This window comes from Delphinus delphis, chromosome 8, assembly GCF_949987515.2.
Source record: "Delphinus delphis chromosome 8, mDelDel1.2, whole genome shotgun sequence".
Lineage (NCBI taxonomy): Eukaryota > Metazoa > Chordata > Mammalia > Artiodactyla > Delphinidae > Delphinus > Delphinus delphis.
In genome coordinates, this window is record NC_082690.1 from 98,391,352 (window position 1) to 98,520,575 (window position 129,224).

At 51.9% G+C, this 129,224-nt stretch overlaps 5 protein-coding genes and 1 long non-coding RNA gene across 9 annotated transcripts in view; 1 reads left to right on the forward strand and 5 right to left on the reverse strand.

The window, feature by feature from the left end:
- Positions 1 to 5,097, reverse strand: part of LOC132429203 (uncharacterized) — a 6,890-nt gene extending 1,793 nt beyond the window's left edge. Inside the window, exon 1 of the long non-coding RNA XR_009520316.1 lies at positions 4,989 to 5,097. This is a non-coding gene — a long non-coding RNA (uncharacterized lncRNA). The remainder of the gene's footprint in view (positions 1 to 4,988) is intronic.
- Positions 5,098 to 7,481: 2,384 nt separating this feature from the next.
- Positions 7,482 to 11,139, reverse strand: APLNR (apelin receptor). 2 transcript variants are annotated; one of them, XM_060018913.1, is made up of 2 exons: positions 10,462 to 11,139; positions 7,482 to 10,203 (listed from the first exon to the last, which is right to left on the reverse strand). In XM_060018913.1, exons 1-2 carry the CDS (start codon positions 10,888 to 10,890, stop codon positions 9,739 to 9,741), a joined length of 894 nt encoding a protein of 297 aa, XP_059874896.1. In that variant the 5' UTR covers positions 10,891 to 11,139; the 3' UTR covers positions 7,482 to 9,738. The 2 variants fall into 2 exon arrangements, with proteins under 2 accessions (XP_059874896.1, XP_059874895.1); XM_060018912.1 differs by having other exon boundaries at positions 7,482 to 11,139.
- A 46,535-nt stretch (positions 11,140 to 57,674) lies between these two features.
- Positions 57,675 to 82,066, reverse strand: TNKS1BP1 (tankyrase 1 binding protein 1). Of its 3 annotated transcripts, none has more exons than XM_060018915.1 (12): positions 81,990 to 82,066; positions 78,753 to 78,860; positions 77,027 to 77,660; positions 75,489 to 75,558; positions 70,038 to 71,384; positions 65,898 to 68,020; positions 60,330 to 60,711; positions 59,965 to 60,115; positions 59,726 to 59,853; positions 58,872 to 59,029; positions 58,576 to 58,648; positions 57,675 to 58,106 (listed from the first exon to the last, which is right to left on the reverse strand). In XM_060018915.1, the coding sequence occupies exons 2-11, from the start codon at positions 78,844 to 78,846 to the stop codon at positions 58,588 to 58,590; spliced, it is 5,148 nt and encodes a 1,715-aa protein (XP_059874898.1). In that variant the 5' UTR covers positions 78,847 to 78,860; positions 81,990 to 82,066; the 3' UTR covers positions 57,675 to 58,106; positions 58,576 to 58,587. The 3 variants fall into 3 exon arrangements, 2 of the variants coding, with proteins under 2 accessions (XP_059874898.1, XP_059874899.1); XM_060018916.1 differs by lacking the exon at positions 81,990 to 82,066 and adding an exon at positions 79,180 to 79,274; XR_009520410.1 differs by lacking the exon at positions 57,675 to 58,106 and adding an exon at positions 59,147 to 59,240.
- Positions 82,067 to 83,117: 1,051 nt separating this feature from the next.
- SSRP1 (structure specific recognition protein 1) lies at positions 83,118 to 92,549 on the reverse strand. Its single transcript, XM_060018917.1, has 17 exons — positions 92,460 to 92,549; positions 91,862 to 91,962; positions 91,233 to 91,418; positions 90,278 to 90,383; positions 89,802 to 89,992; positions 89,466 to 89,696; positions 89,220 to 89,323; positions 89,008 to 89,136; positions 88,547 to 88,768; positions 87,722 to 87,794; positions 87,172 to 87,310; positions 87,009 to 87,054; positions 85,431 to 85,560; positions 84,823 to 84,993; positions 84,590 to 84,678; positions 83,859 to 84,045; positions 83,118 to 83,619 (listed from the first exon to the last, which is right to left on the reverse strand). Exons 2-17 carry the CDS (start codon positions 91,913 to 91,915, stop codon positions 83,548 to 83,550), a joined length of 2,130 nt encoding a protein of 709 aa, XP_059874900.1. The 5' UTR covers positions 91,916 to 91,962; positions 92,460 to 92,549; the 3' UTR covers positions 83,118 to 83,547.
- Positions 92,550 to 94,491: 1,942 nt separating this feature from the next.
- On the forward strand, positions 94,492 to 120,890 carry P2RX3 (purinergic receptor P2X 3). The gene is made up of 12 exons (XM_060017412.1): positions 94,492 to 94,610; positions 101,228 to 101,363; positions 101,803 to 101,874; positions 102,044 to 102,107; positions 102,817 to 102,910; positions 103,130 to 103,207; positions 103,808 to 103,949; positions 104,503 to 104,639; positions 119,290 to 119,383; positions 119,655 to 119,720; positions 120,304 to 120,381; positions 120,777 to 120,890. The coding sequence occupies exons 1-12, from the start codon at positions 94,492 to 94,494 to the stop codon at positions 120,888 to 120,890; spliced, it is 1,194 nt and encodes a 397-aa protein (XP_059873395.1).
- A 6,289-nt stretch (positions 120,891 to 127,179) lies between these two features.
- PRG3 (proteoglycan 3, pro eosinophil major basic protein 2) overlaps positions 127,180 to 129,224 on the reverse strand; it is a 3,928-nt gene continuing 1,883 nt past the window's right edge. The window contains exons 4-6 of the mRNA XM_060017413.1: positions 129,007 to 129,135; positions 128,077 to 128,191; positions 127,180 to 127,275 (exon numbers count right to left, since the gene is read on the reverse strand). Coding sequence (XP_059873396.1) covers positions 127,217 to 127,275; positions 128,077 to 128,191; positions 129,007 to 129,135 — 303 coding nt within the window. The 3' untranslated portion in view covers positions 127,180 to 127,216. The remainder of the gene's footprint in view (positions 127,276 to 128,076; positions 128,192 to 129,006; positions 129,136 to 129,224) is intronic.

The window sequence follows — 129,224 nt, forward strand, 5'->3', positions numbered from 1 at the left end:
AGTTTAATTAGGTCCCATTTGTTTATTTTTACTTTTGTTTCCTCTGCTTTAGGAGCCAGATCCAAAAAAATATTGCTGCAACTTATGTAAAAGAGCATCCTGCCTATGTTTTCCTCTGGAAGTTTTGTAGTATCCGGTCTTACATTTAGGTCTTTAATCCATTTTGAGTTTATTTTTGTATATGGTGTTAGGGGATGTTCTAATTTCATTCTTTTACATGTAGTTGTTCAGTTTTCCCAGCACTACTTATTGAAGAGACTGTCTTTTCTCCACTGTATATTCTTTCCTCTTTTGTTGTAGATTAATTGACCATAAGAGTCTGGGTTTATTTCTGGACTCTCTATCCTGTTCCATTGATCTATGTGTCTGTTTTTTGTGCCAGTACCATACTGTTTTGATTACTGAATCTTTGTAGTATAGTCTGAAGTCAGGGAGCATGATTCCTCCAGCTATGTTCTTCTTTCTCAAGATTGGTTTGGCTATTTGGGGTTTTTTGTGTTTCCATATAAATTTTTTAATTATTTGTTCTAGTTCAGTGAAAAATGCCTTTGGTATTTTGATAGGGATTGCATTGAATCTGTAGGTTGCCTTGGGTAGTATGGTCATTTTAACAATATTAATTCTTCCAACCCCAAAACATAGTATACCTTTCCATCTGTTTGTGTCATCTTCAATTTCTTTCACCAGTATCTTGTAGTTTTCAGAGTACAGGTCTTTTACTTCCTTAGGTAGGTTTATTCCTAGGTAGTTTTTTTTTTTTTTTTTTTGATGTGATGATAAATGGGATTGTTTCCTTTGTTTCTCTTTCTGATAGTTCATTGTTAGTGTTTAGAAATGCAACAGATTTCTTTATATTAATTTTGTATCCTGCTACTTTACTGAATTCATTGATGAGCACTAGTGGTTTTCCGGTAGCATCTTTAGGATCTTCTATGTATAGTATCATGTCATCTGCAAACAGTGACAGTTTTACTTCTTCCTTTCCAATTTGCATTCCTTTTATTTCTTTTTCTTCTCTGACTGCTGTAGTTAGGACTTCCAAAACTATGTTGAATAAAAGTGGCCGAGTGGGCATCCTTGTCTTATTCCTGATCTTAGAGGAAATGCTTTCAGCTTTTCACCATTGAGAGTGTTAGTTGTGGGTTTTTCATATATGGGCTTTATTATATTGAGATATATTCTGTCTATGCCCACTTTCTGGAGAGTTTTTATCATAAATGGATGTTGAACTTTATCAAAAGCTTTTTCTGCATCTATTGAGATGATCATGTGGTTTTTATTCTTCAGTTTGTTAATGGTGTATCACATTGACTGATTTGCAGATACTGAAAAACCCTTGCATCCCCTGGATAAATCCCATTTGATCATGATATATGATCCTTTGGGTGTGTGTGTGTGTGCGTGTGTGTGTGTGTGTGATCCTTTTAATGTATTGTTGAATTCACTTTGTTAATATTTTTTTGAGGATTTTTGCATCTATGTTCATCAGTGATATTGGCCTGTAATTTTCTTTTTTTGTGATATCTTTGTCTGGTTTGGGTATCAGGGTGATGCTGGTCTCATAGAATGAGTTCAGAAGTATTCCTTCCTCTGCAAGTTTTTGGAATAGTTTGAGAAGGATAGATGTTAACTCTTCTCTAAAGAGGGAAGTGAGTGGTGCATCCTTTTTCCAAAGGGCAAGGGTTGCCTCCATGCTCTCTCTTCAGTCCTGGCACCTGAGATAACAGTCCCCAAACTCTGGGTCACTGTTGTCCCTGCTGCTGAAGTCCTTTCTCTGCCAAAGAGACTAGACCCAGCCCCACATAGAGTGAAGGCTGGGTCTCTCTCTCTCTCTCTCTCTCGTCATCAGAGGCCACTTCATCCACATCATACAGGAAGACCTCTTGAATTTATGGACATATTCCAGACCCAGAAAAAGATTGCCAAATCTTCTTGGATGCCCTTAAACCCAGCCCAGATTTTCTCAGGGTCCGGAAGAGAAGTTTTCCCTGAGTATTTTTATAGAGGGGGAAGTCCAAGATTTTAGTTTCTATTCAATCAGTACACCCCCGCCATCATGAGAGTGGATGTCCAGACATAGGTTCCCAGAAACTGTTTGACTCAGTGCTGGCTCCAGTTGGCTCAACAATAACTTCCCCCGGAAGCCAGCCAGCGTTACACAGCACCATCCAGCCGAAGAGACTTGAAGACATAATTTCCAACACAAACACTGAAATGGGTCACTGCAAAGCTATAACTTGAGTAACTCAACTTACAAGAATATCAGAAGTGTCTCCCAGGACATGGTCCAAACAGTCCTGTATTCCGACTCTGTGGTTCCTAAGTAGCAGCTGTAAGAGGACCGGGATGGTTTGAGTCAGTGGTTAGTAATCATAGTATTCATCAATCCCAGTGCATCTCCTCTGGCACCGGTATTTAATTCATCTTTCTGGACTCTTTAAAAAGCAATCAGTTTGTTTGTTTTCAACAAAAATCAGTGTTTCTCACTTTCCTCCCACACTTTCTTTATCCAGTTGTTTAATCATTTAAGCAAACACCCTTTGAGCACCCGCCACATTGCAGGCACTGGGAATACAAAGATGTGTAAACACAGCGCCTATGATGGGAAGATGTCCGTAGAGCAGAGGAGACAGGTAAGTACAGAGAGCTGTTACAGTGCAGCCAAGTCAGGGCTCTTCTAGAAGCAAGTTCCCGGTGCTCAAGGGGCATCAAGTGGAGGAGTAGGGGTCTGGCCGTGTAAGATAGTTCAAGCAGATTTGGGGAACCCACTTCTGATTATCCTCTGTCCATGTGAGAAGCCGCCTCAGGTAGGCAAGAGATGTGCCGCACAGCTAAATGATAAAGGACAGAGCAACACGGGGTAAGATGCCCTTGGACACAAATACGCTTTCTTTTTTAACATCTTTATTGCAGTATAATCGCTTTACAATGGTGTGTTAGTTTCTGCTTTAAACAAAGTGAATCAGTTATACATATACATATGTTCCCATATCTCTTCCCTCTTGCGTCTCCCTCCCTCCCACCCTCCCTATCCCACCCCTCCAGACGGTCACAAAGCACCGAGCTGATCTCCCTGTGCTATGCGGCTGTTTCCCACTAGCTATCTGTTTTACGTTTGGTAGTGTATATATGTCCATGCCACTCTCTCGCTTTGTCACACCTTACTCTTCCCCTTCCCCATATCCTCAAGTCCATGCTCTAATAGGTCTGTGTCTTTATTTCCGTCTTACCCCTAGGTTCTTCATGACCTTTTTTTTTTTCTTAGATTCCATATATATGTGTTAGCATACGGTATTTGTTTTTTTCTTTCTGACTTACTTCACTCTGTATGACAGACTCTAGGTCCATCCACCTCACTACAAATAACTCAATTTCATTTCTTTTTATGGCTGAGTAACATTCCATTGTGTATATGTGCCCTAAATAGACATTTCTCCAAAGAAGATATACAGATTGCCAACAAACACATGAAAGAATGCTCAACGTCATTAATCATTAGAGAAATGCAAATCAAAACTACAATGAGATATCATCTCACACCGGTCAGAATGGCCAATCATCTCACACCGGTCAGAATGGCCATCATCAAAAAATCTAGAAACAATCAATGCTGGAGAGGGTGTGGAGAAAAGGGAACCCTCTTGCACTGTTGGTGGGAATGTGAATTGATAAAGCCACTATGGAGAACAGTATGGAGGTTCCTTAAAAAACTACAAATAGAACTACCATACGACTCAGCAATCTCACTACTGGGCATATACCCTGAGAAAACCATAATTCAAAAAGAGTCATGTACCAAAATGTTCACTGCAGCTCTATTTACAATAGCCAGGACACAAATATGCTTTTGACTGATGTCCCCAGGTTTCCAGTTGAATAAGAAAATGAGCCCTGGATGACCTTGAAGGTGGGATATGATGCCAGACATTGGAACCCTGTGGCACTGAAGGCGGACCTGTGCTTTCAGCCAGTGCATTAGCCCTCTGTGATCATGGAGGAGCACACCGAAAGATGGGTGTTTGCCTGCACAGCGTCCTGCACTTTGCCTGCAATGATGCCTACCACACTTTATTATTCATCGTTGAACTGCAAAAGAGCAAAAAACACTGGTGTGTTATTTATCGCTCTAACCTTATCATCCATCATGTGCCTGGTATATGGAAATAAAAATAGATTTGTTTAAAAAAAGCACATGGAACAAAATACCAGACCGGTACTCCTCAAAACTGTCAGGGTCCTCAAAAACAAAGCCCGAGAAAGTGTCACAGCCAAGAGGAGCTTAAAGAGACACGATGACAAAATGCAATGAGGTATCCTGGATGGTATCCTAGAACAGGAAGAGGACGTTAGGTAAAACGTAAGGAAGTCTGAATAAAGTATGGACTTAGTTAATATTTATTGTATCAATACTGGTTCATTAATTGTGACAAGCGTGTCATGTGAATGCAAGAGGTTAATAATAAAGGAAACTGGATGTGGAATAGATGGGAACTCTCTGTACCAGATGAGCAATTTTTCTGTAAATCTAAAACTCTTCTAAAATGAAAAGTTAACAAAAATATGGCTAATCGGGCTTCCCTGGTGGTGCAGTGGTTGAGAGTCCGCCTGCCGATGCGGGGGACATGGGTTCGTGCCCCGGTCCGGGAAGATCCCACATGCCGTGGAGTGACTGGGCCCGTGAGCCACGGCCCCTGAGCCTGCGTGTCCGGAGCCTGTGCTCTGCAACGGGAGAGGCCACAACAGTGAGAGGCCCGTGTACCAAAAAAAAAAAAATCATCTTCATGCACCTTTGTGCCCTCCCCCTGCCCAGCTGGCCCTCTACCATTGCTCTGACCCTCTCATAGTCTCCATAAAAGACCTTCTCTCTTTGCTAAGCCTGGAGCCATGCAACATGCTCTTGCCTGGCAGTGAGAAGCCCAAGTTCCTTTGCCATCATCCTACTGTATGACTTTGTATAAATCATTTGCCCTCCATGGGCCTTAGCTTACCCATCTATTCAATGGGAAGGTAAGACTAGAAAGCTCTTTCAAGTCGCTCCATGATGACAAAGATGGCGTCTGGTTCACCTCAGTATCCACAGCTCCTAAGAGAGTGCTAGGCGCATAGCAGGCCCTGAATAGAAGTTTGTTGAATGAGTAAATCAATAAACATTGCTTAATACTCTAAATATAAATGGAAACTTCTAAAGTCAGCCCAACGTCTCCAAATCTCCTTTCTTATAAACTTGATTTTAAGCTCCCTTTGTGTCTTCTCCACATTGCTCATAGGGACTTTATAAACATTTGAGCAGTAATTGAGAAGAGTAATGGAGAAGGTCAGGACCCTCAAGCTTTGAACTCCCTGGAGTTCAGACGCAGTGGTACCAGCTGAGATGGCAGGGACTTCACATCCGGGTCCTGTCACGCTGAGTGTCATCCGGGCTTCGGGGGCTGCGCTACCCAAGGAATCCATCGGCCCCTTCTCAGCATCCTTCTCCAACAAGTCTAGTGTGAGAGGGCCCAGAACACGCAGCCCCTGTTTAGGAGACCCCGGCAGGTCTCTTAGAAGAAGACAGCACAAGCCCAGGGAGGAGAGAAGCTAGAAGTCACCAAAACAAAAATCTCTGCCCCGCCCCCCCGCCCCCCGCCAAGTGGTCTAGAGACACAGATTTTAGTCCCAGCCCCCAATCTGCTCCTCGGACACACTCGGAGATCTGGGCAAGTTTTTCTCTGTCTCTGGCCGGCTCCCCTCCCAGAGCTGGGGTGGGGTGGGCACAAACAAGGATGAGAGCTCTTTCTAGCTCCTGGGAGGGGCTGCGTTCTCTCCTACCCCTTATCTCTGGGTTTTCCTCTGCACAGAGCACCCTCCCCACTCCCCACCCACCCTCCACCCTTCATAGAGAAAGCTCCTGGCATGCCCCTCGTCTCCAGTCCCCCCTGACGCCCAGCCCAGGAGCATTCATTGTCTGCACTAGGCCCTCAGAACTCTTTGCACATTCCCTCTCTCAGAACTGACCACACTGCATTATAACCATTCATCCAACTGTCTGTCTCCGCCACCCAACCGGGAGCCCGCGACGTCCTGTTCCCCATTTGATCCTGTACCCAGCGTGCTGCCTCGCACATCGGTAATAAACAAGGACTCGAGTAAACAGATGAGTGAGTGAACAAATGAAGAAATGTGTGTGAACAAACAAAATTATGAAGTGCTCTATAATCTTATATTTTGGATAACCTACCTCAAATTTCCCTGGAGAGTTGGTGAGGTTCTGTTACAGGATCTGTTTTAAAAAAAAAAAAAATCCAATAGCTTGTTGTTACAGTTGTAAATTCCTGCAGGTTTTCCCTGGTGCATTTCAGAAGAGGGAAAACAAACACCAATACCCCATCCTCCAGCTCCCTCCCTGCCTCCCAATTTCTTCTTCCCACCTACCTCCTCCCTCTCTCCGTCTCTACTCTTTCCTCATTCTCTATCTCTATTTCTCCTTTGCTGTCTCTGTCTCTATTTCTGTCTTCTCACTGTCTCTCTGTCTCTCTTTTTCTGTGTCTCTCTCTGTCTCTTTCTGTCTCTCTCTCTCTCTCATGCATTTTCCACCATTTCCCCTCCCAGCCCCCCGTCCCCCTTCACTGAGGGTTCTCCACGTGTGCCAGGCGTCTTACAGATGAGATCTCACTTTCCATCCCAACCGCCTGGCACTGCCTCATTTGGACTTTTGGAGAAACTCTGGTTAAGAACGTGGGCTTTGGAGTTGGACAGAGGCAGCCGGCTCCAGGCCTGGTTCTTCCATGTAATCGCTGTGTAACCTTGGTCAAGGTACCTGACCAAACTCTCTGAGCCTCCACTCCCTTATTAGCAAAATGAGGTGAAAATGCCCCTCTCAGAGGGCTGCAGCGGTTCAAGGAGAGAATGGTGGTGAAACGTTACTCTCTGTTCTACTATGCAGATTGCTTGGGGGTCATCTGCAAACATCATTGGGACTTGGAGGTCTTTGTGGAAGATGGTGACCACCTGAGGACTGAATGGATACTCATGTGATACTGAATGAGTGAATGAATGAATGAGTCTACAGCAGATGATAAATGAATAAAGGGGCAAATGAACGAATGAGTGATAGGTCTACCTCCACAGGAAGAAATGTTGGTACTTCTCCCCTAGACCTGTGCTCTGGGCTCCAACGCGTGTGCCCACTGATTCCACGGCTTTTCAGAGCACAAAAGCTTAGCGGCACCCTGTCCCTTTATTTCCTCTGCCGTCTTCCCTGTTCTCACTCCGATCCTGTCCCTTCTCTGGCGTCTATTTTCTCCATCTTCTCGCCGCACCCCCCCCACCCCCCGCCCAGCTTCCTCTCCAGTTCCCCACTCAACTCCTTTTAGGTCCCCTTCTCCGCACTGCTCCCCTCAGCCTACTCGCCCCACTTCCCACCATAACATTTGCAGACTAGGGGTCCCTTCCTTATCCCAAGACACGAGTGTGAGAAAAGGCTTCGGACACAATAGTTACACACACACACAAAAAGGTTTATTTGATGAACCGCAGTGACTAACAGGGTCAAAAAATAGCATAGACGTTCCAAAGAAGGGGCAAGTGGGGCAGCCGGCAGCCTCCTCCACCCTCTGTCCAGGATCACCGACGGGGCCTCAGGGGGCACCTCTTCCCTTCTGGGAGCTTCCTCCAGCCTTGACTGGAGGCTTTGGGGACAGCCCTGAACTGAGAAAGTGAGTCTGTCTGTGGAAGATTCTGGCCTGAGATGGGAAGAATGAGCTGAGATAAGTCCCTTCCCTTCTTCCCCTCCCTCTGCTCCCAGAGCTGGCTCCATCCCATCCAGGGTCAAGATGTCCACTGACATCAAGCTGGGCTCTTCCTGCCTCCATGGCTCATGTCTTGTCCTTCACGTCCAGAGTCCTCCAAGAACAAAACCCGGAATATACACACCCTGCCCTCAGTGCACAAAGGCCCCACAAGCATCTTCATCCTCAAAGCCTCTCTGGCGGTGTGGCTGTCATGCCACCAGTCTTGCCATGACTGCTCCAGTCCCCGTTCCCAGCCCCCCAAGAAGCCAAGCGGTCTGATCCTGACGGAAGGTGAGAAAAAAACCCACCCAGTGCTTTCCACCACATGGCAAGCAGGTGTCCCCCTTTAGGAAGAGGGCTACTGACCCTGGAAAAATAGTGATGAAGGAGATGCTTATAAATTCAAAGCAAGGTTGGCAGGCTTGGGAAAGGGGTCAAGGGAAGCTCCCATTTCCCTCATAGAACTAGGGACAGCGGCACAGGGACCCAGAGCACAAGACTTCCCCAAGCTTCAGGTGCCAGCTGCTTTGGGAAGGGATCTCCCTAGAGGGAGCCTGGGCACAAACACAGACTTCTCTCTTAAAGCGCGGACCAGCCGTCAGAGCCCCCAGATCCAGTGGGGGTGGACTCATTTTTATTCTAAATCGCCTCAGCATGTCCCTTCTTCCCTCAAGGATATTGGGTGAAGAGCAGAGATCTGGAGAGTGGCGGGGGGGGGGGGGGCGGGTGAGTTCATCCAAGTGACAAGTAACACGGGCACACCACTCTCCGTGCGATGCTCATCCTTGTTTACACACGTGTGCACACACAAAGCAAGCGTCCCACCCCCACCAAAGTGACCCCTGGCACCCACTCACACCAGTGCCCAAGAAAAACATCCTGGAGATGTCGGGATGGGGTGGAGAGACAGGGAGAGAGCCGCGGCTCACGGTTCTGGAGGAGGTTGGAGGGATGAGGACTTGGGGAGGGAACCCAAGCAGCATTTAGACGAAATGCAGACTCCCCCTCTTTCTCCATCTTCCCTTCCCAGCTCCCCATTCATATCATGAAACCAAGGAGCCTGCTGCTTCATCAACCCCATTGCCTTCCAGTCCCCACAGAAAATAGAGGATGAAATAAAAGGGTCTAAGGAAATCTGTAGAAAGCATATCTAGTTGGCATCGTGGAGGGGCTGCAGGAAGGGAGGCCCTCTTCGTGGATGGCTCTACCTCCAGTGCCTGAAAGGACAGCAAAGCGCTCCAACTTGGAGGGAGGCTCTGGAGCCCTCAGCTGCAGAGACGGGAGCAGTCATTTTGCTGACACCCAGCCCGCCTCCTGCCCAGCCATTCGGCCATTCTCCCATTCCCTCCCGGGGCACTCAGGGAACCGGACAAAGAGCTTGAACAGGGGCAGTGTTTGCAAGCTTCAGGAGTCTTAACCCTTAGGAGCCCTTCAGAGCGAAGAAGTAAAAATGGAAAGGAGGGACTGAACGAGGAAGATGAGCTACGGGAGAGGGGTGGGAGCCAGGAGGTACGGATTCTGAGTAAAAATTGCAGAGAGAAAGGGGGAAACAGAGAGAGGAAGAGGGGCGAGAAACCTAAAAGGAAATGGGGGGAGAAAAAAAAGCTGGAGATCCAAGAAAAATGCTGGGGGGAAATGAACTTTTACTGAGCCAGGACACACACATCATTTTAGTTTCTCCATTGTATACACGTAGAGAAACTGCGTCTCAGAGAGTTGAAGAGACTGCGGCAAGGTCAGTCTCACAGAGACTGAGTGGCCGAGCCCGGGTCTGCAGGGCTCAATCTCTCTCCACTAAACCACAAACCTCTGAACCAGAGCAAAGGGAAAAGGAGGACAAGAACACAGGCAGGAGGCAGGGAAAGGAGTCAAGTGCAAGAGAGAAGGTGCCCCCGGCGGCCTGACCTTCAGAGAGCAAGGGCAAAGGCTGGGGCCGGGCGGAGGGCGCCAGGCGCCCGCGATCCCAGCCCTAGTCAACCACGAGGGTCTCTTGGCTGTAGGGGATGGATTTCTCCTGCGTCGGCTCTCCGCCCTTCCCGCTGCCGGGGCCGGGCCCCTGGCTGTGCCCGGAGGAGTAGCTGGCCGACTTCTCCCCACTGCTGCTGTGGGAGGCTCCCCCGCACCTGCTCTGTCCCCAGCAGAGCACGGAGGCGCAGGCCTGGCGGAAGCGCAGGTCGAAGAAGGCGTAGAGGAAGGGGTTGAGGCAGCTGTTGACGTAGCTGATGCAGGTGCAGTAGGGGAAAACGTTCAGGAGGAAGATGTCGAAGTCGCAGGGCCAGTGCAGCAGGCTGCCCAGCATGTAGAGCGTCTTCACCAGGTGGTAGGGCGTCCAGCACAGGGCGAACGTCAACACCAGCACCACGATGATGCTCAGAAGCCGGCGCCGCTTCCGCAGGCCCTCGATGCGCTCCTTGCGGAAGTGGCCGGCGATGGTCTGGGCGATGAAGAAATAGCAGGTGAGCATGACGATGAAGGGCACCACGAAGCCCACGGCGGTGGACGAGACGCCCAGGCCCACCTCCCAGGCCCACTCGGAGCTCGGGCCGGCCACCATGGAGTAGTCCATGAAGCACTGCACCCTGGTGCTGTTCTCCACGTGCAGGATGGTGCCGGTGGAGCGGAACACCATGACCGGCACGGCCAGGAGGGCGGCCAGCGCCCACAGGACGGCCGTGGCCGCGGCCCCGCTCACCCGCAGCCGCAGCCGGGCGTTGGCCACGGGCCTCACGATGGCCAGGTAGCGGTCGAAGCTGAGGCCGGTGAGACAGAAGACGCTGGCGTACATGTTGACAAAGATGAGATAGCTGCTGAGCTTGCAGGCGAACGCCCCGAAGGGCCAGTCGTAGTCCCGGTACGTGTAGGTGGCCCACAGCGGCAGGGTCACCACGAAAGTCAGGTCGGCCACCGCCAGGCTGGCGATGAAGATGTCAGCCGAGCGCCTCTTCTCGCGGCTGCTGCGAAACAGGGTCCAGAGCACCAGGCCGTTGCCCGTGGTGCCCAGCAGGAACACCAGCATGTAGATGGCAGGGATGAGGGCCCCCGAGGACTTCCAGTCCGCGTACTCACACTCAGACTGGTTGTCCACCCCGTAGTAGTTGTCGAAATCGCCACCTTCCTCCATGCTGGGGAGCCAAGTCGGGCACGGGGTCCCGGGGGTACCAGCTCCGTGGCTGTGTCGCGCCAACTCAGCAGGTACCCTCAGCTCCTGGCTGGAGCCTCGGAGGGCAGGCGGGAAGGGCTGGAGGTGTCCAGAGCCCTTCCTAGCAGCCGATGGAGCTGCCTCTGGCTCCTCTGGACCCTGAAGGATGCCTCCCTCCTGCAGGCTTCCCTCCACCCGCTCCTGCCCTGCCCCAGCCTCAGCTCAGACACTTCCTCGCGCCCTCCTGAGTCTCTGTCTCCTCCTTGGCTGTCCCTCCCTCCTCCCACCTCCAGACCAGCCCCTCACTTGTGAGTCTTAGGATCTTGAAGTTACAGCCCACTTTTTTTTTTTTTTTTCCTTCTTGTCCCTGGGCAAGTGGACCAGATTGACCCCTGCAGTGCTGGGCAGAATGTTATCTGTGGTTTGCAGCCTGCTCTCCTCCTGGCCCAGTTTCTCTCCCTCCAGTTTCCTCTGGTGTTTGGAGAAGCCCTCCTCAGTCCTCTGCACCCTCCTGTTCTCACCCCCTCCCAGGCCCTCTAAATGGGGCAAATTATGCAGATTGAAACCCAGCCTGAGCTGGAGCCGGGGAGGGTAGGGGGCGAGGAGGGTGTGAGATTTCGCAGGATGGTCTCAGCCTCTGGCATGCCCTCCTGGTAGGCCGGTCTGTCTCCTCCGTCCTCCACCCTCCCCTCCCCTCCCCTCCCCTCCCGCCCTCCCAGCCCCACCCCGAGCAGACTTCCCTCTATCCTTCCCCTCACACCCTCCTCCTTTACACCTCGGCTTTGACCCTCTCTCTGTGGGGATGTTTGTGGTTTACAGACCCAGTTATAGAGGGATTTGTCTACGATTCATAAGCTGTTAGCAGATTGCAGTTTTCAGATGGCACAGGAGGTTTTAGAGGGTCGAGGAGAGAGTCACAGAAGAAAGAAACCTCAGACGAAAGTATCTCTAATCAAGCCACTAAATCTATGGCTTGAAACTGAGGGGGGAAACTGAGGCTGAACAAGGTAAATGTCTTGCCCAAGTTCACAGGATAAATTTTGTTTTGCTTTTGTTGTTTGCTTTTCTTCTTCTCCAAGCACCTAATTCAGTGCCTGGCAGGTAGTAGGTGGTCACTAAATGGTTGTTGAGTGAATAAGTAAGTAGATGGATGAATTAGGGAGTGAGTGAAAAGAGGAGTCCGTATAAAGAAGAACGGGTGTTTGAATTACTATGCAGTGAAAACACGGATACATTTCCGTCCCTGAGTTCTTACTGCCGTACATAGACCAGGCAGGGCATGTGGGGGTCAGGAAGTCATAACTGAAGGAAGAGGCAGAAAAACGGGTAACCATTTAGTAGATGCTGTGGGCACAATCCCATAGAAACTGGCTTTGCCCTGTCCGTTGGCCTCTCCAGGACCTCTGGGCAGGAAGGAGAGAATGAGACACAAGATAAGATTAAAACTATGCACCCCTGAGAGTGGAGAAGGCCATCTAAAGTTGGGCAAGAGTGAGAGGAAGCAAAATCCGGAGATGAGTCTCGGCCACATTCAAAGCAAAAGGCTTACAGAATTAGAATCTGTTATCTCAAGAAGAGTTAGTCGGAAAAATCTTCTCCAGCGGTCTTAAGACAGGGACCCCAAACTCAAATACTCACAAGGACCAGGCTAAGAATGTCTCTGGGTAAAACAAGCAGCCTGAGACAACAGGGAGTGGTGGAGGCTGGCAAGAGGGGCAAGCACATTCTATCAGGAGGCAGACTCCTGGGCTCCAATCTCCACTTGCCACACAGAAATGGGGAAGCTACCAGGACCATGCCTTCTGATTTTTCTACATAATTTCAAATTCTAGATTTTATGAGAAATTTCCAGATTTGTAAATTTGGGGAATTCATTCCATTTTTAAAAAATAAGAGGGCAGGACAAGTAAACATGTCCCCAGGCCCCCAGTTGGTGCTCTTTGAACGGGAGCTTACCCCAAACAGAAGGAAGCAGAAAAACAGGAAGGATAGGCCGGGAGGAAGAAACACAAAATGCAAAGCCGGGGAAATGAAAACAGGCACGGCCAAAGCCTCAGAGGGTAACGGGGAGACGCAAGAAAGGAGAAGCAGAGAAGGATAAGGAGGGTCCTGAGGATCTCGGATGACCTTTCCCGAAAGGCAACGTGCAGATGCGAACTGTTGGTGTTTCTCGTGAGGATTAATTATTGAGTGCTTACTACATGCTAGACATTCTTCTAAACATTTTCTATTTTATATGTCTTCATGATCTCTTTTAATCAGCAGAAACACTTCAGAAAGTAGGTACCCTCATTCAACTCAATTTACAGATAAGGAAACTGAGGGACAGGGAGGTGAAGTGACGTGGCCAAGGTCAGATCAGAATTTGAACCAAGGCTGTCTTGAGTCTATGAACTAAAACACTACGTTCCCAAAGAAAAAACTCCAACCCGTTTTAAACTGGGGGATTTGCCATCTGTAGAGAGTATAAAAATGTAGGATGGTGCTAGGATACCTGTGGTTTACTTTGAAATAAGCTCTCTTGGGTGAAATTAAAAATAGATTGACTAAAGTATGTTCGAGATACTCCCCACTCTTGATTAAACAGAGTATAAGACACTGCCAGGCAAGAGTCAGTGCACCTTAGCCTGATCTAGAAACCGCCCTGTGACCAGCTATTCCCAAAGAGGATATCCAGTCGCCTGAGGCCAGGTAGAAAGTTAACAGGACCAGCCTCTGGAATTGTGGCAGTCTGCAACATGGTGGTCCGGGCACCCAATAGGCCCCAGAGCTGGGGCTTCCTTGATCTCACAATACACAGGGTAGGGATTGCTTGGGGCCTGCTTGCTCCTGCACGTTTGTCTGACAGAAGACTGTGCAGGTGGCAGAGGGGCTGTCATTATAACCTGACAGCAGGCTTGGGTGAAAATGGTTAACCTTCCGCCATGTTAGACTTCTTCAGTGATTACCTTGACCTATCAAAAGGGACCTAGGTGTCGAGCAGGAATCAGCTCAGGTCAGGTCACAAGAGATGGCGCTTCCAAGATAGAGGCCAAATGGAAGGAGGCTCAAGAGGGAGGGGATATGGGGATAGATGTATACATGTAGCTGATTCACTTTGTTGTACAGCAGAAACTAACACAACATTGTAAAGCAATTATACTGCAATAAAGATATTGAAAAAGAATAAAAAGAAAATGCAAAATAAATAATAAAATGACCAAAAAAAAAAAAAAATGCAAGACCCCCAGTGAATCCAGAGCGTCTCTGGTTTTCTCAGAAAGATGTAGGCACTTGTGCCCTTTGCAGTTAGGAGCACAGAAGGAGGTGGGCAAGAGTATCCGCCAAATCGGCCAGCTGTTCCTGGCTGCTCCCACTTGAATTCCGAGCCAGACAGGAGCCCAGAGACCCTGTTGGGAGAGGAGACGTTTCCATCTCTTTAATCCTCTGGCCTCCAGGCTCTCTGACTCAGAGAAGCAGTTAATCTCACCAGAAGAACCAGACTCACTGAGATGGGGGGTAATAGGGAGCCAGGGCTGGGAGGGGGTCATTGACTGGGGCCAGAGAAGGTGGGATGCTGATAAGATCTGGCCCCCAGCCAAGAACCAGCTGGAACCGGATGGCCTGAGTGCCCGGCCACGGCAGCCTGAACGGGGTAGGATCGGCCAGCTCTGCTCCCTCACCCTGCCTGACACCCAAGGCGCCTGGTCACCCAAAACAGAAGATGCAAGTTTACTCAGTGGGCCGAGCAGCTGAAGGCTGACCTCACGTGCCCCCAGGGCTCTGAAGTTAGCCCTCTCCAGACAGAGAGTACATGGGCAGAGCCTGCTTTTCATTTCGGTGCCCCCTGAACTTGGCACTGGTATATATCTGCTGAGTTAGAACCAAAGGAATGCGCTCGGGGAAAGGATAGAAGAGGTTGGGTCTTCACCGCAGCGCTGCTCTACTGCACGAACAAGGGCACCTTTTTGCTGAACTGAGCTAGAAGAACCTACCGTGAGCCACCCGGCAAAGCAGCAGCAAGGCCAGACCCTCGGCCACTGTCTCACACGCCCCACCGGGGTTGGCCGGAGCTGGAGAGGCCGAGCACGTTTCCCCCGGGACTTGCCCCTCTCATGGGTGATTTCTTTGGGAAACTGTGATGAGCGTGGCAGCCCAGCGCCCCAGACCTGCTGTGGGCCCTTTGAGGGGCGCCCAGACTGCTGGGGGGGGGGGTCCAGTGACTCCACAGCCCTCGCCCACCCCACCTCCAGGGTTGTCCCTGGCCTAGAAGGCAAAGAGTGCCTTGGCCCTGCGCACGGGCCGCGTGCGAATGCGCACACTTGCGGCTGGGGTGGAGCTGCTCGCGGGCGGGCGGGCGGGACCTGTGCGCGCCCGGGGTGCGCCTGCGCGTTGAGCGCGGCATTCGAGCACGTAGTGTGTGGTGGGGTCAGGGACCTGCAGCAACAGCCTCTTCGAGGGCAGGAAAGGCGGTTAATGGAGTCTCTCTAAGGGCTTGGGATGAGGGGAAAGGCTGAACCTCGCCCAGACCTGGCCCCAAGCCTGGGTGCAGGACATCAAAGAGAGGCTTGCTTTTCTCTGCCCCTCGCTGACTTCTCACCTCCTCCCCCAGCTGCCCGCTGCAGCCCCCTCACTTCACAGGTCTGCTTTGAACTCAGCTTCGGAACTCACCCAGGGCACCAGGGCCCTGTTCTCCCCTTCCCAAGGGGCAGCAGCTGTGTCCCTCACAGCTGGTGGTGTCATCTGAGGAGAAGGGGAGGGCAGGCGAGGGAAGCAGGCGGGGTGCCCAGCCCACTCCCTTTCCTCCAGCCACACTCCCTTCCCCATCCCAGCTTATCTGACCGAAAGCAAATGGGCAGCAGCCTTCTGACCATTAAAGCAGAGCCCCCTTGGCAGCCCCTTCTCCCCTGGCCATTTGGTGTCCTTCAGACTCCCAGGCCAGTCTCCGGAACTCCTGGATCTCCTGAGCTCTGGGGACAGCAAATGCAGGAAAACCCACCGGCCTGGGAGCCAGGAAATACGAGTCCCAATTTCATCTTGATCACGAATTCATTCACTCAACAAATACTTACTGAGCAGCTACTACAGTGTGAACAATTCAGACCGTGTCTCCGATCTCCCGCACGTACATCCTAGAGGCCGGAACGAGACAAAATAGATGCGCAGTAAGGAAATGCGATGAAATCTATGGATAACGACAGAGAAAATACGCGGAAAGGGGATGATTTTTGACAGGGTAGACCACAGGAGTGCAGGGCTTGGGAGTCGCTGACACTCTAGCTGAAACCTGAATGACTAGCTTGCTGTGTGACCCTAGACAAGGCTCTTGCCCTCCCTGAGCCTCAGTTTCCCTGTTGGTACATGAGGACATTGAACCAGCCAGAGCTAGCTTTCTGTGACTCCGGGAATTGTGGCAGTGGCTCCCAGAGGCGTTTGAAGAAGTGGATTTCCTGCTAAAAAGGTCAAAAGAGAGAGGCAGGCTGACTCGGTGGAAGTCAGTGATGGGCAGGACCTTTCCTTATCTCCTCACCCACCCCTCTCACGCCTTCACCCACCATTACCCACACCCCCCCCCCAACGTAGCATGGCACCTGTACACAGTGGGCATCTAATAAATACACAGGGACCATTTGGCTGCAGCCAGAAGGACCAGCATTTCTATAACTTCAGAAGCCCTATGAAGTCAGGGCTTTCTCTAAGACCGCCTGGATGGAGGGCTAGTTTCCCATGACTTCGAAGAGAAAGGACTCCCTAAATTGCATTGAGGCCATTGATTCCGAAGCTGAGGTGATGGCCCTTAAGAGGAGAGTAATGGGGGAGAGGAAGTAGCACAGGGCCAGCATCAGCATTTCATAAAACCTTTTGGAAATGACACCTTCCCCGCCTCCCCCTTAGGGAGATAACCCTCTCTACATGTCAAGCTTGGATTTTCACACCTCGAAGTGGTAATTCTGGTGCCTACGTGCTGCTCAGGATGCTTTGATGAATAAAAGCTAGAAAGATGAATTCATCGTTATTTAATCAACGGAGCGCGCTAGATAAACAGAATCCTCCCAAATGCTAACTCATTTGTGGGGGGAGGACAGGAAAACAGGTAAAGTGGCCTTTGTCCGTGAAAAAGCTTTGCAATCACTCATCTGTTCCATATACTTGACTTTGCCAATGAGGAAAGTGAGGCCCGTGGAGGGAAAGGGAATTCCTCCAGGTGTCCCCACGGGATCAAGCATGCTGTCCCCTGTGCCACTCTGTCTTCCCCTCGCATCCCTAAAGGTTGCATCCAGAGGAAGGCTTTCTTCCTTGGAGGCTGAGAAGAGGGCTGGCAGGAGGCAGGAGGACAGGAAACAGCGCAGAGGCCGGAAAGAGGTCAGGAAGAGGCGGACGGGACCCGACCCCCGCTCGCACCCAGCTCTATCAGCCTTCAGGAGAGCAACAGGGTGTTTCCAAAAATATTTACAGTGAGTCTAAATTAACGAAGTACTGTATCAGTGCTGACAATGGGAGGATGTGGGGCGGAGCCCTCCAGGGGAGAAGACCAACACAATCAGCCCAGAGGCTGCCCAGGGGCGACTGAGCTTCGGGAAGGCCAGCCTGGCACCAATAACCGAGGAAGTCAAGCCCTTCACCCTGGGGCCAGAGCAGGAGACAGCGCTGCCCATCCAGGCTGCCTGGAGTCCACGCTTCCCAGGGACAGGGAGACATCCTAGATTCTCAGAATTGCAAAGAGCATCATTAGCCTGCCACCCTGCCCCAATCCAGTGCAGAAATCTCCTCGACAGCACCCCGGTCCGAGGGCCATCATTCAGGGGCCTCTCGAATACCTCTGTTCACCAGACACCCACTCCTGCCGCTGGCAGCCCATTCCCAGTCCAATTTGGGGCATCACTGCTCATTCAACAGTGTTACCTTCAATAGAGCAGAGTGGTTCAGAGCATAGCACAGCCGCTCACCAGTCACATTGCCATGGGTGAGCAGCCCAATCATTTCAAGGCTTGGTTTTCCCATCTGTACAATGGGAGTCACTATAGTATCTACCTTATGGGGTTGACATGAGGTTCAACAGGAGAGTAGAGGTAAGATACCCAACTTGGAGGGAATGCCACGGAGGCAGAAAGACACGGGCAAAAGTGCAGAGATGCGAAAGAAAGAGCTTCAAATGTCATGGGGTTAAAGTTAAATAAGGCTGGGAAAGCCAACCACCATTTTGTTGCCATTAAAGTGTCACCAGAGAGCTGGACCTGCACTGTCTGCTACATTACCCACTCACCACAGTAGCTATCAAGCACTTGAAAAGTGACCAGGGTGAATGGGGATGAGCTACAGGTATAAAATATACGATGGGCTTCAACGTACGAAGAAAAGAATATAAGAGATCACATTAGTAAGTTTTTATATTGATTACATATCAAATTATAATATTTTGGATATATTGAGGTAAATAAAATATATTATTAAAAAGGAATTTTAATAATTTTATTTAAAGGAATTTTGTTTCCTTTTTTAATGTGACTACTAAAAAAATTAAAAGTACACGTGTATTTTGTGCAGAACTTTTTGCGAATATCTCTGATTTTCTTCAGAGGAAAATTCTTTTGCATGATATCACCACGTTAAGAGAATGAACATTTGTAAGTTTTGTCATGCGCCTCCAGGAATCTGGATCAGTTTACACTCCTAACAATAGTACTTGAGAGTGCTTATTCCACTGCACCCATAGTAACATGGGATCTGACCATTAATCTGCCAATTTAATAGCAAACAACCTCATCTCATCATTAATTTTTGTCTATTTGATTAATGATGCTTTCATTAAGGTTGAACTTCCGTGCACATGTTCATTAGCATCTATATTTCTTTTGCGATTAGCTTGTTCATGTCCTTTGTCCACTTTTATTTTAGAATGTTTACACTTTACATGGTGACATATGAAAGCATCTATATGTAAAGGATAAAAACTCTTGTCATGTGTATTTCAAATATGAAAAGTAGAGAGACATAAGTAAAAGACATAATAATAAAAAAAACTATACTTCAATTAAAGAAAAAAGAAAAAGTACACGTGTAGTTCCCAATATATTCTTATGGGGCAGCGCTGAGCTAAAGGATCAGATCTAAGCTTTAAGACCTTCACCCCGGAGCCATCTTGGAATGGGCAGGCTCATTAGGAAACAGCTGTCTAAACCAAACATCTGTCTAAACTAGGGAGAGAACTCAGATTTTTTTGATCCCAAGGTAGAATCAGGAGGGATGTGATTTCTCTTGTCCTTACATGAGAGCTCCACGTAAATACAGTAATAAATAAATACAGTGTACAAATAAAGTAATAAGTAAAGCTTATCACATCCTGAGAGGTAAAGTTTATCAGGCACTGCAAACACATATTTAAATGCTTTTCCCAATGTAATTTCACAAAAATTTTTTAAATTCATAAAAATTTTATAAGGTATTAGAAAAAAAACTTATGGTTACCAAAGGGGAAAGGTGGGGGTGAGGGATGAATTAGGAGGTTGGGATTAATACATACACATTACTATATATAAAATAGATAATCAACAAGGGCCTACTGTATAGCAAGGAACGCTACTCAATACTCTGTGGTGACTTATATGGGAGAAGCAACTGAAAAAGAATAGATATATGTATATGTATAACAGATTCATTTGCTGTATACCTGAAACTAACAGAACATTAAAAATCAACTATACTCCAATATAAAATAAAAATGTTTTAAATAACATAAAATATATAGTTCTAGTAATTAGATTAGACTAATTAGACTCTGATTAGAATAAATCAGAGTCATGAAACAAAAATATTACAGGTGGGAGAAATAAAAGGAGATTAAAAAGTAAAAACAAAAAAATGTATAAGATAATTTACATTATGATTCCCATTTTACAGATTAGTAAAGCAAGGTTCAGAGAGTCCCATCACTAGCTGAGGAGAAAGCAGCTTCTGTGTCACAGAGGGAGGATTTGAACTCTCAGCTTAGACTCCAGAAGCCTGAACGCTCTATAGCCAGGATATACTCTCTCGATGCAGGACTCTGCTTCTGCACCCAAATAGTGCCTGCTTGTGATTCACTGAAGGGGGATGCCAGAGGAATCTCCTACACGGAGCCAGCTTTCTCCTGCACGGCAGTGTTAGCTCAATTGCAAGCAGCCTGTCTGCACCGTGAGGTTAAATTTAAAAAACAAATTCACCTAGGGCTGTCATCCAGGGCTCAGAAGAATTCACAGGACTATAATAGCAACATGATCATTTGCAAGACCAACATGCTTTGCGATGATTTAAAAAGTAAACTCTGAAGGCAAAAAGCCTGGTTTCAAGTCCTGGCTCTGCTACTGTACCTCTCCAAGCCTTGATTTCATGAACTATAAAAGGCAGGTAATAACAGACAACAGTGGTCAGAATTCTGAGATACAAGAGATAAAAAGACTTAGGTCTGTGCCTGGCACAGAGCAATTGCTCAGTAAACATTGCCTTTACAATGATCTCACTTAATCCTCACAATAACCTTATGGGATAGGGAGGGTCCTTTATGATAAATAGGAATGATAACATTCCCAGTTGGCAGATGCAGAAATTGAGGCACACACTGAGCTCTCAGGCGGACTTGGTGGCCTTGGATCAGAGGTGGGAGCCCAGAGGCATCACAGGCAAATGTAAAGAAAACTGCGTTTCAGGGCCTAAGACTACAGTTTCACTTGGTGATGGTCTGAATTGTGTTCTGGTGACTCAGGAAGAAAAAGAGAAAGAAATTGAGGCACAAAGAAATTTGTCCACTTTCCTAAATTTCCAAGTATAGGAAGTAGGATTCAAACCTTGGATGGCTGTTTCCAGGGTCTGCAGTCTTTTCTGGGGGGGAAGGGGTGGTTGCAGTCTTAATCACCATGGTATACAGGTTGTGAAGTCATATTTTTTGAACAATTGGTGAAGTCATAATTTTTTTCTTGCTCTTTTTTAATGACATTTCCTTAGTTTCTTGAGCTAGGAAAGCTGCCTGATCTACCTGCCCAATGCTTGGATAGCATCCAGTGGGATAGTCAACCGCTTGCTGTGAGCACAGAGGGGTGGCTGTCTCTGGATGCCACAGGGATCGGCTGATGAGTCACCCATCAGCTCCAGGGCTCCAATGGTACCACAGGTATGCAATGGCAACTACCTTTGCCAAGAAGGCACGAGGCAGGTGCTACAGCATCTCCCACCTTTGTGACAACTTAGGCCCAGGAGTGGTTGGGGAGATGGAAATAAGCACCGGACACGGGTGTCCCTGCCAGACAGGAGCGCAGAGCGGCCTCCTGAGGTCTATCCTGGGCCTGGCTGTTAGCTGCAATGCTTCTAACTGCTGGGCGATGCTGCCCTCTGGTGGTCATGATCTGGTACTCCGCCTTGACCTTCCTCTGAGCCCGATTCCCAGCACTGGCTTTCCGGCCTTGCCTTGGGTTCAGAGACGCCACAAGCTGAGCCCCTGGGCTGGGGGGGCTCGGGTAAGGCAGACCTCTCCTTCCCCTAGGCTCCCACGGCATCTGGAATTGCCATCCCCAGAATCTTCCAGTTCTGGGGCTGTGCTAGGAATCCTTAGCAAAGAGGACTTACAGTCAAATCGGCTGAAGATTGTGGGGCTGAGCAGGTCTTAGAAACCAGCTCTGGCCCCCAGTACCCTGGAGAATCAAGCACTCGGCCCCTACACCCAGCTCAGTGTTTTAAGCTATGTATTCTCTCCTGAAATGTGATTACATTGCACTGCAATTATCCAATATCATATTATGACACTGATATAGGAAAAGAAATGTTCTTGTCATTTTCTCTTTGGATGGTACAGGAGTAAAACACAGAGACACTGAATCATCCTCAATATTATTCATGACACTCCATCAAGCATGTCATTCTGTAAAGATACACATGAAAGGGGGAAATGTAACTCTGTTTTATTAAAGAAAATTATGGACTAGAAAGAGACTAAGGAATCTTTGTTAGAATAAATAAACTGACAATTGATTAGAGAAAGGGTGACAGTCAAATCCCTGGAGGCAAGACTCGCATTGCTGGGCACCTAGCGCCACCTTGTGGTTACTTTCAGGATAGCAATCCCAGCCTCCACTCTGCCTGCTTCATCCACCGTTTAAGACATACTGAGAATTTCTTATCAGAACCGTTTATCTCCATCAAATTTGTACTGAAACCTCTCCTATTACACCCACTTATTGTAGCATGAAAAAAAAGTGGAAATACAGTTGAATGGGCCCAAGCAATAAGTGCGAGTCTAGAAATATTCTTCATTCAACCCCTCTTAGCTATTCCAGTCTTAGCCACATAGAAATTTAACTAATCACATCTCTTAAAATATGTGCATGCCTTTTTTCCTCTTTCTCTCTCTGGAAATATACCCTATTTCTCAGGCACCAGCCACTCAGATAAGAAGTGATCTTCAGCACAGACAGGTGTAGGGACAGAGCAAGTGGCTGAGCCAGGCTGGAGCTCCAGGCGCCTGTGACTCACGTTAACGAAGGTTTACTGCATTTTTCCTCTGTATGCGCTAAGCTCACTGGTGAGTCAGAACACTGCCTAGGCCTCTACCTTCAAAAGACTGAGAGCCTTGTGGGGAAGACAAACATCTACTAACGACGTAAACAAGCAAAGCTGCAACTGTAGAAAGTCTTACAAGGAGAGTTCCTTTCCCACAGCCAGAGTTTTAGAGGCTTTAAGTACTGAAAAGATTATGACCTCTTCCATAATCAATTTAGAATAAAAACAAGCAGAATCAAAAGATAAGTGTAGGGGAATTCCCTGGTGGTCCAGTGGTTAGGACTCCACATTTTCACTGCCGAGGGTGCAGGTTCAATCCCTGGTTGGGGAGCTAAGATCCCACAAACCCGTGGCACAGCCAAAAATATATATATATATAAGTGTAGTGAAATTTCAAAAAGTCTTGTCTTTCCCATGATGACTTCTTTGAAATTAGCATCTTACGAAAAATTAAGAGTGACCATGTTTCACTAACGCCTGAAATACAAAATACATACTTAGTCTGCTTCTTGGGGAATCCAGGACTGGATACATATATAATAGGAGTTTGTCCCAGTCAGGAAAATCAAGAAAGACTTTCCTGAGAAAAGGTAACTGCTCTGAGAGCTTCAAGGTGAGAAGGCGGGTAGGAGAAAAGGATGGCAAGCACTAGGCAGAGCATGTGCAAAGGTCCTGTGGCAGCCTGGAGCTTCAGAAAGCCGAGGCCAAAAGTAGGCAGGTGAGGCTGGAACAGAGGACAATGAAGGGCCAGGCCACACTGGCTTTGTGGGCCACCTTGAGGTGTTTCATCTTCATCCTCCAAGCAATGGAAAGCTGTCGAAGAGTTTACATTAGCAGGGCATGGTGACAAGATCCAGTTGGTGTTACAGAAAAGCCACTCAGGCCGTATGTGGGAAATGGATATGAAGGAGGACAAGAGTTCAATTAGGAGACGTTTGTCCCCATGGAAGATGATAGAGGCTCTGATTAAGAGCGTGGTGGTCCAAATGGAGAGAAGCGAATAGATTACGGAGATATTGGGGATCAGATGCAGGTCTAAGGACAAGGGAGCTGTCAGGGTGCCTCTTAGGTTTCTCACTTGCTGGAACTAAATGAATAGGGGTGTCATTCACGGAAACAGGGTGTGGCAGAAAGTGGTAAGAGAACCCCAGTGTCTATTTTCTCCTTCCTTTAGTGATTGCATCGAGTCCTCGAATGGGCCAGTTCAGATCTCCTCGGGCTCCACTCCCTTTTGCTCCAGCTCTACCAAGGGCTCCAATGGACCCGCAGGCACAGCCAGATGGAGGGTTCCTCATCACTGGCCCGACCACACCTCCTCGCCTCCCACGCTGGGGCTTCCTGTTGATACGGCTGGTGCCCGTGTCCTTGCAGGCAGTCAGAAAAACAAAAGGGTTAGCACCCCAGGGGACAAAATTTGACCACTGGGAGACAGAAGCCAGTGGAAAAATTCTTCCTGCCTTCTCTCCCAGAGGGCTGGTCCTCAGGGGAAGTTTACATAACTTGGAGTAGTTGTCCTACAGATGGGCCAGTTCATAATATGCCTCCTCCTTCCTGCCTCACTCCTCTTGTGACTTTCTCCTATTCCCTGGGACTTTATTCCATAAGAAAATAAGAGCACATAGGTCCCCTGCCTCAGACCCTTCTCCTGGGAGGACTCAGTCTAGCCAGTAGTATAACCTCCCGTCCTTTAACTGGGAACACAGCTGCACTAGACACGGGGTGCCCAGCCCTCCCACTACAGCTCACTCCCTAGCTGCAGCTTCATGATGAGTCCACAGGATGTGAGTAGAAGTGACGTGTTTTTCTGGGTCAGATCTTTCAAAAAGGAAATTGCTTACTCTTCACTTTCTTTCTTTTCCGCCTCTTCCCTTGGGCTGGAACATGGGCATCAGGCAGGTGAGCCATCTTTGACCATGTGGCTGAAGACAACATCTGCAGAAGGGGCAGAGCAACTGGACACTGTGTGGAGGGGGGCTGGACCACCCATCTGCCTCTGTGTCTCACATCTTAGCCTGTCCCATAACCCACATATAGGGAAGAGTGGAACAAGAACGGGTTTGGGCAAAACCCATGAGTCCAGCTTTAGACATTCTGTGTTTGAGTAGCCTTCAAGAAATCCAAATGAAATGGCCATCGATCAGTTGGACATAGGTGTGGAATGGAGAGGGAAGGTCTGGACTGCAAATGTAAGTTTGTAAATCATCTCCCTCTCAGGGGTGGCTGGTAATTAAAGTCTAAATGTGTCCAAGGTATAGTGAGAAGAGAAGGGAACCTGTGGCAGGCAGCTTCCAAGATGGCCAGTATAATCCCCACTTCCCGGTATTTATACCCTGGGCAACGCCTCTTGAATGTGAGCTGGACCTACTGACTTGTTTCTAAAACCTAAAACAAAACTGGCTTCCATCTTGGGTGCCCTTTCTCTCAGTCACTTGCTCTGAGGGACGTCCACCAAGCTGCCCTATGGATAGACCCAGGTGGCAAGGACCCAAGGAGGCCACTGGCCAACAGCCAATGAGAGACTGAAGCCCTCAGTCCAACATCCTGTGAGGAAAGAATCCTTCCAATAACCACATGGCAGAGATTGAGAGCAGGTTCTACAGTCTTGGTCGAGCTTTCAGGTGATGATTCGGCCCCAGCCAACGTCTTAACTGCGGCTTTATGAGACGCTAACCCAGAGACACCTAGCTATGCGAGAGCCAGATTCCTGACCCAGAGAAACAGATGATAAAGGCTTGTTGTTCTAAGCTGCTAAGTTTGAGGGTCATTTGTTTCTCAGCGATGGATAACTAAGGTGGGGCCCATGCCAGAGCCTTGAGGATCCCTCTCTTTTAATGGCTGGCAGAGGGGAACAAGCCTGCAAAGTAGGCACAAGAGGCAGTCCAGGTGGGTGTCCGGTCACAGCATCCAGGAGCAGAGAGGGAACAGCCAGCAACAGTGGGATGCTGCTGACAGGTCAAATAAGAGGAGAGAGGAATACCTGAAGGACATTGAGATGCAGAAATCACTGCTGACCTTGGACTCTAAGCTGCTCTTTCAGGACAGCTGGGCCTGGAAAACCTGTTTAAGGTCATTGAGGAGAAAGTTGGAAAGGAGGAAATACAGAACTTTCACTAGAACTTTGACAGTGAAAGCAAAAAGAAATAGAGCAGCAGTTGGAGCAGGATAGAATTTTTTTTCTTTAGTGGCAAAGACTCGAGCTTGTTTAAAACCAGTGGGCGCTTCCCTGATGGCAGGATGAAGAATTCCACCTGCTCCCCAGGAAACAAGTATAACTAATGAAAATTATTAAACCCAACCATTTAAAGACTCTGGACATTGTCCTAAGGGAGGACAGCAAATGAAGAAACAATTATGCAAGAACTAAATCTCAGTAAGGACAGCAAGAGTCTGTGAAACTTGAACCATAACACACTCCTTCCCTCCACATCTCAACAAGACAATGACAGCTGTAATCTGAGAAGGTGTGGTTGAGAAAACGGACCTTCCTATCCCCTAAGTTCCCAGTAAAGGGGTAAAGTATTTCACTGGGAAAGGCAAACCACAGTCATTTCTCATTCCCCCAAACTCCAAGTTGCAGAGGCTAAACTCCTGGCAAAGGTGATCGAAATATCAGGGGCTCACTTGCTCCACCTGGTCCACACTGCAGGCCAAGAATATGGGGGTCCTGATTGCCCTCATCCAAGTTCATGTCAAGAGAGGCAAGTTGGGGGGCTTCCCTGGTGGTGCAGTGGTTGAGAGTCCGCCTGCCGATGCAGGGGACACGGGTTCGTGCCCCAGTCCGGGAAGATCCCACATGCCGCCGAGCGGCTGGGCACGTGAGCCATGGCCGCTGAGCCTGCGCATCCGGAGCCTGTGCTCCACAGCGGGAGAGGCCACAGCAGTGAGAGGCCCGCGTACCACAAAAAAAAAAAAAAAAGAGAGAGAGAGAGAGGCAAGCTGAGAAGACTTGAGGCCACCCTCTTCATTCAGTGCCCTGCTCATAAATCAGGGGTGTCACTCTGAAAAAGTGGACCGCTGTCCCTGCCCCCAGCTCTGGAGAAGCGGTTCAGAGATTTCACCCAGGAGGAAAGGCAGTTAGGAAGAATGGAGAGCTCCATAAAGACAGACAGGACTGACATATATATCAATGGATTAGAGTACAGCCTCCACAAAGAAACCCTCACATTAATGGTGAATTGATTTTTGGCAAGCATGACAAGACAATTCAATGGGGAAAGAAAAATCGTTTCAACAAATGGTGCTAAGAAAACTGGATGTCTACATGCGAAAGAATGATGTTGAATCCCTATCGTATGCCATATAGAAAAATCAACTCACAATGGACCAACACCTGAATCTAAGAGCTAAAACTGTAACACTGTTCATAGAGAACATAGGTGTAGATCTCATGACCTTGGATTAGCCAACAGTTTCTGAATATGACACCAAAAGCACAAGCTGTAACAGCAACAAAAAAATGGATAAATGGAACTCCATCAAAATTAAAAACTTCCGTGCTGCAAAAGAACACCACCAAGAAAGTGAACCCATAGAGGAGGGTGCTTCAAGATGGTGAAGGAGTAAGCTGTGGAGATCACCTTCCTCCCCACAAAAACATCAGAAATACATCTACATGTGGAACAGCTCCTACAGAGCACATACTGAACGCTGGCGGAAGACCTCAGACTTCCCAAAAGGCAAGAAACCCCCCACGTACCTGGGTAGGGCAAAAGAAAAAAGAAAAAACAGAGACAAAAGAATAGGGATGGGACCTGCCCCTCTGGGAGGGAGCTGTGAAGGAGGAAAGGTTTCCACACACTAGGAAACCCCTTCGCGGGCGGAGACTTCGGGTGGCGGAGGGGGGGAGCTTCGAAGCCGCAGAGGGGAGCGCAGCCACAGGGGTGCGGAGGTTCAAAGCGGAGAGATTCCCGCACAGAGGATCAGGGCCGACCGGCACTCACCAGCCCGAGAGGCTTGTCTGCTCCCCGCCGGGGCGGGCGGGGTTGGGGGCTGAGGCTCGGGCTTCGGTCGGATCCCAGGGAGAGGACTGGGGTTGGCGACGTGAACACAGCCTGCAGGGGGCTAGTGCACCACGGCTAGCCAGGAGGGAGTCCGGGGAAAAGTCTGGACCTGCCGAAGAGGCAAGAGACCATTGTTTCCTGGTGCGCGAGGAGAGGGGATTCAGAGCGTCGCTTAAAGGAGCTCCAAAGACGGGCGCGAGCCGCGGCTAAAAGCGCGGACCCCAGAGACGGGCATGAGACGCTAAGGCTGCTGCTGCCACCACCAAGAAGCCTGTGTGCGAGCACAGGTCACTCTCCACACCTCCCTTCCGGGGAGCCTGTGCAGCCCGCCACTGCCAGGTTCCCGGGATCCAGGGACAACTCCCCCGGGAGAACGCACGGCGCGCCTCAGGCTGGTGCAACGTCACGCCGGCCTCTGCTGCCGCAGGCCCGCCCCACACTCGGTGCCCCTCCCTCCCCCCCCGGCCTGAGTGAGCCAGAGCCCCCGAATGACCAGCTCCTTTAACCCCGTCCTGTCTGAGCGAAGAACAGACGCCCTCCGGTGACCTACATGCAGAGGCGGGGCCAAATCCAAAGCTGAGCCCCGGGAGCTGTGCGAACAAAGAAGAGAAAGGGAAATTTCTCCCAGCAGCCTCAGGAGCAGCGGATTAAACCTCCACAATCAACTTGATATACCCTGCATCAGTGGAAAACATGAATAGACAACGAATCCTCCCAAATTGAGGAGGTGGACTTTGGGAGCAACTGTAGACTTAGGATTTGCTGTATGCGACTGACTTGGTTCTAATTTTTATGTTTACCTTACTATAGTTTTTAGCACTTGATGTCATTGTTTATTGTGATATCATAGATTTGTTTATTGGTTTGGTTTCTCTCTGCTTTTGTTTCATTACTTTTTTTTACTTTTTTAATTTTAATAATTTTTTAATTTTAATTATTCTTTTTTTTCTTTCTTTCTTTTTTTCTCCCTCTTCTTCTGAGCTGTGTGGCTGACAGTGCTCCGGCCAGGTGTCAGGCCCGAGCCTCTGAGGTCAGAGAGCCGAATTCAGGACATTGGACCACCAGAGACCTCCAGCCCCACGTAATATCAATCGGCAAGAGCTCACCCAGAGATCTCCGTCTCAATGCTAAGACCCAGCTCCACCCAACGGCCAGCAAGCTCCAGTGCTGGACGCCCCAGGGCAAACAACTAGCAAGACAGGAACACAACCCCACCCATTAGCACAGAGGCTGCCTAAAATCATAGTAAGGCCACAGACACTCCAAAACACACCACCAGATGGGGTCCTGCCCACCAGAAAGACAAGATCCAGCCCCACCCACTAGAACACAAGCACCACTCCCTCTACCAAGAAGCCTACACAAGCCCCTGAACCAACATTACCCACTGGGGGCAGACACTAAAAACAACGGGAACTACGAACCTGTAGCCTGCGAAAAAGAGACCCCAAACACAGGAAGTTAAACAAAATGAGAAGACAGAGAAATACACAGCAGATGAAGGAGCAAGGTAAAAACCCACCAGACCAAACAAATGAAGAGGAAATAGGCAGTCTACCTGAAAAAGAATCACAGTAATGATAGTAAAGGTGATCCAAGATCTTGAAATAGAAAGGAGAAAATACAAGAAACGTTTAACAAGGACCTAGAAGAACTAAAGAGCAAACAAACAATGATGAACAACACAATAAATGACATTAAAAATTCTCTACAAGGAATTAATAGCAGAATAAATGAGGCAGAAGAACGGATAAGTAACCTGGAAGATAAAATAGTGGAAATAACTACCACAGAGAGGAATAAAGAAAAAAGAATGAAAAGAATTGAGAACAGTCTCAGAGACCTCTGGGACAACATTAAACATGCCAACATTTGAATTATAGGGGGTCCTAGAAGAAGAAAAGAAAAAGAAAGGGTCTGAGAAAATATTTGAAGAGATTACAGTTGGAAACTTCCCTAACATGGGAAAGGAAATAGTCTATCAAGTCCAGGAAGTTCAGAGAGTCCCATACAGGATAAATCCAAGGAGAAACATGCCAAGACACATATTAATCAAATTATCAAAAAATAAACACAAAGAAAAATTATTAAAAGCAAAAAGGGAAAAGCAACACATAACATACAAGGGAATCCCCATAAGGTTAACAGCTGATCTTTCAGCAGAAACTCTACAAGCCAGAAGGGAGTGGCAGGACATATTTAAAGTGATGAAAGTGAAAAACCTACAACCAAGATTACTCTACCCAGCAAGGATCTCATTCAGATTCGATGGAGAAATTAAAACCTTTACAGACAAGCAAAAGCTAAGGGAATTCAGCACCACCAAACCAGCTTTACAACAAATCCTAAAGGAACTTCTCTAGGCAGGAAACACAAGAGAAGCGAAAGACCTACAATAACAAACCCAAAACAATTAACAAAATGGTAATGGGAACATACATATCGATAATTACCTTAAATGTAAATGGATTAAATGCTCCAACCAAAAACATAGACTGGCTGAATGGATTCAAAAATGAGACCCGTATATATGCTGTCTACAAGAGACCCACTTCAGACCTAGGGACACATACAGACTGAAAGTGAGGGGATGGAAAAAGATATTCCATGCAAAAGGAAATCAAAAGAAAGCTAGAGTAGCAATTCTCATATCAAATGAAATAGACTTTAAAATAAAGACTATTACAAGAGACAAAGAATGACACTACATAATGATCAAGGGATCAATCCAAGAAGAAGATATAACAATTGAAAATATTTGTGCACCCAACATAGGAGCACCTCAATACATAAGGCAAATGCTAACAGCCATAAAAGGGGAAATTGACAGTAACACAATCATAGTAGGGGGCTTTAACACCTCATTTTCACCAATGGACAGATCATCCAAGATGAAATTCAATAAGGAAACACAAGCTTTAAATAACACATCAAACAAGATAGACTTAACTGATATTTATAGGACATTCCATTCAAAAACAAAAGAATACACTTTCTTCTCAAGTGCTCATGGAACATTCTCCAGGATAGATCATCTCTTGGGACACAAATCAAGCCTTGGTAAATTTAAGAAAATTGAAATCATATCAAGTATCTTTTCCAGCCACAACACTATGAGACTAGATATCAATTACAGGAAAAAAAACTGTAAAACAATACAAACACATGGAGGCTAAACAATGTGCTACTAAATAACCAAGAGATCACTGAAGAAATCAAAGAGGAAATCAAAAAATACCTAGAAACATGGGCTTCCCTGATGGCGCAGTGGTTGAGAATCCACCTGCCAGTGCAGGGGACACGTGTTCAGTCCTGGTCCAGGAAGATCCCACAAACCGCAGAGCAGATATGCCCATGTGCCACAACTACTGAGCCTGAGCTCTAGAGCCCACGTGCCACAACTACTGAAGCCCGCATGCCTAGAACCTGTGCTTTGCAAAGAGAGAAGCCACCACAATGAGAAGCCTGCGAACCTCAGTGGAGAGTAGCCCCCACTTGCCACAACCAGAAAAAAGCCCATACACAGCAACAAAGACCCAACACAGCCAGAAACAATAAATTAATAAAATAATAAAATAAATAAATTTATTTTTTTAAAAATACCTAGACACATATGACAGTGAAAACACAATGACCCAAAACCTATGGGATGCAGCAAAAGCAGTTCTAAGAGGGAAGTTTATAGCAATACAATCCTACCTCAAGAAACAAGAAAAATCTCAAAAAAACAGCCTGACCTTATACCTAAAGCAATTAGAGAAAGAAGAACGAAAAAAAACTCAAAGTTAGTAGAAGGAAAGAAATCATAAAGATCAGTTCAGAAATAAATGAAAAAGAAATGAAGGAAACAATAGCAATGATCAATAAAACTAAAAGCTGGTTCTTTGAGAAGATAAACAAAATTGATAAACCATTAGCCAGACTCATCAAGAAAAAAAGGCAGAAGACTCCAATCAACAGAATTAGAAATGAAAAAAGAGAAGTAACAACTGACGCTACTGAAATACGAAATACCATGAGAGATTACTACAAGCAACTACATGCCAATAAAATGGACAACCTGGAAGGAATGGATAACTTCTTAGAAAAGCACAGCCTTCTGAGACTGAACCAGGAGGAAATAGAAAATGTAAATAGACCAATCACAAGCATTGAAATTGAAACTGTGATTAAAAATCTTCCAACAAACAAAAGCCCAGGACCAGATGGCTTCACAGGCGAATTCTATCAAACACTTAGAGAAGAGCTAACGCCTATCCTTCTCAAACTGTTCCAAAATATAGCAGAGGGAGGAACACTCCCAAACTCAGGCCACCATCACCCTGATACCAAAACCAGACAAAGACGTCACAAAAAAAACTACAGGCCAATATCACTGATGAACATAGATGCAAAAATCCTCAACAAAATACTAGCAAACAGAATCCAACAGCACATTAAAAGGATCATACACCATGCAAGTGTGGTTTATCCCAATAATGCAAGGATTCTTCAATATACGCAGATCAATCAATGTGATACACCATATTAACAAATTGAAGGATAAAAACAATATAATAGAGACTTCCCTGGTGGTACAGTGGTTACAAGCCCGCCTGCCAATGCAGGGGACAAGGGTTCAAGCCCTGGTCTGCAAGGATCCCACATGCCGCAGAGCAACTAAGCCCAAATGCCACAACTACTGAAGCCTGCACGCCTACAACCTGTGCTCCACGATGAGAGAGACCACCACAGTGAGAAGCCCGTGCACCACAACAAAGAGTAGCTCCCGCTCACCGCAACTAGAGAAAGCCCGCGCACAGCAACAAAGACCCAATGCAGACAAAAATAAAATAAATAAATGAATAAATTTATTTTAAAAAAATGACAATTTTAGTAGATGCAGAAAAGCTTTTGACAAAATTCAACACTCATTTATAGTAAAAACCTCCAGAAAGTAGGCATAAAGGGAACTTACCACAACATAATAAAGGCCATATATGACAAATCCACAGCCAACGTCATTCTCAGTGTTGAAAAACGGAAACCATTTCCTCTAAGATCAGGAACAGGACAAGGTTGCCCACTCTCATCACTATTATTCAACATAGTTTTGGAAGTTTTAGCCACAGCAATCAGAGAAGAAAAGGAAATAAAAGGAATCCAAATCGGAAAAGAAGTAAAGCTGTCACTGTTTGCAGAAAACATGATACTATATGTAGAGAATCCTAAAGATGCTACCAGAAAACTACTAGAGCTAATCAATGAATTTGGTAAAGTAGCAGGATACAAAATCAATGAACAGAAATCTCTTGCATTCCTATACACTAATGATGAAAAATCTGAAAGAGAAATTAAGGAAACACTCCCATTTACCACTGTAACAAAAAGAATAAATTACCTAGGAATAAACCTACCTAAGGAGACAAAAGACCTGTATGCAGAAAACTATAAGACACTGATGAAAGAAATTAAAGATGATACAAACAGATGGAGAGATATACCATGTTCTTGGATTGGAAGAATCAACATTGTGAAAATGACTATACTATCCAAAGCAATCTACAGATTCAATGCAATCCCTATCAAACTACAAATGGCATTCTTCACAGAATTAGAACAAAAAATTGCACAATTTGTATGGAAATACAAAAGACCCTGAATAGCCAAAACAATCTTGAGAAAGAAAAACAGAGCTGGAGGAATCAGGCTCCCTGACTTCAGACTATACTACAAAGCTACAGTAATCAAGACAGTATGATACTGGTACAAAAACAGAAATATAGATCAATGGAACAGGATAGAAAGACCAGAGATAAACCCATGCACCTATGGTCACCTTATTTTTGATAAAGGAGGCAAGAATATACAATGGAGAAAAGACAACCTCTTCAATAAGTGGTGCTGGGAAAATCTACATGTAAAACAAAAATGAAATTAGAACACTTCTTAACACCATACACAAAAATAAGCTCAAAATGAAATAAAGACCTAAATGTAAGACCAGACACTATAACACTCTTAGAGGAAAACATAGGAAGAACACTCTTTGACATAAATCACAGCAAGATCCTTTTTGATCCACCTCCTAGAGAAATGGAAATAAAAACAAAAATAAACAAATGGGACTTAATGAAACTTAAAAGCTTTTGCACTGCAAAGGAAACCATAAACAAGACGAAAAGACAACCCTCAGAATGGGAGAAAATATTTGCAAACGAAGCAACTGACAAAGGATTAATCTCCAAAATATACAAGCAGCTCATGCAGCTCAGTATCAAAGAAACAAAAAACTCAATCCAAAAGTGGGTGGAAGACCTAAATAGACATTTCTCCAAAGACATACAGATTGCCAACAAACACATGAAAGGATGCTCAACATCACTAATCATTAGAAAAACGCAAATCGAAACTACAATGAAGTATCACCTCACACTGGTCAGAATAGCCATCATCAAAAAATCTACAAACAGGGCTTCCCTGGTGGCACAGTGGTTGAGAGTCTGCCTGCTGATGCAGGGGACGCGGGTTCGTGCCCCGGTTCGCGAAGATCCCACATGCCGCGGAGCGGCTGGGCCCGTGAGCCATGGCCACTGAGCCTGCACGTCCGGAGCCTGTGCTCCGCAAAGGGAGAAGCCACAACAGTGAGAGAGGCCCGCGTACCGCAAAAAAAAAAAAAAAAAAAAAAAAAAAAAAAAAAAAAAATCTACAAACAATAAATGCTGGAGAGGGTGTGGAGAAAAGGGAATCCTTTTGCACTGTTGGTGGGAATGTAAACTGATTCCCACCAACACAGCCACTATGGAGGTTCCTTAAAAAACTAAAAATAAAACTACCATGTGACCCAGCAATCCCACTACTGGGCATATACCCTGAGAAAACTATAATTCAAAAAGAGACATGTACCACAGTGTTTATTGCAGCACTATTTACAATAGCCAGGACATGGAAGCAACCTAAATGTCCATCAGCAGATGAATGGGTAAAGAAGATGTGGCACATATATACAATGGAATATTACTCAGCCATAAAAAGAAACGAAATTGAGTTAATTGCAGTGAGGTGGATGGACCTAGAGTCTGTCATACAGAGTGAAGTAAGTCGGAAAGAGAAAAACAAATACCGTATGCTAAGACATATATATGGAATCTAAAAAAAAAAAAATGGTTTTGAAGAACCTAGGGGCAGGACAGGAATAAAGACGCAGATGTAGAAAATGGACTTGAGGACATGGCGGGGGAAGTGTAAGATGGGACGAAGTGAGAGAGTGTCATGGACCTATATACACTACCAAATGTAAAATAGATGGCTAGTGGGAGGCAGCCGCATAGCACAGGGAGATCAGCTCGGTGCTTTGTGACCACCTAGAGAGGTGGGATGGGGGGGTGGGAGGGAGACACAAGAGGGAGGGGATATGGGAATATAAGTATACGTACAGCTGATTCACTTTGTTATACAGCAGAAACTAATACAACATTGTAAAACAATTGTACTCCAATAAAGATATTAAAAAAAAAAAAAAGAAAGACAACCCATAGAACAGGAGAAAATGTTTGCAATCACATATCTGATAGGGGACTTGTATCCAGAATATAATAAAGAACTATTACAACTCAATAATAAAAAGATAAATAACCCAGTTAAAAATTGACAAAGAAGGGACTTCCCTGGAGGTCCAATGGTCAAGACTCCGCGCTCCCAATGCAGGACGTGCAGATTCGATCCCTGGTTGCGGAACTAAGATCCCGCACTCTGCACGGCACAGCCAAAAAAAAAAAAAATGGCCAAGGATCTTTACAGGCATTTTTCTAAAGAAGATATACAAATGGCCAATAATCATGTGAAGAGACGATCAACATCATTATCCGTCAAGGAAATGCAAAGCAAAACCACGCTGAGATTCTATTTCACACCAACATGGAGGGCTGCAATCAAAAAGGCAAATGATAACAAGTATTGGCAAGGATGTGGAGAAAATGGAAACCTCACACACTGCTGGTGGGAATGTAAAATAATGCAGCCACTTTGGAAAACAATCTGGCAGTTCCTCAAAAGGTTAAACAAAGAGTTACCATATGACCCAGCAATTCCACTCCTCAGTTTATACCTGACAGAAATGAAAATATATGTCCACAGAAAAACATGTACACAAATGTTCATACAAGCATTATTCATAATGGTCAAAAATAATAATGGCATAGCCATACAATGGAATATTATTTGGCAATAAAAAGAGAATGAGGGGGCTTCCCTGGTGGCGCAGTGGTTGAGAGTCAGCCTGCCGATGCAGGGAACACGGGTTCGTACCCCGGTCCGGGAAGATCCCACATGCTGCGGAGTGGCTGGGCCCGTGAGCCATGGCCACTGAGCCTGCGCATCCGGAGCCTGTGCTCCGCAGCAGGAGAGGTCGCAGCAGTGAGAAGCCCACGAACCGCAAAAAAAAAAAAAAAAAAAAGAATGAGGTACTGATATATAGTACAACATGGCTGATTCTTTAAAGCATTAAGAATGAAAGCTAAGTGAAAGAAGTCAGTTACAAAGAATCACAAGGTGTATGAGTCCATTTACTTAAGATGTCCAGAATAGGCAGATCTATAGAGACAAAGTACATTAGTGGTTGCCTAGGGCTGTCGGGAAGGGGAGGTTAAAAGGGAAATAATTGCTAATGGGTATGAGAGTTTTTTCAGGGTGACGAAGTGTTCTAAAATTGATTGTAGTGTTATTTTTCTGGATTTTTTGAGTTTATAGCATTTGTCATCTTTTTAAACTTTATAATTTGCTGTGATTTGTTCTCCTTCTAAATAAATAGTCTCTTCTGTAAAAATAAATAAATGTTGTCCACAAAATCAGAAAAAATAAAATAAATAAAATAAAATCGATTGTAGTGATGGTTGCATAACTCTGAATACAATTAAGAACCACTGAATTGTGCTCTTAAATAGGCGAATTGTATAGTATGTGAATTATATCTCAAAAAATGGTGTTATGTGAAAAGTAAAAGTCAACGGAAAGGATCCTGTTGAAAGAAAGTAAAACAGATGAAGGAGAAAAGGGGTAAAAGATAGGGGAGGGAGGGGTCCGCGGCAGAGGTGGAAGGTTAGAACCTGCTTCCTCCCAGGGTTAGGATGGTTGCAGATGTTGGGAGGTCAGAATATTTGGGTTTGAGAAGATGGCTGTTCTCATCTGACAGAAGAGCCGGAAGACAGAAGTCTGAAGAGAACCGAGAGGGTATGAAGGAGCTGCTGTGGACCTTAAGATGAGGACGGCTGGGCAGGTGCAGCCTGAAGTTGCCCTCTGACTCGCCTCTTTCCTGCCTCCTCCTGTGGTCCTCACTCCAATCATGAAAGGCTTCTCAAGCATGAGCATTGATTAGGGTGTGGAGGGGAATGGTTGCCTGACCAATGAGAAGTGGACAAGCTTATACAGATCTGGGAAGCAATGAGCGGGGAGGAGCTCAAAGGAGAGGAGAAAGTCACAGTGAAAAACAGAGGAGAGGGAAGTGCTAGCCAGCCTGGACTTTTCTGAACCAGGGGTCACCCACACACAGGACCAGCCTCCTGGGTGCGCCGCACCTTGAACAGTTGCACAGCACCCACACTGAAAGCAGCTCCATGCTTGCTTTACTGCTTTACTGTCCCTGTCTTGAAATTCTTAACAATTTGGGGGGTTTTTTTTTTCCATTTTTATTGGAGTACAGTTCATTTACAGTGTCGTGTTAGTATCAGGTGTACAGCAAAGTGAATCTGTTATACATATACATATATCCACTCTTCTTTAGATTCTTTTCCCATATAGGCCATTACAGAGTATTTGAAATTCCTAATAATTTTTGAACAAGAGGCTCCACACTTTCATTTTGCAATGGGCCCCACAAATTATTCTACCCCATAAAGAAAACTCTTCCATCCAGACCATGGCCAAGAATGGCTACACGAGGAAAAAATGACTTCTAGACAGCTGGAAAAAAAAAAAAAATTACAAAGCTCAGACTTAGATTAACCCAAGAATGAATCCCCAGATAAGATCATCTATCTCCCTACCATCTATCCATCTCTCTATCTCCCTAGCCTACTTACTCTTACTTTACCCAAAATTTCAGTGAGGAACTGTGGTATTTTTGCTGTTCAAAAACATTTACTGCCACTCCCTGGGAAGGGAGGATTAGTTTCCCCACTCCACTGACAGCTGGCTTGGTCATAGTTTCGCTTTAGTCAAGGAAATGTGTCACTTCTAAGCAGAATCTGTAAGACCCAGCATGTGGTTTACCATGTCTTACTTTTCTTCTGCTACAAGAGCAGTAATGTCTCAGATAGACGGCTGCCCCCATCAGCTGATCCTGGAGTGAAAATACCTCGGGGTAATGCTACAGTGGGTGGAACTGTGAAGTGACCAAGAGATAAATCTTTGTTCTTTAAGCCACTGAAATTCTAATGCTATTTGCTACTGCAACATAATCTAACTTATCCAGACTAATACAGAATAGCCTCTGTTTTCCAGGACCACATCGACTTAAAATCAACAAATTATGAGATCCTAGAGGTCTTTTCTCTAACCTCTAGAGTCTGACCTGACACGTATGTATTGAATACTTGCTGAATTCATAATCGGGGACTTCTGTTTCCTTGGAGTAATATCCGAACTCCTTTGTCTGTATTCAGAACCCTCCACAATCAATTGTTACAGCTTTGTCTTCCACTACCCCCCAAAACAACTGCTTTGCTCACTCATCTCCACACACTTTTCATTTTTTCGTTCATTCACTCATTCTTTTACCCAATATGTACTGGTACCTACTCTTTCCCGAGGATTGTGCTGGATGCAGAAATGTTCACCAGACATGATCTCCCTGCCCTGGTGATTCTCAGGATTCCCCAGACCTTTGGTCGTGCCATTTCCCTCTGCCAAGAGCATCGTCTTCACCCCTTTCTGCTTATTTAAGCTGCTAACCATTCTTCCAGACACAACTTAAACCTCACCTCCTTCTGCTAACCTGCGCATCACCCCACTTACTCTGGAGCACTCTGCCTCTCCTCTCAACTCCTACACCAGTCACGTTCTCACAAATTTCTTGGCAATTAGTTATATCCTGCCTGACGGCCTCTCTCCTGTTGTGTTCCAAAGGGCTATTTAAAACTCATTATTAAAAGATGTATGCTTTCTGTGTTACATCCTTAAACAGGCACATAGAAACAGCACATTACATGATGCAGAATCAAAGGCAAGCCTCAGTTATCTTGCAAGACTTAAGTTCAACCAACTTTAGACCTAGAAAAATGGCAACTTCCTATGGTTTGATCCGATAGTTCTACCATGAAAAGTGATCTGTTGGCTCTGGAGGTCTCTGGGGGGGAACACTCACCACCTGTCCTCACAAGGTCCCGCCCGCTGCCCTTTCTGCTCTGGTCTGAAACTCCCAGCACGCAGTGACATGGACCTCCCTCAGAGAGTGTTGGTAGGTGTTAGGGGAGAGGATCGTTTCTGGAACATCAGCTTCTTTCAACCTCCTGACCAAGTCCTTCCCTCTTATCCTGCACTAGGAATATTTCTAAAGATCCAGCAGAAAGACAAGAGAAAAACCAAAAGGAGAGAAAGTAGTATTTGCTGAGCACCTGCTGTGTGCCAGCGTTGCGTGTACACATGGGCATTTACTCCTCCACGAGGACTTTCAAAAGTGAGCGTCCTCGGTTTTCCAGAGAGGAAAACAGGCTCAGAGACAGGAAGAGCCAAGCTCAAGGTCACTCAGCAACAAGCGCTAGTGTCGCCTTGTCGGTGACATCCATGCAGCCCGTGTAACGGGCGTTCTCCGGGAGTATTTTCTGGGTTGCAAACATCTCGCCGACTTCTCACTACCATCCTGCCATGTGGATATGGTCTCCATCTCGCCGATGCAGAGCCAGGGCCCCCAAGCCCTTGAGCCTCGCCTCTCCCATCACGCAGGCGAGGGCGGGCAGGGCAGAGAGCTTCTTCCACAGGGCACAACAGTCACCCTGCTCAGCCTGGCGGACTTGGCACGACTGAGCTGGCAATGTGATGCTCCTGCCGGGCGGCTGAATAATCAGAAGCAGCGTGGCCTGAGCTTTAACCACTATCATTTTAAAGATTATTATTCACAGTTATTTCAGCTAATTAAGCCTTGAGCACCAGCCAGCTCGGCTTCCAGCCCAGAGAGGGAATGCATGAGCTTCATGTCGGCTTCCGCTCCAGCTTTGGTCTTGCAGGGGGTGGGGGCAGGACGCAGAAGCAGAACTCATAGCTGGTGGCTTGTAAGCACCAGGGGGTCTGGGGATCAGGGAGGGGCGCTCAACCTCCACCGGCACCTGCCATCAGGGAAATGAGGTCTGGTCCCTGCCGCCAAAAATCCCCTGACCTTTGTCATCTCTCAGGAGTGGACAGTCTGTCCTCTGCAGGTCCAGCAGGGAAGAGTCAGGACTGGCTTGAAGTCTGGGGTGAGAGCTAGGTGCAGTGAGCAGTGAGTTGGAGTCCCAGCAACCTGACTTAGTAGCTTTGAGAATTTGGAGAATCCCCTTTTTCTCATTTGCATGCTGTCTGAAATTTAGCTTTAGGGCATAAATCAGGAGACAGTATAGCCTAGTGCTGTGCCCATGCAGTACCGTAGCCATGAGCCACATGTAGCTATTTTAATTTTAATTAACTAAAATTAAATTAGATTTAAATTTTAGTCCCTCCGTCACACTAGCTACACTTAGGGGCTCAGTGGGGCTACTGTGGTGGACAGGGCAGCTCTAGGACAGCTCCATCATCACAGAAAGTTCCATTGGACAGCACTGCCCTCTGATTAAAGGTATAAGCACCCACGTTTGACTCACGGATGCAAACCCCAGCACCATCGCTTACTGGTAATCTTGGGCAAGTTACTTAATCTTCTTTATGTTCAGTTTTCTCGCCTATAAAACGGGGAATTATAGTGCCCAGCTCATAGAGCTGTTCTAAAGACTAAATGAGAAATATATGTGAGACACTTAGAAGAATGTCAAATCATGGTAAGCACTTAAATATTATCTCTTATTATGTCTGTGGGAGCGTATGTTCCCACTGATATGAGGCTTTCATTTTACAAAGCTATTTTACAATTGTCCCCTGATTTGCATTTCACAATAGCTCTATGAGGCCAGCAGGGGCGTGAGGAGCCAGCTGAGCCATTTTACAGACAGGCAAACCGAGACCCCCGTGATCGCCCAACCTCTCGAATGGCTGGCAGAACTAGGATTTGCACTAAGTTAATAATTCAACAACTAACCTCTGTGGATTCTTGCATGTCCGATGTTCTGAAACATCATGAAATGTCCTATTTCAGCCTTAGCCTAACCTCGTGAGGTTAAGAACATTCCTCCCATTTTAAGAGCAAGGCTCTAAGAGGGGAGCAGTCCTAATGTTCTCTGGCACACACACAGCATTTACTCTGTGCCAGGCATTGTCCTAAACACAAATCTAATCTCCATGACAACCCAGTGGAGTAGGGACACTGAGTATTCTCATTTTAGTAATGAGGCAGGTGAAGCACAGAGAGGGTAATTAACTTTCACAAAGTCACACAGCCAGGAAGTGGTGGAGTCAGGACATGAACACTCAAGCAGTCTGATTCCACCCTGGTTAGAGATCTTACACTTCACTCACCCGCATCCCAGCACAGGTGAAGGCAGCAGGAGGACAAAGCCCCTTTGTTCCCAGGGCCTCTTTTTCTCTCCTGCTCTTTCTCTATCATCTGTGTCCAAGGAGAGGAGAGTGAAGGTGCCTCTTCCGGCCTCAGGGGGCTGCCTGTGGGACGTGGGAGGTGAAGCAACTAGGAGTCCTCTCTCAGGCGTGTAGCAATGACCCGTGGCCCAGGTGCCTTTCTGTGCCTGTCACTGTCACCCTGTATTAGTCTGCTCAAGTGGCCATAACCAGTTCCACAGACTGGGTGGCTTAAACTACAGAAATGTATTTTCTCAGTTTGGGAAGCTAAAAGCCCAAGATCAAGGTGTCCACAAGGTTAGTTCCGTCTTAGCGCTGTGAGAGAAGGATCTATTTCAGGCCTCTCTCCCTGGCATGTAGCTGCCCATCTTCTTCCTGTGTCTTCACATGGCCTTCCCTCTGCACATATAACACCCTAATTTCCTCTTCTTATTAAGACATCAGCCATATTGGATTAGGGTCCACCCTAATGACCTCATTTTAACTTGATTACTTCCTTAAAGACTCTATCTCCAAATATCATCACATTCTGAGGTCCTGAGGGTTAGGACATTAACATAGGAATTCAGGAGTGAGGGGACACAATTCAGCCCAGAACATGCCCTATCTCTGTCCACACTGCCCGATCCAGGTCTTGGCCACCTGGAGGAGCCAATGAGAGCAGGGTTCTCAGGACAGAGCTGTGGGGAGCAGGTGAATAAGGAGGAGGGTTCCCAGAAGGAAAGTGAACATTCTGAGAGCCAAATGACAGCCCAAATCACACTTCAGCTGGAATGATCGGGATGGGACTTGAGGGGGAGGAAAACGTTATTTACTGACTGCCTTCTCTCTGCCAGGCCCTTTAACACATCATGTCCTTCTATCTCCTCAGCAAACCTGCAAAGTGGGTATTGTTATCCCATTTTATAGATGAGGAAAACAATAGTCAAGGTGATTCAAAAAAACATGGTGGGTGAGAAAGCCATGGAGTTAAGCATCATGGGTCCTAACTTCGCAGTAAGACAGCCAAATAATTTGTTCTGTTTTTTTGGTTGCCTTTGCACTTTCCCACTGCGCAGATGTGTTCCCTTCAGCAGGGATGCTTCCCCGTGTTCTCAGTTCATTTGTCCTCGTTAATTCCTGCTCCCCCTTCAACTATTAGCTCAAGCATTTCCTCTTCGGAGGGGCCTCCCCTAAATCCCAAAGTTCTTTGAAGGTTATTCATTCTCATAGCACCATGATCCTTCTGCCCTTACGGGTTATTCTGAGAAGTCTGGTCCCCCTGTTTCCACTAGACTATCAGCTCCTTGAGGCCAGGGACCATACGTGTTTGTAAATATCTGTTTGTCTATTCCCAGCACCTAGTGCAGTATACGACACATAGTAGATGCTCAATCAACACCTACTGAAATGAATGACTATGACCTCCTCTAAACAGCCTTAACTGACACTCCTGGCCCTCTGAGATCCAGGCTTCCTTTCTCCAATTAGTTCCTATGACAGTTAGTTTTTACTTTGTCTCAGCACATCTTACCCTGAGGTATTCTAGTTATGTTTGTCACTCTCTCTAGGCCATGACTCTTTGAAGATAAGGTCCAGGTCCTGTTCTTTTTTGATGCCAGGAGCCCAGCTCATAAGCTGCTGTAGAGTAAGTAATCCATTGTGGATTGAGAGGAAAGGGGGAGAGTGGAAATACATCCTGGTGGTGAGATTTCCCCCACCTAAAGGTGTTCAGAGAGACAGATACGTTTTTCAGAGAACCACTGTATCAGTCAAGACTCTCAAATCACTGAAAAATTCAGCCATCCTTCAGGTATGGTTGGATCCAGGGGCTCACACACAATGACGTCAGGATGTGGCCTCTGTCCTTCTCTCAACACTATGTTTTTCTGGGTTAGCCTTAGGGAGACTTTCTCCCTGTACTTACTAGCTTCTAAAAGATCCCAGTGAAAAGAGAGATTCTATTCCCCAGAAGTTCAAACAAAAGTGCAGAAATCAAATCCCATTTGACCATTTGGGTCACATATCTACCCCTGAACCCACCACAGTGGCCTGGAAGAACTGATGCTGTGAATGGTCAGGCCCAGGTCACTTGCCCAGCTCTGGAGCTAGAGTTGGAATCAGCGTTGCTGAACCTATGGGTTTAGAGCTGACGGAGTAACCAGGAGACAGGGCAATAGATGCTGGGCAAAAAAGACTCACCATGTTCACTCTGACCAGGGTTTACAATTCAGTTCACCCGTGCTCCTAACACTTCTATGAGGTTGCCGGCAATGCTCCTGCCAACGGTGGTCCTTCCCACCCTCCTTGGTTCTGAGATATAACTTCAGGGAAGCACCACCCGGCTTCCCACCATCCTGCTCTCCTCACACCAGCCCAGAAACCTGGTGGACTGCAAGCCAGAGACCCCTGCACCGTAGTGCCCTGGGATGCAGAGTCCCCCCACCCCTCCCCACTAAGCTCTTCACGCGGGGGAGGACTCGCCCCAAGGAGAGGCATTTAACCTTGATGCTGCCTTCCTGTTGCCGCCCTTCCTACCAAGACGTCATTGGCCTTGGCTCCCTTCCTGACATTTCTATTTTTTTCTAGCTCCTGTTAAGGAGGCAGCAGAACCGTAAAAAGTTTTTTCCAGTAACCCCAGTATTCCAGGCTTCATCTCTCTATTGGTTAGAGACATCCTTGCAAGATCCAGAGAATGATTTTGGGGGGTTTTGTTTAGATCGTTGCAAGGATGGATGGATGGATGGATGGATGGAATGCAGGCTGGATGAATCCGTTTTAGGTGCCTTCCGAACACCCAACTCCATGTCTTGTCCTATTTACCATCTGAGGCTCCAGATTCCTGGAAGCATAGAGCACACTTTTCTTTGTCCTGAAATCAGTTCACATTCCTCCCTTGTCATAACAATGATTGAGATTTACCATGGCTGATTTTTATCAGACACTGAGCTAAGCACTCGTTCAATCTTCACCACATCTCCACGGGCTGGTCCAGGTGCTGTCATTGCCTGAAATTTATGGTTAAGGAAACCAAGACTTAGTAGTAATTTGTCCAAGGCACACAGCCAATCAGCGGCAGAGCCGAGACTCAACACGTGTGACTTCAGCTATGCTGTAGGGCCCTGTGTACAAGGAAACTCAGCTCCATCCACACCAGTTTTTTCATTCTCCCTTTAACATGGGAGAATCTTATTCATGCTGCTCTGCCTGGAGTAGGATCTTCCCTCCTCCCCTCTATGTACACTGGTAGCAGGAAATATATTTGTCGGGGCCATGCTAGGCTACATCGCTGAACAAATGAGCCCCAGTCTCAGTAGTTTATCATGACAAAGATTTATTTCTTATAGATGGCTTCCAACAGGGGGAAAAGAGATGGAAGGGGAACATGGGCTCTTAACTGCCTCAGCCTGGAAAGAACACGTGTCATTTCTGCTTACATTTCATTAGCCCCAACCAAGGAATATGTGGACATTTGTCGAACACATCCTGTCTCTGCCACATAGAACCACACAGCTCCTGCCAAGGGGCAAGCCAAAAAAAAAGGTAAAGACTCAGCCAGCTCAGCCTACCAGGGCAGACGGGAGGAGGGGAATGAAGGCAAAAAGACCAAGATTCTGGCTGGTGGCTGGGAAGTGGGGAGTGATGGGTAGGATTCAGGGATTAACCGAGTACCACAAGCTCCACACTCCAGTGCTTGGGCGGGACCCCGTTTCTATTGTCCCGAATATTGCTCCGAAGAAGTGAGCCAACGCTGAACTTCTTGGCCTAGACTTGCAACTCTTGTTATCTAGGTCTGGGGCTGCTAATGACAGGATCTGACCTGCGTTAAGGGAACAATGTAATAAGAATAACAATCCCTGACTTTTCAAACTTTAGAGTTTACAAATCATTCTCACAGCCATAATCTCATTTGACCCTCCCGATAACCCCATGGCGTAGGCATGTTATCTCCATTGTATGGTAAGGAAGTTTAGAGAAAGGTGATATAGTGGACCAAAATCACACAAAACCTGAGTATACTAGTTCTCAGTGCCAGTTTTGTGAACCCGTGCTCAGAGATTCTCCTACAGCTCGGACGCCTCCCATGCAAATTTCTATGGAAATTGACAACGTGAAAATGAACAGTCAGCAGGATTTGATTTCAAGAAACTGGGCACTCTGGGTATTTGAGAAGGAGGAATTTAAACGTGCAGGTATTGAAGGCAGGCAGCCTGGGTTTGAATCCCCGCTCTGCCACCTGTGATTTGGGTAAGGGTTGGCAAGTTCATCTATCTGGGCTCACTTCCCTCATTTGGAAAACAAGAATGAGCTGTGCCTAGCCCATAAGGTTATGATGGAGACTTAATGAGACAACGAATATAAAATGCTTAGCACAAGTCCTGGCTCAACATGAGAGCTTAATAAATACTCGATGATGCTGTTGAGATCCTTCTTAGAAACAAAATGATGCCCTTATCCCTCCCTTCCTCCCTAGAGCATGAAGGTGCCTCACTACATTACCCTCTTGGCTTCAGCCACAGAACGGTCTGACACCTAACCAGCCTTAGAGGCAGCAGTCTGCAAGAAGGGAATGTTCTTCCTTTTTTTATTATTTTGTTTCTGTTTACACCACTTTTTTGAGGTATAACTGGTGCACAAAATATTGTACATATTTAGTGTGTAAATATGAGTTTGGAGGTAAGTCTATACCCATGAGACCATCACCATCATCAATGCTATGCCATCAATATATATTCATCACCTCCAAAATTTTCCTCCTGTCCTCATTATTGTGTGTGTGTGTCTGAGGTAAGCACATTTAATACAAGATCTACCCTCTTTGCCAATGTTTAAGTAGACAATACAATATTATTAACTATAGGCACAATGCCATACCCTAGTCCTTAGTATTTATCAATCTTGTATAAGCTAACCTTTCTACCTCTTGATGAATACCTCCTCATTTCTCCCTCCCCAGAAGCTCCTGTCAACCACCATTCTACTCTCTGCTACTATGAGTTTGACTGTTTTAGATTCTTTATATAAGTGATACCATGTAGTATTGCCCTTCTGTGACCGGCTTGTTTCACTGAGCATTCTGTCCTCCAGGTTCATCCATGTTGTTGTAAATGGCAGGGCTTCCTTTCTTTTTCACAGCTGAATAATATTCCATTGTACGTGTATACCACATTTTCTTTAACCATTCACCCATCGATGGACATTTAAGTTGCTGCCGTGTCTTGGCCATTGTGAACGAGGCTGCAGTGAACGAGGGAATGCAGATATCTCTTCAAGATCCTGACTTCAATTCCTGTGGCTATATACCCAGAAGTGGGATTGCTGAATCATAGAGTAGTTCTATTTTCAATTTTTGGAGGAAGCTCCATACTGTTTGTCTCAGGATCAGCAGTGGCCATTGCCACCAATCCCTGGGTCTTCATCTCAGTTTTGCTGCCACCCAGGGGCCATATCATGCCATGCCAGGGTTACTCTCAAAGCCTTCCTTTTAGGACAGTGATTCTCAAAAAGAAGGTGAGCAATGGAGGAAAGACGAAAGCACATCGGACTCTGGGGAGAAGGGGAGGATTGTGAGGGTTGAAAGGGTCTCACAGGTACTTCTGACACGTACCTCTACTCTACTCCACTTGAGACCCACTGATTTAGGTGGAGCTCAAGGAAAGAGAAATGAGGGGAAAGGAGAACCAGGACGACGCTGTCTGTTTTTGCCAGCACCGGGAAAGTATGTTGCTTCCAAGAAGTGTCAGCTCTGCCTCCAGAATGAGGCAATGTTTTGTTTCTAACGCAGTTCTCCAGCCAGTAAACACTCGATCGGGGAAGTTACGAAATGGCCTTTCCTAAAGAGTCTTAAAACTCAACCAGGATAAGGGACTTGTATAGAGAACTCTTACAACCCAATAAAAAAGACAAGTCGGAAAAGGATCCGAATAGACATTTCTCCAAAGAAAATATACAAAAGACCAATACGCAAATGAAAAGGTGATCAGCGTCGTTAGCCATCACGGAAATGCAAAGCAAAACCGCAAAGATACACCACTTCACACCCATGAGGATGGCTAGAATCAGATGTTGGGCTTCCCTGGTGGCACAGTGGTTAAGAATCCTCCTGCCAATGCAGGGGACACGGGTTCGATCCCTGGTCCGGGAAGATCCCACATGCCGCGGAGCAACTAAGCCCGTGCGCCACAACTGCTGAGCCCGCGAGCCACAACTACTGAGCCCAAGTGCTGCAGCTACTGAAGCCTGCGTGCCTAGAGCCCGTGCTCTTCAACAAGAGAAGCCACCGCAGTGAGAAGCCCGCGCACCGCAACGAAGACCCAACACAGCCATAAATAAATAAATAAAAATTAAAAAAAAAAAAAGACAGATGTTGGTGAGATGTTGGTGGAGAAATCAGACCCTTCCTACACTGCTGGTCGAGTGTAAAATGGTGCGACTGCTTGGAAAACAGTCTGGCAGTTTCCCAAAAGGTTAACCCTAGAGTTACCGCAGAGTCAGCCACTCCACTCCTTGGTATGTACCCAACAGAAATGAAAACATATGTCCACACAGAAACATGTACACAAATGTTTACAAAATCATTATTCAGAACAACAATTAAAAAGGGAAAACAAGCCTATCAAATAAAATGGAGTATAGCCATACAAGGAATATTATTTGGCAATAAAAAGGAAAGGTACCTGCTACAACATGGATGAACCTTGAAAACATGTGAAGGAAAAGAAGCCAGACACAGAAGACCACGTGTCTTATGATTCCGTTTATATGCAATGTCTAGAATAGGAACATCTATAGAGGCAGAAAGTAGATTAGTGGTCGCCTAGCGCTGAGGGCCAGGGGAGGGTAGCAGGTTATGGCTAAGGGGTGCAACGTGTCTTTACGGGGTGACAAAAATGTTCTAAAATTGCTTAACGGTTGCACAACTCTGTGAATCTCATAAATACCACTGAATGGTACACTTTAAATGGGTGATTTGTATGATACTTGAATTATATCTCAATTAAGTTGTTAAAAATATATATAAATCAGACTCTTGAGGTAAGGGCAGTTCCCAAGCACCTGCATTCAGTCTAGATCACAGGAAAAACAGAAAAAAACGGGGCCTTCTGGGAGGCAGGGCAGTGGTACTGCAGTGCAACCTTCTGCACCCTTCAGTGAACCCTTCAGTGGTTGCAGCCCGGCATGGCCAGGCTCACTGGGGGTGGAGGGGGCACTGCAGTGGGCTGCCACCATGCCTCAGGAGAGCAACCCAGTTCTACCAGCCTTGGACGCAGCCGTGAGCCTGGGCGGGGCATGAAGCTCTGCAAGGTCACGCATGGGCTCCAGACCTACAGGCACTTGCTCTGAAGACAAAGAGACAGAGTGAAAGGAGCATGCGCTTTGGCTGCAGCCAGACCCGACCTGGCACCACGTCTCTTCCACCTATTAGCTCCATGACCTCAGGCCTTTTCTTCACCTGAAAAAATTCAATAATGATGCCTATCACATCAGCTTCCCTCCCCCCATCCCATTTTGTTTTGTTTCGTGTGTCTAACACTTATGGAAAGCTTTACTATGTACCAAGCAAAAACTGTCCATGCACTACTATTTCTTTCAGTCTTCACTGTAGCCCTGGACAAAGCAAGGACTATTTATTATTATGCCCTTTGTACAAAATTGGGAGCTGCAGCTCAGAGAGGTCAACTTCTCCATTGTCACACAGCTAGTAAGTAGCAGAGCAACTGTGCCAAATCTGTCACTTTAAGTGCCACGCTCTACTCCATCCCCACAGCCAGGGTGACATTTCATAATGTAGGTGAAAAGCTTGACCCAGAGCTGCACCCTCAGAAAAGGGTTCCAAGAGCCAGGGTGCCTAAGTCCTGCTCCCCGAGCACTGTCTCCATCCAGAAGCCACAGAGAGGACCCCTGGCCGTAGAAGAGGAATGATGATGCTTTGAATACACACATCTCTCGAGCACTATGGGCCTGGGACTTGTCATGTGATTTCCTTGCAGCAGCCAGAGATTGTCTATAGCCCCAAATATTCCATGCACTCCCCTCTCTGGGAGAGTCTGATAGGAAGGCAAAGTTGTGTGGGAGGAATCACACCCTCACCAGGAGAAGCCTTCGGCTTCTGGGGTCGGGGAGGCAGAGAATTAATTGACAACTGGCCTAAGACCGAGATGAGCAGGTCTGAAGAATGGACCAGACGATGAGGCCAAGGCAGGGCTGTGAAGCAACTGGTAGGCTCAGGAAAGCAGATTTTCTTGCCATTTCCCACCCAACGAGAAAGCTAAACTCAGCCTTCCTGAATCTACTTCTCACCATGTGTTCCAGTTATTATTGGGGTAATAAATTACCAAAACTTGGCTGCTTTTAAAACAGCCAATTTATCATGTGCCTGTATTCCGTGGGTCAGGGATTTGGTAAATGGGTCCATCAAGGGGGGGAAGCTAAGGCAGGGAATGATTGACCCCTGGGGGCTGGAACCCTCTGGGGTCCATTCACTCACACGCCGGGTGCCTGGGCTGGGTAGACTCAGAGATAGACAGAGCACCTGCCACGGCCTCCCCATGAGGCTAGGCTTCCTCACAACATGGCGGCCTTAGGTAGTGAGACTTCTTACGTGGCTACCCAGCACTCCAACAGAAGGCAGAAGCTGCACCACCTTTTATGCCTCGGCCTAGGAATTGCAGCATCATTCTTCACACTCTGCTGGTCAAAGCAGTCACAACCCCGCCCAGATTCAAAGGCAGCGACATCTTGCCACGAGAAATGTCAAGGAATTTGGGGGCCAAGCTCAGGGGCGTATGTGGAAGAGACTATCTGAGGAGGGTCTGCCCTGTTTCCTGCAGAACTCAGAGGGAGAAGATCTCAGGTATAATAACGAGTGTTGAAAGAAGCCAGACGCGAAAGAGTGCATCCTGTGTGATTCCATTTATGTGACGTTCAAGGACAAAACTAATCTATGGTCAGAATAGTGGTTCCTGGGGGGTGGGGTGCAAGGGATACAAAGGAGGGAGTTTTCTGGGCTCTGTACAGTCTATATCTTGATCTGAGTGGTGGTGACACACACGTATTCATATGTAAAAACCCATCAAAGCTCTATGCTTAAAATTCATGAACTGGACACACCAGGTCAGTAAATTGTTTTTTGTTTTTTTTTAATTATCCAGCAGAAGTACCCCATCCTCCATCCCTGCCCCTGCCTCCTCATCCTGGTTGGTGGATGGAGCAGAAAGGCTCTCCCCAGAGGCAGGGGCCTGTTCCATGCCCTCAGCTGGCCCTTCTGCCCCCATTTCCTTCTCAGTTTCAGGATCCTAAAGTCGGTGGCAGAAGGGCCAGGCCCTCTTTTTAACGGAAGAGGAAGCAGGAAGCAGCGAGACGGAGGGATTTGAATGTGACAGCAGGGACCTCATACCTCCTCCGTCGACCACGCCCCCCGGATGGTGAAAGCCCTGAAGGCAGAACTCCACCCCTCTGCCTCTCTGTTGAGAGCATGACCTGAACTCTGGTTGCCCAGCAGACTCTGCCTAGTGAGGTCTTTGTACAACCGTGCCCATTCAGACGGGATTTTCTGGAAAGCGGCAAGGTTTCCTCCTTGACAAGTTTCTGCGACCCACCCAGCTGGGCGGGGCTCCCACAGAGCCCGGACAGACGGACAATGCTGGCCCCTCCTTGGGGCGTGGCCCCCCTGACCAGCCCTGAGGGCTGTAGGCCTGAGAGCTCTCACCCCTCCCAGAATCTCCAGAGCGTTGGGAACAAGATGAGATGCTTTCAGTTTCCAGCTACGGAACAGGCGCCAGCACCTTTAAGTCCTATAACATGAAGCTTAACTCTGACAGTCAAGGCCTCTCCTGACCCCGCTCTGTCCACCCTCACCCCCATCAGCCTCATTTCTCCCGTGTTCCGTGGGCAACTCCTGTTCTTACAACCTGAATTGTGCCCCCTCCAGCCCCCAAAGTCACATGTTGAAGACCTTCAACACCTCAGACTGTGACTGCATTTGGAGATAGGGTCTTTAAAGAGGCCATTAAGTGAAAATGAGGTCATGTGGATGGGCCCTAATCCAATATGATTGGTGTCTTTATAAAGAAGAGGAGATTACGACACAGACACACACAGAGGGAAGCCCATGTGAAGACACAGGGAGGTGGCTGCTGCCTTCAACCCAAGGAGAGAGACCTCCGAGGACACCAGCCCTGCCAGCACCTTGGACTTCCAGCTTCCAGAACAGTGAAAAAATAAGTTCCTGTTGTTTAAGCTGCCCAGCCTGTGGTATTTTGTTACAGCAGCCAGAGCAGACTAAGACAGCTTCCATCCAAATTGCTCTGCACTCTCACACTGTACATGTCACCATTATTATCTCTATGACACCGTATTTTGGTTTGTCTCCTGTAGTTGTCTTCCTTGCCAGACTTTTTGACCCTGAGATGATGGCTGTACCTGACTCATCTCCACTTCCCCAGCATGAGTAACAGATGGTTCGATAAAGTGTCTGTTGGATTGCATTGCATGGAGGAGTCGGGCCCTTAGACGCCACGGCTTCCCCTTCCGTGCCTGTGCCCTGCTACCTGCACAAACACTAACAAAGGCTTTAAGGTCGGAAGAATTAGCATTGCCTTAGAGATCGTATTCTAATCCAAAGCCCCAGGGAGGGCAATGCTTAACCCAAAGATATGGGCTGCTAGTGATGAAAATGCTGGCTTCCAGGGGCTGAAAACTAGCAGACTTGGGGGCAGGGAGGGCCTTTCCCATCTTCCCAGCGCCCCAAAGCTTCAGTCAATGGCTCCTTCTCATGCTGGGTGAAACCAACCCCATCTGTCTGTAGATCTGAGAAAGTGTATGTGTGTGTGTGTGTGTGTGTGTGTGTGTGTGTGTGTGTGTGTGTGGTGGGAAGGGGGGTGGGGGGTGGTTATGTGTGTATCTTGGGGTGGAAAAGACCCCGAACTCACCTGTGTGGTGAAGAAAGGCTAGAAGCTTCTGGAGCCCCGGAGAGAGCACAGCGTTTGAAGTTCAGACAGACCTGGGGTTTGAAGTCTAGCTCCTGGGCTGCCAGCAGATTCAATGAGCCAAGCACTTAGATAAGAGGGCCCAGCATAGCTCCTGGCCTTTGGTGGGCGCCCTTCATCCCAGACGTTAACCTTCTCCTGATGTCTGTCTTGCCCCGGGGCTGAGCCCGGAGCATAGAAAGCATCCTGATTGGGGCCAGGCCGGCAGGGGTTAAAAAGAGAAAGGCAGGTTGCTTCTCGAAAACAAAGGGCTCCGGTCAATAGATGTGAGGCAGCAGCCATTCATCAGTGAGGGCAAAGTCTCCACGGGGAGCTGCCAGCCAGCTTCTCTGAAACATCTAGAACAGAGCAATCCGGGAAAGCCAGGCTGAGGCTTGAAAGGCCCCAAGGTATGTCTGTCCTGTGGTCAGTATCCTGGGAACGCAGGGCTCCTCTCTCTCCGCCCCCTGGAAACCCTCGGGATCAGACTCGAATCACACATTGTAAGAGCTGGAAGGGACCCCGGGCATCCACCAGCTCCCTTCTTAACCTGGGGTCCATGTTAAGAATTCAGCCATCTGTGAACCTGGAGTGAGGGGATAAATGTTCGCTAAGCGTTCAGCAATGCTAACGGAAATTGAGTGTTTCTTTCTATTATGAACACAGGCACCAAGCCCCAGCAGAATTAGGAGGACCTAAGACTTTGTCACTAAGAATAATGACAAGTATCTTCATAGCTCATTACAGTCATGGCAGAATTCTCAAAACATTATTCATATGACTACCTCAAAATTGTAGTAGGGACCAGACCTACCACTAGATCATTTAATGCATTAATAAATAGATGTATGTATTACTACGGCACAAATTCATTTTTCAATATTTTGATAACTGTTTGTTGATATAATTAGCTTCCTTTGTCATCCTGTGTCTTTAACTTTACCAGACCACCTGAAGTGTCCAGTGGCACAAAAAAGGTTCAAAACACCCACTCTTGTTTAATGCCCACTGTAGATGGGGAAACCAAGGCCCAGAGCAAGCAATGCTTTTCATGGATGGATGGATGAAGGAAGGATGGTTAGTTGGATGGATGGATGTGAAAATGAGAAAACAGCATAGTAATAACAATAATAACCCTTGTTGATTTCCTACCCTGAGCCAAGCACTGTTTAAGTAATTTAATCCTCTGAGGAAGATAATGTTACTCTCCCAATGAACAGTTAAGAAAACTGAGGCTTAGAGACGTGAAGTGACTTACCCAAGGCCACACAGCTAGTAAATGGAAGAACTATGATCCAAACCCCTGAGCCTGTACTCTGACCGCCCTTCCCTACGACTGCTCTTCACCAGTCCAGTTAAGCATGGTTTAGGACTGAGCTCTGGCGTCACAGACCAAGGTTTGAATTCCAACTCTGTCACTTGCCCGCTGTGTGACTCTGGGCGACTTAATTCACTCCCACGAATCGCAGTTTTCTCACCCACAACATGAAGAGAACAAAAGTATCTCTACCACCAGGTGGTACGCGGACTAACAAGGCATGAAAGACACAGCACAGCGCCTGGCATGTCGTAAATGCTCGAAAACTACGTTTTAATCGATGAAACCAAAGCACAGACTCAGTTAAATTGGTCATATGTGCTTACATGCTAAGATCTCCAGAAAATAAAAACTGTCTAGGCTAGAACCCAGACCCCAGCTCCTGGTTAAGACCAACAGGTCAGGAATTAACAAGCGCCCACTGGAATTTTGCTTTCATTTTAGGAAGTGAGGGGGAAACGTTTGAGACTGGAAACAAATATATCAAAACACCAGAGTTAGTACTTCCTTCCAAAGAGTGCAGTATGGAAAGTGGGGAAGGAGTAACTTCACAGTGGAGAAATCTGACAAACACTGCCTTGGCCAGATGATCAAGGTTAAAATTAAGAGTAGTAAGTCGTTTGGATATCAGCTACCTTTGATATGGTCTCATGAGAATGCTTTACTTCCACCTCCCAAAAACCTATAATCACTGTCTAATCAGGAGAAAAACATCAGAGAAACTCAAATTAAAGGACATTCTACAAGTACTCCTGAAAACTGTCAGGGTCATCAAAAATAAGGCAAGTCGGGCTTCCCTGATGGCGCAGTGGTTGAGAGTCCGCCTGCCGATGCGGGGGACATGGGTTCGTGCCCCGGTCCGGGAAGATCCCACATGCCGTGGAGCTGCTGGGCCCGTGAGCCATGGCCGCCGAGCCTGCGCGTCCGGAGCCTGTGCTCCGCAACGGGAGAGGCCACAGCGGTGAGGGACCCGCAAAAAAAAAAAAAAAATAAGGCAAGTCTCAGAAACTGTCACAGCCAAACGGAGCCTAAAGAAACATGACAACTACATGTAATGTGGGATCCTGGAACAGAAAAGGGCTATTAGGTAAAAACTAAGGAATGTGAATAAAGTCTGGACTTTAACAAAAATGTATCAATACCATTTCGTTTGTTGTAACCGAAGTACCATACCAATGTAAGATATTAACATTAAGGAAAACTGGGTGTGGGTTGAGAGGAACCCTCTGTACTATTTTCGCAATTTTTAACCTAAGTCTATTCTAAAATAGAAAGTAAACTTTTTAAAAAATGGTATATCTGGGTGGTGAAGTTACAAGCAATTTCTTTTCTTAATCGTACTTCTCTGTATTTTCTAAGTGGTCTTCAATGAATATGCTTTGCTTTTGTCATCAGAAAAAAAATTCAACAAGCTTTGTCTTTAAAAAAATGAATGAATGGGTGTTCGGCCCTTTGGAGACAGAGTGCTATATAAATGAAAGTATAATTAGAGTTGCTCCTTGGGCAGCGATTAAAACCTACTTGATCATTCTGCACCCAGGAGGCTCCAGCCACGAGGGCCTGGCACTCTCCCCAGGGTAGAGCCGTGTGCCTCTGGAACCTGCCAGCATGTGTCTGTGACGGGCTGTCTCTGGCAGGGGAGGGGCGGGGAGTCAGGGCAGTGGCTCAGTGGCCAAAGGCTTATCCCAGGTGAACCTACACTTCAGGCTCAGAGAGACCCCAGAGGCAAATCGTCCCCGAGAAAATCCCGTCCACCAGCTTCCAGGCCAAGTGTCAGCCTCCTCTGAGTCTAGGAGTCAAGAGATCCAAAAAAGGTCCTCTGTTCCCGCCATATAAACAAACAAAGGAAAAGAACTAGCCAGGACCACTTGCTCTGTCCCAGGTATGTTCATTTGCCACCATTTAGACCTCAAAACAGTTCTGTAGAGGAGATCCTCTATTTTATACTTCTTTTAAAGCTGAGGGTCAGAAGCCACAGATAAACTCTGGCCCGCTCACCCCTCCACCAGAACCGCCTGTCTCTAGCCCTCTCGGGGATGGGCTGTGCCCATCCATGGCAGACGGCTGGACCACATTTGGGGTACAGGATGCTGGAGGAAGGACAACGGGCGGGAACAGTGGGTAGAAGACTTCCCACAACACCCACCACTACCACCCAAATAGCAAAAGGCTTCCGTGGGCAACGGCCAGCTCGTTCACAGGCTTAACCCCAACCCAAACACCAATTCCAGCCTTGGATTGCAGGGAATGTGGGACTGCCCCGTGGACTCCACTCCCGTTCAGTTCCCAAAAGCTTCCTCTGTTATCTGGCATCAAATTCCCACGTGGACAGGCTCTGGGTGAGGGCCTCGGAAGCAAGGAATCAGGGAGGGACCGTGCTGAGACGTTTCTAATCATGACAGGATTGGGACCAGAGCCTCTGAGAGTTATCACAAAAATCCCGGGAAGGGACAGTTCAGCTTTCTGACGTGTAGGAAAGGGGTTGATTCGTTTATAAACACATGGACTTGGTGTCTTTAAAGTGGTACCCTCGAGGGCTGTACACTTATTCTAGAGTTCATTCAACTCTTCAGAAATCGCCTTCAGAGCCACCTTGGACCAAAAGTGATCAGCCCGCTTGACCGCCCAAAGAATTCCCCAATACAGACATCCAAGTGACTTTCAACCATTTCCAAAATCCAAAGCCATGTTCCAAAGACCAAGACCTGCCCCTCTGAGGCCACTCCCAAGAACCCCAGGCACAGTCTGAGAAATGACTACATGCTAAGATCACCCTTTCCTAGTTGTTGTCAAACACTTTACAGGCGGTTCAAAGCTCATGTATGTTGCCCTCTTCTCTCCCTGACTCCCAGCAAGGCCCCCGAACCGGTCCTCAGACAGAGGGAGAGTGTGCTGTCCCCACCCACCAGACCTGGCTCTGGCCTTCTTTGGAAGCAGGGCCCCATCTCTTCCCCCTCCCAGCAGAGCCCGGGCACTGGGACCAGCCCAGGCTCCATTTTCCCCACTAATGAGTCTTAAGTGTTTGGCTTGGCCTGCTGCCTGTCCTACCCCTATGGGTAGGAGGGCGGTGCAGTGGGAAAGGAACCGGATGAAGCTTATGCCAGCTCGGCTCCGCTGGCTCCCAGGAGGGCCGGCGCAGGGGCTGTGTGGCACAGACCCACCCAGGGGCACAGCCAGGCACCCACTTGAGGGCCTCTGTCTTTCCCCTCCACTTCAGGGGGCCTCCCAAAATGCAGGTTCCTAGGCACACCGTCTAGATTGGAATCCGGGGGTGGGCCTAGGGATGTGCATTTCTAGTAAGCACCCCCAGGAGATCGTGATGCTGGGTGAAGGCTAACAACCGCTGCTCTAGTCAATGATGGGAATTCCAGCCTCATCTGAACATTTTTCTAAAGAGTCCACAGCTTTGGTCAAATTTTCAAATTAGGTCAATAGCCCCCATACTCCCTAAAAAAAAAAAAAAAACCCAAAAGGCTAAGAAGCTCTGGTGAATGGGAAGATTTCTAAATTCAGCTATAGCTACAATTTAAGTGACTCTGTTTGGCCCCCATTAAGGTGAGTCCACAGGAGGCACTCCTTTCCCCAAACCTCAGGGAAAGATGATGCCAGCCCTGAAAGAGGCTGGCCAGTCTGGGGAACCCAGGATGACAGAGGACTAGGCTGAGGGCCAAGAGGATGCCAGTGGTCAGGGGTTTAGGTGAGAAAGGCCAGAGCTCGTGGGACATTCTAGACCACATGGTTCAAAGGACCCTTGGGGATCACAGAAACCAACACAACGCCCCCCCACCCCCTCTGTAAGAAGGGTGAATTTTTACCAATATCTGGTCCTCTCTCTCTCTCTCTCTCTCTCTCCGGCCACACATCTAAACTACATTTCTGTTTCCCTTGCAGTTAGCAGGGGGCATGAGTTGAATTTCGGACAGTGGACTATGGGTCTCCCATAGGATTCTGCCCTCTCTCCACTGGCTGCTGCAGAGACTCCAGGGCCCCTGCAGATGGCTGAGCCACAACAGGGAAGGAGCCTGGGTTCTGAATGACTGTGAGGTGCAGAGTGTCCCTACCACTAATCCACCCCAGAAGGGGCCTTGAATGGAAGATAAACCTTTGTGTGTTAAGCTACGGAGATTTGGAGGTTGCGTGAATCGGCAATCAGCCTACCGTAACCAATACACCCTCCTCAGTGGGTGCCCAGCGAGTGCCAGGGAAGTGACGGGTTCAAGGTCAGAGCAAGCTCCTGGTCGGCCAGGGCTAGAACCAGCATCTCCCCAGGTACAGCCTCGGAGAAGGGATGAGGCGCCACGACCACACACCACAAGCTGGGCAGCACCAATTCCCAAAAAACTTTATTGTTTCAAGTGGCAAAATGGTATCAGTTTCTGTGGGGCACCTGGCATGGCGGAGGGAGACCGGGGGTGGGGCTGGGATCCGCCTGTTACAAAAATCAAAGGCTTTTATAAAAAATGCTATAAACCGGTATCAAAAGAAAACCCACGGGAGGCTGGAGGAGGAAGCAGAGAGGGAGGCGGGAAGACAGCGAAGGAGGGAGGGACCTAAACCTTCGACCGCTAACAACTGGTTGGGAGGGAGGTGTGAGGGGAGTTGGGATGGTGATACAAAGTGCATAACTGTGCCTCCCCAGACGGCCCCCGGAGGTGGAGGGGGCAGAGGCTGCAGCCTGGGGCGTGGGGGGCTCAGCAGTCTCCTTGCCGGGGACCCCACAGGGACAGGCACTGCCTGAGACTGCCAGATGGGAAGGACCTGCAACAGGAGGAAAGAGAAGAGGTCAGGCAGAGACGTGGGAGTAGAGGAGGCGCTTCGGCGTCTCTCCCTCCGCTTTCCCCCACCCCGTCCACTGCGCACCCGCCTCCCCACACTGCAGCCTGGCTCCCCCAGCGGAGCCCGGCGCGATGGAGACCCTGCTGGGCACCTGGAGCCTAGTGAAGGCACCCCAGGGTCCCAGATTGGAAGGGTGGGCGGACCACGCTCAGGCCACCTACAGGGCACGGGGGACCCTCCTTGAGCCCAAGAAGGAAGGTGGGAATGGACGTCCCCAAGCCAAGGGACCCGCCAGGTCTCTGGAACTTGGCCTCAGCTGCCTGCTTCCAGCCTCGCAGAGAAAGAGGGATGGAGAGCTCAGGTCTAGAAGAGGGTCCGGGGCCTCCTGAGTCCTCCAGGGCAGGCCCTCCTCAGCCCTGAACTCACGCCCAAGCCCAGCTCCTGCCCTCACCTCAGTGACTTCTCAGACCTTCTTCTTCTTCAACTTCAGGGCTTGCAGCCAGTTGGGCGATGACCCTTCTGACCTTGAAGGCAGAGGGCGAAGGTCAGAAGGGAGTGGCAGGGACAGAAAGGCCGCTCCCACCGGGAGAGGTGACCTCGGGCCTGGTTAGGGCACCGACTCAACAGAGCAGACTGGCCTCACGCCAACCGTCTCAAGGCCTCAGTTCTCCTCTCTTGTAAAGCAGGGTCTTCCTGGGAAGGCCAACGCAGTGAGGCCAGTGAATGCCCGGCGCTTAGGTCACCTACCCTGAGGATTTCTCTGGCTTGGGAGGTAACGCGAGGGGCTTCCCCAGCCCCGGGACCTTGCAGGACTTGGAGCGATGGATCACGGGCTCCTTCTGACTCGACTTGCCCTCTGTCGGTTCCCCCTCATCAGCCGAGCGGTTCCGGGAGCGCAGCTTGGCCTGAGAGACAAGCCAGGCGCAGACGGACGTCAGAGGCGCAGGAAGGAGCCGCCACAGGAGGCTAGGCCTTCTCCCCAGAGTACGCCGTCCCCAGAGGCAGGCTCAGACCCCCTTTACCTTTCACCCCAGTGGATGCGAAGTCGCTTAGAGATGAGCTTCCCCCGAGAGCTGAGCCATGCCTGGTACACAGCAGGCCCTCAGAGAGACACTGCTGAAATGAATCCAGACTAACTGGGCTGGACGAAGCCAGCCGTGACTTCCCGTCCCTGTGCCTCGGCTCCTCCCATTCCCTCTGTCTCCAACGTCTCCCCGCCTCACACCCTGCACGGCCACCTCCTCTGTGCACCTCGAAGCTACAGTCATCACATGAGGCCTTCCCCAATCTACCCTCCCACCCTGCACCCACTGTGTCTCCCTCTCTCTGAGCAGGCCCGCCTCTTACCTCTACCCCCGCAGTGACCCCTAAACTTCCCCCTTCACCAGGGCTAATGACGGCATGGCTCATGTCCCCCACTACCCCGGGAAGTTGTGGGACACAAACACGCCTTGTTCTTCCTTCCATCCCACTTAGCGCCCAGCACAGGGAGAGCAGAGTGAGAGGAGGAACACGAGGAAGGGGATAGGGAATGAGTAGATGGATGGAGGGAAGGCAGGCTGGATGCAAGGTGGTCAGATGGCCCCGTTATCAGATGGTACCTTCAGGGCTGATGGGCTCAGGCCGGGAAAGAGGTTGACTTTCAGCCCCTTGGTCACCCGTGTCCGGCGGTTCTGAGGCTCCTCCGCCACCTCCTCGTCTGAAGACGGTACCCGCGAAGCCCGCGGCTCTGCAAGGGCCCAGAGAAGGGCTCAGCACAGGCGGCAACCCCAGACCTCCCTGCCCCTGCACCACCCTCAGACATGGACACGGATGTCATCACACGACACCCCGGCCCCACCTGTAGAGTCCTGGAACAGCCTTGCGTCCGACTCTGCCACCTTCGACAGGCCCAGCGTCCCCCCAGGCCGGATGGCCGGGGCCCGGTGCCCACGCTTGCGCCCCAGGTTGGCACGGCTCCGATACATGGCACTGTCAAGGATCTCGGTGTCCTGCTTGGGACAAGGGCAACACCACTGCCATCCTCTTCGTGGTCCTGCCCCAGCCCAGGGGAGCCCCTAACAGCCTCGGGCTGGAGCTTCTCGCTTTCTGCCTCCCGGACTGAGACTGCTCGGGGCCCACACAGATGAGGGAGGCCCAAGGGACGAGCACCCCCCATACCCCCAACAACATCCCACCCACTGCCCTGGGCTCCCCTCCACTGACCTCGATGAAGGAGAAATCCTGACTGGTGGAGCTGGCGGGAGGGCCCTGGGGGGGCCACTGGGGGGTCGGCATCCGGTCCTGCTTGCTCTGCCCGGTCCCTGCAGGGCCCCAGGTGCCGTCCACCTCTTCTGTCTGTCTGGCTTCACCATCAGGCTGGGGCCTCCAGGAGGGCAGATGGTCCCAGCCAGGCTCCAGGGGCTCCCCTTGGTCAGCGCCTGCTGTGGCCCCTTCCTCCTCTGCCAGCTCCCTGAGGCCCGAGGCTGCCGACTCCCTCCGGGCCGACTCCCTCCGGGCCGCTGCCCTGGAGCAGCTGGCAGCCGGCGTCTCCTCCAGCAGGCCCTGGGAGCCGGAGGGCGGGGAGCGCGCCAGGCATCCGCCAGGGCTGCAGAGGACCAGAGGCCAAGGTCACGTGGGACCGCATCTCCCTCCCCGAAGGGCGCTTTCCCCAACCTCTCGCTCTCCCTCTTGTCCACGCTTCTCCCGACAGGGGCCTCGTACAACACAGCACAGAGGGCAGGACCTGGGCCAGCCGGGCGGGTTCAAATCCCAGGTCCACCACTTTCTGAGACTTTGGATGAGTGCCTTCACCTATAACGCCTCGGGGTCTCCTAACTACAGAATCACTGGCGGACCGCAGTGAGACTCTCAAGCCCCCAGCACGGTGCAGAGCACGCGGTGTGTGCCCTATAAGTAAGTTACTATTACCACGACCGTCGCTGTTGTTGATGCTGTCAGTTGTGTCCCTCCCAAGGGCACCAGCTTAGGTGGTCACTCTCCTCGGGATAAGCCAGGCAGCGGTCCATCTGCCCATCCTGCCTCTTCGGCCCCCACCCTCCAGGTCGTCCGTCCCCGCGCCCCAGTCTCACTGAGCGCCCGGCCCTCACAGATGGCTATGTATCCAACTGTGTATCTGGACAAGATGTTCCAGCCTGGAAGGCTCTCCCACTGCCTCTGCTCACTCCCCGTGCACTTCAATTCCTCTTCTGAGCCGGCTGGCTCCCCTCCCCCAGCCAGCGGCTCCCCTCCCCCAGCCAGCGCTCTCCCCAGCCCTGCAAGCCCTGGGTTCTACCTGGCCCAGCCCCTGCCTCAGAGTCCGTGGTTCTTTGTCCGCACTGCCCAACTGTGAGCAACTCAAGGGCAAAGACAGGCCCCCTGCCACCTTTGTGCTCCCAGCCCTTGGCCCAGGGCCTGGCCAGGAGCGGGACTGAGCAAACATTTGCCGAGGGAACGAGAGGCTGGGTCACCTTGCACCTCGACACGGCATCTGCGTCTTCTGCCCGCCGCTCCCTCAAAGCATGACAAGAACACACCAGGCACAGCACACCACACTCTCACTAGCTCACGTTCCTCACACGAGGAGCCTGTGTTGCCCAGCTGCCCCCCTGAAACACACAGATACACCTGCACACTCTCATGGTCCATCTCCTGCAGGGAAGCGTGCACTATTCATCGGTCACTCCTTCCACACACACCTCGTACCCACCACACCACAAGCACAGCAGAGCCACACCCGACACACACACACCATGCACACAGCCATGGGAGAGGCGGGCAGGACAGTACCCCGAAGCCAGGCCACGAGTCCCAGATTGGAGGGGAAGTGTGTGAGGCAGGTGAGTCAGTACCAGGCCAGAAGGGATAGGGCGGGAGAGAGCGTGTGTCAGTCTGTCCTTCCACAAGCTGCTGACAGATGGAAATTAAAGCAGTCTCGGGAGGGAGGGAGGCGGAGGTAGCGGCAGAAGTGCAGCAAGGCAGCGGAGTCAGGAGCAGCCCTGGAGGGGGGCCAAAGCCAGCTTGCCCCCCTGCTTGAGATCAGGGAGGCCAGGGAGGGAGGGGGCAGTGGCAGCACCCCACCCAGCCTGAGGAGGCCCTGCCCAAAGCCTCTCCCGGGGTGAGGCAGGGAGGAGGCTGAGGGCAGGCCCCGAGAGCTAAGGGGACGAGGATGGGTGGATGGGAAGAGCCACCTCCAGAGCGAGCCCTGGCCCAGAGCCACGTGGGCAGAGGGCAGCGGAGGAGCTCGGTGGGCTCTGGGGGTGACCATGGGGTGGGGGAGGGAAGCATTCATCCCTGCTGACTTGTCTAAACCCCACTCACCCGTCACCCCATCCCGGGAGAAGCTTTCCTTCTCCTTGTGGGAGCACCCAGAACACCTATAACCTGAGCCGCTCCCCGGCAGGGAAGCAGGTCAGGAACCTGTCCTGAGCGCTGCCCACTCCAGCACACATATGGACTGCACCCCTTGCCTGTGGCCTCGGCCAAGTTACTTATCCACTCTGGGCCTCAGTTTCTTCATCTGTAAAATGGGGATAATATAAGTACCTATACTTCGCCGGGTCTGTTGGCAGAAATACACACCAAGCACACAGTTAGCCCTTGAGGAATTTTTAGGATGATCGTCCTCGTGCTCAACACAGCTTCCCGGCCTGAGGACGTGTCTCATACCACGTCTGCCCCTCGCCCTCCTGGTCTTAGAGGCCCCTGAGGCCCGGGACTCTATCCAAGCCCAGCCCACAGCCACTCCAGGTGTAAACACGGGGATCGGCATGGAGCAGATGCACAAAAAATCAGTTTCCTCGTGTTCGAGGCTTCAAGACCGAAAAGGAGAGAGTGAGGACTGAAGCTGGAATGATGTGTCTAAAGGGGCAGCAGCTGACCTTGACCCCAGGGAGACAGGAAGAGCACCCAGAGAGATGGTTACAGGGCTGGGGCCCAAGGGAACGGGAAGGAGCCCACATTCACAAGCTGTGGGGCCTTGAGAAAGTCACACTGCCTCTCTGGGCCTGCTTCACCACCCACGGAACGAAGGAGCTGGCCTCAGTATCTCTGAGGGTCCTCTCACATTCTGTGAAGACCCCCCACCCCCGCCAATGGCTGGAAGGCTTCTGCCTCACTGCGGCCTGGGGGCAGGGGCAGGAGATGACCAGGAGGCCAGAGAGAGGAGAGGGCAGTGCAACAGCTCTCAGGAGACCCAGGAGCGCCACTCCCACCAGGACAAGGTGACCTAGACACAGAGGGGAGGGGCCTGAGCTCTCCCCAACGCCGCTCTTGTCCCAGTTATATGGACAGTGGTACAGCCAATGACCACCAGCAGGGGAACCTTTGTCCCACACAGGATGATGACCAAAATGTCTTCCAAGCCCTCACTTTTGGGACAGTTCCTCACGTCCATCCACACTTGCAAAACAGACACAAATACTGGTGGTGAGCATTCGGTCAGTGACGACCACGTGCCAGGCAGGTTTCTATCACTTCCTGTGTACGAACTCCTAGCCCAACTCCAGAAAGAGACATTGCTGACTCAGTGACCTTAGGCGGGTCACACCACTCCCCGACCTGCTAACCGGAGATGATAAAATCCCTTTCCCGCTTCACAGGGTAAGTGTGAAGATCAATGCTGTGGGTGTCCGGGGTCGATTACTCCCAATTACGGACAAGACACAGGAGGCCTGAGCAGAGACGGGACTTGCCCAAGGTCACAGGGGTGATGGCAGAATCAGGACCCAAACCTGGCACACCGGCCCAAAGCCAGCTGGCTCTGAACTGTCCTCGAGGACTTCTCGTTACCAGGAGAACCTCCAAAATTTCCTCTAAAGAGCAACCTTCCAGAGGGTAGAATTTCCCTAAGTCAGATGCTCAGAACACCAGCCCCTTGGATATTAGTCAAATAAGCTTGAGAAACACCACATTAGAGAAAGATATACAGGTTTCCTTACTCCTGTGCTTTCAGTGCTAATATCCATACTCCCTAAGTCTCCTGTACACCCACTGAGTACACAGTGGCGTTTTCCACCGTGCGTTTTCCCAAGCGTTTTCTAGGTGTGACGGAGACCGGAGCTCAGAGAGCTGAACACTGAGGACTCCCAGCTTCTCTGCTGATCCCCTTCCCCTTCCCCAACCCAGTCCCCCAGCCAGCCTCTCCCTCCATCCTAAACAAGGGGAGATATTCTGGCTTTCCCCCCTCCCAAAGCCCACCCCAGTCTTCGGGGAAAGGTGGAGGGCTGTGGGTCCCACTGCGTGGTAGTCTAAGAGCCTTGAACGCAGTAAAGACGCAGAAGTCAGAAAGAGACATTGCTGACTCGGTGACCTAAAGCGGGTCACACCGCTCTGCGACCTGCTAACCGGAGATGATAAAATCTCTTTCCCGCTTCGGGAAGAGGAATCGGGGGCAACCGCGGGGAGCCTACACTCTCCTCCCCGCAGGAATGTTACAGCTCAGAGAGGTCCAGCAACTTGTGCAGGATCCCAGGAGCCTGTGGACTCCTAGTCCGGGACACTCAAGCCCTTCCTGCAGGCCTCACCTCTGCCCACACTCCGTCCCTCGGCAGCCTGAGCCCCCAGAATACGCCCCGGGGGCACGGTCCTGGCCCCAGGCTCTGTCCACCTTCCCCTCTCCCTTCTCCTCAACCCCAAACGCCTCTCCTGACCCCTCCAACACCCCACCGATTCCCTCTAGACACTTGCTGGTCCCTCCTGCCCCCCTCCCACTACCATCAGCCCCTTCCACTTCTAACACAGATCCCATCCAACACCCCCTTCCTTCTTCCCTTCACGCCAGGAGAGAAGCTCCAGGGTTGGAAAAGGTCGAACCTGCTACTCAGTTAAGAGAATGAAACCCAACCTCAGTGGATGGAAACGTTAGGGAAATAGAAACAATGCCTTTTTAGCACCCTCACCAGGTGCAACATCACCTCAGTTGGTTTTAGAACAGAAGAATCTCAGGGACAGACTGTGGTTGGCTCGGAAAACTATCGGTTTGGTTTTTTTTTGCAAAGTTCTTTATCAGAAACTCTGTGCACGGAGGCCAAGGTCATGGGGCCAGGAGCCAGGTCCCAATGGCCTTCAGGTTTTTGGTTTTTTTTTTTTAAACCAGGGTTTATTCTCCGTTGTTGTTTTTATTTTATTTACTTATTTATTCATCGGCCGTGCCACGAGGCTTGTAGGATCTTAGTTCCCTGACCAGGGATTGAACCCGGGCCCGCAGCAGTGAAAGTGCAGAGTCCTAACCACTGGACCACCAGGGATTCCTGCCTTTCAGGTTCTTAAACTGATGCTCTTCTGGGTCTTAAGACAAGGCAGGCAAGAAGCACAGGGATCCTACCCATTGCAAGAAGCAAGGAGTGCCACTGCCCGCTCCACCCTGACCTGGAGTGCTCAGGCCAAGACGACACGGAGTCCTCCTCCCCCAAGCCTATGAAAGCATCCGTGTTCCCTGGTCCTGGAGAACCTGCGGCTTCAGGACCGAGAGGCCTGGGGAACAGCCACCAGAAACTAACCAAAGACAGGACATATCTTCCAGCATACTCACAATCACCAAGGAAGCCTAAAGCACGAGTTGCAAAAGTCACACCTCAACCATCATCACATTCATCGTTCAAAAAAGGAACTCACCTGTGTGTGTGTCAGAGTTCAGTTTAAAAAATAAAGTAAAAATTCACAGTCCAAACCATCTCAATTTTCCAAACACTAGAAGTTCTTGGGGTAAGGCGGTTTCTATCCCCCTTAGAAAGGGTGCACTTTTCAGACAGCCATCACACCTTCCCTCCCCACCCTGGGATGGCGCTCCCTTACCTGGCTCCAAAGCCGGGGGATTCCCCTGCCTCTGATCCAGGTTCCTCGGGGCAGATGGCCACAGAAGGCAGGGGATCGTCTCCGCCCTGGGTCTCTGGCCCACTTGTCTTGCCAACTCCCAGCTCCCTGGCCTCCGAGAGGTCTCTGGCCTCCAGGCCAGGGGACAAGACGCCGTCGTTCCTCAGGCCTGGTTCAGGAGACTGGCTGACCTCCCCTACCCCATGCTCCCTGGCTTCACTCAGGGCCCCCAAGAGCTCCACATTCCGGAGCCCCGAGTCCTGGGTCCAGTCCGTCTGCCCCACTCCACATCCCCGCGGCCCCCGGGAACTCTCAGACTCCAGGTCGCAGGGCATCTCCAAATTCCTCAGGCCCAAAATGTCGCCCCAGTCCACTTGGCCCGCCCCGAGCTCCCTGTTTCTCAGCCCTGGGTCAGGTGTCCAGTCTGCCTGACCCACTCCACGCTCCCTTGATTTCAGGAACTCTCCTGCCTCCACACCTGACCAGTCGGTCTGCCCCACGCCACTCTCTCTGGCCTGGCTGTGGTCTCCTACCTCCCCCACTGCCGCCAAATCTCTGCCCCTCAACCCGACCTCAGCAGTCCAGTCCTTCTCCCCGACTCCGATCCCCCTGGGCTCCACAGACCCTCCAGTCTCCAGACGGCTGGCCAGCTCCACGTCTCTCAAGCCCAGGTTGTCTGCCCAGCCCACCTGCCCCATGGCACCCTCCCTGGCTTCACTCAAGCCCCCAGAACGCACACAGCTGGACAATTCCAAATTCCTAAGGCCCAGCTGGTCTCTCCAGTCCATGGTCCCGGCCAAGGTCTCCCCAGGAGCCACAAAGTGGCCGCCTCCTATCTTGCCAGAAGGGCTCAGGCCAGGGCCACTCGCTCTGTCGTTGCCGATGATGCCAAACTGACGGCTCCTCTCGGCAGCCTCCACACAGAAGTCGCCGCTCCAGTCCCGCTGCCCTGGGCTGAAGGCCGCCTCTGGCTGGGGGACGCCGCTGAGGCTGAAGTCACCGGCCCAGCCTCGCTGCCCCACCTCCCTGTCCTCCCGGTCGGCATCACCGGGGCTCTGGCCCCCGGCCTGCTGTCTGCCCTGCAGCCCTCCGACCTCCTGGCTGGCACTACCGCCTTGCCAGCTGCTCTGGTCTCTCTGTCCCAGTGCCCCATCCTGTGACTGGGGGCTGCTGGGGCTGAACAAGCCCCCAGACTCAGCCTCTTCAGGCCAGCTTACATCCCTGCTGGCCTCGCCCAGGCTCTCTCTGCCACTCAGAATCTTCTTCTCAAACTCCTCGTCCTGTTGTTGGGCTTCCTCGGGGCTGAACCCGGCACTCAGGGCTCTCATTCCGAAGCCTCTGTCCTGGGAGCCGAGGGCCGTGGAGCTGCCACCGCGGCTGTAGTCTCTCATCCAGGCGCTCTTCCCGAAATCCTGGTCCGGCTGCTCTGCGCCCCGGCTGCTGTAGGTGCTCAGTGAAGAACTGCTCTTCCCAAACTCCTGGTCCGGCTCACCTGCGTCCTGGCTGCCGTACCTGCCAAGCTGGTCCTTCTTCCCCAGTTCCTGGCTCTGCTCATCTTCATGCCGGCTGGCAGAAGCACCCAGAGAATCCCTCTTCCCAAATTCCCAGTCCTGAAAGCTTGCATCCTGACTGCAGTAAGTACCCAGAGAATCTCTCTTCCCAAATTCCTGGCCCTGGATTTCGACACCCTGGCTGGAGTAAGAGCCCTGGGAATCCCTCTCTCTGAACTCCCAGTCGCGAACATCTACCTCTTGGCCCTGCGGAGTGCCAGGCTGGGCTGCCTTTCCAATCACCTGGTCCTGGGCCGTGAGCCCCCCCGGGGCCGACACTCCACTCCCATCTTGGCTGCCGACCTCCATCCCCTCCTGGCCGATGCCACACCTGCTGGCCCACTCCCTGGAGCTCCCCTCCCCCACTCCGTGCCCGCACTTGTCGGTCCAGTCCCTCTCTCCAAGGCCTGGGCCCCCTCTAGGGCTCGCACTCCTAAGGCCATAGTCCTGAGAAGTGTCTTGGGACCAGCTGCAAGGACTAAAACTTCTGGGATGTGTGTCTGCTACAATCCCAAATTCACTCTGCAGATCTTTCTGGGCCCAGCCAAGGAGTCCCTGGGCATCAGGAAAAAGAGAGAAACAAAGAAACTATGCTTAGAGTCAATCAGGGCGAGAATCAGTCCAGAATGAGAGAGTCAGCACCGCCTAGTGCCCAAGAGCCCCACTTCGGCTACAGAAAGCCTGGGTTTGGATCCCAGCTGTGTGACCTTGGACAAACCACTTAACCACTCTGGGCCTCAGGGTCCTCATCCCTAAATGAGGTAATTCCGACTGTGGGGTGGTACAAGAGGATTAGACAAAATCATTTAAGCCAAGTACTCAGCACAGCGCCTGGCGCACCATGGACACTCAATCGATGATCCCATGGTCGTGTTTACAGCCCTTGGGCAACACTTGGCAAACAGCCAGGAGGCTGCCTGGCAGAATGGTATTCACATGGGTATGAGGCTATACTTTCAGCAAGGAGAGATCAAGAACTCTTTAAGCCCCTCTATGATCTCCTTGCCAAGGCAAAATCCCAACACCCTTCTAGCCCTCGTGAGTTCCCAGCCACTTCCTCCCTAAGGAAAGCACCCTCCTGCCTAGGCCTCCCTGGGAAGACCTCTCAGTCCTCGCCCGCCTGCCCGCCTGGGAGGCAGAAGGGACAGCCTCCTCCTGCACCGGGGAAAAGACCCAGCCGGCTCCGGCACCCCACCCCACCCCACACTCCCTGACTCACTCCTGCGGGTGGGGGAGCCCTGGGCTCAGGGCTGCGAAGCCAGCCAGCCTCATCCCGCAGCGCTGCGTTGGCCAGCAGCCTCTCCAAGACAGACAGGCTGGGCTCCCTGTCTCCAGGTCGGGCCATGGCCCCTGCCTCCTGCCCCCTGCCCGTCCCGGGCTACTGGGCGCGGCGGGTGCCAGGACAGGGCTGGGCCGCTCCCCTCGCCCGGACCTGTCCGATGGCTCCGGCTCTGGCTCTCGCTGGCCCTGGCCCCGCTCCCTCCAGAGCAGCTGCAGCTCCGGCAGCCCCGCCCAGAAGCCAGTTGAGTCACCCACATCCTGGGACAGACACACCTACTTCAGGAGCCAGCCTGGTCTTAACTCCTTCCTGCTGGTCCTCCTCCCCCCACCTCTGCCCCCAGAGGCCCCCAGGCTCCTCCCTCCTTCCAGCCCCACCCCTACCAGCCCAGGCTGGGCTTGAAAAATACATTTCAAAAGCCACTTGGACCCCAGCCCTGAGATTCTGGGGCAGCCTGGTAGGAGAAAGGGCACTGGCCCTGGAACTGGCGCTCTGGCCCTGGCCCAGCCACCAACTTGCTGGGTAACCTTTGCACAAGGCTCTGCCTCCTCTGGGCCTCAGCTGCCTGTCTACAGAGGCAGGTCTGAGCTTAATAGTAATAACGTTCATAAAAGGCAACACTCACCAAGCACTCGTGATGAGCCAGGCACTGTTCTTAGTACTTTACAGGTACTGTAACCGTCACACTACAAGGTGGAGCGCATCACTGTTCTCCCCATTTTACAGATGCAGAAACCAAGGCACAGGCAGAAAAGTCACTTGCTCAAGGTCACACGTGGGCAAAGAGCAGGGCCAGGACACGAACCCAGGCAGTCTGCGTCCAGAGCCCATAGCTCTAACTGGCTATGCTGGTGCCCTTCATAATGCCACCCGTAATAACGTACTGAACACTCAGCGTTTGCCAAGCATTGCACCCAGCGCTTTCCACGTCTATCTTACCCACAATAGAAGCCTAAGAGGCAAACGGTATCACTGTGAAAGGACTCTGAAGCTTGGAGGTTGGGGTATATTCCCAAGACCCGTCAGCCGGTGGATGCTGGAGTCAGATAAGGACTCACACTAAAGCCTAAGCCTGGTCTTAACTCCTTCCTGCTGGTCCTCCTCCCCCCACCTCTGCCCACACCCTCTGCTCTGCCAGCTCTGTCTGGCGGTACAGCTCCGAGGGGCACGTCCTAGGTGCCCTTGATCATGGCTGGATCCCAAGCTCTGATCACATAAAATCCACGTTGAAAGAACAAAACCCTCCGAAGGCCTGGCTTCCATCCCAAGCCCCGCCCCGTGCCCTGTCCTCACCTCAGAGCAAGCACTTGGGGTCTGTGTGTCCTTCAGCTCAGATCCAGCTCCCAGCCTTGCACCTCCAGCACTGGGTGATGGCGAAGCCAGGAGGTCATCCAGCCAGTGGGAGCTGCTCTCGGGGCCTGCAGGCTCGGGGGACGCCCTTCGTGGGTCTTGAACCTCTGTCCTGGGTTCGGTGGTCTCGGCCTGGGCAAGGGTCATGGCCTCCTCCTTGGCAGGCAGTGCCTGCCCGGGGTCGGGGATGGCGGCAAAGAGGACACAGGGCTGGTCAGGGGGTGCTGGCTGCCGCTGCCCCAGGACCGGCTCCAGGATGGGCAGGGCGGCCTCCCTGGTGGGCAGAGGAAGCAGGGATCCCTGTCCAGGCAGGGGCTCCCGCTCCTCGTACCTCTCCTCTGCCTGCAGCAAGGCTGGTCCAGGCTGGTCCCCCGCTGTTGGCAGGGGCTCGAGGGGGACAGCTGCGGGCTGAGGATGGCTCTCCCCATCGCCCTTTTGGGTTGGGGAGGTGCCCAGATCATCCGCCTGCATCCAGGAACCAGGCCTTCCTGGGCCCTCTGGAGCTGGCGGGGCCGCTCGCGCCTGCTGGGACACTCCTTCCTCCCTGCTGGATGCAGCCCAGTCTCCAGCCTCTGCAGCCTCCGCGGCCTCAGGAGCTTCAGCGATGGGGGAGGGGGGTGGGGAGTCCAGCCGCCACACCCCCAGACCCGAAGGCCGCGTGGGGAAGGTCCATTCAAAGGACTGTGACAAGCTCCAGCTGGACTGTGTCCCACTCCCAAAGGGATGATCCAGGGCCGACTGGCTCCCCTGGGTTTGGGGCAGGGCAGCCAGCGAGCCCCCCAGCTTCTCCTGGTCTTGGCCGGGCGGCTGGAGCACACCTTCAGAAAATCGGCGCTGAGCCAGGCTGGCGGGACGGAGGTCCTCACCCCCTGTGGCCGCCATGTCCCCAGATGGCAACGTCCAAGGGAGGTCTAGCAACTCACCCCCGTCCGTTAGGGGTTGGGGCAAGGCAGCTGGGGGCTGCTCCGGGCTGCGGCGCCCCGAGAGCTCCTGGAGGGGAGGGCTGCCAGGTCTGGAGGCCTCCAGGGCTCCCAGAGAGGGGAGCCCCGGAGTAGTGGGGTGGCAGGAGTCCTCATCAGGAGGGGCCGCAGATGGGGATGCCAGGGTCTTGGGGAGGCAGGGAGAAGCTCCGGAAGCTGCAGGGCTCTGGGCTTCTGGAAGCTGTGAGTGGCGGGGAGAGCTCTCATCGGATGAGGAAAGACGTGGAGACTCGGGGGCTGAGCCCGAGGCTTCAACGGGGAGGCCTGGGCTGGTGGAGCCTGGACTGGAGGGGACCCAGGCCTTGGAAACCTGCAAGAGAAAGGTCCAGAGCCATCACTCACCACTCTGCTGGGTGGGGGGCCCCCTGCCAACCCCGCAGAGACCTCCGGTCAGCGGCTGCCTCACACGCTCACACTCCACAGAGGAAACCCGGGCGCGGAGGGGCAGCCACCCAAGATGGCCGCAAGAGGCTCCGAGGTGACTTCGAGTGTCTTAAACTTCTCAGGGTCCACAGACCCCTCCTTTTGGCCCTCTCCCCACAAAATGCACGTCGCCTTATTCACACGGTATCACTCACACCACTTCAGGTGGTTCAAACCCTCCCCCGCACACCCACCCACCCACCCAGAGCTCACCTAAGGATCTTCTAAAGGGTCCACGGTTCCTGGGTCAAGAACACTGGCTTTACAAAGGGAAAAGGAGGACTGGGACTCCGGCTGTCTGGGGGTGGGGGAGGTCCGGCCTCAGAGCAGGACTCCAGGCCCCATGCAGCTCCAGACCAGCTCCCAGGAGCAGCTCCTACCTCCCAGGGGTGGCGTGGAGCTCTCCACCCGCCTCTGTGCATCACAGTACCGACTCAAGGAGGCAGGCAGGCCGGCCTCAGCGTTCAGGTGAAAGGCCCAGGGGACGGGAAAGCACCTGGCCCAGAGCTACCCCTGCCCCGGCCCTTGTAAGCTGTACGCCCTCCCGCACAGAAGTCACTCCGAGCCTCAGCTTCTCCATCTGTACCCTGGGGCTGGTGGCAACAATGTCCATCTCACAGTTAGGTGAGGATTAAGTAAGATTCGTGCACATGGCCTTTCAGGATAGGACTTAGAGAAAGAATGGATACTGTGGGACACTGGGGCCACCAAACACCTGGCACTCCTTACCCCTCCACTCAGCCTGGCCCCAGACAAGTCTTGCCCTACCTGAGCTCTGCCCACCCCCAGAGATCACGATTCCCCTGCCGCCCTCTCGCCAATGGGGCTGTTGCTGCCCCATCATCACCTACCGGGTCTGGGCAGGGGGAGGCATCCTGCTTCCTTCTCAAGGCCAACTTCCATTCCCTCCACCCTGTCCCCTCTACAGATCTCTGGTTAATTTAAAGCTCATGCCCTTAAACTACACCATCCGGAACCCCTCCTGTTAGAGGCCCCTACAGACCCCTTCTTCCCTCAGAAGCAGAGCTCCTGGACCACTGCCACCCTCCCCAGCGCTACCCCTGTTATAACGCATAGTGATTCCAACAGTCACACCGTCAACCCATCCAGCATCCTGGCTCCGGTCCTTGCCCGCCTCTCCCCTATTCCTTTGTGACCCACCTGTCCCCAGGATCCTACCCTAGACCTTGTCCTTACCTGTAACGAGTGCTCCTCCAAACCTCGTTTTCAGGTGTCCCGCTCACCCACTCCCACCCCCATCTGTCCACCTCCCTCTTTCCATCCCCCACCCGGCTTAATCCCTCAGCCCCTCTGAGAAGCACAGCCACTAACCCTCCTTGCTTCTGCCCGGCAGACTCCCTCCCTTCTCTCTTTATCGCCACTGATGTCATTTCTTTACACAGCTCCCTCCCTCACCCTACTGCTTAACCTGTTTAAATACACAGCTCTCCTCACCTCAAGGCTGCACCCAGACAGCCATTCTGGACGTGGCTGGAGAAAAGCGCGCAACCAGGACGGCTGGGCCCCCCTGCGGCTCACCCCCCTGCCCTCAGAGGGCCCCCCTGCGGCCCAGCAATCCCACTACACACACACCCCACCCCCCAGGCAACGCTTTCCCATCTGGTCTCCTCAAAAGTCCACAGCTCCTCCCGGGCTCTCTCAGCTGACAGCCTTGCCCCCCTTCCCTGAGAACGCAGAGGCCACGGGTGGAGGACACCCACACCAGCACCCGCAGCCCCGCCGCCCGCACAGGAGCCCAAGCCCTCTGCTCCCTGCCGCGGCCATGAACTGTCCTTGCTCAGAGCTAAGGCCAACTCCTCCTCTCTCTGTCCTGCACCACTGATTTTTCCTACTCTACTGGATCATTTCCATCAGCACACAAACTGCTCTCGTTTCTTCTGGTTTAAAAAAAAAAACGACAACACAGTGCTGTTGACTCCTTCTCTCCCTCTGGCTACCACCCCTTTTTCTTAAACACAGGGCTCTCCATTCAGTATCCATCCCCACAGCTGCTCTCGCCCATCCTCTGCTGAACCCCCTCCAAATGGGCTTCTCTCCTCACCCGCCGTCCCACCGCTCTGGCCAAGGTCACCCATGACGCCCTGCAGCTAACTCCCATTTCTCAGTGCTCATCTTCCTTGCCCCGTGGGTAGCGTCTGACCACTGATCCGCCCTCCTCCAGTCCCCCCCCAGCCCCCCGAGTCCTGCAAGCTACTAGCTTCACGTGGCTTCCGGAGCACTCCACGCTGCCTGGATTTTCCACCCCACCGCTGCTCCTTCCAGCTTCTCCCGCGCTCCTCGCTAGGCCTCACCCACCACCGCTGCTCCTTCCAGCCTCTCCCGCGCTCCTCGCTAGGCCTCACCCACCACCGCTGCTCCTTCCAGCCTCTCCCGCGCTCCTCGCTAGGCCTCACCCACTCCCTTGGCGATCTCAGCTATCTTTACTACCATCTCTACACTGACGAGGCCCTGCAGCTCCAGACTCAAATATCCCACTGCCCCCTTGACGTTTCCACCTGCATGTCTACAAGGCATCTCCCACTCAACAAATCCAGAAGCAAGCCCCCCTGATCTCCCCCTATCCTGCTTCACCCTAAGAAGTCCCCTCTTCCGTAAACAGTAACCTTCTGATCGCTCACATCAGAAGCCCTGGAGTCATCCTTGATTCTGCTCTCTCCTCACATCAATCTATCTGCAAGTCCCGTCCACGCCACCTTCAGATCCTAGACAGAGGCCACCACTGCTCGCCATCTCCACCACGGGCTATACCTCCAGAGTCCGTGATACCATCATTTCTCACCTGGGTTATCCCAACAGCCCCCTAACTAGTCCCTGCTGCTGCCCTGGGCTCCCTGCAACCAAGAGGGCAGGGTGACTCTACAACTAAAACAGCAGAGGTCACTCCTCTCCTCCAGCCCCTCAGTGGCATAATACCCTCACGCAAGCAAACGTCCTCCTAGGGTCCTGCAAGGCTATCACCTCTGGGTCCTCCCTATGGCCCAACTCCTCCTCTCTCACTGCAATCCAGACATCCAGGCTTCCTTGCCAGGAAGGTACCAAATCCTTCATACTTGCAGTTCCCTCTGCCAAAAATGCTGTTCCCCAACATCCACACAGCTCACTCCATCCCCCTCTTCGTAGCAGGGCCTCCCCCTGTTACCCTCACCCCAGAACCCTTCCAGGTGTCCCCAGCACCTGTCTGACACACTACACATCTGCTGGTTCGCAGGGATGTCTGTGCTGGCATCTGCCTCCCCGCATTGGAAGGTGAGCTCCCTGAGAGCAGGCGCGGTCTTTGTTTTGTTCTCTGCTGTTTCCCCAGTACCCAGGTCCCAGTAGTTGCTCAATAAATACTTTTGGACAGACAAATGAATGGAGTCAGGTCTCCCTCATGGGGCAGATAGGACAGCCTCTGGCTAGCAAGGGCTCTATGAGTAAGAAGGACCACCCTTTACATCACTTACTCAGAAATTCAGGCCGTTCTGCCCTCTGAGCACACTGTCGGGAGAGGGGATGTAACAGGAAACCCCCAAGAAAGGACTCTTCCTCTCTTCTGAACCCTGAGAAGGCAATCCGGCCAGGGAGAGCCGTGGACTCAGACCCTTCAGATCCTGCCTCAGCTCCTGGGTAAGTTACTTAACCTTTCAAGCCCGGGTGTCCTCACCTCTCATATGGGACCAAAGGGGCCTGCTAGCTAGAGTTACCACAAGGATTAAGTCAGTCAACATTCCTGGGATGTGCCCAGCACACAGTAGATAATCAAGGACAGTTGTTCTGGACACTGTAAGAGCCTCAGGGCCTGAGCCACACTTAGCCAGGGTGGCCTGGAAGTTGAGAAACCTGAGTCCCGGGGCCAGCCCTTGGGCCAGTCACCTCCTCCACGGCCTCCGCTTCCCCATCTAAACTACAAGGAGGCGAAAGAGATGATCTTAGATGACTCTTCCAGCTCTAAAATACCACGGTTCTGATTGGTAACTGGAGGATAACTCACGTCAGTAGGTGGCTCAGAGCTGGCCAGCTGAGCCAGGTCCCCATTGAAGGCCAGGTCCGAAAGGGGGTTCCTGTGAGGGAGAAAGAGGGGAAATGGAGGCCTAGAATGGAAGAGCCTGTCACAGGGTAGACAAGGGAGAGCTGATCAAGGGTCTGCCTAAGTGACTGCAACAGCATCCAATGTTAACTGCCTCCCACCTCCCACAGGCATTTCCTACTGGGGGACAGAGACGCTATGCAGTTTCCACAAAGTGCCCCAGAGACAGTGCCTGTTCCCCACCTGCACACCAAGGGTTAAGTTCCGTCAACTCCTTTGGGAAGAGGATGCAGCTTGCCCAGACCCCTCCATGGCTCCCAAAAAGATACCCGCCCCCCTTCCCTTAAGGGGTTAATGTTCTCCTGCCACCAGGGAGAATGCAGCTGGTCCTGCTGCCTTGCCAATACTTCTTGAGGAATTGCAGGGGGAGGGAAAGAGGGAAGAGGATTTTCCAAGGTTGAAGTTGTTCATTTTAAGCCTGGCTTGGAGCAAAGGAGGGGAAGATGAAGGGTGGAACCCAGCCAGGACAGGGTGTGACCTCCTGGGAGCCCAGGCCTGGGACAAAAGAGTTGATAGGAGGCCCTGCCTTCCAGGCACTTGAAGGTGAGAGAGGGGAAAGGCTGGAGGGCAGGGCAGCACAGGGTAGGGCAAGAATCTTACCTTCCAGCTCAGCTCAGACAACAGCGGCCCTGCCCTCCACAGCAGCAGGAGTGGGAAGGGGCCTGTGGGCCCAGCAGAGCTGCCAGGGGCCCAGCTGCCAAGTGCCTCGAGCAGCTCTCCCTGCCCTGAGGATGGCCTCCATGCAGCTGACAGCGCTCAGCCTCTTCCAGTGCCCAGGGGCACCTCCTGGTCAGCCTTCTTTTATATACTGGCACCGACTCTAGGCAAGTATACCACACGCAAGTCTCCAACCTAGCTGTACTTCCTGTGCGTTGACACTAGCTGGCCTGGCATCAAGGTGTGTTCATGTCTTTCCTCTCCCATCAAACTCCTCCTCACAGCCAGACTGTGCCCTCCTCAAACTGACACACTCACACACACACACACAGCACCTGGCACACGGCTGCACCCACAGTTCAAGTTAAAGTTAAAAGCACACACTGGAAGAAAACAGACCCGAATTCAAACCCCAGCTCTGTCTCTCTCACTTGCTAAGGGACCAGGGGAAGTCACTTTTGAGCCTCAGTTTCCTCATCTCTAAAATGGGTCTAATATTCCCTTCACTAAACAGCATGGCTGTGGATTAAGTGAGGCAAAGATTGGCTCTCAGTAAAAAAAAAAACCTGAAAATAAACTTCCATATAGTACATTTGAACTCTACTAAAAACATACACCAACTCTGTATAGAGAACTATCATTGTAAAAAGAACATAGTAGCACTGCCTGCTGGGGGAATGTTTTGTGACTCAGACCTAACCTATAAGCGAAGATCACAATCGCAGATGCAACTACCACTTTGTCCTCCAGGCTGCAACCAAACATACAGCCTCCCACCCCCTCACCTCTCCTCGGGGGTCTTGCTGGGCTCTTCAGGGCACTCTGTGGGAGACTCTGCCGGCCCCTCCTGGGCCCATTCCCTGGAGAGGGTCCCACCATCCTCATCCCTGGGACCTGCGGCCACACCATAGGTCCTGGGGCCATATCTTGAGCTGCCATCATGGTTGAAGGTGAGGCGGGAGCCCCAGAGGCGGTCAGGGCTGGCCGGGACCTCCTTCCTCGGCTGCTCCATCTTGGCCAGGATCGCTTCCACTGTGGTGGCTGCAAAGCGCTCCGAGGCTGGGCGGAAGGGGGCGGGCGCCTTCCGCACACCCATCGGGGCGGCACAGCGAGCTGGAGGTGTCAAGGGGGATACCTCTTCTTTCCCACGTTCCTCTTTCACAGTCTCTCGGGTGGCTTCTCCTCCAGTAGGGGCCTCAGCCATAGGCCTGGGCGCAAACGGAAGGGGACGCTTGCTGCCACCATAGGGCTGGGGTCCCGCCAGCATGTTCATCTTCCGGGCAGAAGGCAGCTCGGCCAGAGGACCCCGGGGAGGCCGAGGTCCAATAGGCACCAGCAGGCTGGGCTTGGCAGGCAGGGCTGGCTTGGCGGGCAGGGCTCGGGGTTTGGGCTTGACAGGGGGTTTGGCCCGAGCGTCACCTACCAAAAGGAAAGGGTTGGTTGGGGGGATGTCAGAAGAACAGCAATCAGAACTTCATCTCCCACCGTACAAACTCAAAATGTTCACATCCTTCTAGGTACAAGTCAAATGTCACCTCTTCCATGAAGTCTTCCTTGATTTTCCATACACGTGCCAGAAACATCTCCCATCTCCAAATTCCCAAAATGTCTAGTCAGTCCCCCTTATAAGCTAAAGCTATTTAAGGGTCCATCCAGCTAGCAGCTATTTCTCCCTGTACCCACTTTGCACCTAGTACACGTTCTTAACAAATGAATGAATAAATGAGCAACTGAGCTAATAAATGAGTACCTGCCTACCCACATCAATTAGTCAGCCCACCATCTCCCCAAGGTAGTCCTTTCCTCTTACATGATACTCTGCTATACTACCATCCACAGTAAACCTGTTATCCCAGCTCAGCGTCCCTACTCTGCCACCCTGCTGCCCCCTCCCCCAGCGCACACTCAGGCCACCTCCCCACTGTCATCTGGTGTGTGATCAGGAATGCAAACTTACTATTGACCTAAGCCAAACAGAAGTAAACCTGGTACAGGCGGGGGGGGGGGGGGGGGGGGGGGGGGGGGGGGGGGGACCAGAAACCTACCTTCTACATAAGGCATTTCAATACCAAATAAAAGACCTTGAATTACTCATGGCCACAGCCCTTTTAATAGAATCCTTCATCGCCCACTCATTTGGCTCAGGGCAAGAAAGGCGTCTAGACAGGGAGCCAGGAGGCCTGGGTTCAAATCCAGAGGTGCACGCCATTTCCCCCCTTGGCCTCAGTTTCCTCCTCTGTCAAACATGTGGTTTGATCCACACCATCTCAAAGGTTAGTCTGCTCTCCTCTGCTGGAGAGCTGTGATCTCAAACAGTTCTGAAGGGTCCCAATGGAAGCTAAGAACCTTTCAGACTCATCCTGCCCGTCCTGAGTACTCCTCCCTCCCTCCCTCTCACTGCACAGAGTCATCGTTCGCCCAACCGCTCCAAGACAGAATGGGGGTTCAAGCCTCCGCCCCTCCCACCCTCCTCCCAGCCACCCCGCTGCTCCACCCTGCACCCATAGGTACCTGGCTCAGAGCCAGCAGATACCAGCTCCTCCTCTGGCTCCCGGGGCGGTAGGGAAGCCATGGCTGTGCCTTCCCTGAGAGTAGATACTTCCATCACATGCGGCGGACCTGCGTGAGAAGTGGGAAGCAGAGGGGTGCAAGCTGGGGTGGCTGAAGACCCAGGAAAAGAAAGTAAAAGGGTTGGGCGCTGGCAGCAGGCTCGGTGGCGAGGGACGTCTCCGACTTCTGGCAGAGGCAGAGTGCGGGACAGGAAGAGGGAACTTCAGGAGGGGGGCTGGGGGAGGTCAAGGGAGGTCCCCAGCCGCCACGCCCTCCACACTTCCCAGATCGCTCTCCAACTCTTGTCTCCTAACCCTAAAGTCCTGGAGCTTCAGGGAGCCGCGCACTGCTGCGTCCTGTGGCCAGCTCTCCGTGGCACCCCACTTACCTCTCCCAAGGTAACCCCCGGGGTCCGGTGGCCCCACTCGAGGTATCTACTCAGGGGCAGAGTAAGAGGTCCGCAAAGTCTGAAGTCTCTCTGTGAATCACCTCATGGGAGACGGGAAAAACCCGCTCCTCCCCAACCTGGGGCTCCGCCCACTGCCTGCCTGCCTGCTTCCCCCTTCCTGCTCCCCCTCCTTCTCTCCCTCCCTCCTGCAGCTGGGAGTGGTTCCCTCTCCCCCCACGTCCCCCCTCCTCCTTCCACATCCCTGCCCCACTCCCGCCTCCTTCAGAGCTGTCTCATCCAAACACGGAAAAATAAGGAATAAAAAGTAAACATCTGGAATACATTTTTTTCTTTAATTTCTCAATCGCTTTGGCTTCAGCTTGGAATTTGATGAGGTAAAGTCAGGGCCTAGTCCTGTTGCCATAGCAATGGCCTCCCACTGGATTTCCAGAGCCTCGCCAAGAGGAAGGAGGAGCCGGCCCAGGCCTGGGCTGGGAGAATGGGACAGGGCTTGAGAACACCCGGGGGGGCGGGGTGGCTTGGGGGAAAACTCCCTAGGGTTCCCTTTCTTGGACAGTTACAGTGGGACAGCCACAGCCCAGGAATGTATGTGGGCATCACTCACCAGCCTAGACTTGACCTGAGGGGTTCTGAGCGGGGCTGAAGTAGAAATTTTAAACCTAATGACACAACCCTACGGTGGAAGCCGAACGGGTGCCCCTCCTCTAAGCTTGTAACAGCAGCTTCAGATCTGCTACACCAAATGGATTCGAATGCTGGGTGGACCTACCGCTTTCTAGCTCTGTGACCTTAGGCACATGGCTGATTTCTCTAAGCCTCAGTTTCCCTATGTGAAAAACACAGTTACTGAGACTGTTAAGAGGCCTACATGAGGGACTTCCCTGGCAGTCCAGTGGTTAAGACTGCGCTTTCACTGCACACGGCAGGGGGCACAGGTTCAAGCCCTGGTCAGGGAACTAAGATCCCACATGCCATGCAGTGCAGCAAAAAAAAAAAAAAAGAGAGAGAGAGAGAGGCTTACATGAGAGGATGCACACAACTGCTGAGCACAATGCCTAGCACGTAATAAGCGTCCAGTAAATGTTGGCCATTATTAGCATGACTCCATTTAGTGTCACCGACGAGCTAACACATTGGTGACCACCTCCTCCTTTCCCCAAACCACAGGTTTCCGTTGTTCCTGACCATTCCTTCTCTCCTGCAGGCCCCAGTCATGTCACCTGCTCTTCAGACACTTCACCACCTCCTCAGTTCCCATCCTGGCTCCTGAAGCACCATCCCACCCTCAAGACCCCCACCCAGGTTGACAGAGCCCTGCCCCCCTTGTTCCAAAGGAAGAGGGGTATTTCCTATCACCTAGTGTGCCCACAGTCAGTGAGGACGACCCAACCTTCTCCAACCTGCAAGGGGCACTGCCTTCCTCAAAGTCACCCACTCCGGCTGGTCTGGCAAGACAGCACCAAATCCGAAGGGACCTCAGGTGCCCAACCTTTGCAAAACCCACCCACCTCTCACTTTTACCCTGCCCCATCTTGTTTCAAAGATGGGAGGGGATATGAAGGAGGTAGAGAGATACCCATGATTGTCAATCCCTCGGTCAGCCAGCTACCACACAGGATGCTCCCTGTGGGTGGGTGGGTGAGTAACTGTGCACAGCCGGTCCAAGTGTGCGTGGAGGAGGGGCACATGATGGGAAAAAAATAAAATTAAAAAAACACAAGACTGTTTCCTTGTCCCTGAACATTATTACCAGGGACATGCTGTGGGTGGTTAGAAATAGAGAGGAACTGGTCCAGAACCGAAAAACCCTTCAGCTGGGGGCCTGGTGGACACCTCAGCAGTGTGAGGAGCTGCAGCAAAGAAGCTGCAGCTCGCCTTTCCCAAGAGGAGGGGGTCGCAGCAGTTCAGAGGCCCCAGCCAGGAAAGCCAGGTGACCAAGGCCAGAGCCGAAAGCTGTAAAGTCTCAGAGGCTCTGAGCATTCCCAATCCGCAAGAGTCAGGAGACTAGCTGACCCCTGGGAGCACAGGCCGCCAGAAGGGCAGGGGAGAAGCCAGGCAGCTCCAGCCCCGGGAGCTGAGGCCCAGAGAAGCATCGCCGCAGGCGGGGTCGGCCCTATGGACCTGGGATCTCCGGCCGGATCTGGGGCCAGAGAGGTCGGAAGGGACAGCCTGTAAACTGCTGGAGGAGGGAGGGCCAACGGGAAGACGGAACAGCCCGGGGCGAGGGGCCGTCTGGAGGGGCCCAGTGGGGAGCTCTGGACACAGAGGGACGGCAGCAGCCTGAGAGAACAGGGTAGAAGAGGCGGAGGAGGGGGCGGCGGCGGCAGAAGCAGAGAACCTGTGCGCGGGATGTGGAGCAGCCGGCGAACAGACGAGGGACTGGGGACAAGGACCGGGTGGGGGCGGACTGGGGCGCTTGGGGGCGTGCCGAGGGAGCCGGGGGAGGGGGCTAGCGCAGGCCCGGGGGTAGGGAAAGGCGGGGGTCCCTCCAGCAGCTCCGCCCGCCCCCGGCTCCTCCTCAAGCCCTCGCCCCCTCCCCCCTTTCTTCTGGCTCGGTCAGCACGAGCTCCAGACCGTGCACCCACCGCCCCCGCGCACACGCGGCAGCTCCCCTGTGTCCCCCGCCTACCCCGCGCCCCCGGCCCCTGCAAACTTTCCTGGTGACCCCCCCCTCCAATCTCAACCGAGGTCCCGACTGAAAAGCGCCCACTCCTTCCATGCCTCTCCCCCGCCCCCAATGCCGGACCCCGCCCCCTCCTTCGCCCTCCCGCCCGCCCCCGCACACTCACGCGCTCCCCCAGGATCCGGCTCCGCTCTGCTCGGGCTCGGCAGCCCGATGCCAGTCTCCGCCGCCGCTACCGCCGCCGCCGCCACCACCGCGGGACCAAGCCAGTACGAGCTGTGGCAGGGCCCCGCCCCTAGCTCCGCCCAGGTCCACGCCCCTAAAGCGCCTCATGAATATCCATGAACCGGTGAAAACCGGGAGTGGATAGACCGTGCGGAATCCGCCGGGTCTTACGCGAACAGGCGCAGCCCAGGTACTCAATTATTAATGAGACTTGCAAATGAGGGGCCGGCCACAGGCTCAGACCCCGGCGAAACTGACGCAACTTAGCTGCTGAAGAGCGGTTGGGCAAAATGGCCACCGAGACGACTGCCTAGAGAGGAGACTGCCTTAGGACGGCCCAATTCTCAGGCCCAGCCGCCTGTACTGATTGCAGCACCAGAGTCACGGCTAGAGAAAAGGTAACCATTGGCCAACTAGAGAGGCTTCCTGTGCAAACACCTAAGGGCCTACGCAACGTGGCCACTCCACGTGTATAAATTCAGGTTTAGAGCCACCCCGGGGATGACTGGAAGCTCTATTTTCCTCGCTAATCCTCATTTATCTCCTGTTACGCTCCCTTCCCATATATAAACTCCTCCCAACCTAAAAATGCGGCACACTCATCTCCTCCCATAAGAAAAGCTTCACACATACTCCACACCTTTCCTGCATCTCCATCAGACTTACACCCCCCACCACACACACACCCACCCCACTCATCCTCCCCAATTCCCCGGGCTCAGGTTTCCATTACCCCTGCTACAGGGAAGCTGGTCAATCCCGATTCCATTATCTAAAGACTTGGAAAACCCTTGACTCATAGGTGATTAAGGATGGAGCCGGAGCTGCCCCCTCAGCTTGGCTAATGGAGTGCAACTATGAGAGACACTTCCTAATCAGATCAGCTCTCATTTCTAGACTCTCAGGTGGCCCATCCCAGCAGAAGAGAGTGAAAAACGATGCTTGTCCAGTCGGGAACAGAACAGGATGTACCTGGAGACTTGCTTCCCAGATGAAGGGTCAGAAGAGTGCAGTAAACACACAAGTGGCAGCCACACAACAGGGCTAGAGAGAAGGCATAAGGACATGGTTTCCAAAGTCAGTTCCCTTTATTAAATGTTGATTTTTCACAGACCAGAAATACAAAATAAAAGTAGAAATAGGCCCCGGTTAGGAGCTACAGACCTGACCTCACATGACCCCTGCTTGCAGCAACTTGACCAGGACAAGCAGCAGCTATATCCCAAAGGTAGGGAAAGCAAGACAGGGCTTTGGATCCTGCACTGCCCTGCCTCCCACCCAATCTCTCCCCTAATTATAAGGAGCCATCCTTGTGAAGCAGCAGAGTAAGACACCTCCCCTGCTGCCCAGGGAAGTGCATACGAGCAGGAGAGCTTGTTCAGATGGCATGGAATCCAAGGACTACATTTCACACGAGGAGAAACTGGTACCAAAACACGGGGCGCGGAGACTGGGGGTGTGACAGGGTAAAGCCCAAGAAGAGAGAATTTTCCTCCTCTCTACTCATCAGATCCTGACGCCGAGTCTTCGGAGCTGGGGGGAGTACTGGCTAGTTCCTCTTCTTCAGAGTCCTGAAAACCAAAGGTCTCTTAGAGGGAAAGGTGTCGAGTCCAGGTGTGCCCCCAGCCACTTTTCAGTGAAGAGTCCCCAAGCCCATCCCTAGACTCCAGCACTAGCCTTCAGAACCACAGAATTCCACCTCTCATTTCTCTCAAGGGCCAACCACAACCCTTGGTCCAGAAACACCTGCCCCACCAACTCAGACGCCCCTCACCCTCCCAGGCTCCAGAGCCCCCGACTCCTGCTGCACCTCACTCCGCCTCCTCTTCTTTTTGCTCTTATTCTCTCCTGAAGAGCTCTCATCGCTAGACACAAACTCTTTGCTCTTGAAGCTCTCACTCAGCTGCCTTGACGAAGACTTGGATGACGAGCCCCTAGAGGGTGTTGATTTCTTCTCCATCTTTACCTTTACTTTCTTCTTCTTCTTTGACTTATCCCTAGATTAGCAAGAGGGGAAAGGGGCTGGGCCCTCAAGTTCCCACCCATGGTCAAGGCCAAATCTCTCCTGGCTGTAACGGGGCCTTTCCCAATCCCAGCCACACTGCCCAGCTCACTCTACATGTGCACAGCCAGCCACCTCAGCCCCAAGTGCCCCAAGGGAGCACGTCATAAATGAATAACCGGAAGAGTCAAGAGCTACAGCCTGAAGCAGCCCTATATGCAAAATGTACTTAAAACCTCTTACTTTCTCTTTAAAACTCCATGTGAATTATGCTCCATAATAACGAGTATTTTTCATTTCCCCATACCTTCAAATCAAACTGACCCTCTTAGGAAAATGAGCCATATTTATCCCAGTGACTTGGGCAGTTCTCTAGCACATTACCCACACTTGGGCAACTGCCTACCCAACTCTGAGGAGCGCTGCCCACCACCGTCAGAAGCGTATCTATTATCTTCAACACCCCGATCCTCAACCTGGAATTGCAGACATACCTGCCAAGAAAGCGGTTACGGGGCCATTTTGTTCCCCAGACTCACCTTTTGGAAGACTCACCCCGGCCCCCTTCATATTCTTTCATGGCTTTTTCATATTCCCTCCTGGCATCCTCAGCCTTGCGATCCCACTCCTGTCCCACACACACACACACAGACACACAGACACACACACACACACACAGGAAAAACACAGGGAAAAATGAGGCCTCTTCCCTGACATAGGCTAAACCAATACAACAAAGTCCCACCAACCCCTCATGTCTGCTGCTACATACCTCTTTCTTCTCTTTGGACATTCCCTTCCAGATCTCGCCCGCCTTCTTGGAAAGATCCGTGATACTGATGCCAGGATGGTCTGACTTGATCTTCTCTCGGCTGGCGTTGAGCCACAGCATGTAGGCAGACATGGGCCTTTTGGGGGCATTAGGGTCTTTGCCTTTCTTTACCTACGTAAGAACCCAAATGCCTTCGGCCGTCTATTTCCACAAACCGCCCCGCCCCATTTTCCCAAAGAACTTATCTGGACAATTTCTTAGGGGGATAAAATGGAGAGAAGACTAAGTAGCATCAGGCCAGACTGAGAGCTCCCCAAGGGCAAAGACAATGTCTTCCTCCCCTCTGCACCCCAGGGTCAAGCTCACTAGGGGCCCCTTTCCTTGGGCTCCTGGCACAGAAGAAGCCTGCCCCCAATTCAAATCTCCCAGAAGCTGATTATCTCAAGGGCCAGAGTGAAAAATTTCCAAGATATTCATTCCTCAAGGCCATCATCACTGACTATAAAAATCCGCCCCGGAGGACCGGTCAGCAGGCCCTACTGGTGGAGGACAGGAGAAGGTAAAGAGAACAGCTTCCCCAGCGCCCTCCCACTTAGCAGAGTCTCTACCTCCACGGGCTTCTTGCGACTCTTGCGATCCTTGGCCATCTTGGCCTTTTTAAGCTGCTTCCGTTTCTTCTCTTCCCGGTCACTGTCACCCTCATTACTGGAGGAGCTGGCAGAGGCGTTGCTGTCAAACCTGTCACGGAGAGTGGGGCTTAGACTCGGGGAGAGAGGACAACACCCCGCAAGCTCAGGACAGGAGGAAAATGAGCCCAAAGATACCTGCCGAGAAAGGAGAGAGGGAGGAGGACTACGGCCTCCCCCCACCAGGCCCCAACCCTGCCTCCTCCCCTGTGCTGAGGTGGCTTCAACCACATCCTCTCCAGACCCAGCCATGGCAATGGGTTACTTGCTAAATCAATCAGCGAGAAACAAATGAACCAATGCGCTCCAGTGGCTCTCCTTGGTCATGCCCTACCTAACCCAGGTCCTACACCGTCCCCACATTCCTGGGGACAAAACCACTGTCTGGCCTTGCCCAGAACATGCCCCAAGTCCATTTCACCGCTTCCTTTGATCTAATCGTTTTAATCTGCCCTGCAGTCTTTTCCGATGAAGAGATAATTAGTTACTATATAAAAAGCGGGGAAAACCAACTTCAGTCCAACCCAGTGTAACCCAGTACCTGTTGCACCTGGAGCTCCTCAGAAGGTGGAGCTGCTTTACACCTCAACGGTGCTGAGCCGTTTTCAAGGCATTTTCACAAGCATTTGCTCACTGACCTCATAAGTATGCGGCAAGCACAACTAGTGAACTCCAGCAGATTTTTTTTTTTTTCTTTTTGCCACCCAACATTCATTCCCAATTCTTCTGAATTAAGAGAGTTCCAATTTCCTGCTGGGAACCACCTTGCCCCATTCAGGAAGGGCCTACCCCAACCACAGGCTCTAAGGGCGGGTAAATGGCTTAGTTCTGGCCCATCAGAGCACATCCTAGTAACTCAGACTCAGGAAGGGGCAGTAACCACATTGTTTACCACTGCTCTGAGCAAACTGGCATTTCTGGGTGTTAAACCAGTAGGATTAAGCCTGTCCAAAGCTTCTCAGGGTCATTTAACACCGCATGGGGCAAACCTATCTAAAAATAAGGAAATCAGAAGAAATAAAAAGATTCCCCACAGCTTATAAGCAGCTGGGTCCAAGTGCCTGAAGCCAATTCTATCACCAGACTCTCCAGTTACACGAGCTTGTAAAATTCCCTCCTACGCTAAAGTCAGTCTGAGTGTTTTCTGACATCAGCGATCAAGAGTCTCGATGGATACGGCACGGGGAGAACACTGCCATCTCACAGGTGGGGACACCACGATGCAACGCCTGACCCAGTGATTCCCAGCTGGGAAGCTGGCAAGCATTGATCCTTACTCCCATTCTCTCTCCACTGTCATTTTCTGGCTCCACAATGTGCCTTGTACTTACAAAGCATCTTGACAACCTCCAAAACACTTCCACGTATCACTTCACGGGAGGTCACTTTTCCACCCTCGGTCCGTAGGTAACGCTGACACGTGGGAACGTCCAGAAATATTCTGGTCCCCTAAGTTTACAGGCCGCCACCTCACCCCCACAAGGGGGACCCAAAACTCACTCCTCTGCCACATCCTCCTCCTCTTCACCTGGGTTGAATGACTCATCTGAAAAAGAGCACAGGATACATCAACTCTGCCCCCATGGAAATCCCAGACGCCCAGCCCCCGCCCCACGGAAGAGCCGCCCCGCCCCCATGCACAGCACTGCCAAGGGGAGCCCACCGGTTTCTTCTCCTGAGTCATCACTGCTGTCGTTGGCATTCTCCTCCCGGATCTTGCCCTCCTCCTTCATCCGCTCCAAGTAGGCATCGTGCTGGTCTTCGTCGGAGTCGGCGTATTCATCATAGCTGGGGTTCATGCCCTAGTCAGGGCAGAGGTGAGAGTGAGGGCCAAACCACCCCGGTGCCTGTAGACTCAAAAAAGCGCTCCCCATGCCTGTGAGTAGATCAGAGCAGCGCCCAGAAGACCCTGGGGCTGGATTGTCCACACGCAGCCAACGTGCAGGGCCTTTGCCCCAGACTTCCTGCTGGCGGGGTTAGTCCAAGCCCCTCCCCCTCCCAGCCCCACTGGGGGCTCCTGAGGGGCTGCAGAGACTGCTCTAAGGTCATGCTGAGGAAACCTGCACCAGGAGGGGGAAGGGGTCACACGCACCTCTTTTTTCTATAAGAGTAAGAAGAGAAAAGAGAGTGAAAAAGAAGCCAGACGAACCCCTGCCCCTTCGCCCCGCAGAAAGAACAGGAGAGAGGCTCATCCTTTCCACACACACAGGTACCTCTTTCAATCCTCGGTTTTTGATGTTGAGTTTTTTTGCATTGACAAAATCAAACAGTTTTCCATACTCCTCCCTGTGAGGAGAGACGCACCACATTACTAGACAGGCAGGGCCAACACAGGGGTGGACCCCATGCTGTCCTGACACCCATGGGCCAGGACAGACCGTGGGGCTTGGAGCTCTTGACCGCACTATTCCAACCCAACAGCTCAGAGACTCCCGGAAGACGGCAGGAAGAAAGAGTCAGGCACTAGCCTTGAAGGAAACCTACATGGTCTCAAGAGTTCTGGGAAATAAAAGGTGGGGAGGGAGGTGCACCTATTTACCAATATGCACAGAGCAAGGGGAGGATGCAGGGGGAGGGGACGTGTTCATCTTTTTACTGGTCTGTATCTCATACTTCTCAGGGTTGTTATGAGGATTAAATGTGAAGATGTTTGTAAAACGTTTAGCCCACGGCGAGCACTCAATAAACATTAGCTGCGTGTTCTCGGGCACAAAGCTCATTCCAGGAAAGAGGGAGATAGCATTTCCCTCACGGGGGCAGTGGAGGAGAAGAAGGGCTAATACCAAACACACAGAGCTTCCGTAATACGGAGAACGACCTTTTTCTTAATTACAGAAAGAAAGCAATGGAGAGGCTGCCAAGGCCTGAGCACTCCAAGGAGGACCAAATTCCAGGAAGCAAAAGAAGAGTCCTGCTCGAGGCTTGGGGAGTCAGGGAAGAGTCCCAACCCTGGAGAGTACCCCAGGCCATGCCAGCCTTCCCGGTCGAGGCTGGGTCAGGACCAGGATGCCCAGGAAGTGACTGACAGAGACTCTCACCTCTCAATGCTACTGAAGGTATACTGAGTGCCCTGCTTGGTCTCAATTTCAAAGTCAAAGGAACGAGTGGTGGTGGTACCACGGGCAAAGTTGACAAAGGAGATCTCATCGAAGCGGATGTGCACAGGTGGCTTGTGGACGTAGATGAAGCCCCGCTCCAGTGGGTACAGCAGCCCCGAGCTGGCCTTGTAGGAGCAGGTGATGCACTGGGCCCCCGAGTGCCTGGTGGCAGGTGCAGGGAGCTCAGTCAGTGCCGCCTCAGTAGCAGGAGACGCACTGTGTGCTCAGGCCCTCAAGTGAGTAAACCTCACTACGCTGCTATGATGGGGGCAACTGACGCCATCAAGCCACAACCCAACCAGGCCTCCAACCAGCTGCATTCCCATCCCAGGACAGCTTTACCACGGAGACACGGCACAGCCCATCCCCAGCAGGCCACGGGCCCAGGCCTGTACTCTCACCCTTGGAAGTTGCCTGGGACTGTGATCTTGCGGTTCACCAGGGCTTTCATGACCCGGCTGACCATCTCATAGAGGGACCCTGACATGTTCTTGGTGAGCCGCCCCTCGAAGCGCTTCTCCACCTCTTCCCTGCAAACAGGAAGACGTGGTCACGAGCACTGCTGCCTTCTGCTGGCACACCTGCCTCCTGCCTGGGCCAGGGACACACTCACTCGTTCATGTTGAGAGTCAAGGAGATGTCCTCGTCCTTCGAGAAGAGGAGGATGAGGAAGTGGTAGCGGGTTTGGCCCTGCTTGATGGGGGGATCCAGGCTGATCTGGGAAGGAAGAGCCGACCAAGTTCAGCACCAGTCAGTGCTCCACAGGAACGTGCTGGTGAACTAAACACTGGTGAGATACGTCTACTAAAGACACGGGCAAAACCCAGGGCAATGCACCCCCAGCGGCTTCTGCTTTTACCACAAAAAACATCTGGCGCTGGTCCTTGTGGGGCAGCAGAAAGAGACGCAGCACTGTGGTGTAGGGGATCTTGTAGTCAAAGGTCTTGCCGTGCAGGTGCAGAAAGGTGGGGTAGATACGGATGTCATAACGGCCTCGGGGAGTCAGACACTGCAGCTCCCGGAAGATGCAGATGGCGTCTCCAGTGGCCTGGATCACATCCGCCTTCGACAGCACGTTCTGGGCAAAGGCCTGCAAAAGCACACACTGGTAATCAAGCAGCAGAGACCCCACCCCTGGGCTGTCTGGGGCCTGCTCCACACCATCTGCTCCCAAGGCAACCGGGGAAGGCCTCACCTCAACGGGGTCCACGCCATCCTCCTGGGTGGGAGGCACATAGAAGCGCACCTCCATGAGAGAGACCTCTGCATCGTCATTCTGGTGGAATTCCAGGGTCACCTCATTCTTGCCTGTGGTGCACTGGGACACGTTGCTAAGAGGTATCTCGAAGACCGGCTGGTCGCCAATGTCGAAGGAAAGCAGCTGCCCTGGGGGAAAAGGCGTATCGAGCCACAAGCTCTCCCCTTGGCTCTGCATAAGCTATGTCCCGCCAGACTATAGGTTCCCTAAGGACAGGGCACTGAGGCTATTTTGTTAATACTGTACCCCAGGGACTAGGCACAGTGCACCGTTGGTCCTCGATTCAAGTACATGATAAATTACAAACTGACAGGAGATCAGAAACAGTGGCAGTAAGAGAGTAAAACAAGCTAAAGGCTGAAACCCTTCATCCTTCCTTCTCCCCCCAGACCTCAATCTTCCGCAAGACTCACCACCAAACTTCACTGTTCCCCAGTTCCAACCCTTCACACAGAGGTCCTTCTCCATGAGCTCCAGGCGATAGTGAGTTTTGAAGAAATCAGAGAGTTTCTCAAACTCCTGTGAGTAGAAGGGAGAGAACAAGCCCAGTAAACCCCAGTGGCCTTAACACAAACTTGAACATTCTGGGATTATCTATTTCTGAGAAACTGTCCAATATACCTTTTATCAGAAATCCACACTGACTTAAAGTCTCAGCTATAAAGCTATTTAAAAGGCTTTTGAGGGCTTCCCTGGTGGCGCAGTGGTTGAGAGTCTGCCTGCCGATGCAGGGGACGTGGGTTCGTGCCCCGGTCCGGGAAGATTCCACATGCTGCGGAGCGGCTGGGCCCGTGAGCCATGGCCGCTGAGCCTGCGCATCCGGAGCCTGTGCTCCGCAACGGGGAGAGGCCGCAACAGTGAGAGGCCCGCGTACCGCAAAAAAAAAAAAAAAAAAAAAAAAAAGGCTTTTGGAAAAGGTTGTTTCTGGAGACCGGCTCTCAGGCTGGGGGAGGAGTAAATGACTGACATTCCTAGCTATGCACCTCACAATGGTTTTCTGACTTTGTACAGGTATTGCTTTAGTGAAAGTGGAAACGAAGATGAAGTGAAGTCTTTAACTCAAGCAGTTCAAAATGAAAAAACAAAACCCAAACTAAAGCATCAGGTAAGACCCTGAACCTGGAGAGAGGCCATAGGCAGAAACCACCAAAAAATCAAAACAGCAGAAACACTTCCGGAGTCAAGGCACAAAGAAACTCCCAAGACTGACACCCAAAGCTGAACACTGATTGCTTAATAGCTTCAATGGTCCTGCACTAAGGAGCCCAAACTAGCATTTACATGGTTATCAGAAAAAGGAGCCCCACTTCTCTCTAGAAGGTTAAAAATCAAGAAGACGGCACAGTAAAAAGGGGGCTATGGCCTCACCGACTCCCGGAAGCCGTCGTACTTGTAGACATGTCCGTTCTTCGTGAGCAGTTTAAGTCCGTGGCCCAGAGCTACTCGGCGCCAGATACCTTCCGTCAACTCCCCAGCCTGGATGTTGTCCACTTTGCCGGTCTTACTATTCTTGAAGATGATGCCCTGGCGGCTCAACCTCAGCCGACCATCATTCTGTTGGAAAAACAGGTCCAAATGCACGGGAACAGCACACAATGCAGACCAGGGTCAGTCCCACCCAGCACCCCTTCTGGGCTGGCCAGATAGCAACGCAGGAACAACAGCTGAAGGGGTGAGGGCCAATAGGAGACAAGCAGCCAGAAAATGTGGATTCTAATCCTGGCCCTGATCCAGAACCCTTGCAGGTCCTCAGTTTCGGATTCAGGGCTGAGCAGCAGGTGTGGTCCCTTCAGATTCTAACATTGTATAATTTTTATACTCTCTCAGGATTGCTTCTTGTTGAGGAAACACCAAGTACATATCATACTCTGACTCCTTTTCCAAAGTCGCTACATTGATGATACTGCTACCTCATCAAGACAAGCTCTTGTTAGTAAACAAAACGTCTACTCCACCTCCCTCCCTCCACCTGTATTAAAAACCCAAACCCTTCTTACCATGGAGCCTTTCACCTCCTGATACACGTCGTTGAACTCCAGTGTTTCTGCCATGCTGACCTGCCGCTGTTAAGTGTGCAGATACACGGCAGACTGGGAATCTGAATTCGAGAGAGGGAGATAAATAAGTACAAAGGACAACACCTCATTCTGCCTACGGATGGAGCCAAGTGGCAACCCTTGCTGTGCCTGGGATGTCTCAAGATGTCCTCTGCCTGGGAACCTACAGGCCGACTCTGCCGAACTCCAGGGGCCAGGCCCAGCCCGGGCTGAAAAACCAGGCCTGCCTGAAGTAGCGCTTACATCCCAACCAGACACCCACTCTGGGCACTCCACCGGGCGCCATGGCAACAAGCAGCGGAGCCCCAGGACCTGCCCGGGAGGCAGCACCTCGCCCGCGCCCCAACCCAGCTCAGAGTGCAGGGTTTCCCTCCCAGAGCCCCCGCCGCGACGCGGTCCCGGACCCACAGTTCTCCCCTCCCCCTAAAATGGATTCGCCCGCCGCCCGCGGATTCCAACGCGGAATGGTCCATCACGCGCATCCCGCGGGGGAGCAGGGCCCGCGCCCTCCTGGGGAACGGGGACGGCGACCACCCACCTTCTCAAGCTGTCGCCTCGCGACGGCCCGGGTACAGGCAGTGGGCGCGCTGGGGGACGCGGAGCGGGGGTGGGGACGCGGGGGATGGGGGGGACGCTGGGGAGGCTTTTCCCGCGTGCGCGGCCCAGCGTCCCGCCACCGGAAGCCCGGCGCAGACCATAGAGCAGACGAGCTGGCTAGAGAGATGCGAGCCCGGCCCGCCTTAGCGGCGGTCACATAGAGCGTCGTCGGCGCTGGAGGACCTGAGGGAAGAGGGGTGCGCTGAAGTCTCACCCGCTTGGCATCCGACTAGAAAGTGGGAGCGCGTCGGGCTCTTTAAAAATTACAGACACTTCAGGGGATGACTAGGTTTTAAAGAGAAGTTGTGTAGTTGTATTTTATCAGACTTTCCACAAATGCGTGTGTACGTGTTGGAACGATGTGTGTCCTCTCTCTCCTGCACAATAGTGGTTTCGTGGAGTAGAAAGGAGTCTGTGGGACCAAAAGGAAAATATTTCATGAGTTGTGGAGAGAAATGACTCCTCCCACTGCCTTCTCTGAGAATGCGGGTGTTGGTGTGTCTGTGACTGTACTGCCCTCCCCTGTCACATGGGATTGGATCCTTTTTGAAATGAGTTCACTGCATCCAAAAACTTCACATCAGTAACTGCAAGTTGTGAGTCGCCTGGAAGGGGCTGGCCAGCGGCAGTATCAAGTTAGAGTGTTGGTGTCAGATTCACCATGGAGCCGGAACTGATCTGAAATCACATCAGCCTGGGATTGCAGAAACCAGGCCCCGCCTTATATAGTGCTAGGGTGCGACTTGCAAAATCAGAGGAGGCCAGACCTGGAAGACATGTTTGGGTTCATCTGCTCCAACCTCCTTTTGCAGATGGGAAAGCTGAGGCCCTAAGAGGAGCGGCCCAGGGTCTCAGTTGGCAACAAAGCTGAAGACTAAGAATCCAGATCTACTTACCCCAGTCTAGTTCTCCTCTGTCGTCCTCACCGTGACCCTACATTCAGAATGACTGATAATATGTGTCGTGTATGAAGACATCAGGACAGAATATTTGAACTCAAGATTTCTCTGACAATCTGACCTACTGTTACACCAGCTTGCTAACTCGATCCTGGGACAAGAGACAACGGGAATGCCCTGTTGCTCCCTGAACTCATAACTTTAACCTCTGGGTAATGGCTGTTACCGCACTATCTAGCAACATAAATTCAACAAGATTCAATAAATATGTATTGAGCTCTGATGCAGTGATAAGATTTGAGGAAACTAATAAACAAGATGGAAACAGCACCAGCCTTCCAGGACCATGTAATCTAACAAATGATTCAGATAAGTAAACTGACAGTAAAACAAAACGCCCAGAAAAACCCAGTATGATAACGCTGTGTTAGACGTAGAGTTTCAGCCACTGCCAACATGAGTAGGAAATGGGAACTGTAGGACTCTTTAATCACCCCTTCCCAGGAGACCAAGAGACCCCCTCCCCATGACCCATGCTATTAGTGGCAACTCGAGAAAGGAGAGGATGGCTGTAGAATCGAGCAGCGTTAGGAAGACCCTCAGGAATGCAGGCTGTTTCGTGGCTGGGGGGTGGGATATTGCAAGGGGCTTTCAGGAGAGCATGAAGCAGCTGGTGAGCCAGGCTGAAGATGCAGCATAAGAGAATGGAACAGAAACGGTACACGGAGTGCAGATAAAACATGAGTCCCAGAGGGCCCTAGCCAGATGCATCCTGGGCAATCAGGAGCCTGGGATTGGAGACCCCACCCCTGCCATGACATCACAGGGGAGTGGGGTGGAGACGAACAAAAAGGGGGTCCCCCACCCTGGCCCTGGACTCTTGGCAGCCCAGAGTGTCAAGAGCAGAGGAAGGCTGAGCCCTGGGCTAGGGTTGCCCGACTTAAAGGAACAGGCTCCCCATTCCTCAAGACCCTCTAAGCTGCCCCCTCCAGGCCTCCATCTCTTGTCTCCCCATCCCTGTGACCTCTCCTCCTTGAGGCCACAGGGTCTCTTCTGAGGGGTCACTGTCTCAGCATGAACTGCATCTCAGATTTCTTCACCTACGAGACCACCAAGTCGGTGGTTGTGAAGAGCTGGACCATCGGGATCATCAACCGAGCCGTTCAGCTGCTGATCATCTCCTACTTCGTGGGGTGAGTCTGTGGCCCTCAGGTCCAAGAAGGAGGACTTCCCGGCCTCCGGTCCTCCCCGTCCTGCCCCTGGTGTTGCTGCCCAGCTGCCTGAGCTTCTCCCCGCTCGGGGCCCACCGTCTCTTCCATGGGGCCACATCCCAGAAACTGGCTTCTGCTGCCGCCATCGGGGATCTTGTCCCCAGATGCGTGCGTTTTCCCAGTAAATCCTCCGGAGTTGGGCAGCGGCCTCTATGCACACACACCAAGGAGGGGAGCCCTTGCCCCTGCACCACCCTCCACCAGGAGAGGTCCCAAGTGACCAGCTCCCCTCCCCTCTCTCGTCTCCCCCCCCCCCGCCCCAAGCAAGCCAGAGGACAGACAGACCCCACACACACACATCTTCCCATTCCCCTCAGTCCACTCTTCGGGGGTCTCGGAAAGACAGGGGAGCCAGGGAAGGGGAAGGGAAGGTGCCGAGACGAGGGAGATGGTGACGGGTTGACCAGGTGGATGGCAGAGGGGGAAGGAGGCAACGGACCCGCTGTGGAGTGAGGAACTCCTGTCTGGCCGGGGGAGATGCTGAGAGAACGTGGAAGGGGAGAAGCCCTGGCTCTTGGAGGGCAGGACAAAGCGGGGCGTTGGGTGAGGGCCTCTGTCCCTGGGGAGGGGTGGGGAGAAACACAGGTGCAAATGCCACTCAAGGGGAGAGCTACTGTGGAGAGAAGTGGCTTTTCTGAACATGACGTAAGGACTCCCCTCAAGGATCCAGAAACGCTCCCCTTTGTCAGAAGGCATAAATTCCCTACATCTACCTGACGTTGTACCCTAGAACCCATCCTGGGAGCTGCTTAAGAGCCATCAAGGTCCGAACACGCCCCTCTCGGCCCCCACCTCTTGGAGGCAACCCGCTGCACACACCCACACACAGAGAGATATATATGCGCAGAGCAGACGATGGCCGGGGGGCAAACACAGGTTCTGTCCTTCTTGTGGTCATTTGCATTAGGAAAGCTGGGCAGAAACCTCGGGGGTTTTCTTTCCTGGCACGCGGGTCTAGGCTCGTGCTGTTCCCTGAGACAAGAGTTCTGCGCGTGTGAGACAGGAAGCCACTGATGCGGGCCAGGAGTTAAGGCAAGGAGATCAAAGGCGGCCTGTGTGCGCGTGGGCGGGGCTGCGAGAGTGAGCCCGCTGGTCTGCGAGGCGCCGGCGTAGCGTGCGGGTGTGAGCCTGGAAAGGTGGGCAGGCGTGGATTAAGGGGTTTGTCTTGCACCACACGCTTGCTGAGAGGCAGTGGGCTCCGTTCACGTGGATGTTGGAGGCAAGGCTGCACAGCCAGTGCACCTCTCGGAGATATTAGAGGAGGGATTCAAGCTTTGGGGTAGGATTAAATGGCGTTAAATGAAGTTCCCTTCCAACTCGTGGTTTCACAAGATGTGATGTTTGCAAATGTTCCCCAGCTGCATGTCCAGCGCCTGGGGCAAAGTTGGTTCTTAAAGGCTCCATGTTCCCGTGTATATGTGAGGCTGTGGTTGTTTATAGCCGCAAAATGGTACCTCGCTGGTCCAGGTGAGCGCAAAAGCTGCCTCAGCACATTCCGGCCTGGCCTGGCTCCGTGGGCTCCAGGCAGGAGACTGATGGAGGGGAGACACAGCAGGCTCCAGCCCCCCCACTGCCCTTGTCTCTCCCTCATGCTGATCCAGTCTGATGCTCCATCCTCAGTGCTGGAGCCCAGCCTGCTGGGGCGGGTGTGAGAGGCTCTTTGGCGTCTTGATATCCAACCCCATCGATCTCCCAGCCTGACAGCTCCCCGCAGAGCAGTGCCTGGCAGTTACATCAGTGCGGTCTTTGGCTCAGCCCCTGGCCTGAGCCCCATCTTTGTGCACATGAGCCCGTGCACTGTTAGGACTGCACGAATCCATTGTCATGAATGTAGAAAAAAATGTATCAAGCATCTCTTCATGACAGGCATTAGACACCGAGGAGAGAGCGGTCGGCAAAAGCAGGAAGGGTCATCACCCTTATGGAGCTGACAGTGCTAGAGACGGATATTAATCAAATCATCTCCACAAACAAATGTAAAATTCCAGCTGTGGCTTAGGGTTGAAGAAGGGCCGCACAGAGCTAGGAGGGCCACCAGTGCAGAGGTGTTTGAATTTGACCGGGGTCGGGGAAGTAAGGGAAGGCTTTCTGGAGACGTAACATTGAAGCCGGGAGCTGAAGGATGAGTAGAAGCAGCCCAGGTGAAGGAAGGGAAGGAAGGGGGTTCCAGGCAGGGAAACCCAGCTCTGCAAAGAGAAAGAGGCTGGCAAATGCGGGGAAGACAAGGTCTTTGTGGCTGGAGCAGAGAGAGCAAAGGCGAGGATGGTGTAAGATGGGGGTGCCGTCACAGGCAGAGGCCCTCAGATCAGACACCCTCAGATCTTTCGTTTTTACAGAAGAGTAATGGATGTGGATGGGAAGCTACTGATGCGTTTTAACCTGTGTGTGTGTGTGTGTGTGTGTGTGTGAGAGAGAGAGAGAGAGAGAGAGAGAGAGAGAGAGAGAGAGAGATGGGAAGATTGCCCTGGCTGGTACACCAAGGATTGCAGTGGGTAGAAGTGGATACAGGAGAATCTGCTAAGGGTCCATGCGGTCATGAGAAGAGAGATGATCACGGCTTAGACTCAAGAGAATCTGAAAGGATTTTTAGTGCTTTGATGTTAATGCTTAACTTGAATCTCTTCTGTATGAGCCCAGCCAGGTAGACCAGATGCACAGCTTTACCTAGGACGTATATGACATGAGCCAACTATTTCACACAGTGACACACCACCTACTCGACCACACACACACACACACACACACACACACACACACACACACAAGAGGCCAGGACTTACAGGTGTTTCTCACGTTCTCTTTTCAGGCCCAGGTGGTAATGGCCAGTCTCCTCTGGGGGTGGGACTTCCTAAGAGGCAACCCCCTTCCTGTATCCTGTGGGCCCCTGAGGTGGAGGAAGAAGATCCCTGGGGCCTGAGTCCCCAGCAGCAGCGGGCAGCGCTTGGCCTGAGGTTGGTTTCCAGGGAAGCCACCTTCCTGGAAGCCAGCAGGGAGGGCATTCCTGGCCCTTTGATGCTCCATCCACGGGAAGGGCCTGTGGAGGTTGATGGCGCCCCTGACCCGTCCCAGCCCTGCTCTTCCCGCCCTGTTCCTCCCCCTACGAGGCCCATCTGCAAAGCCACCCGCTCTGATTCATGACATGCAGCCTCGTGTAAAATCTTATGGAGCTCAACGTGCAAAGCAGTTAAAGGGGGAGCCTCTCTAGTTCAAAGAGCGGGACGTGGAATCCCGCCTTCTCGGCCCAAGGTAGCCCCTGAGCCACCTGGACGGCACACCAGGTGCCTTATGGTGGGAAGAAGTGTTGAAGCCCCTCCTGCAGGTCAGGAGAGAGGAGTGGTTTTCATTCTTGTGTCCCCTGCACCCTCACCGCAGCCCCGTGAGGGGGAGACCTGGTTAGAAGCCTGGCTCCGACACCAACAGGAGTGGAGCTTAGACAGCTCGCTTTACGTCTCTACGTCTCAGTCCCCATATCTGGAAAATGGGTGTAGGAATGCCCCCTCCGAGAGTCCTGGGAAGGGGAGGCGACATAAGCCCGTGCCTGCCTGGGACGGGTGACTCAGGAAGATGGTGACAGTTGTTATTTCTCAGATTCCCCTGCATGTCCCCCTTTCGCTCGGCCCAGCTCACACCTTCCTAAGAGACCCCTCTGCTCCCCACACACGCGCGTGCGCGCGCACACACACACACCCCTCCCCGGTCTCCTCCCTGACTCCCTGGGCGGGGTGGACAGGAGGGTGCTGGGACACTGCTCTGGCCTCCTTCCTGCACATCCCACCTGCCAAGGAGTTGCCACCCGCCTTCCGCTCTATAAATAATGAACCAGGAACACGAGAAAAAAACAAGTCAGAGCAGCAGAGTAAATGCCAAGAACTGAAGGCTCAGTCCTGCCCCATCTCCTCAGCCCTGGCCTCTGGAGACAGACTCAGTCCCTCTCTTCTGGAAATGCAGCATCCCCTTATCTTGAGCTGCCCTGATGATGCCTTTGGGCCCCACGGGGCCACTGAAACTCTTCCGCTTGTTATTTAACTCGGAGAGAGAATTCTGACGCGGCCGCACCTCCCGACCGGGTACAGGAGGAGCCATGAGGGTGGAGGACCAGAAGGAAAGAGGCTGGCTAATCGTCCCTCGAGCCCTGGACTCTTCCTCCTGAGCTAGGAGGTGCTGTCCCTGGCGATGGGGCAGGGCCAGCAGGACAAGGACCAGGGTCCAGCTCAGGGGGCCAGCTGTGGCCAGGCCCTGAGTGGAACACAGCTGGGGACCCCCCTGGGGTGGCCGCGAGCGCTCTGGCCCTGCAGCCGTCTGCCGGGGTTGGAGCCTGCAGGCCAGCTTGGCGAGTCAGCGCAGTGCTCTGTGCCTTGGTTCCTTCGTTTGAAACGTGAGGATAATAACACAGGTGTCTCGTTGGGTTGTGAGTAAGGATTCAATGAATCCTCAGCACGTACAGCACTCTGTGTGCCGTGTTGATTATACGGTGACAAACAACCATCCGAACTCTGCTTCTCAGAGTTCTGAACGAGAACAGCCTTTAAGGACAGGGGAGGGGCTCCAGGAGACCATTTCACTGATCCACACTCAGGGGAGTGTCCGCTCCGTGGCCAGGCACACGGAGGTTCCAGAAGGGCGTGTGGCATCTGTGGCTCCCACCTGGGTGAGGGCACAGCAGCGGCAAAGGTGCTCCAGCTGCAACCTCCCTCCCTTCGCTCCAAGGGCCCCAGCCCGGGAGCTGGTGGCGCTCTTTTCGGTGACTTCACCGTTTTCCGTAATAGCGACGCTCCCTTCCCTTCTGCCAGGACATTAGACGGCAGGTGGGATGTTTATGGGAGCCACACTCCCTTCGGAGGCCTTGATGAAACCCCTCCCAGTTTAAAAACAGAAGAAGTAAAGCACGGCTAGGGAAGTAAAGCACGGCGGACTTCCACGGAGGCGTGGCGTTCCCGGGAACGTTTTACAAGCAGGCAAATAACTCTTAATAGTGCATCACTCAGAATGCTGCCTGGGATACGGCAGCAACCGTAAAACAGGTGACAGGCTAGGAGCCCTCTGCCAGGCTGGCTGTGACCAGCCTTTCTCTCCCACTCGAGACAGCATTCAGAATTCAGGGGCGCGGGAAGCCCCAATGGGGGGATGACTCCGAACCCTCTCTCTGAAAACGGAACAAGGAGCCGCTTGCAAACGTCAGCCTGTGTTCCCATAAACAGGACCCCACAAGTGACCGTGACCCCGGCACGACCCGGGAGCTGCTCCCCTCTGCATCTCCCAACATCAGGGGGCCCCAGGGGTCAGAAAACTCCTGGGCTTGACATCCTAACCCCTCCTCATAAACTCCTTGGGTCAGCCTGCGAGCTGCCCTCACCGCTTCCCAGCCTGGGAGCCCCCCAGCTTTGTCTCCTCTGTGCCACAGTCTCCGTTTCTGCCACTCAACTTCGTCTGATGGAGTTCTGCAGCCGGATACCACCCTGGTTAGCATCAGAAAATGACCCTAACCCCCGCATTTCCAAAAGTACGCTCCTAGATTCCCTGAGACGTCACCAGTGTTCTCCAAAGCTGAGCACACGCAGCACTTTCCAAACATATTTGAAGAGGTTTTCTGGTCTGCACGGCGGGGACGGTGAACGTGCCTCCCCACGTGCTGTCAGGAACAAGTACTGAGGCCCCGCGTGGTATTGAGGCCGAGAGTGGCTCGAGCCTCGAGGGCTGGGATGGGTGATTTCACGTGGAAAGGTGGGCACCTCGCGGAAACGCAGAGGGAAACAAGTGATGTGTCGGCGGGCCCTTCTTGCTGCTGGGGGAGGCTTGGAGGGCAGAAGGGAAGGGGCCCCTCCCCGATCCACGTGGTCCCGCACTGGCTTGAAGCTGCAGGGAGAAGCCAGTACAGGTAAATGCCCACTGGGTGGCAGCAGAATCCAACGAATAAGATTACAGGCCCCTCCTCCCTTCCCGCCCGACTCCCTTTACCTGCCAGGTGAGGGCTTGGCAAGGCCCCTCCTTTCCTCCTCTGCCCCTTCTCACCGGACCCTTGCACAGACGGAGCCTCTGCGAAGCACGCAGCTCCCAGGGCCTTCGCTGACTTGTTTGCTGAACACCTACTGTGTGTCGGCACCTAGGATACAGCCATGAGCAAAGCCTGGGATGCACAGAGTCAGAGGCCTGTGATCCTCTCCCTTCTCGGCCCACATGCCAGCCAGAGAGGGAAAGAAAGACAGTGTGTTCTCAACAGGGGTGAAAGTTGGTTCTTGGAGAATAAGAAAAAAACCTCACTCTTCTAATGTAGAAAGCACAAAAACACAAACAGGACATAAATGATATCTATGGTATTAAAATTTCCAGGCGGGTACAATTAGGGTAAAAGGGCTCTTTAAGGAGGAAGTGAGGGGAAAGGTAGAGAAACATGAGTTTAAGCCATGAGTTTAAGCCATGCCTCCAGCACCCCTGCCAGGCACCCCATGTCCTCTTGATGTTGACAGGATGGGGACCTCTCCCAGCCTCTGTCTGAAGGGTCTAGCCCCTCTTCTGCTCTCCGCCCCTGCTCTCCTGCCCAGGTGGGTTTTCTTGCACGAGAAGGCGTACCAGGTGCGGGACACAGCCATTGAGTCCTCGGTGGTGACCAAGGTGAAGGGCTTTGGACACTATGCCAACCGAGTCATGGACGTGTCTGATTATGTGACCCCACCCCAGGTAGGGTCCCCCTACCTACCCCAGGGTGCTTGGGTGCCCAGACACTGGGCAGGTTGAAGGGGAGAGGGCAAGACAGGGAGAGTGCCAATGGGATGCCCAAACCAGATTCTGTGGCATCGGTGATCCAGAGAACTCCTTCCCCGGCATTTGGGAGGTGTTGGGGGCTTGGGTCTGCCTCTCCACTAGGCAGCGCTAGGTATGGGGGAAGCTGGGTTCCTCTGTAGTCCTGGCACAACTTGTCCTGAAATCAAGGACAACACGCGGAGCAAGAAGGGCCAGGTGGGTGGAAAGAGCCTGGCTTGGACCCCACCTCTGCCTTTTATTAGCCCCGTGACCTTGGCCAGATCTCTTAGTCCAAGCCTCGGTTTCCTCGTCTGTACAGTGGGGATAACAGAATTAGCACCGTTGCATTTTTCCTCTCCCTTCTCCTCCTCCCAAGGGCACCTCCGTGTTTGTCATAATCACAAAGATGATTGTAACCGAAAACCAGATGCAAGGATTCTGCCCAGAGGTGAGGGGAGGACAGCATGGTCAGGGGGTGGGGTGAGGGTGTGAGCAGAGGCCCAGGGCCCAGCCTTGGAGCTGTGTCCGGGGACCTCCACCCTCCAGAGGCCGCCGATGGGCAGGCCCCGCCCCCGCAGGGGCCAGTGCGGGTCCTGCACGCACCTGTCTCCCTGCAGAGCGAGGAGAAGTTCCGCTGTGTGTCAGACAGCCAGTGCCAGCCCGAGCGCTTCCCAGGGGTGGGTGAGTGCAGCTTCTTCCCCACCTCTCACTGCCCCGCACTGTCAGTGGGGCCCTGGGGGCAGCACGTCCCCCCCAGGGGAGAAGCCACCCTAAGGGAAGGGGTGGGAATGGGCCTGTTCCATGTCACGCTGCCAGCACTGATGGATGCGGGCTGTGGGCCAGCCCGGCGGGGCTGCCCCCAGAGTTCCCAGGCCAGGGGTGGTGCTGCAGACAGGTGTGCCATGAGGAGGCAAGTGCTGTCACGGAGGTACCCTGGGACCCCGGGGTGGTGGGGGGGGCGGGGAGGGAGAGAGATTGGTTCCTGGAGGGTGACCCCGAATGGCTTCCTAGAGATGGGCCCTAAAGGATGGGTAGGATTTGGCAGGAGAGAGAAGCTTCAAAAAGGGCATTCTAGGCAGAAGCAACAGAAGCAGCAAAGGCTCAGAGGCGAGAAAGAGCAAGCGGTGAAGGGGTCTTCAGGGAGCCTGGGGCTTGGAACATGTGAGGGGAGGGCTGTCACCTCCCTCTGGCTTGTCTAGGGCTCAGGAAGTGAGGAGGGGAGAGCCCTGCAGGGCTAACGGACCCCCAGTCCCTGGCCCTGCCTGTCCTCTACCTCCACCTGCAGGGTCCCTGTGTGCGTTGTGGGGGGTGCGTCCCTGATGGAGGGGTGGGGGGAGGAAGGGGTGAAGGGCCAGGGGTGCACCTAGCAGTTCTGGCTCCACCCTCGCAGGGATCCTCACGGGCCACTGCGTGAACTACAGCTCTGAGCTCCGGACCTGTGAGATCCAGGGCTGGTGCCCCGCCGAGGTGGACACGGTGGAGATGTAAGGACCCGAGGAGGGCAGGCGGGAAGAGGACCCAGCCCAGCTCTGCTCTGCCAGCAGGGGGAGCTCTGCATCTCTGGGCACCCCCAGGACTGTCCACTCCCAGGGCTGGCTGTGCCCACTGGGAGATGCTCCCAGGAAGGTGGTCCCTGGGGTGAAAGCTCCTCCTGTTTCCCCTCTTCTTCCCAAGGCGCTAAGACCTCCTGCTCTCGCCCACAGGCCTGTCATGATGGAAGCTGAGAACTTCACTATTTTCATCAAGAACAGCATCCGCTTCCCCCTCTTCAACTTTGAGAAGTGAGTTCAAGCTCCCTCCCTAAAACCTACAAGCAGTGCTGCCACCCCACCCTTCCCCCCCATCCCCCAGCTTCCCGGGGCTGCTATTCCCAGCCTCCCCAGGGTGGACCCTGGGGCCAGTTTCTCTGCCAGCCTCCTGCCCTGGGGCTCGGGACCCACGGGGGCTTTTGCTCAGAGCAGGGGAGGGACAAGCTGAACCTGGGCCTGGAACTCGGATGCCTCCGCAGGTGGGGCCCGAGGCGCTCCTCCCATCTCTCTTCTCCCCACCTCAAGCCCAGTGTGCGTGTCCCCTTTCTCTTAGTTCAGCCCCTCTTCTGTGACTTCCCCATTTGGTGACTCGTGGGTGGGTGTCGGCCACATGCAAAGCACAAGGCGGGCACAACAGAGGAGCCATGGGTAAAGACCCCTGCCCTCTGGGAGCCCCAGCACACAGAACCTTCTACGGGAGGGAGGGGTAATCACCAGAAAGATGTAGGGACAGAGGTAAGGGAGAAGGCGAGCGGCCAAGAGAGCGGGGGCCCTGAGGCTCCGGACGGCTAGAGGAAAATCCGAGCGTGGCTGTCCTCGCGTTAACCCTGGACCTTGCCCTCTCCTCCCCAGGGGAAACCTCCTTCCCAGCCTGACTGCCACCGACCTGAAGACATGCCGCTTCCACCCCGACAAGGCCCCCTTCTGCCCCATCTTGCGGGTGGGAGATGTGGTCAAGTTCGCGGGGCAGAATTTTGCCAAATTGGCCAGCACGGTGAGGAACGAGCCACTCTTCCCTTCCCTGGCCTGGGGGCCCTCGGGCAGGGGGAGCGGCTACTGGGGAAAAGGAGCTGCCTGCGGCGCAGCGCCACCTGGTGGGGGCATCCCAGGCCTGCGACCGGCTTTGTGCCTGTCCTACCCACCCCTGCCCTGAGTGGTCTTGCCTCCCGCCCAGCCTCAGTTTCCCATTCCTGTCTTCACGCTTCACCTGCAGGCAGAAGCCTCAGATCTCCAAGAAGGTCTGCACTGTGGGAAAGCGGATCTGTGGCCACTTTCCTGGGTTGTAGCTAAGGGACTAAAGACACCAAAAACAGGATTTAGAGGCTCAAGGGCGGTCACCCTTAACTACAGAACTTCTTTACGAAGCAGCGTGTGACAGACCACTCTTCTTTCTCCCGACCTCCGTCCTCCACCTGGAGAATGAAAAGAAATCACTTGTCCATTTGTCGTGACATGCACCCCCCGCACCGGGACCCACTCCACTCCGACCGCGGACCGGGAGTCGGGGGCTGTGGGAGGGCTCACATCTGCCCCCTTTCTCCACCCAGGGGGGAGTTCTGGGCATTAAGATCGGCTGGGTGTGCGACCTGGACAAGGCTTGGGACCAGTGCATCCCCAAATATTCCTTCACCCGGCTCGACAGCGTTTCTGAGAAGAGCAGCGTCTCCCCAGGCTACAACTTCAGGTAACCCCCGTCCCCCTGGGACTTCGGGAGAAGGAGGCAGGGCTGTCCTAGAGAAGGACACTTCAGGCAGCAACGCATCCTGGGCAGAGACGGTCCCACTTCCTCCCCCTCAGATTTCAGCTCAAAATTAGGAAGGACTTTCCAGCAGTCGGCCACTCGGAGACGGACAGGCCATCCTGTGAGTTCCCCGTCACAGGGAGGGACCGTGTGGAGGATTCATGCTCCCAGCCGGCAGTTAGAGTACAAGACCAGGTCTCCTGAAATGCTGGGTTCTGTGATTCTGAGCCCATTCTTAGCTCCGGCTCTGAAGCTGTACGTAGTCCCACTCGTCTCCTGTCCCTGAATTTTCTGAGGTTTCTCACTTCACAAAGCAAGGGTGATAATTGGTATCATTTTACAAAGTGGAAATTTTGCATTTCTCTCCATAACCAGGAGATTTCATCTGAGTCACAAATAACAATTACAATGGCCGTTAGTTTTTCAGTGCCTTTCCAAACAAGAACTCATGCCAGTCTTTAAATATCATCTCAGTTATATTCCCAATGGCCTTGAGACATAAGGGATCCCTCTCCCCATTTTGAAGAAGGGGAAAGAGAAGAACTTGGGGTAAACTACTGGGAAACAGCTGAAAGCCCTTGAAAAGCCTTTGACCTTCTCCCATCCTCATTTCCTTATCTATGAAATGGTGATGGTATCCTTATTATCTTGAGCCTATCAGCCAGTGTGTGAAAAGCTTCAGCTCTCGGGAGGTTTTTTTCCTTAATTTTTTAAGATTCTAAAGTTTCTGGCAGGGCCCTGATGACGTACACACTGTTATATACACTAAACAGGCTAAATTAGGTAAATAGGCAGGTATCAGGAAAAAATAGGTATAAGAATATATTTCAGTTATATATTCAAATTTCCTTTGTTATAGTGGTATTATCTAATATAATAGTAAACATAAGCAAAAAAAATCATTTCACCTTTTTTCCCACCTTTATTTGTAGTTTAAAAGAATAATTATCTGCCCCATTAAGCTTTATATTTAATAGTTTAAAATATATGTGTATTCTCTGGAAAGAAGAATTTTTTAAAATTGAAAGTGCTATCATAATCAACTCTAAACTTAAAAAAAAAAAAAACCCATAGGAAACAACACATATTTTAAAGTAGGTTAAAAATACTGTTCAGCTCCCTGGCAGAAACTGGCATATTTATTCAGTCAGTACATCACGCTGAAATCAATACAAAGGATATTTGTATGGTGGCTTAAAATAGTAACAAATTAATAAAATCCTCGTGATCTCAAATGCAAGTTTTCATCTTCATAACGTCTCTCTGGCCATTGGGAATTCTTCAACCTTCCAAATAACTCATTTGGCAGGAGAGCTTATGAAGAATATGGCTAGTTTGAAGACCCCAACTCTTGGTCTCATACAGCTTTAGAACAAAGTCTTTCATTTAAAGAAGAATTGGTTTGGACTTCCTTATTTCCAATTTGTAGTGGCTTGGCTGACACACACACACACACACACACACTCGCACACACACACACACACTCACACACACACACACTGCCCCCACCCTCTACCCTCTATCACCCCTAGGCACAGCAGGAGAGCAGGAGATGGATTTGGTCCTAAATAAGCTTGGGTTAAATTTGGAGAGACAGGGACTTTCCTGGTGGTCCAGTGGTTAAGACTCTGTGCTTCCACTGCAGGGGGCACAGGTTCGATCCCTGGTCGGGGAACTAAGATCCCACATGCCGCGCAGTGCGGCCAAAAAAAAAAGAGAGAGAGAAAATTTGGGGAGACAGGTCAGAGGGTCCCTAAGGACCCTGCAAGCTCAATTCCCGAGGGCCTAAAGGAAACCATCTGAGAGGTGTGGGCCCTGGATGACTGACCCCCCTCACCAAAAACCTCCAGGCCGGAGTATGAAGAGGCAAAGCTGCTGCGTTTGACCCTATGGTTTAAGAGTGTCCAGAGGGCCCGAGGAGTAGCCTGGGCGTGGGGGAATCTCTGTGGCCATGGCAAGCAGGGGGCTGTACCCAAGCTTCCTCAAATCCCTCCCCCGGGTGACCACCCACTACCTCATGTTGCCTTCAAGCTGCTGGTACCACACGGACACCCAAGACTAAGTTAAGATCCCCCGCTGGGGAGGCTCCAGGCCACCCATCTGAATCCTCTGTTAAGAGAAAAAGGGTCACGGCCAGGCTCAGCGCAGCCGCGGTGCGGTTCCTATGACGCGGTAGAATGTGTCTGCTCCGTAGAATCCCGCAAGGCTCCTTGCTAGAGGCCCGATACTGGCCGCCCCACGTACAAAGTGTCCCGTGTGCTCTGGCTCAAGGTTCCTCACCCCTGCCAAGGAGGAGCTTCCGTCCCCCCACTTCACAGATGAGAAAATGGAGACATGCGAGTTAAGTCATTCTCTCAGGGTCACAGAACCAGCAAGCACGGGTGCCTGAACGCAAACCTATTTTCCTGGCTGTTTTCCACCCCATAGGAAGGCTACGGTCATTCGCTTTTGTTTATCCTCAGAAAAACACAGGCAGTGGGGTTGATACTTTCATCCCCAGTTAAAGACGAAGAATCTGAGGTCCCGGGAGGCTAAAAGACTAGCAGCTCCTGGAAGCACCATTCCTTGCCGGGCCTTTTGTCTCCCAAACAAATTCATCTGCCTCTCCCTCTCCAACCGAGGCCAGATTTTTTTTTTCCCAACGTTCTGCTGTTGCCATTTGCTCTGGAGGGAATGGAATCATTCAGCCAAGATTCAGCCTTGTTTTAATCTGAAAACTCTGACATCCAGAGGCAGCTAGAGACTCGCATTTCCATCACTAATTACGTCTGCAGCTCCTTTCCAAATGCCGCCCCCACCCCTGAGGATCTTTGCCTGCAGACTCAGAGACTCAGATAATTTAGAGCTGTTAAAGACCCCTGGAAGAGACCTAGACTAAGGCGGTCATTTAGCAGATAAGGAAGCAGACCCTCCAAAGGGGGAAATGATGAGCCCAAGGTCACGGGTGCACCTTAGAGTCTCCTTAGACGTCGTTTGCTCCCAAGTCCTACATCATTCTTGGAGGTGCAGCCCCAGAAAAGGTCTGTCCATCATTGGCGGCTCCGATTATTGGAGAGGTGACCTCGTATTGAACTAAAACGTGTCTCCTTTCAACTCCCACCCAACACCTGGTGCTGTCCATCTAAATTAACCTTTCCAAGTACCTTGAGGGTGTGCAGTTGGTGGGTTCGTCCACATTAGTCCCAGACAAAGTGCAGCATTCCTAAAAATAAGAACTGGCAAGAATCGCGAATTCCATGGTGCGCAGGGTGACGGGCCCCAGAGGCAGGGTTCCTGCATGGCTGGTGCACCCTTAGCTCACGAGAGCAGGACTTTAACCAGAACACTGCATTCCCCAAAGTGCTGGGAACAGGCAGTGTTGCTGAGGGAGTACTGAGTGTGCATTTGCCCATGAGTGGGTGTGTGTGTGTTTGTGAATGAGTATATGTGAGTGAGTGTGGACGTGTGGGTGTGAGTGTGTGCATCAGTTGTGTGAGTTGGTGAGTGTGTGTGAGTGTGTCAGTGAATACATGTGCGCCTGTGTGTGCGTCTATTAAAATACTGTATCGGGGGACTTCCCTGGCAGTCCAGTGGTTAAGGCTCTGCGCTTCCAATGCAGGGGACGCAGGTTCGATTCCTCTCCGGGGAACTAAGATCCCACGTGCCTCGCGGCCAAAAATAAATAAATAAATAAATACTGTATCAGTCAGGGTCCCAGCAGGGAACAGATGGCATATGCAAACTGGGTAATTTGAAGAGAGTTGAATACAGAGACTGTTTCAAAGGATATAGGGAAACCACAAAGGATAGTGCAGTGTCTGGGGGCAGTAACAGGACGTTGGTGACTGTCCAAGTGTGGGGTAGAGGGGAGGGAGCATGGTCAGAGGAGATACCCAGCACAAGTCTTTTTTTTTTTTTTTTTACATCTTTATTGGAGTATAATTGCTTTACAATGGTGTGTTAGTTTCTGCTTCATAACAAAGTGAATCAGTTACACATATACATATGTTCCCATATCTCTTCCCTCTTGCGTCTCCCTCCCCGCCACCCTCCCTATCCCACCCCTCTAGGTGCTCACAAAACTCCTAGCTGATCTCCCTGTGCTCTGCGCCCAGCACAGGTCTTGACGACTTTCCTTTGTGATATCACAGCCCTGCCCTAACTATTTGAGGTCTCTGAGCCCTTCATGCCCCTGGTGAAAGCACTGATTGCCCAAGAAAAATGCACATGTTCACACACGTGAGCAATTTTTCAGGCAATTTCATTTTTATGAAGGATACTTTATTTCTACAAATAAGATTAAATCCATTCTCTGAATAATACATCCAAGCCAAACAGAGTAACGACATGAAAACTCTCCTCCCTCCCCCAGTCCTACTCCTTTTGCAGGAAATTAACCACTTGGGCAGTTTGTCCATCTTTTTTCTCTGCATTTATATTCATGCAGCATAAAATTCCAGGACTCTGAAGGCCTTTGAAAGCTTATCCCTGGACCTCAGATTAAGAGCCCCTAGAGTTAAGTTTGCAAAGCCCTTTCACACCTATTTTCGACAGGATTTATAGCTCGTTGTCTACCCCTCACCCCCAAGGTAGGCTCAAAAAGATTTTGAGACTTGCCCAAGGTTGCACGGCCTGATGAAGAGGAACGCTGGTCCTCAAAGCCAGGGACCTGATCTACCCATTGATCCTACCACACCTTCCACCGACACATTGCTCGCAAAAAAGAAAACAAGAAAAGAAAAGCCGCTATAAGGGATATACCACCCCCCTCCCCTCCCCACCCCCATCCTGATTGCTGGAATGATAGGAGAGAAGAAAAAGGGTGCATTTAGCAATGTCTGATTTCTTGTTCCTCCCCTGAGAGTTCCTAAGACAGCTTTGCTACTAAAAGGCAACGCAGTTTTGGATTTCCTCTCTCGGTGTCTGGGACAAAAAACATTCGTTCAGCTGCTAGATGTTCCTCGTGCTGTAGGTGTTTCTAGTGATCGTTTCGTGTTGGAAATGTACCCACAGCAGCTTTCATGAAGCTCTGAAATCTGGCGTGTGTTCTGCTTCCATGTTGCAACAGGCAGATCAGCAAGATCTCAGGCCAACTGACGGAGACAGAATCGAGCTGCGCCCTTGGCTTTGATCCTTCTTTCTCCAATCTGGATTTTTCTCCTTTCAAAAGCCATAGAATATGTGTTAAGTGCAGCCATTTCCATCATTTCCACAGAAACATGTGAAGGCCCTCTTGGATGGGGCATACTTGCTTGAATTCTCCCTGATCCATTTTCCCCTTCACTTTCTTTAGCTTACGGTGAGAGGCGAGGCAATTAGAGCAATCCTGAACTTACTCAGCCCTTGCTAACTTCCGTGTCTACCCTATCTTCACAACCACCAACCTTATGGGTAGAAGATATTGGCTAACACTCACTGAGCGCTTACCTGTGAGCCTGGGACTTAGCAAGTGCTCTTTGTGGATTATCCCATTGACTCTAAAGAGGGAGAATTTTAGAGCTGGAAATCTGAGGCTCAGAGGTTGCATTTATCTGCCCCAAACCACACAGCAAATGGTGCTGGAGCTGGAATTCAAACCCTGGCAGGCTAGCTCCAGAGCATGTGCTCACAGCCACAGGTATCCTGGCAGGACCGGTATGGTTCCTCCATTTTACAGATGAAGAAACTGAGGCCAAAAAACAGATTGCTGCCAAGGATAAGACAGCTAGTAAACCAGGCTCTCAGGTATATCTTCTAGCTCTGTGTCCATTGAACCTTCCCTGCCTCATTAAAGATAAATCGTAATATGTTCAATTTTTTAAAAAAGATCAAACAAGCCGTATTTTAAATGTCTTCCTTTGAGGCGGATTAGATTCCTAGAACATGAGTAAATCACTGTAGCTTGGGACCCTTCTCGAAGGGGAAGAGTCCCGCCTGCTGGAAGGATGTTGCCTCAACCCCATGCAGTGAGCCTGCCAGGAGATATTTTCCCATCAGTATAAAATCAACTGTAAAAGTATTTTTCAGCTGGCAAAATTACTTCCTACCAGGCAAAAGCTTTGCTGAGAACACCACCTCCCTCACTTAGACGCCTGGATTCCAGGCCCAAGTTTTCCCTTGCAGGCCCAGCCCAGATCCCGCAAGTTTGTTGCTGTTGTAACAGTTACGCGTCGTCGCTGCTTTGGGAAGGAATTTCCACCACTTCTTGGGAGATGGATCGTTTCTAAACAGATGTCTGAGAGCTTCCAAGGGATTTGAATGTGGTGATAAAAACCCTTCTCCATTCAGCTTATTGACTGCCGACGATTACAAATGTCAGCTCAGCGTGGGGAAGCGCTGCTAAGGGTTGGAGCTGTCCATAGCTGAATTGGGCTGCTCCCACAGGTAATGGCTCCCTCTCACTGGAGGTGTGCAGGCAGCGGCAGGGAACCTCTCATGGCTAAAGTGGGGGAGGGCTTGGAGGATTTCTTTTAACATCTAATTATATCACGTGCTGGGCTTCGCGGCTGACCCGGAGATGAACGGGACCAGTTCCTGTGATCAAGGAATTTTTGATCTAGTGGAGATGGTAAACCTGAACCCAAATAACAAAAATGTTTATACAAAAAAACATTTGATGCTGGGGCGAGCCAAGAATAATTAAGATGAGGCAGAGGTGAAACAGCAGCGTCCAGGCTGCGGGTCAGGAGACACAGGCTATGGTTCAGGCCTTGCCACAAAAACTCAGTGTGATTTTTTTGACAAGTCTCATTCCCTCCATGGGCCTTAGTTTCCTCCTCTGTAAAATGGGTTGGTTAAAGGTGATCATCTCTAAGCTCTAAAAGTCTGAATCAGTGCATGTGGGCATCTGGGGAAGGGCTCTGGAAAGTTGGGCTGCTGAAACATGCACTCTTATTTCTAGACCTGTGATATATATCACAGTGGAATGTAGCTTCCACACTGCCCTGCAGCGATACCTCTGACAAGTGACTTACTATGGTAGTTGACTTTGTAACTTACTCATTCTTTATCTGTTGCTGCTTGAGGCAAGAGATAGCACGTGCACACACACACACACACACACACACACACACACACACACACACGAGCTTCTCAGTACTGTCAGGCCTCAGAAGTGTTCGATTCAGTCCTGTGTTGGGGGCTTCCTGTCTGGTCACAGAACAGGTATCTCAGTGAGGGGCCTGGTGGGAAAGCAGGCTCAGCTGGGGTTTGTGAAGAAACTCACACACAGGGCCTAACAGCGTGGGAGCTCTTTCCACCCCTAGTCCCCCAGCCAGTGGAGAGGATGGGAGCCTGGCCGAGAGCTGGGGTCCCTGGCAGGAGAAGCCACAGAGCAATACAGCCTCAGGCAGAACCGCAGGGAAGCAGCAGGTGGAATAAGTACCCCACCTCTCTCCTTCCCACCCTCTGATCCCCGGCCAGTGCCGGCCAGTGCTTCCCAGTAACCAACGCACCCCTCCAGAAACCCGAGGCAAAGAGGGGCAGGAATGTGGCCTGCAGAGGTCAGCCTTCAGGGGCCCACGATCAGAGACTGGGTGTTGGGATCGTGGAGGGTAGTCAGCGCACCAGATGACTGTCCCCACTTCACTCAAACACCTGGGCTCAGGGGGCCTCCCAACCCCAGTGGCCATCCCTGCCAGTGCCGCCCCGCCCCCAGGCTTCCTTCCCTTTCCTGGCTCAGCACTTCTTCCGTCAGCCACATAGCGCTTTTTATTGCAGCTATTCTTATCCAGACTCCTTGAAGTTCCACGGGAGCCACTGCTTTAATAATCGCCCAGGTGTCTGGGTGGTGTCTGGGCTCTGATCTCTCCCCAGATAGTTCTGGCATCATCACAGTCAGAGCCACACTCTGCTTTCCTCCACAGCTGAGGTGTTCTCTCAGGCACCAGCTGAACAAGCTCCCTGCCCGCCGCTGAGGCTGCAGTGAACTCTCTTTTCTGGATCTTCTCTCAGGGAAGCAGCAGTGGGTGAGCAGCGGGTGAACAGGATTCAGGAGGCCTGAGTTCAGATCCCAGCTGTGCCCCTGCAGGCCCAGTAGCCTGAGGAGAGCTGTGGTGCTTCCCTCCAGCCCGGAGAGTCTGGACAGCGTTGCCTCATGGTGGTAGATAATATTCAGGGAAAACTGCGAGCCGGTGCTGTGCTCAGCCTTCCCCTCCAGCAGTTCATGGAATCCTCTCCAATAAGCCTGCAGCTGTTGCTATATTTCCATTTCATACCTGGGGGAAACTGAGATTCAGAGAAATAAAGCACTGTGCCCCAGGTTATGTAGCTCATTCAAGTGGCAAAGCCAGGATTCCAGCCCAGGACTGTCTCGTTTCAGAGCCCCTAAGCCAGCAAGTATGCCATGGAGCTGTTGTTAGGAGACCTCAGTGAAATAATGGGTGTGGAAGTCTCCGGCCTGGCGCTTAGCTGGAGTAAGCGCTGCACGTGTATTATCTCCCTACCCTTTTCCCCATTTCCCCTCCGCAGGGGCTATTCCCACCAAGAGCGCCTACTTTCCCACCCAGCCAGCTGCCAGACCTACATGTTTCTGCTGGGGAGAGAAACAGCCTTTGTTACCACCTTGTACTAGCTCTACCTGAAGAACAGTGAGGAATGCAGAAGCCCGAGTCACTAGGAGGAAACCTGGAGGCTGACATCGCTAAGCTCCATCTGCGAGATGTTGAGAATCTCCGAAATCCATTTATCCCTCCAGCAAGCATTTACCCCACTCCTTGCTGCGCTGGGTAGGCCCTTGGGCAAAGAGAGACAGTGAGATCTAGCTTGTAGTCAACAGTCCCAATTATTAACTACAGTCTGGTGTGGCAGGTACTGGAGTAGAGGCCTGGATCCCAGCAGAGACAGGAAAGGTAGCCTAGGGGGACTTTACAGCCCCAGTGCTACACTGGTAAGCCGGCTCTCCGGAGAAAAAGAAAACGGCGCTGATTTGTAGGGCCTGCCGATTTCCGTAGTGGAAATACTCCACCACGGTCAATTTCAAGCTAAAGCATGAAGTCCCTGAACGTGGAAGTGGGAAGAGAGACACACACTGGCTGTGGCGGCCAGGGCCAGGTGTACCCGCCACGGCCACTTCCATCTGGCTCTGTCCTCCACCCACCAGGGCTCTCTCTGAGCTTCTTCAAAACACCACATCCTTTCCCTTGACAGGGCTTGCAGATCCCTCAGCCGGGAAAGCTGCCCCCGCTCTGTCCTTCTTACCTTTCAGCTCTCCATACTTCAAGTCTCAGCTTTCACGGCACTTCCACCAAAGCCTACCTTGACCCTGCAGCCTCCATCCAGCGTCTTGACTACCTGTGCTCTAGAATGGCGCTCTTCTCCTTCCTAGCCCTCATGTCCGAGTTTACCTATTTATGGGTTACTTCCAATTTTACGTATTTATGGGATTGCATGGTTCATTCGTATTTCTCTTCCTCGCATGAGAGCAGAGCTTGCCAAAGGATCAGCGGTGCCTAGCACCGTGCCTGGCATAGGGTAGCGTGCTCCAAAGATCTGCTGAATGTAGGAAAAAATGAGAGGCCATGGAGCTGGGCCCTAATGGACGAATAGGAGTTTGCACGGTGGAAGAGGGGAGGAGAGGGGAACAGAATGGGCAAAGGCACAGAAGTCTGTCTATGGGGTGTGTTTGGGGAGTACAGGAAGCAGATAGCGTGGTGTGTGTGCAGTGAGAGGGGTTCTGCAGATGAGGCTGGGAAGGTGGACCCAGCCAGGTTGAGGGGAGGGTGGTATTCCAGGCCAAGGTGTTGAATGGAGGTATCATTCTCACCAACTCTACTTCCCAGACGAGAAGACCAAAGCCAGAGAGGTAGAAATCGGAGGATTTGGGAGAAATCAGGGCCCAGGCATGGGGTAGCTCAGCCCTTTTATTTATTTATTTATTTGGCCACGCTGTGTGGCTTATGGGATCTTAGTTCCCCAACGAGGGATCGAACCCAGGCCCACGGCAGTGAAAGCACCGAGTCTTAACCACTGGACCACCAGGGAATTCCAAGCCCTTCCCCCCACCCCCCTTTTTTCCCCCCCTGTTGCAAGAGAGTTCATTGACGATAAGGAGAGAACAGAGGGAACACGTCAAAAGAGAGGTGAGCCAGGCCAAGGAAGGCCCCTTCCCCTTTTTAGATGAGGAGGTTGGGGTCCTTCTTCGTACACTTCATGGCTCTCCTATGCTTTCTGTCCTACTCCCACCTGATGACTCTGGGTCATTTTGTAAATGCAAAAGGGGCTCCCAGCCGGGGAACTTGAAAGAAATTAGCCAGGACCTAACAGAAACCAGGCAACAACAACAACAAACAGTCTAGGATACTGGCTAAGAGTGTGGGCTCTAGAACTGGACCGCCCTGCTTTGAATCCTGTCTCCACTCACTGGCTATTGGTGTGACCTTAGACAAGTGGCATAACGTCTCTGATCCTGATTCTTCATCTGTAAAATGGGAATTGCAGCAGTACTGGATTTCATGGGGTGGTTGTGTGCATTAAATGAGTTAGGAGGTGTCGGGCACTTAGCACAGTGCCTCGCACACAGTAAGCACTCAAGGTATGTTGGCCATTATTGTTACTAGTGTTATTATCTCCAGGAGGCCAGAGAGTGTAATGGTTCAGACAAGTCTAGATACTATTATTTCACTTTACCTTGATCTCAGGATGAGAAGGGAAAGGGACATGACTTGAGCACGTACTATATCTGGGCACGTACTATATCTCGTCTCATCCTTCCTGTAGCTCTTCTTACTCTCATTTATCAGTCGAGGTAAAAAGCTTAGAGAGGTTGAGTGACTTGCCAGGGGTCAGAAAGCTAGTTAAAGACAGCCATAGACCCACACACAGATCTCCTGGACTTTCTTAGAAGGTTTATTCCTAGGAATGTGGTATCCTTACCCTCTCTCTGTCTAATGTTGAATGACTCCCAATTTTAACTCATTCTTTGTCCTTTAGCAAATACTTCTTCTCCCTGAGCCTCAATCTTCTCAGCAATAACATTATAAGAGTTTGTAATGGTCGGCGTAAATATTGCTAACTGCCGTAACAAACAGCCCCCCCATCTCAGTGGCTCAGCACAAAGGTTTGTGTCTTGCTCATGGCACAGTGCCCTGTGAGTCAGGGTGGGGAGCTCCGTACAGTCATTCAGGGATCTGAGCTCCTGCCACCTGTGGATGTCTCCTCTAGGGCCTCAGTTCTCCCCTGGCTCTACAGCACCTGGCCACGAGGAAAGGGAGGATGAGGAAGCCACACAACTCTAACACACGTCAGCCCAGACGTAACAGACCTCACTTCCATTCACAGTCTATTGACAAGAACTAGTCACAGGGCCCAGGTTAGATGCGAGGCGGCTGGGAAATATGGTCCAGCCGGGTGCCAGGAGAGAAGATAACCCAGACCCTGGTGAATGCCAAGCCCATCTCTGCCACAGGGTTGGGCCAGATTCTGTGATCTCCACTGGCCACACTGAGTGCAGAAGTCAGGATGTCTGGGTCCTTCCCCTGTCTGCAGCGGGGGCCTCCCCCCACCCACCAAGAGCTGTCCCTCCTCCTGCCCTCCCGGGTAGAGAACCAGTCCCTGCCAAACCCCCTCCAACGGTGTGTGGGTGGTGAGATATGATCTTATCATGCTTATTGCCTCTTGGAAGGCAGGTGCTGGAGGAAAACCAAGTCTGCTTTGGGTTTTCTCCCTGTTCCCTTCACATTCCTTCCCAAGATAAATTTAGCCAGCCCTGCTTTGAACGGCAGTGCCCAGGATGCTGACTTTTTGTGCGGGTCCATGTCAGAGCATTTCCATGGCTGCAGCCGTAGGCTGGGGATGTAGCCCTCAGGACCACAGTCCCAGGCTCTGCCCGGCCCTTAGCATCTGTGACCCACCTCTCACCCTTGCCTGGTCCCCATCTCTCAGTTGCCACACGTCTCAGACAAGGGCCCTGAATTCTCCCATGATGTGAGACAGAACACAGACTGCAGAAGGGCTTTGAGATCCAGCACGAGGGCTGCCTGTGTCCTTAATGGCCACTTAGAGCTCAGAGGCAGGACAGTTCTGGGTTAAGAGCACAGATTTTGGAGTTGTAAGGGTGGATCAAAATTCCAATTCAGGCAGTCGTCCCTTTTGAGACCACTGACTGTTTCCTCCCAGGACACTGACCCTTACCATCCCCATTTTACAGAACAGGAAGCTCAGGCCTGGAGAGGTTTAGCTGGGTCAGGAAGGAGTGCAGGGGGAGGGCGGCCCATCTTCTGTCTTGCCTGTGCCTGGGCAGGGCTGTAGCTGTGTGCCCAAGTAAAGCACCTGTTACCTGGCTAAGGCCTTAAAAAGGCTGTAAGGGCTTCCCTGGTGGCGCAGTGGTTGAGAGTCCGCCTGCCGATGCAGGGGACGCGGGTTCGTGCCCCGGTCCGGGAAGATCCCACATGCCGCAGAGCGGCTGGGCCCGTGAGCCATGGCCGCTGAGCCTGTGAGTCCGGAGCCTGTGCTCCGCAAAGGGAGAGGCCACAACAGTGAGAGGCCCGCATACCGGAGGAAAAAAAAAAAAAAAAAAAAAGGACGACTGTGTGCAAAGATGCAGGCAGTTTAAAGGAAGCTAGGAGCCTGGGGAAGGACCAGAGCGGCCACCACAGGAAGGCTGCTACCAGCTAAGCCGGCAGGGCAAGGAGAGGGAGCAGTCACAGGACTGGAGAGGGTGCACCCGACAGGCTCTGGGCCTCAGGAGGGAAGTCAGCAGAGGAACTGGGAGAGGAAAAGCCCTCGCCCTTCTTCCCTCCCACCGTCTGGTTTCCTGTGGGTGCCTCCCACTGGCTGAACCCAGCTGGAACCAGAGGGCAGGAAGGAAGCAGTCTTTGCAGACCAGGCTCCCAGGCCCCGAAGAGAAGGGCAGAGACTGGGTGTGGAGGGGCGGGCAAAATGTCCAACATGGGAATCAGGAGAGCACCTGCCTCGAAGGGCTGGTCTCAGGGGTCAACCCTTCTCGCTAACAGACCTGCAAAGGGGGCCTGAGCACCCCCATTTTATAGGCGTGGGAAGTCAAACCCTGAGGGCTAAGTCCCCTAAAAGGCCCCACACCGCCAGCAAGTGGTGCAGCCAGGATTTGAACTCATTTCTGCCTGACCCCAAAGTTCCCTGGCAGCCAGAGCAGACAGCGGCCGATACTTACAGTTTCAGGAGGCTCTTCCCCACCACAGATGACCTTCCTCCCCTGCCCGTGAGCTCTCCATTATTTATCCCCTTGGGCTCAGCACTTCATTCTCCCTGCCGGACAGTTTGGAAGGCAGACATCCCTGGGAGGGGCGTCACGTCAATCACGGAACACTTCCGGGGAAGGAGTTTCTCAGACTCCCTCTTTGTGCTGGGAGAGGCCTGGGACTGGCCTGGGAATCTCTGGGGAGTGGAAACACTGAAAGGGAGGCACCGAATGAGACCGATGTCGACGCCACACAGTTGCAGAGGTTTCTGAGTTCGTTCTCGACCATCCTCTCACTTAATCCTCACCATTTTCCTGGGATGCTGGCATCAGTAGCCTGTGTTACAGCTTTGGGACAGTAGCCCAAAGAGATTGCACTTTGCTACCGTTAGAGTTTTGCCCGTGGTGGGCAGAGCCGTGTAAGGGGAAACGCACTGGCTTTAGAAGCCAAAAGCCAAATGCAATTCGAATCCTTACTGACTGTGAGACTACAGGCGGGTCCCTTCACCCCACAGGCATCTTCCAAATGGGGGTATGAACACCCACCTCACTGTGTTTGGTGAGAATTAAATGCGATCATTCTTATCAGTCTCCAGCACGGTTCCTGGCAGCCAGCAGCCCAGGCAGAGAAGGTACAGAGGACAAATTCTTGAACTGGAGGAAATCCAGCACCAGGTCTCAGCCAGTTGGTAACCCTGGACCAGTCACTTAACCCCTGGAGCCTCATGTGAAAAACAGAGCAGTCACATCCCTATCCCACAAGTCTGTGAGATGACGTGTCTAAAGACACTTTTTAAAACTGCTCTGTAAACTGCTCTAGAAATCAACGTATTTTTTCAGCAGTATCAACACCAGTGAGCATTTCCTGGGTGCTTACTTTGTTCCAGACACTATTCTAAACCCCTGACACACGTGGTTTCATTCAATTTTCATGGCAACTCTTTGAAGCGGGACTTCTGTATTATTCCCACTCACAAATGAGGAAATCGAGTGTCAGAGAGGTTAAGCAACTGGCCCAAGTTGCACAGCTGACAAGTGGCAGAACCAGGCTTTGAACCCAAGTAGGCTGAGAAGCCTGTGGAGAGGGGAGCCCCTGCCGGGCCCGGGGATACCCAAACAAAGGAACCCAAACAAAGGAACTGAAGAAGCTTGGAGTCCAGCTGGGCTCCAACTTTCATACACGTCAGAATCATTTAGGGACGTTATTTAAAAGACAGAGTCCTGGGCTCCACCCACAGAGATGCTGATTCCACGGGTTCAGGGTGGGGCCTGGAAATCTGCCTTATTAACAAACCCCCAAGGTGACGCCTGTGCAGGGAGGGGTTCAGCTCACCACACAGGGAGGACCACGGCAGGTGTCCCACCAAACCATCAGTAAGGGTTGCTCGGTAGGTGAGGGTCATAGGGCTCTAGAGGCCCCTGAATTTCAGGCAAGAGAGACAGGAGCCCACAGCGGGACCCACCTTCCCCTCTGGCCTCCAGGTTTGCCAAGTACTACAAGACAGAGAACGGCAGTGAGTACCGCACACTTCTGAAGGCTTTCGGCATCCGCTTCGACGTGCTGGTGTATGGAAATGTGAGTCCTTGGGCCAGGCAGACACGGGGGACAGGGGAGGAAACCTGGACCCATCCTGGGCCCTAAAGAGGCTCCTCTGGGGGCAGGGTCCTGCCACTGACCAGCTCTGAGACCCTCGCTGGTCACATGTCCACAGCAGGTGAGGCCTGCGGATGTACCAAGAGCCCTGCAGGCTCCAGGGTCTTCCCGGCTGGGGGTCCAAGCTCCACATCAGGCCTCGCCCCGGCCCTGTTGGAGCTGTGCCCACTCACCTGGGTCTTTGCGCACACAGGCTGGCAAGTTTGACATCATTCCCACGATCATCAGCTCCGTGGCAGCCTTCACCTCTGTGGGAGTGGTGAGTGCAGCCCCTCTGGGTTCAGTCCAGAGGCCACTCAGGGTGCGGCCCAGGCTGGCAGGGTTTGGGCAAGCGGTGACCCTCTCCTTCCCAGACCGTGAGCCCAACCTCTTGCCCTCGCCTCCCTGCTGGGCCAGCCCTTGCGTGAACATCTCCAGTCCTGGAGAGCTCACTCACTCCACGGCAGTCCCCCACCTGCTACAGAGTCCCCGTTCGCCACTGTGTAGGGGGGCGAGGAGACTCGAGGGTTCCCAGACCTGAGAGCCCGGTCGAGGAACAGAGCCCAGCTGGCAAGGTGGGGACAGAGCCCCTTCCCCAGGGACTTGGACCCCCGCGGTCCCTCTGCTTCTCCCACCAAGTCCTCCCTCTGCAGTCTGGTCTGGGCTCACCCCAGGAGCTGGGGAGGTGGGTTCTGGAGATATTCTGCAAGGCCCCTCGATGTTTTCCTAAGAGGAACCATCAGTCAGGTGTCTCTGGAGGACTCACCCCGACCCCAAGGGCAGTCCCGCCTGCCGCCCTGTGCTTCCCGCCGCGCTGCCCCCGCCCTGCAGCCCCGCTGAGCCGCCCTGCTCTCCACCTCCAGGGGACTGTCCTCTGCGACATCATCCTGCTAAACTTCCTCAAGGGGGCCGACCAGTACAAAGCCAAGAAGTTTGAGGAGGTGAGTCGGGGAGGGTGGGGTGCGCCCACGAGAGGCAGAGGAACCGGGCAGGGAGGGGAGCCGGAGCCCAGACTCTCAGGGGCCCACCTCCTGGGGGCCTCAGTGTGTACTGGGGATCCCGACAAGAGGGGCTCCGGCCAAGAGTGGGCTCTGTGGTCAGCGTCTGCATCCACTCACTGGCCCCTCTTTGCTTCGGGGAGGGACAAATCCTGCTACTGGTTGGCTCAGGTCTGTTTGCCCTTGAGGTGCATGGGAAGAGTCTTGGGGTCACAGACTCGCTCTAGCTCCCCTATGACCGGGCTGCGAGCCCCAAAGGCTGAGTCTGTCCCACGGGGGCCCATAGGAGGACCCTGCCCACAGTCAGAGCACGATCATGCCAGCCCTTCTGCCCGCAGGTGAATGAGACCACGCTGAAGGTCATGGCCTCGGCCAACCCCGTGTACCCCAGCGACCAGACCACAGAGGAGAAGCAGTCCACGGACTCAGGCGCCTACTCCATTGGCCACTAGGGCCTCTTCTGTGGGCCCCACTCTCCCCCTTGGGCTCCAGGCCTCCCAACAGAGGGTCCCACCTGGGCAACGGGGATGGGAGAGGGGAGAGGCTCTCATTTTTGCTGCTCACCCCTTGAGGCCACAGCCGGGACCAGGTGTCTGGCCCTCCCACTGCTCTAAGACACGTCCTGTTCCCACTAAGACCTCAGTCTCACCTTCACCCCTCGCCTCACCCCTCTGTGCTTCCCAGAACCCCCAGGGCAGTGGTATGAGTCATCCCCTTCTGAAGAGTAGAGCTAATAATAGGAATAACTAGTGGCCACAAGGGCCTCCCAAACGCCAGACACTTTCACACACATTATCTCATTTAATCCTTAGAATAATCCTACGAGGTAGATATTAGCTTCCCTATTTTGAAGACACACTGAGGCTCAGAGAGACTGAGTCGTTTGCCCCAGGCCACCCAGCCAGGAAGCGAGAGAGCTGGGATTTGGACCCACGTCTGCCTAACTCCACCGCCCACACCCCACAAGAAAAGAATGAACCCCCGGGGAGCGTCTGCCCTGCTGCTTCAGTCTCCTCCACCTTGACCGTGATTAGTTTCAGCTTAGTCAAGAGTAAGCCCCATGCTGTCCCCAGGAACGCAGGCAGGCCCCGTTTTAGGGGAGACCAGTAGGACTGGGGCGCGAGGCCTCTCTCTGACTTGGGTGGGTCCCAAATTCAGAAGGGAATAGGAGGCATAACTGTCAGTGAATTCTTCCTTCCCTCTCCCCAGGCGAGAGAAGAGCCCATTCTCATTTCTCTGGGACCCCCACGTGCTCATACGTATCCCAGGCCCCTCACTCCGGGGCCCCATTAGGCTCCCCCAGGGCGGGACGGGATTCCCCAACCTGGGGCCCTGTTCCAGGAGATCAGCAAGTCTCTTCAACACGTTGACGGAAAGGTCCGGTGAGACCCAACGCCCGGCGAGCAGCCGGTCAGCAGGCCAGTCCCCGCGGGGCCCTAATGAGGTGGTCGGTCCTCTAATGGCAGAAACCAAAGGGGCTTTAGGAACCATCTTGTCTGATTCTCTTGTTTACAGATGAGCAAACTGAGGCCAGAGAGGGAAAATGACTCGTCCAGTGTCACACAGTTAGTGGCCCAAAGAGAACCAGGTGTCCCGCCACTCAGGGAAGGAGGAAGGAACAGGCAGCTGGGAAGGCTGCTGAGAGCACGCCAAGCCCACCCCGTCTTCCTTTGCCCCGACGCCCCCTCCCCTTCTGGGCTCTTCCACAGTGGAGGCCCAGAAATCTCACCAGGGCAGAGATCAGGAGCAGATCCAGGTTTTATGAAGCCTGAAGCATATGCAACGTGGGTCATCTTTTAGGATTAGAAGAGGCTCAGGCAGGTGAGTGGCCCTGGAGTGTACGTTTCACTAGCTTCATGGTAAATGCCTTGGAAAGGTTGGCTCGCAGGCCTTAGCAGAGACGAGCTTAACTGTACATGGAGGGCTGGCCCCTCTACAGAAGGTGCGGGGCAGCTTGGGGGGTAGTTCAGGAAGGCCCAACCCCTCTGATCCCCCACCCCAGGGAGGGAAGCGGTGAGATGACGCCACATGAGGCCCATCACCCCTTTCTCCACTCTGCCTTCACCCCCAGCCCCATCCTCAAGAGGATGGGGTACCACCTCCCCATGGGTGGCCTAGGGAATCAGGCAGCATCCAGACATCTGACCAGCAGAGACATCAGTGAAGGCAGTGCTGAGCTCTCCCACCAGGAGCCCCAGTGAATCCAGCTCTCGGGAGGATGGGCTGAGGCTGGGGTCACAGGGATGCTCTCTGAGGAGGAGACAGAGGCAGCTCTGTCCCGCAGGGACCCTTCCTCCAGACTGGGGTGGTCCTCCTATGGGCGCATCAGCCCGTCCTGAGACTGCCAGCCCATCCCCAGCCTGAGCTCCTGGACGTGTGAGCCCGATGTTGTCTTCCCCGCGGCTGAACTAGGTCACGGCTCCCTGTGCAAGACTTAGGGCTGATCTCAGTAGAAATACCAGTAACTAACTCACCTCCGCTGCGTCACGTGTACTCAGCACGATCACCAACATAATCACGTGACCCCTCACGCCAACCCCGGTAAGCTTGCCATGGTTTGTCGTCAATCCTAGAAATAGAAGAAGAAATTTGCGATGCGCGGACATTTGACCTGAAACCCACGCTCATTCCTAACAGCTCAGCATCAAAGCTAACGTTTAGCGATGAGTTAAATGTGTGACAGGCATTGTTTCATTCAACCCTCATTTTAGAGAAGAAACTGAGGCTGAGTAAGGTTTTAAAACTGAAGTGGTAGAGCTGGGACTTGAACCCAGACCGTTATGACTCCAGAGTCTGGGATCTTGACTGCTGGGCCGTATCTGCCTGGGAAAAACTCAGAAATCTGTTGGCACCCTCTTTGCTACGTGTTAGGCCAAAGCAGATTTTGGTGCAGGAACAAGTTAATTGTGAAATCTCAGGATTTCATACAACAACGTAGGTCAGTCAGCCCCTTCCACCTGGCAGCTGTGCCATCTGAGATACATGGACCCCCAGGTCACTGTGGCAAGGACAGTGAGAACTGGAGGGTCATGGATGATCACAGGGGGTCCTATGAAGGCCAGGGCTGGCCTTCATATCACGTCCAACCACATCGCACTGGCCAGACTCGGCATCATGCTGCAGAGCCCGGGTTTACTGCAAGGAATACTGGGGAATATAGTCTTCCTAGGTCCCCAGGAAGAGAAAACTGTGAGCACAGCACTCTCTGCTTCATTATCTCCTTTTTAATAGCTTTTCTTCTCCACAACCCCCCGCCCATGCACACTAACAGTTACACACATTTTTCCCTTCTGTGTTCCTCCTCACAAAACCTTGTTCTCGGCAAGTTACCAATCAATCTCCCAGAGGTGTTAATAGACAACACACTCAGGAGTTTCTTGTCCTAAGAATATTTGCTTTTTAATCAAGGGCTTCAAGTCTGAAAGGCCTTAAACAGCCAAAGGAAAGAATATATAATGGTTGAAGCTGAGGCCCACTAACAGACAGCACTGGATATTTGAAGGACATCTTTTCTACCCTGGCCTGCCTCAAGCAAGCTTCAGTCTGGAAGGGTCTGAACACCACCCTACCCCACCCCTTTCTCCTCCCTCCCTCTACCTCTGGCCTTGGCTGGCAGTATATTTGGTTACTGGGATTAGCTAGAGCCCATTCCCCACCAAGGAGATAAGTGGAGGCTGATAAGAGGGGGCTTGCCATTCAGCAATTCCCAGAAATACCAGTCCCAGAGCTACCTGTGCAGAGCTCATCCTTCCCACCCCCCACTGCTTCTGCTTCTTTGAGAAGCACAGCATCAAGATTAGCTTGTTGCAGTACACAGTGCGGGGACGTGGGTAGGGGCCTGACCTCAACGCAGCTCCCCTTCCATGCCCTTGGGGAGGCTGACATGCTGTGATTAGGAGCTCCCTGACCCAATCTCTACCCAAGGCAGATGGATAGAGTCTACTGAGGACAGGCCTCACCTAGAGGCAGTTCCCGGGGCCCAGCACTGGTGAGGTTCATAGCAATATCAAGGCCCCTTCTCCCGTTGCCAGAGCCCTGCTCATGTTCGAGGGGCTCAACCCTGCTGCTTCACCACCAGCCACTTCCCCTGGGGTTCTCCGATCCTGTCCTGCTCCATCAACTCCAGCATCTTTAGAAACAAAGCACATCTGGCAAAACTGGATTTTCTGTTCCAAAAACTCCACATCTGGTGGGAATGTAAATTGCTACAACCACTATGGAGAACAGTATGGAGGTTCCTTAAAAAACTAAAAACAGAACTACCATATGACCCAGCAATCCCACTACTGGGCATATACCCTGAGAAAACCATAGTTCAAAAAGACTCATGTACCACAGTGTTCATTGCGGCTCTATACGATAGCCAGGACGTGGAAGCAAGCTAAATGTCCATCGACACATGAATGGATGAAGAAGACGTGGCACATATATACCATGGGATATTACTCAGCCATGAAAAGAAATGAAATTGAGTCATTTGTAGTGAGGTGGATGGACCTAGAGTCTGTCCTACAGAGTGAAGTAAGTCAGAAAGAGAAAAACAAATACCGTATGCTAGCACATATATATGGAATCAAAAAAAAAAAAGATGTAGACATAGAGAATGGACTTGATGACATGGGGTGGGAGGGGGAAGCTGGGGCTAAGTGAGAGTAGTAGCGACATATATACACTACCAAACGTACGGTAGATAGCTAGTGGGAAGCAGCCGCATAGCACAGGGAGATCAGCTCGGTGCTTTGTGTCCACCTAGAGGGGTGGGATAGGGAGGGTGGGAGGGAGGCTCATGAGGAAGGGGATATGGGGACATATGTATGCATATGACTGAGTCACTTTGGTGTACAACAGAAACTAACGCAGTATTGTGAAGCAAGTAAACTCCAATAAAGGTCTATTAAAAAAAAAAAACTCCGCATTTCATCAGATAGCTGTACAGATACACACACACATACATGCACAAAGGTAGACCTGTACACAGGTATGCTCAGACACACTGACATGTACACATACTCCCAAAGATACTGGCCAAAGACACAGCGGTACACACATATGTATGCATATACAGATTCAGGAGTATAAGGTACAAAGCTACACAGATACACTCAAAGATGGACACGGACATACAGGCATATCCATAAATAGAGATTATAAGACGTGCGCACAACACATAAATACACGCTGACTCACACACAGATTTATGCATATTTACAAATATAGATTCACATACACACAGGTATCCAAAGACTGACTCTTGTACACACCAAGATCCATATACACACGGGTATGTGTGTGCCCCCAGAAATACTTGTACATTCTCCCTGTGCCCCATGTAGAACTACACCCCCAAGAAGTCTCTCTTTCTATCCCTCTCTCTCTCTCACAACCTGGGGCTCTCTGTCCTCTGAATACCCAGTTTCCAGTCTGAGTTTCTCGCTTCATCAAGCCCAGATCCTTCCTGGAGCCCAGCCTGGAACAAAGTTAAGAGCAGCAACGGTGTTCTCTCTCAATGTCCCCAGGGTCTGAGAAAATGGGAGAAGCAGAGGAGACCTGGGACTGTAGAACCAGCATTGGAGCCACACAGCTACAGATGCCCTGACTTTGGCCCCAAGGCCCTGGGATGAGGGGCTTCCCTGTTGGCGCAGTGGTTAAGAACCTGCCGGCCAATGCAGGGCACACGGGTTCGAGCTCTGGCCTGGGAAGATCCCACATGCCGCAGGGCAACTAAGCCCGTGCGCCACAACTACTGAGCCTGCGTTCTAGAGCTCGTGTGCCACAACTACTGAAGCCCACGCGCCTAGAGCCTGAGAAGCCCGCGCACCGCAATGAAGAGTAGCCCCTGCTCGCTGCAACCAGAGAACGGCCTCGCGCAGCAACGAAGACCCAACTCAGCCAAAAATAAAAGTTAAAAAAAAATATTTTTTTTTTTAAAAAGGCCATGGGATGAGAGGCAGCTCGCTCCTGAGAATGCGGCCCCTCTAGGGAGGGGGGATAGGCTGGGGACCGGGGAGGTGATGAAGGATTCGGGGCCCAGTGAGGAGGACAGCCACCCTCCTGGGAATGGGGTGGGGAACTATCTCAGAAGAAGTTGGGGCCTCTGAACTCACACACAGGTGGCTGGGAGAGTGGAAAATAGGGGCCATTATCATAAGTGAAAAAGACACAGGTCTCGAGAAGCCAGCTGCCCCGAGAGACCACTTTCTCTTCCCCCCTACGTGGCTACCCCAGGTGGGACCTCAATGGTCCATCCAATTCTTGAATCGGCCACAGAGCCTCCATTTTGGAAAGCCGCCACTCCCACCCCGCCCCGCACACCTTACAGAATCCAAACAGAGCAACAGGGTCAGTTCCCCACCCCCTCACCAAAGGAGTTCTTCCTCCCTGGACCTGGGGCAGGTGGGGCGCGCGGGGTGGGGTGGGGGGAATCCTCAGAGCCGGAACGAAAAGGACCGCCGCCCGGTACGCGCTCCGCCCCCAGGTGGCGCTGCAGACACACCCCGGCGCCCCGCACCCCCCCACACCCCCGCCCCGATCCGGCGCCCTACTCCAACATCTTTTACTTTCCTCAAAGTCCCACCCCACTCCCCACGAAACCGGAGTGAATGCTTCCAGGATTTTCCAACCCAGAGTCCAACTCCTCTGAAGTGCTCAATGAAGAAACAAGAGTCAGGAGATGCTGTTGGAAGTCTGACTTTATGATCCGGAGAGGCTGGGGACAAGTGCCAAGGGTAGGACAGAGGCCACCAGGAGGGCGTGAAGGGAGGATCTCCGTGCCTCTGGCTTAGAAGGCGCAGACGAAGGGCAGACGTCTTTTGCATGAAGCTCGTTGCCACCGACCCCCTAGCGGTAGAGAGCACAGTGATGTCAGCTGCCTACCTGAGTGTGGCCTGTGCTCCCTCGTCCCCTCCTCAGGCACCTCATATGTCATCTTTCCCTGCCGTAGTCATGATCCGATGGCCACAGGTTTCCCACACATCCGGACTAGCCATTGATCTCTTCCCTTGCAGAGGCAATGTGCTAAGTGCTTTACATGGGCTATCATTTAATTCTCACAATGACTCTCCAAGAGGTCGGTGCTATCATCACTCCCGTTTCACAGATGAGGAAACTGAGGCTTAGTGGGAGTGATAACTTGCCCGTGTCTCAGCTGGCAAGTGGCAAAGCTGGGGTGTGAATCTCAGCCATCTTACTCTAACCCGTATGGTCCAGCCACTGTAATAAGTTCCCTCACATCTGGCAGCCGTGCTGTTCAAAGCAGGCAAAGTCAGCCATCCTTAATTCCCGCATCTTCACCTCACCCGTCATCCACAGTTTACATTCACATCTGTTCCTCCCATCTGTCCCATATTCACTCCTTGTCGCCATCATATCAGAGGAAGGAAAGGAGTCCCCAGGCCCTGAGCCTAGCTTTGCCTGGGAGGATGGGGAGTCCCCATCTAGCCCCTGTACCGGGAGCCTCATCACCTGGTTTTGCTCTGAGGCATCCCTACCTATCAGCCCTCCTCACAGACAGGGACATTGGTTCTCCAGTTGGAGGGAGGGTGTGGGTTTGAGGAGGTGTGTTCAGGCAGCTCAAAGGGACATGTGTGTGAGTCCACCTTGCCACCCCTTCCCCTTGTCCTGGTGCCCGGGCCCCCTCACCTTTGGTGCGCAGGGCCACACAACGGCCACACCCATTCCGAGGTTGCTTTGAGGCCCAGTAACTAAAGTTCCAGCTACTGCCATTAGTCCAGCGAAAATTGTTGCACCACGCGAACTAGAGAAGAGAGAGGCTGGGTCAGAGGGCGGAGGTCCAGAGAGACAGACAGATTCTGGGTCTCCGGAAAGCCCACTGAGTATCCCTTCCTGAACACTGTATATATAATCTCCTCTCACTGCCCACCTGGCTAGGATACCGTTGAGACCCATCCCTGAGGGTTCGCAGGCAATGACAATGGAAGAGCAAGCATCACTTCCGGCTATCACACTTCTCAAACTTCACTGTGCACACAGATCTCCTAGGGATCTAGTGGAAAATGCAGATTCTGATTCAGGAGTTCTGGGACGGGGCCCAAGATCGTGCATGTCTAATGAGCTACCGGGTGATGTTGATGCTGCTGGTCCGTGAACCACACTTGAGTAGCAAATATAATGGCCCTTGTTTGTTCACAATCCCAAGGCCACTCTGAGAGAAGGACCCCACTTTAGAGATGGGGAAACTGAAATTTGGAGGTAGTCATTCAGCTCGTAAGGGACCAAACTAGATATAGAATCTATCTCCTGATGCCAGGAGTGTGCTGGTAAACGTTTAACAACCAGCTTTGGGGGAAGGTGAGAGGCTAGAGGGAAGAAAGAAACCTGATTTGTAATAATTGTCAATTTCCTTGGTGTAAATACATCCACCATGGCAGCTTTCAAGCTACAAGCATGAAGCCACTGAACATGGAGTTAGGAAGAGAGGCACCCAATCATCAGTTCTCCTAAGCCGGTATGAGCCAGCTTCAGCTGCTGGATGAGTCTTAATGCCAGCAGGTGGTCCCTTGAGGCAATCAGAAAGACCTTCGTGTACCTGGGAGTTGGCCCCTCGCTTACCCAGGGCTTGTAGCCTCCAATCCAGACCTGTCTTTGGTTAATGCTACTGACCCCGCACTGGATGTGATAGTTGAAACTGTAGCTGTGGATGGAGACGAGGTTGCCTCGGTAGCACCTCCTGCATGTATCCTGCAGAGAGAAGAGGTGGGGTAGAAAATCCACTGTTCTCTCTCAAGTCCCTGAGTCTCCAGGAGAGACCCTCTCATCCCTTTCCAAGT

What these genes read in the sequence shown, in the direction of transcription:
- P2RX3 (XM_060017412.1), top strand. Translation starts at nt 94,492, where the DNA reads ATGAACTGCATCTCAGATTTCTTCACCTACGAGACCACCAAGTCGGTG. An exon ending in TCCCCAGGCTACAACTTCAG is followed by an intron (nt 104,640 to 119,289) that starts GTAACCCCCGTC and finishes TCTGGCCTCCAG; the next exon opens with GTTTGCCAAGTACTACAAGA. An exon ending in CCTTCACCTCTGTGGGAGTG is followed by an intron (nt 119,721 to 120,303) that starts GTGAGTGCAGCC and finishes CTCCACCTCCAG; the next exon opens with GGGACTGTCCTCTGCGACAT.
- TNKS1BP1 (XM_060018915.1), bottom strand. Translation starts at nt 78,846, where the DNA reads ATGGAAGTATCTACTCTCAGGGAAGGCACAGCCATGGCTTCCCTACCG. An exon ending in AGCAAGACCCCCGAGGAGAG is followed by an intron (nt 75,559 to 77,026) that starts GTGAGGGGGTGG and finishes TCTCCCTCACAG; the next exon opens with GAACCCCCTTTCGGACCTGG. An exon ending in AGGATTTCTCCTTCATCGAG is followed by an intron (nt 60,116 to 60,329) that starts GTCAGTGGAGGG and finishes TGTCCCAAGCAG; the next exon opens with GACACCGAGATCCTTGACAG.
- APLNR (XM_060018912.1), bottom strand. Translation starts at nt 10,890, where the DNA reads ATGGAGGAAGGTGGCGATTTCGACAACTACTACGGGGTGGACAACCAG.
- SSRP1 (XM_060018917.1), bottom strand. Translation starts at nt 91,915, where the DNA reads ATGGCAGAAACACTGGAGTTCAACGACGTGTATCAGGAGGTGAAAGGC. An exon ending in AAAACCGAGGATTGAAAGAG is followed by an intron (nt 87,311 to 87,721) that starts GTACCTGTGTGT and finishes TGCCCTGACTAG; the next exon opens with GGCATGAACCCCAGCTATGA. An exon ending in CGGGGTGAGTCTTCCAAAAG is followed by an intron (nt 84,046 to 84,589) that starts GTGAGTCTGGGG and finishes TTGCTAATCTAG; the next exon opens with GGATAAGTCAAAGAAGAAGA.